Raw genomic sequence first — 144,179 nt, 5'->3', positions numbered from 1 at the left:
AACTGAACCAGCTATGCCCAGAGAAAGAACTCTGGGAGATGACTAAAAACCACTACATAGAATTCCCAATCCCTATATTTATGCCCACCTGCATTTTTGATTTCCTTCACAAGCTAATTGTACAATATTTCAGAGTCTGATTCTTTTTGTACAGTAAAATAACAGTTTGGTCATGTAAAAAAAAAAAGATAATAAGGGCAGAGTTGGTGAGAACCAGGGACAGAAAGTGGCTGCTCTTCAATATTCTTGACTCTCTTCAAGTCTTTGTATCTCCTCCTAGGGTTTTTTTCCCATTTCTTCAGTTCTCTTTAGTCTCTTCAGGTGCTTCTAACTTCCACAGAAGATGAAAAATATCAAATCCGCTTCTGGTTGCTGAAGGAAAAGACTTTGGAAAGAACTAAACATGAGAGGAACTGACAGTCTCCCTCATGTCATATTCCCAACTTGCTACACCAGAGACCATTGTCTCCTTTGAAAGTATTCTTTTCAATAGAATTGGTGAAATGGGAGGGGGGGAGGAGGAATCCAATGAACAAAACAACCCCTTTAAAAATGCAATTAACCAAATGAAAAAGAAGGTTTAAAAAAAAAGCTAACTGAAGAAAATACTTCACTAAAAATTAGAACTGGATAAATGGAAGTAAATGACTATGAGACATCAAAAATCAGTCAAACAAAACCAAAAAAAATTAAAAATAGAAGAAAAAAGTGAAAGTATTTTTCCACTGACCACTTCTTATGTGGTACCTGTGATATTTAAGATATCTGATTTGGTGAATATATATATATATATATATATATATATATATATATACATATGGACTTCAATACCACCACACTTCTCAATTTTCAATTGAAGTTTCCTTGATCAGATATACTCATCAAATACATTTTTACTGGCCTATGAGTTAAATTTTATCTTAAGGAACCAATCATCATTCTTATTTCTTACTTCAGAAATCCAAATTCTCTTTTCAAATATTCTCTTCTGAACCAGCTATTCACTTCCCAAATCCCCTTTTCTCATCTGAAGACCTTTTCTTTTATAATGATGAAAACACTAATTATGAACACCTAAAGTTTTCAGTTTCTAGCCTAAGACTTCATAATCCCAGAAATGTTTCTTAGATTTATTCTGACAACATCATTTATCTTCATCTGAATCATTAGCAGTAGACAATAGTCATCATCAGTATCACCACACCCACCAGCAGTAGACAGTAGCTTTTAACCAGATGGCAAAATCATAAGCACAATATTAGAAACCTTGCCAGTAAATACCTTGGATATTTGGACTTGCAGTAGAAGCATTACTTCTTTATATAATTAGCTAGAGAAGAAAGAAGGAAGTGAGGAAGTAGTGAGGACAGTGGAAAAAAACATTATTAAAAGAAGATTGAGAGAGAGAACAGACTAAGTTGGAAAGGTTGGGAGAGAGAGCAAAATAAGTTGAATAATCTTTCTATTTTTTTCTGATCAGAATCTTCATGGAATTGTTCAGTCTGGCATTTGTCTATGTGCATGGATTCTCATTCAGATTTGAAACATAGAAATAATACCTACATTAGCTGTTTCAGTTCATTCAATTCAACAAATATTAGTAAAGCACCTACCATGTGGAATGCATTGTGAAGGAATATAGAAATGAATAAAATCATAGGAACCTTGCTTTCAAAGAGCTTACAACTGAATTAGAGGGGAAAAAAGAAAAAAGATGTACAGAATCATGCTTAATACAAAGGAAACATGATCAATACATAGGGGAGACAGATGAAATACTGCTAGGAAAGGAAAAATCACTCGTTTAGAGGCAATATTTTTCTTTAAGTTATTTTTGTTCAATTATTTTCATAGCCAGAGCCACTACATAGTGAAATATTGAATTCTTGTCAAAAAGAGCAATAACACATTGGCCTTTAAGTAGGACTAAAGAGAAAAACTTCTTTTTCCTCTCACAAATCCTTGGTATAACAGGAAAGAGAGTTTTTGCTTTGGTCTTTTGTTTTACCTTCTGGGGTTGAATTCCTAAATCATTAGGGAGAAAGCAGTTTATTCTCTTTCAGAAAAATCAAAATCTAAAGAGGGTTCATCAACACTCATTTATTTCTCTTTCTGAATTTGCCCTTCCTGCTGATCTTAGCTTTTTTGCAACTTCCATCCCCAGTCCTTATAGATACATATCCGAAAGGCTGAGGAACTTCCTGGTGGTCCTTTACTACAAAGAGTTTCTTCACTCAGGTTTGTACTGAGACAAACCTTATGCCCAGGAAAAAGCTTTATTTTTCATTCGTACTCATGAAAACTTACCTATCCTGAGCTCCAATTCATTCAGGGACCTGCTTTCTGCTAGAATAAGAGAGATAGATAAATAGGTAGATGGGTAGATAGATGGATAGATGGATGGATGGATAGATGGATAGATAGATGATAGATAGAACTCTTATTAAGCACTCATTTTGTTCCAACCATCGTGCTCAGTGTTGGAAATATAAATAAAAACAAACAACAAAAACAGACAATTCTCTGCCTAAGGGCTTTAATAAATATCCTTCTAGTGTCATTCCCATCTTCTACAAAGAAGCTTTCTCATTCCATCTTAAGCTGCTTTCCTCAGCTATCAAATAGAGAGGTTTTCATAAGGTACTTGAAGCAACAGAGTTTTTAGGTAGGAAACTGGAAGTAATGAGGGAGGGGAAAAATGCAGGTCAGAAATAGAACAGAAATAGCATGAATGGTCAGGACATGTCCTTAAAAGGTAATCTCAGATGGTCTCAGACACAACACTTCCAAGCTGGGTGACCCTGAGCAAGTCACTTAACCCCAATTGCCTCAACAAAAAATAAAAAAATCTCAGGCATGAATTTATCAATATGAGGAGACTACAGGGGCAGAGGCATGTCCAGTGCAATATAAATTATGCTAGAATGTTAATCACTGATAAGAGCTTAATAATAATGGCTAACACTGTTACAAACCTTAAGCTTTACAAAGAGTTTTCTATAGTTGGGAGATTGAAAGAGGATCTCTAATCAGTTGAGTCATCCCTGGCCCACTTAATGAAATTATAAAACAGAAGGAAATGAATATTAAGGTTTTGCCTTTTTTGGATTTGAAAGGGCCAATTAATTATTTTACCTTTAAAATGGTGTGCCTCTTCAGATTTTGAATTTTTTTATCTTTAAAAGAGTATGAATCTTTCAGTGACTCACATTCTGTGTCCCACTGATAAATTATAAAAGAAACATAAAGAAGTGTTTACTACTTCTTTAATCTTTTAGGTGTGAAATCACCATCTATCAACCTAGCTAAAGGATCAGCCACATACTTGGTGTCTTTAAAAGCAAGCTCTACAGTTAAGAGAACCTGAAAATCAAGAAGAAAGCCAACCATGAAGGAATTAGCAAGTTTTTAAGAGAAATCATTGTCTTTTCCTTTGTGCTTTTTCCAGAGTACAGAAGTTAGGGAAGAGGATTTCTTTCTCTCTTGCACCCTTCCTTCATCATCATATAATACTTTTCCCAGTAGAAAACACTTACCCAGGACAGAACAGGCCCCCAAAAGTTCAGCTTTAGAGTCAAGTTGAAATGTGAAAGGAGCTGATCCAAGGGTTTCACCTACCCTAGAAAGATGCTTCATTCCAGAAGATCAGTAGGAGGATACCCTAAAAAAAGATAAATCACCAAGACCCTGAAATGCCAGAGATGTGAGTTGTTCTTTCCATTTATGTTCCATAAATGTGCCCCTCTCTGCCCATATAATATCTGTATGTTCCACTCTTCCCAATGATACTGTGAAGGTATTTGTGAGATAGTGAACCTCAAGTTTTATGAAAGAAATAGTTTATTATAACTGTTCTTACCATGGTAAGTAAATTTCAGTAAATGCATTTTCTTTTCTCTAATTATATTCTCTGACTGTTGAAGATAAACACAGTAGTGGAGGCTCATGAATAGTTTTAGGATCACACTCCCCCAATGTCTTAAACATGTGATAATCATTCCCAGGAGATTCAGACTACGAATACAAGTTGAGGGAGTAGTCCAGTGGATGTATAGAGGACTAGATACAATTGTCCTTTTTATCTTACTATATTATCCCTCCTAATATATGTCTACATCTTAAATGGATTTGGTCCCTCCTTGAAAGCAAAGACTTCAGGTCCTATGACAGACAGTCAAAAATTTATTTTGGGACCTTCCCATATCTCCTTAAGTCATATTGTATAATGCTTGCTTACTCTGTGCTTAGGGGGAAAAATCTTATTTTCCCTCAATATCCTTCATAACTTCAACCAAAGCACTTTTTCTTCTTTTATTTATTGAACTCCTTTGAATGGATGTTTCTGATGTTTATGTGTCGTAAGTAAGAGTTCAAAAAACTAATTAATGTTCATGAATATCTGAGCTGAACAGAAAGGATACAGAAGGGAAAAGGAAGATAGGACCATTCATTGGAGTGAGTAGATTAATAGCAGTTGATGGAGGAAAATCAGAGCTGCTCAACTCATTCTATATTCTCTGCCAAGACCAATGATTTTGAAAGTACAGAACAAAAATGCCTAATGAGACACTGATATAAAAAATAAATCAGGAGATAGGAAAAGAGTACCTAGACAGTATCATTCTAATCTATTCTGGGAATTCTCTCATGAGGTGACTCTATCAATTTGTTCATAATCCACTTCATGCCCCCTAATTGTACTAAATTTCTGTGCTTGGTCCTCTTCTCCTTTTAAAGTATGTCTTTATCTCACTCTTTTCTCCTCATCAACTTCCAACTCCTATGAGAGTTTAGGCTTAGTAAATCTAAACTCTGAGATATTTAATTCTCATCTCTATTTAAGTGACTCCCTAATCCCAATGACTCCTAAAGGTGTGTGTGTGTGTGTGTGTGTGTGTGTGTGTGTGTGTGTGTGTCTAGTCTTGCCCCCTAAATTTCATTCTATCATCTCTAACACCTATTGGACTTTTCAATTGTAAGTCATGGAAACATCTTTAAACTCAACAGATCTAAAATTGAATTCACTGTCTTTCCCTCTAAATGTTTACCTTTTCCAAATTTCCCCATGTCTTTCAAAGCACTACCATTCTTCCAATCTCTAGATAAGGAATCTATGTGTTATCCTGAACTTCATACTTTCCCTTATTCTAAATATCTGATCACTTGTCAAATCTTTTTTTCCCCATATCTTTTTATCCATTTCTTTCTCTCTACTCACTTGGCCATTACCCTAAGTTAGCCCTTGATCATTTCTCATATAGATTACTTCAGTAATTTCCTAGTTGCCCACACACACACATAAAATCTCTTCCCATTCTAATCCACCCTCCACAGAGTTGCTAAAGTAATTTTTTTAAGGTGTAGGTCTAATCAAATCATCTTCCTACTCAAAAACTCCAGAAGCTCTTTGTTGCTTCAAATACCTTATGTAAACCTCTCTTTGATATTTAATGCCCATCACAATTTGGCTCTGTTCTGCCTTTCTAGCTTTATTAGACATTACTCCTCATCCTCAATTCTATGATCTAGCCACACATAATACTCCTCTTTTTTCTCTAGGGACTTCCTGCTGACTGTCCTCCATGCCTATAATGTGTTCTCTTCTATATATAACATAGTTCTTAAAACATAGTAAGTAGAATGTTAGTTAATATTTGTCTATTGATTGTTAAGTTTAACGTACCTGGCCAAGAGGTATGCTCTAAGATATTGAAAAAAAATTGTAGAACCATTATCAATTATCTTTAAAAGATCATGGAGAATAGAAGGGTACAGGACAAATCAAAGAAAGTCAAACAATTCAATTTTCCCAAAAAAAGGACAAGGATAAAGTCTATAAACAATAGATCAACACTCAAGCCTTTGAATCCTAGCAAAATTATTTTAACCCCAACAAATTATTATTTGAGGGATTATTAGTGAATATTAAGGAAAAAGAGATAATGATTGCAAAAAGCCAGCATGATTTCAAGAGCAGGTCACACTATAGAAATTCACTCCAGGGTGTGTAACCCAGATATTTTGTGATGGATCATTTTGGTTTATATGCACATTGAGCCTGACTAGGGCAGAGTATAGTGATGGTATAATCCACCTCATTCTAGACACTATCCTTCTATTAACATAGCCTAAACTCACATTAGCAATTTAATGGATTAACAAATTCATTAACTGTGGTCACACTTCCATGGTCATGACTAATCATTTGTTTGTTTTAAATAAAGAGTTCTACCTTTATTACAATCATTACTGACCATAAGTAAATTATTATGTTTGAATTTGTCAATGTGTTGGTAATTATTATTTTGATTCACAGCAAGAATACAGGCTCAATCAATACTTACACATACACCTGCAGTCAAATCTAGTGAGAAAGTGTGCTGGAAAGAGCTCCTCGGAGAGCTAGAATATCTGAGTTCTAATCTGATTGCCTGATCTTGGGTAAGAGAGGTTTACTTGACCTTAAATGAGCCAGGCAAAAAGAAAAGCATACACAGAATCAAAGAATTCCAGATCTGAGAAATACTTCATCTATTTCATCACCTTTCTTAGAGGATCAGAGCCAGGATTAGAACACAAGTCTTCCTAACTTACCTTCTCTTAACTTTTTACTTTATATCTAATTTTATCTTCCTGAATGCTATAGCAATACAAAGGTATGATTGAATAATTTCTTTCTAATTAATAAATTTACAGATTCTTCCTCACCAATTAGACTTATTAAAAGGAAAAAACATTTATTAAACACCTATTATATGCCAGACATTCCAGGGAGAGTCAGTGTAAAGCGTCCAGAGACAAAAGAAATGAAAAATAATTTTTAAATTTTTAAATAATTTAATAATTTTAAATTAAAATTTTAATTTTTAATATAATTTTATCCTTACATCAAACAGAGATGGTAGCAATTGTCATTGTTACAGTTGAGAAAACTGCAACATATAGTAATTAAATGACTTGCTGGGTGTCATGTAACTTAAATATCTAAGGGCAAATTATGCCTGACTCCAAGTTTAGTGCTTTGTCCATGGTACCATCTAGTTGTCAGGCTAGACTCTGAGAGCAGGATGTGTTTTTTTCTTTTTCATTGTATCCCCATGATTTATATAGTACCTGGAATCTAGTAAGTCTAAGGACTTACTAAATGTTAGTTCTCAAATTCATTAAAGATTAGTAACTTAATGAGCTAGACAAACTTCTTTCCCTATAGTAATTACACTTATTTCTCTATAATTAAATGAATATTAAAATTATTATGCAATCCATTAACAGCGAAAGGAATAATAAGGAATAATAGTTTCAATATTTTGTCTATGACCAACGCCTGATTCATTTCAAATTTTCATTCTAACAGATGATTCCTCTTCACTTATTTAGAAACTTATTCTTACACCATTCAATTCATTCCAGATATTGATCAAATTCACTTAAGAATCTTGTCCATATCTCTCCTCAGTTAAAGAAAATTAAATCTTTTTTGGAAATAAGCTAGACTTAGTCTTTTTTTCTTTTCTCTCTTTTATCTTAAGAAACAATCTTTCCAAAATATACTACACTTGCAAGTTCTCCCACAGACTTTTTTATAGAATTATTTTTAAAATTTTCTTAATAATGCATCATAAAAATTCTGATAAGGAAGAAATTTCACATTACCTTCTTTCTCTGTGTAGAAGACATTAATACTTAATGTTAGGAATTGTTATAATAGAGATACTATTCATGGATTTTAGTTTATTACTAATGTCGTTGAACCTTAAGAAATAACTTCAGTTTTCTTGCTTAAGATATAATAGGCCATGTGATGTAGGTGAAAAAGAATTTGGAGCAAAAAGACTTAAGGTCAAATTACTTAACCTCTTCAGGCCTTAGTTTCTTCATCTGTAAAATAAAGAATTCAGACTAGATATTCTCTAAGGCTCATTCCAGCTCTAAATTGAACCAAAAATATTTGGGAAGAGAAAGAAAAAGGGAGGAGTAACCAATTATATATTTGACAGAGAGCCACAAAATAAACCAAGTGTTATAACAATAATAAGATCAAAAATAACATGTCTATAGAGTGCTTTACTATCTACAAAGTATTTCCACAAGAATTATTTCATCTGGTCCTCCACAGCATCCCCATAAAGGTAAATAATATTGTTATTTTTAATCTCCTTTTCATTGGTGAAGAAATGAGTCTCAGACATTAAATGGCTTGCTTGAACTAGCAAGTGACAGATCAGAGACTCAAATTAACAAAGTTTTCTGATTCTAAGTCTAGTGTTCTTTCCACACTGACTTTTAGGCATATCCCCTTGTCCCTGCCTTTTTGGAATTTGAACTGAAGCTGGGAGGTGGGTAAAGGGACAATCTATACACACACACACATACACACACACACACACACACACACACACACACACAAAATAAACACATACACACACATACATTAGAAAATAATGCAAAAAACTATATAATTAAGTACTAAATTGAATATGATCAAGTGCTCATATGTATGATGGCCAGGATAGGGAGAAAACAGCATCATCTAGAGTCAACAGGAGAATGTTTCATTGGCTATATAAAAATTGAACCAACTGGTTATAAAGAAGAGGAGAAAGCATTCATAGAATCACAGAATTTCAGAGCTGGAAGAGACTTTAGATATTATTTATTCAATGCCCTCTTTTCTTAGAAGAGAAAACCAAGACCAAGAAATGCAAAATTACAAATCAAGTATCACAGAGATGATTAATGGTAAAGCTGGGATTAGAACCCAGATCTTCCTGTCTTGTTCTCTCTAACAGAACACATTCCAAGCAGGAACAGCATATAACAAAAATAAGCATATTATATGCATGTAACAATGAGAACCATGGCCAGCTGGCTCACAAGGTACCTAGAATTGAGGGTGTTAAGTTTTTAGGTCTAAATACTGTTAGGTTTAATGGGGAAAATGTTCTTTAAATTACCATACCTGTTTCATTACATCTAATTGAATAAATCCTGGAAATTCTCAATTTAAAATGTCACTAATTTAGGGAATAAAAAACTGATACAGGCTACTTAAGAGCTGGATTTGTAGAAGAGACATTAGGTGGCAGACAAAAGATCATCATACTTATTATTTAGCCTGAAATAATGGGACTACTTATAATATACATCTCAGAGCACATTCCCAGTCACATCCAATATCCCTCATGTCCCAGCCACTGCAATGCCTGTGAATTGCTTACACAAAATCTTGAACAAGTAGCCCCAGCATTATGCCCTCAAGGCAAACAACTGAGAGAGATGACAAGAATGTATGTAGAATAATGTGAAACTACCTACAGGCAATTTTGGTTCTTCCAAACCAGATACCACAAGTCATCTCACACATAGGAGTCATAGTACGACTAACTGTGAGTTTACTCCTCTTAAAATGAATATTCAGTATGTCCCTTGGGACACATTCATCACATAAGTGGCATCCTTTGTCCTGCCTTCTCCTTCAATAAAGGGGGAAACATCAGCTGTGCAGTGTTTCTATGTCATAAAGTATCATATTATCAAGAATGAAATGTTATACTGGGCAATCTTACTCATTTAAATCTCTACTACAGTCTGGTTATCAATAAACAGATACAGATGTTATCGTGAAAGTGGAAAGTCAGTGGGGGCTAGGGGAAAGAATATGGTATATGCTTCCATGCATCAATTTGGAATGAATAGTAATAATGAATGAGACAGAGTGTAGAAAATGCCTGCAAATCTCAAAGTGCTCTATGTCAGCAATTATTTATATTATTGTTGTGGAATTGTAAAGAAATGATAAAATTATTTTAAAATTTATAATTTTAATTATAAGAATTATATGTAATTTTAGAATTATAAATAATTATGAGAGGTAATGTGAAACAGTGAATAGAGAACTGGACTACTACAACATGTGATTTGGGACTTAATACCTGTGATTCAAGCAATTCTCTAAGACTGGGTAGCAACCTGTATTGATGGGAGGAGTTTCTCATTTGGGAGTTCTCTGTATCAGTGGAATCAAAGATCCAGTTCCTGTCCCATAGACACAACTAAGTTTGATGATAGCCCAAATGATGTCTCCATTTATGTATCAAATCATTAAGACCAAAGAGAAGCAACAGAACTTGGTTCACATCAGTTCTCACCTGCCACCCTGAGCAAATTAGCTAATCCAATGGATCTTAGTTTTCTCATCTGTAAAATGAAAGGAGGAGTTTCACACAGAGTAACTGCTAAGGTCCCTTGCAGTTCTGAATCAATAGACAATAAAAATATAATTATAAAATAAAAAGAATTATAGCCTATGTTTATAAAGTGCTTTAAGATTTGCACAGTTCTTTACAAATATTATCTCATTTGATCCTCACAACAACCCTGAAATTATTATGTCCATTTTACAGTTGAGCTTACTGAGGCAAACAATGGTTAAATGACTTGCCCAGTGCCACACAGCTAATAAGTGTCTGAGTTTTTCTGAATCAAGTCCAGAAGAATTTAGTTGCATAGTTTTAGGGAGAGCAACAAAAACAAAATGAGAAACCCACAGCATGCAGGAAAAGTGGGGATTTGTAAACTATGGATTGCAGCAAATTATAAATATACAAATGGAGATTGTTTCTTTTAATTTCTGCATTTTCTTTTTTATGTGTCACAGCAGATGCACTCCAAAGAGAGGTAAACATGAGGCTAGTTTTTTGGTTTTCCCCCCTCCTCATCAACTGTAACTCCTGGATAAGGGTCTTTAAAAATGTTTTCATTGCCAGGAGAGAACAGGAAAGCTGATGTACATAATGCAATAGGCCAAGGATTGAAGCAGCACTCTCAGGCCTAATCATCCAAATGGGAAAGGACATGCAGTACAGAGGAAGAGAAGTGAGATGATCCAACAGGGGAAGCAGAGAACAGGGGAAACAATTTGATATTGACTCTGACATGACATATCAAAGGTTCCGAAGGGAGAGAAACATTTCATTTGGGAATCAAATGAATCATTATAAAGTTGAGAGAGAAAAAGGACCTCACAAATAATAGGACTGGCTTTCAGCCACCTTCCTAAAGAAGTAGCCCAGAGGAACTCTTCAAGTGCTCAATTAGAGGATGCTGTCTAGATACTTAAAATGAAAAGCTTCAGGGATTCCAGCTAGACAGCATCTTCAAATGTTTTATTTTATTGAAATGACCTTTAATCTCACAGTGACCTCTCCTACCTGCCCACCACCTTCCTACAAAAGGTTATTTCCCTTCAAGTGTTTATACCATATTCCTTTTACCCAAAAGTCTATCCCCTACTAGGTCTTATTGCTTATTTTTTTATTTGAACTAATATTACTACAAACAAATTACATTATTTTTAAATATTGCACTAAGTGCTTTAAATAATTATAATAAATAAATTTTAAAATATTATATTATTTTTTAAAGAGTCATGGGCAGTTAGGTGGTCCAGTGGATAGAGCACTGGGCCTGGAGACAGGAACACTTGAGTTTAATTCTGGAGAAGGAAATGGCAATCTACTCTAGTACAAATACTCTAGTATAATTACAAGAAAATCCCAGATAGAGATAAAGAATTAGATAAGACTGACAAGACTGATTAACAAACATATTCACAGAATCATAGATTAACTTTTTTTCCAGATTTTTTTATTAAACCTTTTTATTTTTCAAAACATATGCATGGGGGCAGCTAGGTAGTGCAGTGGATAGAGACTATCCTTGAAGTCAGGAAAACCCGAGTTCAAATTTGATCTCAGATACTTAATACTTCCTACCTGTGTGACCCTGGGCAAGTTACTTAGCTCCAACTGCTTCAGCAAAAAAAAAAAAATTTAATAAAATAAAACATATGCGTGGATGATTTTTCAACATTAACCCTTGTAAAACTTTATGTTCCAATTTTCCCCTTTCCCACACCCTCTTCCCTAGATGACAAATAATCCAATATATGTTAAACATGCTAGAAATATGTTAAATCCAATGTATACATACATACTTATACAATTATCTTGCTGCACAAGAAAAACCAAATCAAACCAGAAAATAAAATGAGAAAGAAAATAAAATACAGGCAAACAACAAAAAGAGTAAAAATGCTATGTTGTGATCCACACTCATTTCCCATAGTCCTCTCTTCGGGTGTAGATGTCTCTCTTCATCACAAGATCATTGGAACTGGTCTGAATCATCTCATTGTTGAAGAGAGCCACATCCGTCAGAATTGATCAGCGTATAATCTTGTTGTTGCCATGTTCAATGTAGAATCATAGATTTAAAGCTGTAAGGGATTTCAGAGACCATCAAGTTACAGTTGAGGAAACAGGATCCAGAGATATCCAAGGTAACATAGGTAGTAAAAGGGGAATAATTTTAACCAATGATCCCTAACTCAGTTCTAGTTAGATCTTTCCTGTGCCTTAGTTTATCCCAGCCCTGATTGCAGTTGTTTGGAAGAATCTAATTTTCCATAGAAGCCTGGCTAGTGATGATAAAAGTATTAAGCCTTTAAATAGCTTTATTGCATTTAATTTAAGGAAAGACTTTGTGGCTTAATTTGAGACTTGTTGGGGCATAAAGGAAGGTAGGGGGAGAAAAGCAAGAACAAACTTAAATTAGAACTACAATCCCTGGACCCTGGAGAGATTTTTACAACCTTATCTCTGGAAGAGTAGGATTGATCCTCCTCTGAGTCAGAAGAAAATTTCCAAATGAGAAACTCCTTCCTCCAATACAGTCCCAGAGAGTTGCTCAGATCATAGGAATTAAGTCCCAAGTTATATTAGTCAGATGATCAGGAGGGACAAAAGAAAGAAGGGGTTCAGTGATTCTATGAAAAGCTTCCTCTGGACCTAGTACCAATTATACCAGACTTTGCCCCTTCCCTGATTCAGTGGGCATACCTGGGTCACTCCATACAAGGGCTGCATGGGGATGTGGCAAAGTGCCAAGGGTACAGGGAGACTCAAATGAGATCATGGATGTAAAGCACTTTGCAAAACTTAAAGTGCTATATTAATATATTAATACCAGTTACCATCATCATCATCCCCATTATTTATTATCCTCCAGTCACTAGGCTAGCAATGGGTTCCTTTCTGAACCTTTTACTATATTCCTGCTAATGTGCTGATAAATAAACATTTAAGAACTGGGCACTCCCCTCCAAATAAGTATGCAGTTTAGTCTTCATTACCAATACTTTCTAAAGGCAAGATTATCAACAAAACAGTAAGTCAAGCCTGGTTCATAGAGCCGATCTCGGAACAAACATTTAACAGTTGAGAAATAGTTGGAACCGGCTCCAGAATGTCTCTAGAGAGGGTCAGGTGTTTTATTACAAGGCTCATTTGATAGCTTTCCTACCTCTGGTGTCATTGGCAGGTTGACACCAATTAAGTAGAAACCAGAAGTTTCCAAGGGAAAAAAGAGTAAAACAGCTAGATGGTTTAGTAAATTAAGGTCGTAGATATGGAGTCAGATCAGAATTCAAATCCTGCCTCGGGTACTTAACTAATTTAATCTCCCCAGACAAAGTATTTAACTTAATCCAACCTCAATATTCTTAAATGGAAAATAGGAAAAATAATAAAAGCACCTACCTCCCAGCCTTGTTGTGAGGATCAAAGGCATAACACATGTGAAATGCTTTACAAACCTTAATTTGTGACATAAATGCTACCTTTATTATTACTATTATTTTTATTCCAGATATAGGAGTATTTCGAGAAAAAGGAAACCCATCCACATCCAGAGAAGGAACTATGGAGTCTAAAAGTAAAGCATATTATTTTCACTTTTAAAAATTTGTTCCTTGTTTTTCCCCTCTCATGATTATTCTGATTCTTTTTTACAACATGACTAATATGGAAATATATTTAACATGATTGTACATGTATTAGACATGTGCATTGCTTACTATCTTGTTCAGGGAAGAGGGAAGGTAGAAAGAGAAAAAAATTTAGAATTCAAAAATTTTCAAAACTGAAAATAAAGATTGGGGGAAAGACTATTAAGTGGGGCAAAAAAGAAGAAAGACAGGGATACTAGGTGATGGGAAAAGGCATGTATAGAACAGAAATCACCCATCCTCCCAAAAAAATCAAGGCCTCCCCAACACAGACTATTCCAACTATAACACATGATCAAGTGACTGAAAGTCTTCTCATACTCCTTTAAATAAAACAACTCTATTATGTCTAACCAAGATTTTTTATTTTTCCACCATATTACTATGATGTAGAGTAAAATCACCATTTCAAAGAAAGAAGTTTTAACAATTGGCCTGCATGTCTGAAAAATTGGCCATCTATTTAGTAAGTGATCCAATCTAAAGCTAGGTCTGCAAGGTAAATTTTTCTTTCTGCTACTGCCTCTCTTTATCTGAGTTGGGCAAATAGCAATCCTTTTATCTTGGCTTTTTTTCTTTAAATTATGGAAAATAAGAAAAGATAAAGAAACATAAATTTGGAGCTAAAAAGGGACCTCAACAAGTCCAGCCCTCTATTTGAAATGAGGAAATTGCCACTCAGAGAGTTTAAGGGACTTGCCCAATATTACATAGATAATAAGTGTCTAAAGATGGGTTTCAAATCCAAGTCTTCCTGACTCAAGATTCAGCATTATACCCATTCCACCTGAAAGTCAAAAAGTATTCACGAATTTCTCAGAAAGACATCACATAAATGCAATGCATTAAGGATTAATTTCCTAATGAGCCAACAGTACTTGGAATTAAAGAAAAGAAATAATAAGATTTAGAAAGAATTTATGAATCCAGCAACTTCTGTTAATTAGGTGTAGCTGATGTTTAGGAGTATTGCAAGACTCAAATAAAATAATAGATTTGAAGCATTTTACAAACCTTAAGGTATTGTATAAATGACTGTTATTTGTTTATTATTATTATTATTAGGTATTTAGGTGGCAGAATAGATAGAGTACCTGGTCTAGAGTCAGGAAGACTCATCTCCCTGAATTCAAATCTGGCCTCAAACATTTATTGGCTGTGTGTTCCTGGTCAAATCATTTAACCTTCTTTGCCTCAGTTTCCTCATCTGTAAAATGAAAAGGAAGAAAATGAAAACCTACCCTGGTATCTTTTCCAAGAAAACCCCAAATGGGTTAACAAAGAGTTGGACATCATTGAAATAACTGAAAAACAGCAAAAGTCATCATGTCTCTAGTCTGATGATGATTTTTTCTCTTGAAATTTCTACTGTTTTCCTTAATCAGTGTTTATAAGGCAATACAGGGATGTGGAGGTAAATGTTTAACAACCAGGCTGAAGAGGAAGGTAGGGCTGAGTAAGAGAATTTATGCATATAGACTTTTAAATTTAATCTGCATTACTGCATTTTCTTAAATATAGAGCAGTATCAAACTCATGGTCCAATAAGTCCTATAAAACTCCTGAATGGGACCTAAACCAAATTGAAATTTAATTAGGAAATGTCTAATAAAATCAATAAAAATATAATACAACATAAATAATGTCAACTTGTGGTGTTTTTTAAGTCAATAAGTAATAGTAAAAATCCATTTCTATTTGAGTCTGCCCTTACTGGTCTAGATAATCAACCAAACAATAAATCAAGTCTGATTTCATTTCTTAGCACAATGCCACGTTAAAAATGTTTATTGAGTGGAATTGCTGAATTGATTCCTAGTGATTGCCCATTTCTGAGGTGTAAATGCTCACAAAGAAAATTTAACTATATGCTCTCACAAGCCAGTTAGAGCCACCTCCAGCAAACCCTGTGTAGAAACAGACAATCCCGGGCTCTTGAAGCCTACCTATTAGGAGAGAAAGAAAGAGAAAACTATGACAAATTCCTACCAAACTGCAAAGACTTAAGGGAATGCATAGCATTTTTGCTGCCTAATGACCAGACTAGATAAATTCAGAGTATCTTAGCACTAGGTTGACAACAGTGAGCTAAAATTTCAATTCAGTAACAGGAAAGGAAAAAATCCTTACTCTTCTTAGGAATAAGAATAAGGATAGCCAGGAATATTGGATATATTGGGTGTTCTGAAACATCCTACAAACCTACCTGTGACACATAAGCGATGCAATATGCATTAGCAGAAGGCAGAAGACTCCCCAACAAAAATCACAAATCCTTGAAATCCTGAAAGCAGTGTCCCTGCAGTAATCATTTGCAACAGGCAGATCCTGTTTTTTCATCACCAAATCAAAGGAAATGAAATTGATTTTTTCTTATACATTTCTCCTATTCATCTACCATAATTGGGATGCTGCTCATCAATATACAAGCAAAGAAAGCTGTAAATAGATGAGACTTCATGAAGAAGTGGAATTCAATCCAATTTCTGTTTATAGTATACTGAGTTTTATCCTATCATGTGCCTTAAAAAGCATAAACTTTTTGGTGGGAAAAGACAAACAATGTTAGAATGTTTCAGGGAGACACAAAAATAGAAGGTCACAGCAACTGTAGCATGTACTTGAGAATATAAGCGCCCTAGTATAGAGAATTCTAGAAAAAAGTGCAAAATGAATATTTCTCTTCAGTCACAGAGAACACAGATAGCTTCAGGGATTGAGAAGATATGTTATGCCACAGTTTCTTTTAATTGTCCCACCTCAGTTTCCCTGAATTGTTCTGCCTCAGTCCCCCTAGTTGCAACTCCCCCTTCCTGATCATTAGGACTGATATAACTTAGGGCTGACTACTCTAGGGTCATAAACTGTAAATGTTTAATCTCAAATAAGGGAGAGATCTTCTGTTTCAGACATCCGGGTTCCTAGATCCTCCTAAGTTATCAAGAATTTATAGTCCTCTTCCCCAACTTGTCAGAACCGAATTTATGATCCGCTCACCAGTGCTCTACACTCTCTTCCCTTCCTCCTCCCTTCCTCTTCCTCCTTTGTCTCTTCCTGATTGCTGAAGTCCTACAAAAATCCATAGAATTCTTCACTTGTTGCTGAATGCTTTGAAACAAGAGTCCAATTCAGCCCTGGGGGCAACGTGGATCCTATTACAATCTCTCCCTCTCAAATAAAATGTTAAAAATTCTCTAATCTTTATCTTGCCTCAGTTTCTCCAGCATTACAATAGTGGAATATGTGCACCTTGATCACTAGTTCCATCATAGTAACAGCATAAACAGAAAGTATATACTAAGATGTAAAAGAAAGAAAGTCAAGAACATATATTAAATGCTCTTCTATATCAATGCAATCACAAGTCCAGGCAAAAAAAAAAATTAACTGCCTTACGTTAGCCATTAGGCATACAAAATTAAAAACAAAACAGTTCCCACCCTCAAGGAGCTTACATTCTACTAATATATTGGGGGGGAGGGGGCTATTCTAAAACGTATAGCAAGCATGACAGATAATAAATGGACCAGTTGGTTAACATATAGACATAACTTGTTTTATTGTGCTTCAAAGAATTTTATAAATTGAAAATCTGTGGTAACCTTGCTAAGCAAGTCTGTCAACATCATTTTTCCAATAGCATGTGCTCACATCATATTTCTGTTCATATTTTGGTAATTCTCATAATGTTTCAAACTTTTTCATTAATATTTTATCTGTTGTATCGATTGTGATCAGTGATCTTTGATAATACTATTGTAATTGTTTTGGGGAGTCACAAACCATGTCCATGTAAGATGGTAAACTTAATCAATAAATGTTTTCTGTGCTCTGACTGTTCCACCCAACTGACCACTCCCTGTCTCTCTCCCTGTCTTCTGGCCTCCTTATTTCCTGAGACACAATATTAAAATCAGATCAATTAATAACTCTGCAATGGCCTCTAGTGTTCATGTGAAAAGAAGAGTTAATTTATGCAGAAAACTTCATTGATGTGTTATTTTAAGAAATTTCCCAGAGATCCAACCTTCAGCAACCATCACTCAGTCAACAGCCATCAAAATCAAGGCAAGACCTTCCACAAGCAAAAAGATTAAGATTTCCTGAAGGCTCAGGTAGTGGTTAGCATTTTTAATAATAAAGTATTTTTTAATTAAGGTACATACTTTTTTTAGTCATAATACTATTGCACACTTAATAGACTACAGTATAGTGTAAACATAACTTTTATATGTATGGGAAAAACTAAAAAATTCATGTGCCTCCCTCTATTGCAATATTTGCTTTATTGTAGTGGTCTAAAACTGAATATCTCCAAAGTATACCTGTATAGAGATTATAAATACTTAATAAGGTGGCTGAAAATTGGATAGACTAAGCCATAGTCAGGTTGTATGAAAAAAGTATGGATTGGTACATACTCTGTAGAGAGCTCTACTTGAAGTCAAGAGAACCTGTCTTCAAATAATTTATTAGTTATAAGGCCCTGGATGTGTCACTTAACCATTCTGATAATCACACCTATCTCAAGGATTGTTGTGACACTCAAATAAGATAATATACATAAAGCAAATCTCAAAGCTTTTCACAAATGCAAGTTATTTAATTGTCATTTCTATTGTTTAGTGATCTTCTGTCTCTGTTTTGATGAGTGAAGATGGATTCAGCTCTCCCTAAAGAACATTCAGTTCTATAATTAAGAAACTTGAAAAAGAGGATATGCTTAAATGTTACCAGCAGAGATGGATTATTTGACTCAAAACCCCAAAATCTCCTTGTACAACCAATCATCATTTACTGAGCTCTCATCATGTTCAGAATGCAGATTCAAGTTCCATTTCAAAAGTTAGAACAGGAAATTTCGACTGGAGAATGAATGCCATCTCAGGGTTGCTAACGTGCTCCATACTTGATGGGTACATGAAGAACATCAGTGATTTCTTTTCCCTAATCAGATGATGCATTTTCCCAGCACATCAAGGCCTCTGCAAAGCCCATAAAACAGCCTGAAGGTAAATTAAATGGACTGGCCACCAAAACCACATCACTGGAAATAACAGAAGAAGAAGAACCAGTGGATGAAAGAACTTTCATTCTAGCTAAGTGGGGTCCAGATCTTGACCAAAGCTGGCCACAATGATTGAGCCAAATTCTCTCTGGACAGATGTAGTCTCCTGGTCATGTAGCCATGTGTCTGATATTCTCCTACACTCCCCAAAGCTTGGCTCACTAAGATGGAATCATGTCACAGCAATGAAAAAGACCTACTCTTTACCCGTTCTTAGCCCACCAGTGACTGAAGGAGAGGGGAGCCTTATTCACATTTATATTCTGAACAGATCCTTCTCCTCCTCAGCTAAGAGGCATTGAGGGTAACCAGTGGTGGTTTGAGTCAGTTTTGTATTCCTTGCCCCGAGCATCGCCTCAAGTCACTTGCTCTAGCTTCAGAGGATCATTTGCTACTGATGTTTGCTTGGAGCAGCAGCAAGATGTGATAGTGCTTCCTTTGCTTCACAAAACAAGCCACCTTTCAAAGTAAGGCGACAAGTTTTCCCACAATCCCAGACAGGCCTTAACAAATACTGGAATGGGTAAATAAGAAGGTTTTCCAGAATCAGGACCTGTAGAATCTTACTGAGACTGCTCTGTGAGACTGAAATGTAATCACCGTGGGGAGGGAACCCTGATATGGAAGCCAGAGGACTTTGTTGAAATCATGACTCTGATACTGGCTAGTTATGTGATCCTGGGCAAGTAATTTTACCTGACTGAGCCTCAGTTTGTTCATTCCTAAAATGGAGATAATAATGTTTGCACTTATGGACCTCACAGGATAGATTTAGGGAAAGTTTTTTTTTTTTATTGTAAAGTGCTGTGTATGTTATTATTTACTTTTATTATTTACCATAAAAGAAAAAACACAGATTCATCCAATATTTGTTTTCTTCTATGATGTGGCTCCCCTCAAAATGAAAAACTGCCTAAACATAACAGTGTATCAGATGAAGGGAATCAAACCAGAATAATTTCAGATATATAAAAACTTTCTTTGCAAAATGGAAGCCTGAGAAGCAATGATAATAACATCACAACTTTCCCCATCACAGTTCTGATATATCACTGGTCAGCATAAGAAATCAAATGGGAATTTAAAGGAGTTTTGTTGAAAGTGCAGACAACTTGTAAGAAAGATAGTAAATGACACATAATAATTTAGAAACTGAGAAGTACATAAAATATCTGTGTAGTATTGTATAATATCAAGAAAAAAAAAAGAAGGAAATTTGTGGAGGGCTTCACTGATACAAAGGGAGGACCAAAACAATCTTATGCTATTTTTCCAGATCATGAGGGCTCACATCTCTAATTCCCATGGTGTGGAAGGGATAACTGTCCATTTAAGGGTGATACCTGGATCCTAGAGGTTAAGTAGCTTGTAGGTGGTTACAGAAACAAGGGGCTATAAATATTACTTGAGTTTAGGTCTCTTCCTGATCCTGGAGACTAGCTTCTTTCTACTACCACACACTGCCTCTATCCCTTACTTCACAAATAAAGAAATTATGACTCAGAGATGCTAAGCACTTACCAAGAGTCACACAGCTAATTAGTGTCAGAACCTTGTATCCAGCCTCTTTCTTCTGGTCCTATATATCCCTTCCCCTCAAAAATTAGTGTGCCATTAAAGTGGAATGCTAGGTGTTCTGCTCCTAGTGAGCAGGATTTCCAACTCGGTGCTCCAAAGTTAAATAAGATTGCTACTATTAAGAGAGAAACTTAGATCTTAGAAAAACATGAACATAATTGCATGAAATAATGAAGAGGGAAATGAACAAAACCAAGAGAACATTGTAAAAACAATATTGTTTTAAGAATGACTTTGAATGAAAAAGTCATTTATATATTATAATAAATTACCCAAATTATAAATTATTATAAATTCCCAAATTAACTACAATACCATGTATGTACATATATATATATATACATATATATTCATATCTAATGATAACCATCTCAGGAGGAGAGGGAAAATATACATGATAACTTTAAAAAGAATAGCAAGGAGTACATAATAGATTTGCAATTTCAATGCAATTATCTTTTTTATTACATACTATCTTATAGAAATTCTTGTTTTGTTCCATAAATGAAAAATAAAATAAAATGTTTTTAAAAGAGATAACCTACATTGTGAAACTCTCCAGGATACCAGATATACCTAGTCATGAGCAATAACAGCTTTCTTTTCACTGCTCCAGGGAAGAAGGATACACATTTCCTGGACTGATGCTCCACAGAAACCACACATATGCCTCAAATCTGTACTGAGAGTATGAAATCCTAAATAATTACTTGGTTTTCATTTGACCCTCTTATTTTCAACATCTCCCCTGAAAAGCCAGTACGTCTGGCCACCTTTATACACACCTGCCTATTATTCAGATGTCATGTCTCGCCTCTCTTTGCTCTTTTACCAAGATTCAACTCAGCTGCATTCAGGTCTGACTTCCTATAAGTAAGACTCATAAGTAGTATACCTTTAGGCATGAAATCTATGTAGACTTTAATGGACAAATCACTGAATCATCACATTTCAGAACTGGACAGCACCTTATAAGTTTTATGTGTTATTATTATTAATATCATTATACTATGTTATGAAAATGCTTGTTTTATTCCATAAATTAAAAAAGAATTTTAAAGAAATCACCTAATCATCCCTGGATTATCCATAGCTAAACAGAAAGCACTTCTGTATCATCTTTACCAAGTGATTATCCAACTTTTGCTTGAAGATCTTCAATGAGCAGGAACTCTATTTTCCAAAGCATCCCAGTTTGCTTTTGCACCGTTCTAGTTGTTAGGAAGATTCTGCCCTTCAGAAGATTCCAGACATCATTCTTAATTCTCCTCACTCTCCCAAGGAAGACAAATCCAAGGCTTCTTTCATATGAAAGAAATTTCAAATTCTTGAAGAAAATTATTATATTCCTTCTAAATCTTTTCTTAGCAAAAATTAATATTCTCAGTTATTTTAACCACTTTTCAATGGCATGATCTCCCCATATTTGCTAATTGTCCTCAAATTTGTCACTCTAAATTTGAAAAAGTGAATCTGAAAAAAAAAAGAAAAAGTGAATCTGTACCAATACTATGGGCAGCTAGGTAGTACAGTGGATAGAGCAATGGGCTTGCAATCCTGAAGACCTGAGTACAAATCCAGCTTCAGACACTTAATAGATGTGTAACCTGGACAAGTCACTTAAACATATTTGCCTCAGTTTTCTCATCTGTAAAATGAACTACAGAAGGAAATAATAAATCATTCCAGTATCTTTGCCAAGAAAACCCCAAATGAGATCACAGAAAGTTGGAAACAAACTAAAATGACTCAACAACAAAACAATCAATGTTAATGGACCAAAACCCAAAAATAAAATGGAACCTTTTTTAATTTTCTTCCTAGATATAAAAAATGTAATTATCCTGGTCCTCCTTGGTCTTGTAACACACTTCAGAGGTTCCAGTTTCAGGACCACCAAGGATAAGAATACCACATTACTTCAAGACTACAGAATGTTTCTTACCCACCTGAAACCAAAAAAGTACTGGACAAAATCCCAACTCCTACAGGATTTATGGGCCAATTTTCTAAACTAAATTGGTTTGCATAAGCTTTGGATAAGCATCAAAAAAATTATGGTTTCTTATCTAAACTGAAGCTCTCCATTTTTTTAAAGAGGTGATAGTTTTTCAGGTAGTGGTTTCCAGTTATATGAAACCAAAGGAAAACAATGATCTGGAAAATGAATGTTACGAATCAACAGTTCCTGCACCGAGAAGGTAAGAAACCACATTTCAAGGAGTCTATGAGTCTATACCTGAAGTAAATAACATGAAACAAAATTCACCAATGAAGTGGAGCTACATTTATTCAAACAGGTTATGGCTGAGTTAACACCAATCACAGAACTGCTATCTACCTGAACAACAGACTGAATGTCACAAATCTACAGAAATGCTAACCTATTACCAGGCCCTCACCAAAGAACTAATGATTCTTTCCTAGTTCTCCTATTTTTCTGACCTTCATTTCTCAGTCTCCTTTCTTTGCCTCACCCCCTGCCTACACCCCTATCTGTATGTGTCTCTGTTTTTCTATCTCTGTCTCTGTCTCTGTTTATCTCCATTTCTCTGTCTCTGTTTCTGTCTGTCTCTCTCTCTCCTTCCCTCCTTCCTTACCTCTTCCAACCCTCCCTCTCTATTTCCTCTGCTCCTATGGGCTCAATTCTCATTTCTATGAAGATACCTACCAAATCTATACACTGAAATCTCATCCGTCTCCAGAGCTTCAATGCCCACCTGATTGTGTAATAGACATCTAAAACTCCACATGTCCAAAATAGAACTCATTACCTCCTCTTTAAATCTACATTCCTCCTCAACTTCTCTTCTCCTGTTAACAGTACTATCATCTTTTCTAATGTCATTTGTTTGGTAAACACCTGATTGACTTTTCAACCTCATTCAACCTACAAATCAAGTAAGTTACCAGATCTTATTGAATCTTTCTCCATAAATTTGACCTCTTTCTCCCCTCACACAGACACCACCCTAGTTCATCACCCCTTCCTGGACTATTGTAATAGCTTCCTAATTGGCCTACCTTGTTTCCACTCTCTCTGCTTTCTACTCTTTCACACAACTGCCAAATTGATAATCCAAAAACATAGATGTGACCATGTCAGTCATTTGTCCAACAAGCTTTGGTGGCTCCCTATTATTGCTAGGATAAAATACAAAACTCCTTTTATTTAATATTTAAATCCCCTTACAACCTGGTTTTAGAGTATCTTTCCAGACTTATTCTTCTCACGCCCCTTTCACACTCTACCTTCCAAACAAACTGTTCTTCTTGCTATTCCCTTTCCATCTCCGTGTTTTTGCATAGGCTTTCCCCTATCCTGCTTGGAAAGCTCTGTCTCCTCATTTTCACTTCTTCTAATTCCTAGACTCAATTTAGGTTACACCTCTTTCCATATAAAGCCTTTTGTGATCACCCTAGCTGTTACTGTTCTCCTCACCACTCCCCAGAAAATACATTATTTTAGTGTGTATATATTATGCACTTATTTAATTCTATATGTGTCAATTAAACAGTGGGTATGTTTCATTTTTGTCTTTATATATCTATTACTAGTATAGTATCTGACATATAGTAGGCACTTAGTATATGCTTGTAGGCTTGAATTAATAAAGCCAATCCTTTCCCAAGAGTGTAAAATCTACACCTGTCAGTTTCTCTGTGATGCCACCTATGGCTTCTTTGATATATTTAGCCACTTAAGTGAATCAATCAACAATCAGCATTGAACTCCCAAAGGATGAATAGCATAGTATTAAATGCACGTTTTAAATGCATATTTAAAAAGCTAATAAGGACAAAAAACTTTAAAGTAACACAGGAGATTCAAAGTAAAAAACATTTTAAGTACAATTTTAAAACTTGTAAATACAAGAAATTTTATATTAAGAGCAAAAGATTCAGAGTAAAAACTGTTAAATCTATACCCGTTTCCTTATCATAGAGTTAACTGTATTGAACAGGGAAAATAAAATCATTTAGTATAAACAAAAAACTTATTTAATAAAGCAGATTAATAGATAATTTGCTAAACAGTGACTAGTTATGATATAAATTCCTTTTCCTTAACTCTTTTATTCCCTACTACCAATCACACAAAAATAAAAAACCTACCAAAGAAGAGTTCACAAATTACCTTTGATAAATTTTCCCTCCCTCTCTAAAAAATAATAACAATAACAGTAGCATTTATATAGTATTTTAAGATTTGCAAAACACTTTAAAAATATCTCCTCTGATTCTCACAGCAATAGGAGTTAGATGCTATTATTATTCCCATTTTACATATGAGGAAATTGAGTCTGGGGGAGGTTAAGGTACTTGCTCCAAATCATATAGCAAATAGGAGTCTGGTTTAGAATTTGAACTCAAGTCTTCTTGACTCCAGGCCCAGGATTCAAATCCATTTTACCACCTATCTCCTAATTACTTTGATAACACTAATTATTTCATCATCTTTCTTCTCTCTTTCTTCATCAAAGAATCTGTGTTTTGCCAATTATTTTACAATCTGTCTCTGACTTAGTTGCATGAGCAAACTTGGACAACTAAACTCATAATTGGTGGCTGGCTCTTCTACCTACAGGAACTGAAAATCATCTCCAATATACAATGTTACATCAGAGTAGAACTTTAGTGGGCCTTTCTTCCTAAATACTTAGCACTATATCTAGTGTCTGTAAAAAGGGATATCTTCTGAATATGTGTTTTGAGACTACAAGTCCTTAAAGATAGAAGTCATGTTCTCTCTTTTTGTTTTAACTCCCCTAACTCTTAGGAATGAACTCTCCATCCAAGGAGCTCTCAGTAAATACTGTTAGCTGGAAGTAGAGATAGGTAAGTCATCTCTTAGAGAAGAGCACCACCTGCTGAAGCAACAAATGGAAACAGCCTCCAAAGCCAAACACATAAGAGCAGAGACATAACTAAATGGAAAGCATTTTCTTAGGCAAAAGTCTATTTTTCCAAAGATAATTCTGGTAAAACACACACACACACACACAACCAAGACTTTCCCAGAATTTATATCAGCATTTTGTTACTTTGTTCCACTTTCATTTAGTTGTAAAAATCTATCCCAATATTAATCTTTGGAGGTCTTTCATCCCAATTCAACTTGAAACTAAACTGTTTCCTCACCATTGCACAAACTACTATATCTGCAAACAACCTTCTCTCAACTGCTGATCTTGCTAATAGAATAATTATGATCCCATGTTACCTGGCTTCTTCAAGGCATAATGGAAAAGATTATCTTCATTTGCAAAGCTCCATCAGGTCAGTTAATATTGCCTAGCTTCTGACCAATAAACTCTTTACTGGCATCTCTGACAAATGGCTGTAAACTGATTCAGGGAAAGAGAAAGAATGGGAGAGAAAGGTGGGTCAAAGGAGAGGAAAGGAAGAAGGGAGGGAGGGAAGGAAAAGGAAGAAAGAAGAAACTAGAGAGAAAGGGAAGAAGGAAAGAAGGAAGGAAGGGAGGGAGGGAGGAAGTGAACTGTTCTTTTCCCTTCTTTCCACAACATCCCCAGCATTTAGACCAGTATTTGCAACATAATAGGTGCTTCATAAAGGCTTATTGGCTTGTTGCTGACATCTCAAAACCTAAGTTTCCTAGGCTGCAAAGTAGGAATAATAATATTTGTCACTCCTAACCTCATAGAGCTGTTATGAGGAAAGAACTTTGCATATTTTTAAAGCTTTTTGGTATATAAATGTAAGCTCTTACTATTATTGTTTTATGAGCATCAGGCAGCTTAGTTCCTAATGAACAGAAAACTACCTAATATGAAGAAAGTAAATATGACTGCACTAATTGTCACAGCACTTTGAGATGAAGAGAAAAATTAGAATCCTTAGTTTCCCTTAAAACTCAGCTCAAATGCTACCTGAAAAATAAAGCCTTTCTTGATAATTCCAATTACCTCATATATTAGACCAGTGGAGAGGAAAAAAACAATGAAATAATAAATTTCTTCGAATAAGGAAATGGTGTTGCCATATGCAACTGAAAAGAGTAGACAACTCAAGGGAAAAGATCCTTACTACACTTTTTTTTTCTTGGAGTGAGTCTATTCCAGTAACATGTTATTGATTTCAGTTATGGTTAAAGCTAGTCATTGTCCCCCAAAGCTCTCAAATCTCCTTAGATAATGTTCACTCTGGCACATCAACAAACAAAAAAATAACTATCTGGTACAGTGAAAAAGAGTTTTGGATTTGGAGTCAAATAATCTAGGAAATATCAATTCTACCCATATGAATTAATTACTATATCTCTCTAAGCTTCAGTTTCATTATCTGTGAACTGAAGGAACTGCACTAATTGATCATCAGATGGTGATCAGATCCTATGGCTATGCCATACACACTGTTTAAGGAAAGGAAAGATTCCATATGAAGCTAGACAAACTCAATGAAACAGTTTCAATATGCCCACGTATGCTATGTGAGTCCATTTAACCGGACTGTCTAGATGTAGTTCACAGGGAGCTTTGAATAGATACCTACCTCTAGAGCCTTCTCTACTCTTCTTCTTGAAAAGATTCTGAATCCTGCCTAGGAAGCGGTAGGTTGGGGCCAGAGGCTTTCCACTCTGTTCTCCTCAAAAAGAAAAAGCACTGAGCTATAACTATATCTATCCCCACCCAAATATCATTATTCTAAGAGAAATAATTTTGGGCTTCTATTTGAGCTCCTTTTATTATATTATATGCAAGGTTTTACTCTTTGTCAGTTCCACAATGAACACATGTAGCAAATAAGCCTATTTATTAAAAGTTATAGGAAAGAAGAATCAGAGAAAGTGTGTGTGTGTGTATGTATGTATGTGTGTATATATATATATATGTATATATATACATATATATATATATATAATGAATGTACTCTCCCATTGGAAGAAAGAGATCTCAGCTCAACCAAGAGAGAAGGTCCTAGATCTTACACCAGCATGGAACATTGAATAATTTACCTCCTCCCTCACAAATGCTCTTTGAGTAATGATTTACAAATAGCATCAGAGCTTCCATATCTACTGTATGCATCATAAAACTCAAGGAGATGAAAAATATGAGGAATTAAACAACATATCAGCAGTTTTCCTTGTGTCAGAAATTCAACTGCAAACACTGAAGTCAATAGTGAGCATGTGACAACTTGGTTATATCAAGTAGACACAAGAATTCTAAGTACTGAAAAATACCACTTTTAGAATATACTTAAGGGAAACTAACCTGAAGATAAAGGAATTATTTATTTCAAAGGAAAAAGTGTATAATTCAAATCTATCAGTTTTCAGAAAGCAGAAAAGGAAAAAGTATGCAAAACTTTTCATCAGATCTCTCTATAGAAAAAGGAATGGACTAGTTCTGTTTGGCCCTAGACCTTAGACCCAGCAATAATGGGTAGGAGTTACAACAGAGAAAGTTTAGACCCAATAACAAGGAAAACTTTCTAATATTAAAATCAGTCTCCTCATCTCAATGAAAATCTTCAAGCAAAGGCTGGGCTTATATATATGCTGGATATGTTACAATAGAGATTCTTTTCCAGATATGTATTGAACCATACACTCTGAAGTCATTTCCAACTCTCAGATTCTTTGATCCTGTAAAAACTGAATCCAATATATACCCAGTATCTGGGATGAGCTGCCAAAGATATCCAAGACTATGCAGACCAGTATACAAAGCTTTGTAGTATACAAAAAAAAAGTTTAAAAAGAAACCTGTGAACCATAAAATTTTTTTAGTTGTAAATTTTAAAATAATTCTACCATGACATAGCTGAGAAAATAAGGACATAATTAATTCAATTTTTAGTCAGTTACTTGAGAGGACATATTTAACCATTTCTAAACATTTCCCAGGAACCCACCTCCAGTTCAAAAAATAAACATAAGATGATTAATATGATGTTTTAAGGTTTTCAAAGCACTTTAAATACATTTAAATACATCTATCAAGAGGTAGATCCTAATTTTTAGTCATGTCTGACTCTTTGTGATCCCATTTAGAGTTTTCTTGACAAAGACAATGAAATAGTTTGTCATTTCCTTCTCCATATTATTTTATAGGTGATGAAACTTAAGCAAATAGAATTTAGTGACTTGCCCAGAGTCATATAGCTAGTAAATGTCTGAGTAAGATTTGAACTCAAGGAGTTTTCTGACCAGTGCCCTATCCAATGCACCACCTACCTGCCCTAGGACCTGCTATTACCAATGTTTTGTGAAGCCAAATGAAAGAAATTAAACTTACCATGTTGAAATAACATATGCTTTATACCCATTTAGGAAGAATTAAATACTTTAGTGAGAGCAAAGAAGAATCAAACTCCAGGAAAGGGAAAGATTACACTGATGTTGAATGATTTTTTTTTTCCTTCAAAATGGAGCACAGCAATACATCAATTAAGATGCTAAGAAAAGGGAATGTTTCTGTTTCAACTGAATTTTCTGGCTAGTGATTTAAAAAAAAAAAACAAAACTCTCATTGAAAATTTCTAAAATACCCATTTTCTTTTCTTAGTAAATAGAGTATACTTTTAAAATGCAGAATTTTGTTGAATAAGAATTTTCTAATGCTTCAGGGTCACCTTTCTACATACTAGTGATCCCTGAATAGTCTTGTAGATGAAGATAGTGTAGGAGACAAAACTGAATCTGTGCTGTTTCTGGATAACTTGCTAGAATTAGCTTTATTCATTTATGGGGTTTTTTGCTTGTATTTGCATACCAAAGGCTAAGTACAGTGCCTCTCATATAGCATGCACTTAATAAATATTTGTCTGATAACTTTACTTACTTCCTTCATATTGAAAGCTTATCCCTAAAAGAAACAGGTACACCCAAGATAAAAGTTGCCTCGAATACAACTTGGATTACCTACTGCTGATCCCAATCCTCAAATTTACAGGGGATTAGATTATTCATATAATACCCTGAAACAGTAAAATCATATTCTTCTTTATATGTTGAAATATTTTTGTGGATAATTAAGTTCATAATTTTAAAAGTACTTTGTTTTTTAAAGTAATAGGATCAAACTACTGCTTCTGTGCTCTTTCACTAGCTATTCTTGCACACTTTGGTATCTAATCAGTCACCAAATATTTATTAGCTATTTACATGTAACAGGTACTATGTTAGACAATGAGAATAAAAATACAATGAATGAAACAATCCTTACTGAAAAGAACGTGCATTTTAAATACCACATCCATCCCTTTAAGATTCAGTTTCTCCATTTATAAAAGGACAAGTTAGATCAGGTGATCCCAAAACTCAAACATTCTTGTAAGCTACCTTTTTCTTCACAACGCCTAAATCCATATATGCTCTATGATCTATGTTCACAAATTATTGACTGGTCAATATTTATGGCACATTTGGTGAGTGACATAAGCAAAGAGAGGAGAGGAGGGGCAGGGGGAGAAAAATACTATAATTAAAAATTCAAGACTATGTTGTTGTTTTTCTTCCTTGGGAATAAAGCCCTGACCTTGAGAAAGGTACAGACAAAGGCTCAGCTCCCCACAAGCCTCCCCAAGCATGAGTGACATAGCAGAGAGGTGATAGCCCTCTTCTTCACTTGCCACACTCCAGTGATAAGTTGTACTAACAAGGATCTGAAGGAAATGTGCGAAACCTGCACAGGGAAATGAAACCCGAATCCCATTCCTCACATCAGCATCAAATTTTTATTTCTTGACAAGAGAGAAGTTCCAGGGAAGGCAAATGAAATGATTAAAATACAGCCAGCAGAATGAGAATGCACAAATAACTAGATCATCTGCTGCCCTCTTGTGGGCACTTGAAATCCTGTTCTGGTCCTTTCCCACCAGAGAGATACAGATATAATACAGCTTTAGACAGGCAGGTGAGAACAGAGGTGACCTTGATGTCCCATAAGGCTTTGTAAAACCTCAGGCAAATGATCTAAAAGCCAATGGCCCCCATAATCCTCCCATCTTTTCATCCTTAGAGATTTCATTTTCTATTCCCAGTACCTAACAGTAACTTGTACAGAATTGCTGCTTTAATAAATGTTTGTTGAATTGAAATCAGCCTAATTCTGACCTAGACCATACTGATAATGAAAACAAAGGATATATCTCTAACATCTGAAGTAAGTTACATGGAAGGAAATAAGAATCTAACATGAATGTCACCGATAAAAACAAATAAGTAACAACAACAACAACAACAACAAATAGTAGGCTGAATGAACCATTGATGAGTACCTGTATAGAATTTCCAATTTTTTTATACAGGTCTCCAACAAGACTTTTGGTCTCAGCCTAGATGATTCCCATGAAAGTAGTCCAAAGAATGTGGGAAACTTTCATAGACAATCTAGTGATTCAAATCTAAGCTACAGGAAAGTAACATTGAATCTGAGATCAAAATTCATCACTAAATCTTAACCAAATCCTCTATCAGTCTTGAAATCAAGTCATTTGCAGGAGACAGTAAATTGAGACTAGTAAAATAGGCCAGGATTGTGCCGCTGCTCTCCCTAGGGTCATCCTTGTTCCTATCCAACATACTCCCTCTTAGATCAAAAAATTGACCTTCAGCAGTTGGAGACTAAAGGAATTTTTTGTACTGTGAGATTTCCAAAAATTACTCTGCCTTGGAATATATCCAGACAGTGTATTGAAGTAGCAGTCTCCCTCAGGACCAGTCTGTGCTAATGAAAGATTTAAGATTTTTCCGTTAGCTACCAGATCATTTGCAACTTAAACAGTAAGATATAAATGAATCAGAATGGATAAGAACACTATTGTGTTCGCAGAATATACTCTACATTTTTTTTTTCCAGAAACCTTATCCAGAAATATGACAGCACAGCAAGGCAAGAGAGGCATCTTAATCAAAAAAGAGTATGTTTATTATTATCTTGTTCTTGATATACAACAGAACAAAGGCTACTTAAATGGGTGTTGGAAGCTTGGCTTATATTGCTACCATTCGTTTTAAGTAAATAAGTTTTCATTTTAGTATTTATACTAGGAAAGAACTCTGACTTCTCCCCACCCCATGCCCCTATAGATTACCACTATCTCAACCCCCAAGGTTCTATCTACCCACTGATTTAAAAAGAAAAAATATCAACAACTTAGTTTTAATCTTTACAGTTCCCAACTGAGTGATTTTTTCCCTCAATCACTGAACAGGCTAGTTAATTTGGCATCATATCGACATGGTTTAAGACTTATAAAATATTCAGTTGGTAAGACTTAATCAAAGCAAAAAGTATGAAATTCAGAGAAAAAATTGAAAGTCTTTTGGATAGCATAAAGTATCAATTGTTGGACATGGAGTAAAGAAGAATTGAATTCAAATCATATCTCATATATTTATTAGTTGTATGACCCTTAACAAATCATTTAACTTTTGTCAGCCTGTTTTCCCATCTGTAAAGTGAGGATAATAACATCTACTCCCACCAGATTATTACATGAAATGGGAAAAATAAAATACTTTGCAAATCTTAAAGAATTATGTAAATATCATCCATCGTTATTCATCTTAATCCAAGCTGACTCATTTTTGTTAAACAATTTTTATACAATTAATTTAAGCATTATAACTATATAGACATCAAGTGAGCTCCTTCATCTGTCCTCCTGACACTTCAAAATAGTTTTTTCTTTCTGTAGCCATTCTATCTTATTTTTTCTTTTAAAGAAGATGAAATGTACCTCCTCCTTTTCAAAAATAATAGCACCACTGAGTCTTCATCCTATCCACTCCTACCTCTTCTTCTGAGATCCTATTTCATGTTTCCCCTCCTTCTCTCTCTTTCTCTCTCCTTCTCTCTCTCCTTCTCTCTCTCTCTCTTTTTCTCTCTCTCTGTCTCTTTCTTTCTCTCTCTCTCTGTCTCTTTCTTTCTCTCTCTTTCTCTTACTCTCTCTCTCTGTCTCTCTCTCTCTCTTTTTTTTCTCTGTCTCTGTCTCTTTCTCTCTCTGTCTCTCTGTGTGTCTCTCTCTGTCTCTGTCTGTCTCTTTCTTGGTCTCTGCCTCTCTCTTTCTCTCTCTCTGTCTCTCTCTCCTCCCAGTAATTCCTTTTCCTCTCCCTTTAAATGAGTTGTTGTTATAGTTCTTTTTAATTTTTTTTGTTTATATGGAAACAATTCTAGAAAATAGCAAAGCTATAATTTTTTTTGTTATTCAATCATTTCATCTGTGTCAAAATCTTCATGACACCAGCTGGGGTTTTCTTGGCAAAAACATTGGAGTGGTTTGCCATTTCCTTCTCTAGCCCATTTTACAGATGAGAAAACTGAGGCCAAAAAAAGGTTAAGTGACTTTCCCAGAGTTATACAACTTGTAAAAGTCTGAAGTCAAATTTAAACTCGAGTTTTCTTGACTCCAGGCCCAGAAATCTATCCACTAAACCACCTTCACTGTCATTCTTTTATATTTAATGTTTGTTAAATTTGCCCATATGGATAAAATAAGGAGACAGAAAGTACTTCATGTTTTTCTTGCATGATTTTGCAACCATCTCTATGTATAAAGAGCTTTTCATTTCATATAGATAAGAGTTAATGAGATGAGCTGATATGGGACATCTCCATTAAAAATGCTGTTATGAAATTTTAGGGATCACTATCCTGCTCAGATCCTTTGACCATTTATCAATTAAGGAATGACTTATATTCTTATAAATTTGACAAAGTTCTCTATATTTGAGATACCTTTATCCAAAAACCTGTCTATAAAAATGTCTTCTCAATTTTCTGCTTTCCTTCTAATTTTTGATACCAAGTTTTGAAACTTTTTAATTTGGTACAATCAAAATTATCAGGTTTACATCTCTCTGTCTCTTGCTTATCTATAAATTTTTCTCCTATGCAAAAGTCTTATAGGTAATATGTTCTATGTTCTTCTAATTTACTTATGATATTGCCCTTTGAATCAAGGCTAAATATCCATTTTGACCTTATATTGGTAAATGGTGTCAGATATTGGTCTATATCTACTTTCTGCCAGACTGCTTTCCAATTTTTCCAACAATTTTTTTTTTACCAAATAGTGGATTCTTGGTCCAAAAGCTTAAATCTTCACGTTAAATCTTTACACTTGTGGAGCACATGGTTATTTACTAGCTATGTGACTTAAGCAAGTCACCCTGATTGCCTCACCAAAAATAAAATCAAATAAAAGAGAGGAAAAAACTAAATCAACAAATGGAATGTTCAACTAAAAAAAAGAATAGAAAAAGCCAACAACTTTTTTAAACTATTAAATACCAATAGAGAAATTTTTAAAATCAGAGGAGAGATTAACAAAGTTGAAAGTTTAAAAATAAACTATTAAATAAAACCAGGAGTTTTTTTTTTAAATAAAGCAATAAAAACATTCAAACAATTAACTAACAATAAAAAGAAAGAAAGACAAATGTGAAAGCACAACCAATGAAGAAGAAATAAGACTAATTTTATGTGAATTTAAGTGAAATACCCTAGTTATATGCCCAAAAAACCAAAAGTCTAAATGAAATGAAAAATCATTTACAAAAAATATAGTTTTACAGAAAAGGAAATAGAATGCGTAAATAATCTTATCTTCCAAAGAACTGACCCAAAGAAAACTTCCCCAAGACCTTAAGGATTATATGTGAATTCTATCAAACATTTAAAGAACAGTTCATTCTAATGCTTCAGAAGCTATTTGAGAAAAAAAATCGGTAAAGAAAGGACTCTATCAAATCCCTGTTAGGACACAGATGTCTTTGATACCTAAATCAGGGGAAATCAAAACAAAGAAGAAGATGAATCTTGACATAAATTTAAAAATATATATTGACAAGGAAACAGTAGTAATATATTATAAATGTCATATACCATGACCAGACTGGATTTAGGCTAGATGTGTATAGGACTGGTTCAGTTTTAGGAAAAATGCAAATTAATTGATCATATCTATAACAAAAACAACAGAAATCATATGATTATATTAATAGATACAAAAAAGCTGTTCAAATACAATCGCCATTTATACTTTAAAAAATAATACAAAGCAAAGGAATAAATGAAGCATTCTTTTATGTGATAAGTAATATCTATCTAAAATCAAGAGGCAGTGTTTTTCTATTATGCAGATAAACTAGAGGCCTTTCTAATATCACAAGTAAATCAAGGACTCCATTAACATCATCTCAATTCAATATAATGTTAGAAGTACTAACTATAGTAAAAAAAAAAAAAAAGACAAGAAAAAAATTGAAAAAATTTCAATATAATGTGAGAAATACTAACTATGATAATAAAACAAAAAAAAGAAATTAAAAGAATAAACATGGGCAAAAAGGAAGCAACATTATCCTTTTTTGAGGATGATATGATGGCTTATTTAGAAAACCCTAGAGAGCCAACTAAAAAAAACTAATTAAACAGTTAATATCAGCAAAGTTTCAGTATATAAAATATAAAAAATAAAATAAAATCAGCATTTTTTATACTGCCAACAAAATGCAGCAGGATAAGATAGAGAAATTCTGTTTAAAATAACTACAGAGAATACAAAATACTTAGGAGTCTACCTGCCAACACACACATAAGAATATAGGAAGCTAAGTAGTAACCTAATAAAGAAAAAAATGATGTCTAAAAAACCAAAACAACAACAATATAGATATAACCCTCTTAGATTTTTTTAAAAAGAAATGCTCTTCAGGAAAAGTAAAGACAACCAATGGATTTTGTTGAAGGTGAGGAATAGCGTGTAGTTAGCTATATTTGGAAGAAAATAACAAAGGAGAGACAAGATGTTTATATGGGAGGGATGGGACAATGATAGCTGACAACAGAAAGAAATCAAAGTGCTTAATTTCTTTGCTTCTGCCTTTTTTACACTAGAAAGTATAGAACACAAATACAGAAAACAAATAACTAACAAGGAGTTAATACCTACCCTAGAAACATCTTCCTATGGAGGCAGATTGATTATTTTTTTGAAAAGAAAGGAAAAAAAGGAAAAATGCTCTCTTGATCTCTTTATTTTCTATTTGGACTTAAAAAGGCTTACCTATTCAACTTTTTTGATAGATTCTGCTGAATAGATATAAATGTAAATCATGCAATTAGAAATTACTCATTTGATCAATCTGTAATCTCAGTTGTGTGGGCATTCTGTCCATTGATATAAATCTCAAACTATCCATGTCTTATCTTGAGTAAACCTCAGTCCATTACCTTCCATAAATGTTCTACTGATAGAATACACAATTTATTGAGGACATTCTTCTAAAGCTGATATGGCAAGAACACCAATGGATCAACAGGACTGTCCCTTGATTCGGTTTTGCTCTTATTACATGGCTGGAAATCTTCTCTTCTCATTACAGACCTCTCTGTTTATGTCTTTTATTCCACTTCTCCATACAATGCTCCATTTGAAATATTAATTTGAAACACTACTCATGTCTGACATTCATCTAATGATTACTTTTTGAGTGACTAGTAATTTTAACTTTTAAAACAAATTAATCACAAGAGGGGAAATGCTTATTGTATATATTATATGCAAATTGGTGGAAACTGAGACATTGATGTGTATATTTGTGTGTGTGTGTGTGTGTGTGTGTGTATGTGTGTATGTAGGAATTTACTAGCCATGTCCCTTCACTCCCTGTACTTCAGTTTCATTAGCTATAAAATAAGGGGTTGGACACAATGATCCCTTAGGTGTTTTCCAGCTCTAACTCTATGATCCATGACAATCCTTACCACTTTTACTTACCCCTTTGGAGTATCTCCATTATCTGCAAGAGAAAAATTCACCAGCATTAACCAGTCCCTCCTATAAAATTTCACCCCTCCTTACCAATGGAGAGAGAACCCACGCAGGAAAAACCACAGTTCTTTGACATATGCAAGAAAAGGATGGTGATTACTTGGGCTAGAGTAGTGGCTGTAGGAATTGAGAATATTGTTGACTTTTCTAAGCCCTTCCCGACTCCAGTTATATTTCAGAAGGTAGCCTAGTAGATAGAGCACTAGATTTAAGAGTCATTCCATTCTTGTCTTTGCCACTTATTAGCTGTGTGACTCTGAATATACCTCCTGACTTCCTTCAAACTCACTTTCTTCATCCATAAAAGGGGAATAATAATAATAGTGCCTACTTCACAGGGTTGTTGTGAAGATCAAATGAGATATTATATGTGAAGTGTTTTGCAAACCTTAAAGCTTAATAGAAATCTTAGCTACCATTATTATTATTATTTTGTTATTATTTTTCAGATTCTTAAAGTCATGAATTTCCCATATAAACTAATTGCTATGTGAACAACTTTTTCTTTGGGCTTTATGATGATGATTTTTAAAACACCATGTCTACATGCCTTTTAAAGGTTAAGTTACTGTTTAGCCAGACACTCAAATATTTATATATCAAGACTTATACTAGATTATCTGGATTAATAGCTATCTTGCAAAGGTCTGAATAATGCCACATGACCTATGTTATTTCACGAATGATTCACCCATTTAGTTTAACTTGTAGGTAGTAACAATTGCAAATCAGAAGCAGTTTACTGAATATTGTTACAATGCTGTCCCAGCTCATTTGTAGTAATAGTGATGATATTTCCCCAGAAAACATTGAAAAGATAGCATGATCAAGGACTTAGGGAAAAGCCAACCAGGCTTCACTGAAACTCAAAAAAAAGATTCTTTCATTAAAGAAAACTGCTTTTTATAGATACAAACCATGAATCCCCACTCTACCTTCTACTAGTTGGGTGACCCACATAAGTCATATAATCTCTATATCGTGTGTTTATCACTTATGAAATGGAAGAAATAATATTTGCATTACCCATTACATAGAGTCATTATAAGGATCACATGAAAAAATAAATGTAAATGTATGTTATAACCATAAAGAACTCTAATAATATAAAGAGATGTTACTATTTTTAACTGACAATTTTAATTTCTTGGAAATGATGGAATTCCTATGTTATTTAAAGTCATATCATATCATCAGACAAATATAGATTTTTTTAATGGCTTTTATTTCAGGAAAAAGTCTGGAATTAATAGAAGCCTAATCATTTTCTCAAAAGTGATTTACAAACTAGGATACTAAAACTGAGAGACGTTAGTTGAGTAACTTGCGCACAATCACAAAGCTAGTATCTGTATATGCATAAGTGTGTGACTATTTATACACTAATGTGTATTTGTGTGTATGTATACATATATCCCAATTATCCATTTGATTTCATGCCATAGTCTATAACACAAGCAATGTTTTTCTGCTTGGTTTTTCCTATGGAGATAGTAAGAAGAGCTCAAATTGTATCCAAAAGCAAATGAAGAATTGTGTAGGAGAAGATGAAAAGGGAGATTAGACATAATAATACAAAACATATTCCTAAAAGTCTGTTAATGAAGAATTAGTGCTTGGTCATCAGGAGAGAAGAACGTTGTCAAAGACAAATAGTTCCCACAAAACATCTTTTGATATCATCATGAGGGGAGAAATCCTGAATCAGATGGAGGATGAACCTGACATTGATAGCATTTTTCCTCTTAGGTGCAGTCAGATTGAGGGGACCATAGCACAGAGCAAAAAGAAATAGATGCAAAAGTTCTGAAAATGACTTTTCAAAATCATGGTCAACAAGCACTCATTAAGTGCCTATTATGTGCCAGGCACTGTTCTAAATTCTGGGTTTACAAAGAAAAGCAAAATCATGGCTCCTATCCCCCTGATGATCTCCTTGTCAAATGGCAAAGACAACATGGAGCATAGTACCTAAAATCAGGAAGGCTTGGGTTCAAAACTGGCCTCAACCACTTACTAGTTGTGTGGCCTTGGATAAATCTCTTAAACTCTGTGTCAGTTTCCTTAACTGTCAAATAGAGACACTTATAGCATCTACCTCCTAGAGTTGTTGTGAGAACAAAAAAGATATTTATAAAGTACTTAGCACTGTGCCTAACATATGTTAAGTGTACTAAATAAATGCTATTATTATAGTATCATTTTAACTATGTATAGAAGAAGCTTGATAGAGACTATAATGCTTCAAAGCTTTCACTTTGTTGACTTATAGCAAGCCACCCAATTCCCTTCTTTTCACTAAGTACCACTGAAAGTAGAAAATCATTTGGGAGAAATGTGCTATTCTTAAGGTAATATAATCGTGTGAAAAATATGACTGGCCACAATATTTTTGCCACTTACTAATTGTGCAATTTGGGGTAGGTCATTTAGTCCTTATGGAACTATTCATCCTCCTTCCATCCCTCCCTTGCTCTTCTCCCTCCACTCTCTTCTCTTCCTTTGTCTACATAGGGAATCAGACCCTTATCTGTCATTGCTCTGGCCAAAGGAATATAAATTTTGATTGCTGAAATCTCAAAAGTTGTCTTGATGTTTACTGGCTAGTTTTTTTTTTAATGGATCATACCTTAAACCCAAATCGCTATGGCTCTCATTGATTGGCCAACAACAGGTCTCAGCCCAAGCTTCATTAAGTCTTTGGGGGGTGGGGGGAGTCTGATTGGCTCAAAGTAAAGGCAAATAACAATTGTTTCTGTTTTGGCCAGAAATCCTAAGTGTCTTCCCTTCCCAAATTGATTTTTCCCCCTTTGGTTAAGTAAAAAAAGTCATTCTCTGCCTCATTTCTTAACTAGGCTTAATGTTACCTCAGTCAAATAAAGACCTCTTAAAGACCTTACTTTAAAAAAGCCAAGACCTCCCACTGCATCCAGGAACACTTTAGTTGTCCTGATTTATATGTTGCCCCTAGACTTAGATGGTTCTGGAGAAGAAAGTGAGACTAGTGACTTTGCACAATCCCCCTCACCCCCACTTAAATCCAATTCACTTGCAAGTCATGACATCTCCTTCCTGATGCCAAGGTCCTTCTATCAAGAGGATAAACAACAACATGGACCTCATCATTAAAAAAAAAATTTCCCCTAGACCTGTGATTTCATTAGTATAGAAACTCCTTTTATTCATATAAATGAACATTTCATCTGAAACTTATAACCAGTCAATCAGAGAACAAACTTTAGTACTTTAGTACTATGTACCACACATTATGCTCCAAGTACTGGGGACACAAAGAAAGACAAAAATAGTCTCAGTCTTCAATGAGGTTATACATTTTTTAAAACACTGAAAAATTTTTCTTTACTTAATGAAAATGTTTTTTCTTTCACCTCTCTCCACCCCTTCAATGAAAAATAAAGAAAAAATGCTATAATAAATATGAATATAGTCAAACAAAACAAATTCCTTCATTGGCCATATCAAAAAAAAAAAAAAACAACCCAATATAGAATTAATCTGTATAGTGAGTCCATCCTTTCTGTCAGGAGGTGACTTCATGCTTCATCATGAGCCCTCTGGATCAGAATCTGGGCATTGCATTGATGAGAATTTTTAAGTCTTTTGAAATTCTTTGTCTTTATGATATTATTATCTTCAAATTCTTCAAGGATCTTGCATTTTAATAACATTAGAGAATTACCTGAGGAGCTAAGTAATCTGATCAGTCATGCAACTAAGTATATATGAGGGACAAGTCTTTATAATTCAAGGATCCATTTTGAATCCTGTCTCTATCAATTATGTGAAACTATCTCTCCTAATCTTAAAATAAGGTTACTAATATGTTCTGTCCAATATACTAATGCAAGTGAATACAATCAAAAAGGATACACTACTTTTAAAAAGTTAAACTATTATTAACAAATCCAAATTCTTACTGTAAAGGAATGTGTCACAGGAGTTGGACAAGGTAAAAGATGGCGGTCAACCACCCAGAAATGCTCCCTTAATTGTAGGTTTGTGTATAAGTGCTTGTAATTCTACCTTTTTAAAAATAGATCTCCAGTATTTGATTACAAAGAATGTACTTTTGCTGTGAAAAATCACTTGACTAATTAAAGAAGTAAAGGGTGTAGTGAGAGTGGGGATGGGGAGAGAGAATGAGGAAGTCATGATGCTTTCTGAGAATAAAGGTTTCAGGTCTATGCAATATATTTGCCAAGCAAACAGAAACACTTTGAATTACAGGGCAATAATTCCATCAAGGGACACTGGCAACTATATAAACCACTTGAGCTTCACTCACAGAACAAGAAATTACTACCCCATAATTCAACATCACCTGCAGCTTGTTCTGTGTAATTCATCAGTTTCCTTTGAGGTGCATGGTGTTGAAGACCTCAAACTTGCCATGTTTCTGGATAATTTGATTCTTATTTGTTTTTTCCCCAGGAATTCAGTCAGTCAATCAAAAAACATTTAATGGGCTCTTTCTATGTGACTAACACTGAGAGACAATAAGGAGGAAAAAAAATACATGATGGCCTCAACAAACATTTATTAAGTACCTATCAGTTATCAAGGAAGTTCTAGAAAGTAGAAGTATAAAAAATTTTAACACATTTCTTGTCACAAGAAGCTTGCATTTTGCTGGGGGCAACAATGTACAAATAGGTGAGTAAATCCAATATTATAAAGATACAATGTAAGGGGATAAGAGGAAATATTTGGAGAGATCAGGAAAATTGTCATGTAAAAGGTGGCCCTTGGGCTTAATCTTGAATGGAACTATAATTTATTTGACTATTCTGTGTTTGATAGTTGTCCCTTTAGTTTCTTTTTCTTTGTTTCCATTTAACTACCACAAAAACATCTGCTGTAAATATTTTTGTACATACAGAACCTTTTTTTCTTTCTTTGATCTCTTCTACATATAGACCTATAATTCCAAATTGTTTTACAGAATGACTATGGCACTAAAAATGCATTAATGTGTCTTTTTTCGCATAATTCCTCAAACATGTCGTTAATTTTTTTTGCCTTCATTGCCAACCTAAGTAATGTGAGATAGGATCTCAGAATTGCTTTAATTTGCATTTCTCAAATTAGGAGTGATTTAAGCATTTTTTCATAAAACTATAGATAGATTATGTTTCTTCTCTTGAGAACTTCCTATTCATATCTTTGGATCACTTATCATTTATGGAATGGCTCTTACTCTTCTATATTTGAATCAGTTCTAATGAGACCTTTTTCAAAGAAACTTGCTGAAAAGATGCTTTCTTTAGTGAATTGTTTCTCTTTTCATCTTAGCTTTAATGGATTTGTTTGGGCAAAAAACTTTCATATTTATAGCTATTTTTAAGTAATAACAAACTATTTTGAAAATTATTATTCTACAGAATAGTTTGTTATCTGGCACTGTTAGGCACCCTTCATTTCCATTCTTTTCATTATTTCCTTTGAGATTCTTGACATTTTTGCCTCCATGTAAATTTCATTGTCATATTTCTAATTCTATGAAATAATCCTTTGGTACTTTGATTAGGATAGCATTGAATAAATAAATTAAATTAGCTAATATATGTGACAATAGTTTACAAGGATAACAGGATAAAGGGGCAAGTGCTTTGAGAAGAACCAAAAATATATTGAAGCAAATAAATTCTATCTAAAAAAGAGAGACTTTAATTCTTATTGGTGTGGCATAACTTTACAATCCCTCTTGCATTTTCTCTCCAGGTGTCTTTAATGTTACAGAATTTAGAACCAATACTATACTATACTATATATATATATATATATATATATTTAGAACCAATACAGTGACTCAGGAAAACAATCCCTTAAAGATAAGGAGACACCTCATTACATATCACGTAGATGAAAGTATATCCAAAACCATAAAGACAGATATAAGGTTTCACATGTACACATACACAAATGGAATATGTATGTGTATATGTGTGTGCATGTGTGCACATGTGTGTGTATTGAATACTTCTCTACTATGAAATAATAATTGCTGTGTATATAGTCCTTAAAAGTTTGAAAAGTTTTCTACATATGTCATCTCTCTTGAGCCATACTTTCTTTACTTTTACTCTCTCTATCTCTTCAAGCTAACCTGATTTCACCTGCCTAAAAATATGGGAGAGACCATCCACAATGTGATTTTTCCTGCATCCAAAATCCCCAAGAACTACTCCTACAGTTGCTAACATTTATACTTCATACTTAATACCTAAGAAGAGAGAGCTTTGAGGCAGTCTTGGAATATAGACTTTTGCAACAATGTAAAAAAGGAACTGCGCATTTGTCAATCTTCAGATCATTCAGTCCATAGAAAAGTCCAATGAATCAAATCCTATATGCCCTCATTTCTAACATTTCTGGACTTGCCAATAGTTTTTTCACATAGAAAAACAACACACATATCATCAATAAAGCACTGAAGGAGCCAAAAGGGTCTGTGTGTTTTGGGACCTTGGAAAGAGTTATTAAAACTTTCTCTCAAGGAAGTAAATTATTTTGTCATTAAAAGAATACTTGTACAAAAGATTTCTAGTAAGAAGATCTGGGTTTATCTAGATTCAAATCTCAGTTCTATTACTTACTATCTGAGTAATCTTGGCCAAATCAATTCACTGGATCTTTTTCTTCCTCTGATGAATGAAGGAGGAAGTTGGTTAATATTTCTAAAGCTTCTTCCCAGATCTAAATCCTATGACTCATTGGGTATAGGCACAGAATAAAACTGTTTAAAAAGAAAGACCCTTCTCACTTCCCCTTCCTTGGAGAAAGTTCTTTTAGAAGATAAAATTCTTCAGGAATGAAATATAGGAATCTACCAAGCTACATCAATTTTCCCCCTGGAACTCAGAGGAAATTGTAGGCAAATAACTCTTAATAATCCATGTCAATGGAAGAGACATTAAGGGGACAGAAAAAGAAAAGAAGGAAAACAAAAAACAAAAAAAAATGGGGTTATAAGAGTCAGAAGCTTTCCTTGGATTAGTTCAAAAACAATGACAGGGCTATACTAAGATATTTTAATTGCTAACATAGAAAATATTGATAGATATAATTCACTAAGCAAAGGAGATCAATAATTTTCAAGAGTATGAGGGAGTCCTGTAACCAAAAAGTATTGTGAATCTATAAAATAACAACATGTACACATTTTTTTTTAAATGGAAGCGGATTTGAGAAAGAGAAGGTAAGGTCCAGTGGTTTTGAGACAACCATAACAATCTCCTCTTAGGAGAGGCTGTAATTCATAGTATCTATATATGTCAACCATTGCAATAAGATTAAGTTATGGAAAACTACTGACAATTATATTTTAAGGTTAATATAGCTATTTGTCCAAAGAGAGCATCTTTACAAGTACCAGTATATATTCTCTCAGCCCTATGCCTGTTTACCTCAGAAATCTTCTATACACCCTGAACATGTGAATCAGCCAGTTCTAGGCAGCCACCAAGATCAGGATTTAAATATATCTTTCTCAGAAGGACACTGAAGGAGTGTATTTCTCCTCTCTGGAAGCATGTCACTCCTGTAGGACCAAAACTTCCCGCCTGAACATTTAAATGGATCCATAGCCATGTGATCTCTAGTATAGTGCCACCCTTATGTGACTCTTATACATTATTTATAAATATATGTATGTGCAACATGACTAGTGTGAAAATATATACAAAATGATTGTACATGTATAACCTAAATCAGATTGTTTGCTGTCTTAGAGAGGGAAGAGGAAAAAGAGGGAAGGAGAAAAAAAATTTAGAACTCAAAATCTTACAAATATGAATGCTGGGGAGCAGTGGCTCAATGGTTAGAGCACCAGCCTGAACTCAGGAGGACCTGAATTCAAATCTAGGCTCAGACACGTAACACTTCCTATCTGTGTGACCCTGGGCAAGTCACTTAACTCTAATTGCCTCAGCAAAACTTAAAAAAAAAAAAAAAAGAAAGAATGCTGAAAATTATCTTTACATGTAATTGAAAAAATAAAATACTATTGAAATTTAAATATATAAATATGCATGGACGTGTGTCTCCCCCCCCCTTCTCCCTCTCTTATCTATTATTTATCAATGAAATTTAAATGTTGAACTGGCACCTATTGTTATGATTTTATTCACAGCAATAACTCATTAAGCTGCATGTTTTCCCTATGGGCATTTCTTAGACATAAACCTGGTTCCCAGAAACTTTCTTTTTTCAACAGTCACACCTAAAGTGGGTGTTGAAATGAAAAGGGAAATCTCTCCTTCCCAAAAGGAACTCCCATATGCCTAAAGACTATCACAAACCATCTCTATTGTAAGGGAAAAGACCAAAAGGAACAGTTTATACAACATGTACACATTTTTTTAAAAATGGAAGCTGATTTGAGAAAGAGAAGAACATAAACAAGTGGAAGATCAGGAAAAGCTTCCTTAGGAATAATCTCCTCTTAGTTTCTTAAGAGGAGCAGAATTAGAGAGAGAGGACATTCTAAGTAAGAGTGACTATTTGAAAGACATGAGGAGACAAAATGTCAAATTTAAAGAATATAAGTAGGCCAGTTTGGCTGCATGAAGGGGCATCATAAATGGAAAACAACATGACAACTTGAGTGTGGAAAGATTTGGCACCTTTCCACTATGGCACCACCACCAAATTATACTTTATCATAGAACAGAGGTTCTTCCCACTTGTGTACTGCTGACACTTAAGTGTGTCATGGCTGCCTTAGCAATTTAGTGAAACTATGGACTTCTCAGAATAAAATCAAATCTCAGGTTAAGTGCCATATTCTTCAAGAAGCCTTTCCCATTCTCCTTCATCCTAATATTCCTCTGAGACTACCCCCAACTTAATTCTGTACATGTCTTACTTGTACAATTGTTTGCACATTGAATTTCCTATTAGACAGTGAACCCCTTGAGAGCAGGAAATGGTTCTGTTGGCATTTTGGTTTCCTTTTTTCTTTCTTTCTTTTTTTTTGCCTTTCTTTAAATCCCTAGTATTCTGCAAAATGTCTGTCCCATTTGTTTTGTTGTTCAGCCATTTTCAGTTGTGTCCAACTCTTCGTGATCCCATTTGGGGTTTTCTTGGCAAACATATTGAAACAGTTAATTTAAATGAGTCTTTAAAATGAGTCTTCAGTTCATTTTATATATGAAGAAACTGAGGCAAACTGAGTTAATAGCTTGTCCAAGGTCACACAACTACTAAGTATCTGAGGTCAAATTTGATTTCAGATCTTCCTGACTTCCACCCCTGTGCTCTTTAGGTGTTTGATAAATGGTAGCTGTATGCATAAAATAAATACATAAGATTACAAAGGAAATATGGTTACCAAAAAATGTTTAAATAAGTTCAACAGTAACCAACTTAAGAACCCCTATCCTACAGACATTAAGGAGTTGTGATGACAGGAAAAGATGTGGGATGTGGGAAAATCATTGTTGGTGGAGTTGTGAAATGATCCAACCATTCTGGAGAGCAATTTGGAACTATGCTCAAGGGGCTATCAAACTGTGCATATCCTTTGATCCGGCAGTGTCTCTACTGGGTCTGTATCTCAAAGAGATCAAAAAAAGGGGAAAGGATCCACATGTGCAAAAATGTTGGTAGCAACTCTTTTTGTGGTAGGAAAGAATTAAAATGAATAGATGGCTCATCAATTGTGGAATGGCTGAATAATTTATAGTATATGAAAGTATTGGAATATTATTGTTTTATAAAAAATGCTAAACACGCTGATTTTAGAAAGGACTGGAAAGATTTACATGAACCATTGCTGAGCGAAATAAGCAGAACTGGAAATACATTGTATACAGTAACAGCAAGATTGTGTGATGATCAATTATGAAAGACTTGGTTCTTCTCAGGAATTCAGTGACCCAAAGTAATCCGAATACACTTTGGATAGCAACTGCCATCTGCATCCAGAAAGAGAACTATGGAGACTGAATGTAAATCAACACAAGCTATGTTCATTTTTTTCTATTTTTTTCTTTCATGATTTTTCCATGATTTCTTTCATTTTGATTTTTCTCTCCCAATATGATTCATAAAGATATGTGTATTTAAAAAGTTAATATGCAAGCATAATCAGAAAAAATAAAAACAATGAATTTTTTAAAAAGAAAAATAAAGGAGTCATTGAAGCTTTTTTTTAAAATAGGGAAATGACAAAGTCTACTTGTCTTATGTGGTAGTTATATGAAGAATGACTGGAGACTATAGAGGCAAGAAATAAGAAATCCAATGTGGGGACTATTTTAAACAATTTTAGGAGAGGTTTTAAGAGTTTGTTATACTCTGGCATCTCTGAAGAACAGAAGAAATGCTGTAGAAGTAGAATCAACAAAATATGGCAATTGATTGGAAGTGGGGAGTAAGATTCTTGTTTGAAAAGCAGTACCTGGAAGCTCTGTGATGCTAAGCAAAAAGCCCAGAGGCACAAGACTCTAAATTGGCTTCCAAAAGTTTGTTTTTATCAAGATCTAAATATAATATCAGATTTAGGTTAAGTTATTCAGGGGATACCGGCACTTAGAGAGGATTGTGGAGTGGGGGAGGGGGGGAGAGAGAGGTTGAGTAAAGGTTAAAAAAAAAAAAAGGAAAAATGCACAGCAAAGAAGAAAAGAAAACCTAGAAGGAAACAAAGAAAAGCTAAAAAGTTTGAAAACTATGTAATATTTATTATATAGGTTTCTTAAAATGAAAATTTATTGTTTTATATTGACTCTTCTCTTATGTTCTACTGTATACTTAGAAATGTTTTCCTTATTGTTTTTAAGTTTAAAATGAATTTTTAAAATTACCAAAAAAAATCGTTATGAGCATTTACACTTTAGAAATTGACAAAAGCTACAAGTCACAGCTTGATTTATTGCATAGTTCATTGTGATTGAAAAAATGTCACTAATGCAAATTAAACTTAAAAGCATGTCTTTACTTTTGGAAAGTCAATGATCAAACATTTACCAGTACAATCTTAGAATTTATACTAGTGAAATGATAGTGGGGAAAATTACCTCATATACCATAAGAGCTTTTACGGTTTTGACCAAAACTTACTTTCATTGCTAGAGGGAATCCCCAGGGAAGAAGCTCCATCTGTCAATACAGATCAACCCCTAAACTTCAAATTATAGTCTGAGGGTATTGCCTGTGGCAATACTGAAAAGTTAAGTGACATGCCTAGGGTCACATAGCCAATATATGTCAAATTCGCCTTAAGCCCAAGTGTTGCTGACCCTGAGGCTAGTTTTTTCTCCACTGTACGCCACAACTACCTTTCTGAGTTGTTTTAAAAGTTTCCACAAAATTAAAAAGAAAAAAAAAGCTTTAAATTTAGTTTAAGTTTAATGTTGCTTAAATTTAACTGTTAATGAAAAACTTTCTTTTTTATTAATATTCAAATGTACCATTCTTATTGTGGTGGCAAGGCATCAGAAATCAGGGGATACTCATCAGTTGGGGAATAGCTGAATAAGTTAAGGTATATGAATATAATGGAATATTATTGTTCTATAAGAAATGATAAACAGGCTGATTTCAGAAAAACCTGGAAAGACTTACATGAACTCATGCTAAGTGAAGTGAGCAAAACCAGGAGAACCCTATATACAGTAATAGCAACATTATGTAATGATCATCTATGATAGACTTAGCTCTTAGCAATATAGTAATCCAAGACAATTTCAATAGACTTTACATGGAAAATGCCATCTGCATCCAAAGAAAGACCTAAGGAGACTGGATCGAAGGTTACAATTTTCACCTTTTTGTTGCTGTTGTTGCTGTTGTTTTTCACATGGTTTTTCCCTTTGTTCTGATTCTTCTTTCCCAAGACTCATATGGAAATATGTTTTTAAAAAATTGATTGTACATGTATAATCTATGTAAGTTTGCATGTTGTCTTTAGAACTCAAAAATTTACAAAAATGAATGTTGAAAATCATCTTTACTGGTAATTGGAAAAATAATATACCATTAAAGTAAAAAAAAAAAAAATACTCAAATACACCAATGAACCTATGAGTTCATCAATGTGGGCATTCTTTCTAACAATGCAGATTGCAAAATCATCTTTTTCTTGTAGCTTGTGAAATCCTTGTCCATGTCCTCCATTGATATCTTTCATAGCAAAGAACTACCATTTTGGACTCAGGAAAAACCTTACCAAGGAGACTCTGGAACTGTAATAAATAATTGCTGCTTACTAAGAGTGTACTCAAAATGCAAGGACAGTAACAAGCTAAAAAAAAAAAAAAAAACAGCTTCTTGATTTAAAAGTTTGAAGTTATGACATTTATTAGACCACACCTAAGCAGGAATAAAAATTTGAACAGAGTGAAAATTGAAATTGTTCTTTTTAATCCTTTATAACTGGATTTTCCAGGCAACTAAGTAGCACAGTAGATAGGATACTGGACATGGAATCAAGAAGAATCATTCATGAGTTCAAATCTGGCCTCAGATACTTACTAGTTTTGTGACCCTAAGCATATCACTTTACCTTCAGTTTTCCTCAGTTCCTTATCTTTAAAATGAGCTGGAGAAGGAAATGGCAAACCATTCCAACACTTCTGCTTAGTAAAACCCAAATGGGACCATAAAGAGTCAGATACAATTGAAAAATGACTAAGCAACAACAATAGAGTTTCCATACCTGAAAGATGAAAGTAGACATTTAAATTATAGTAGGTCCTCTCCTCTTCTCCTTCTATCCTATTTCCCTTGATGATCTCATCAGCTCTATCTCTATGCAAGTAATTCTCAAATCTCCTTTCCCAATTTCTATGCTGAACTCTAATTTCTCATCTCCAACTGCCTGTCAGACATCTGGAACTGGATAAACATTTGACATCTTAAACTTAATATGTCCAAAACAAAATTCATTATCTTTCCCCCTAAAAATTTTCCATTTCCTACCTTCTTTATTATTGTAAAGGGCAGCCCTATCCTCCCAGTCCTTCGCTCAGAACCTAGAAGTCATCCTGTATCATTCCTCCATATCCAAGCTGTTGCCAGACTGCCAATTTCACCTTTGCAACATCTCCTGAACATGTTCCCTTGTCTCTTTTGATATTTCTTCCATTCTAATGCAGGTCTTCTACAATCATCTGCCTGTCTCAAGTCTCTTCCTCAATCCATTCTCCGTTTAAGCACTAAAATGATTTTCTTATAAAGCAAGTTTGATCACATCACTCTCCAGCCTCCAACTCAATAAATTCCAATTGCTCCCTATCGTCTCCAAGACCAAATACAAAATGCTCTATTTGGTATTCAAAACCCTTTATAACCTAACTTTCTAGTCCTCTAACACCCTACTGTACAACCTGTACTCTTCAAGCCAGTGTCACAGCTCTCCTGGCTGTTCCATGAGCAAGACACTCCATTCCTTGGTTCTAAACACTTAAGTAGATATTTATCAGTGTCTGAAATGCTCTTTCTCTTCCACTCTGATTACTAATATCCCTAACTTCCTTTAAGTCCCAACTAAAATTACACCTTCTACAGGAAGCTCAATACCAGTGTTTTTCCTTTCTTATATGTCCTTTTTAATCCTGTATACAGCTTGCTTTGGGTTTTTTGGTTTGTTTGTATGTATCTCAATAGCCTCGAAGAAAGGGACTGTGTTTTGCCTCTTTTTTGCATCCCCAGTGCTTAGAACAGTGGCTGGCCCAGAATAGGTGTTCCATAAATGATTACTGAATTAAACTGACCTGAATTGATTAGTAGTGAATAAATCCCACTGGCAGATGTAGATGAAAGCTCTCATATAGATTATATTTTAATTTTACAATTGAAGAAAAAGTATAAGTAAAAGGGAAAAGAAGAGGAGGGGAACAAGGGCTATTGATGGCAACGAGTGACAAATCATATCCCAAAATATTCTTTAAGGAATGTCAGGCAAGCCACTAAGGAACATAGGGAAGGGAAAAGGGAAACAGTACTTTTCTAAGGCAAACTTTGCTTTTACAATTTATCAAAATTAATGTCCATTAACCTAACACCTGCTTTAATTACAAATAAATATATATATTCTCCCAACTCCAGATACATTTATCTATGGGATTAAGAGAAGGATGAATGTGGAAACTCATCATATTTTTATATATATAAAAAAAAGTAAAGCATTTTCAAAAGAGAAGCACATTTCTCCAGCAGATAGTCAAAAGATAAGTACAAATAGGTTTCTAGTGAAGACTTGAGAATTATAGATGACCATATGATCATTACTAATAACAAGAGAAATACAAAAATTTTAAAGTGAGATTTCATCACTCACTGTGTAAATTGGCAAAAATGAAAAACCACAAGAACACTTCATACTGGCAGGTCTATAGAAAGAAAGACACACTATTACACTGCTGTTGGAGCTGTAAGTTGATTCCACAATTGAGGATATTAACTTGGAATTAAACAAGAGAATAATTAACATTTATGCTTTTTGTGTCAATGATGCCACTACTGGGTATGTACCCCAAGGAGGTGAAAGAAAGAAACAAAATTCAAATAACATATTCAAAAATATTAGTAGCAGTAATTCTGTGGTAGCAAAGAACTGGAGACAACATAGATGCCGGTCAATTTTGGACTTGCTGAAGAAAAAAAAGTGTGATACGTGAATGTAATAGAATATTATTATGTGTATTTAAGAAAAAAAGATTTTTAAAATATTAAGATATATATCAACTAACACAAAGTAAAATAAGCGGAATTGGAAAGTTTTCTCAGAGAAAGGGCAGTCTTGTTTTCATGGTTTATATATTTAGCATTTAACATCATGCCTGGAACACAGTAAGCACTTAATAAATATTTCATCTATCTAAGAAAAAGTATATACACAATGAAGACAACAGAAATGTTGGAAGAGAAAGATAAATGGAGTTTGTTAAAAACCTGAATGGTTCTAGAAAGCAGATAATGAAACATTCCTCTCTCTTTGAGAGAGGCAGAGGACTTATAGGGTACAATGTTACATACATTATAAAATGTGGTCACTGTTTTTGCCTAATCTTTGTTTGCTGGGTTATGTTGCAGTTGATTTGGCAGGATTACATGGTAGGCTTTAGTGAGGGGGGAGTTTTTTCCAGAAAATGCCTTAGTAGAAAAACAAAAGGCATCAATAAAATTTTGTTGCTGTTGTTAAAGGCTGAGCGCATTTGGAATAATGACACAGAACTCAAACAATTTCATTTCCATTAATGATCATTTACACATCAGATACATGGAGCATTGAGACCAAATATACAGATTTTTCACAGATTTATATACATAGTGATCAACTTAATACACAATTCAAATCTATTTTACAGTCAAGTGTACAAGTTTAGATATGGCTTTATAAACTAGTAGTAATAATAGTGCTAAAATTAACTCATCTTGTGTAGGTCAAGAAACAATAGGACATGGGTTCCTCTAATTAAAAGTCCATGATTAGCAATGTGTTCTTTCATGAAACTTGTAAAAGGAGATTGTACAGATGTCTGCCCAAGTTACTCCTTAGGTATCACAGGAAGAGGGATTCCAATTAATTAAGAAATTGTTGGGGTTTTGCCTTCTCAAATTTTCTGAAAATTAAAACCTGTCCAATTTAAGGATATATAAACACATTGAATCATAAAACACAAAATACACATACCAGTCAATATCATTATGAGATATATCATAGAATTGTTGACTTAAAGCTGGAAGAGACCTTAGAATCCATCAATCATTATCTATGGAGTCAAAAATAAGTTTTCTTAAAGAGAGGTGCTAGAAGATGAAGGTTGAGATTTTTTACAAGATCCAGTCTCCATATAATCTATTTGGATTTAGTATCAGTTTTGTTCAGATCAGAGGATTACAAATATCTTCAATAACATTAAAGACATACTCAACCTGGGGTCCATGATTTTTTAAAAATAGATATTTGCATAACTTTTGAATATAATTTGTTTTCTTTGAAATCCTATGTATTTTATTTTATACATTTAAAAACATTTTCATTAGAGAAACTCCACAGGTTTCACCATATTGCCAAAGGGGTCCCCGACACACACAAAAATGGTTAAGAACCCCTACTCTAAATCATCTGGAACTAAAAATGGAGAATAGGAAGAACTCACAGAAGACTTATTCTAAATCATCCCCCTCTCAGACTGAGAAATACATTTTTTATTATAAACTACAATAAAGAAACCCCAAGTTTCCTTCTAACCAAATATCCAAGCCTTCTCTCTTTTGCCATTCCCACAGTCCACTGAACAGTTGATGACTATTTAACTGCCTCACACTCCAGAAAAATATCATCTTTGTTTCTTTAGCTTTAAACAAGTCACTGTAAGATCTTAGATTTATAAGTAGAAAGGACTTTATGATCAATGGGCCAACCAAAATCACTTCCCCATCTTATAGATGAAGAAACTGAGTCGTAGGAGGGAATGTGGTATAATTGAAGAAAGGATTCAACCTAGAGTCAGAGCCCTGCTGCTTACTATCTATTTATCCCTGACCATGCTACCTTACTACTCTGGGTCTCAATTTTATCATCTATAGAATGAGAAAATTGTTCCAAGTCCCCTTTGATCTTCAATTTATGATGCTATGACTGGCCAACGATTGTCCAGGTAGTAAATAGCAAAGCTGATACATAAACCCAAGGCCTCAGACTCCAAATCTAGCACTCTTTCCACTGTATCCCTTGATCTCACCTACTTGAAATGTCTCCAATTTTCTCTCAAAGACCATTGCAAATTCTTAAAATAAAATTGTTTAATTGGATTTGTTCAAACATATGCAATGCAGGATTTTTGAAGGGGTAAAGGAGGATAGCTCAAAATCCAATGATGAAGAACTACAATTGTCCAAAGATTGGTTGTCAATATTCTAGAGGTCTACAATAGAGTAGATCCAAAACCCAGGCAGAGGAGGCCATATACACACGTATATGTGTGTATATATATATATGTGTGTGTACATATATATGTGACTATATTTATACAATTATGTGTATATATACATGAACATATTACTTCCCAGAATATCCCTGGTTTCTTGACCAGTTAAAAAATGAGGAATAATTACTTAATGGTCTCCGGCATTCGTCATTTATATGTACATGTAAGCAATAGCTCTACATATTAAGTACATTCATTTTCAATTTCTCAACCTGCAATTTGCTTGAAGGATGCCAAATCCCAAGAAAACATGAGTGGAAGTTACCTGATATTAAACACAGACCTCAGTTTCTTCACCCCTGAAGTTCATATTAATTTAACATAATTATTCCCACTCCTTCCACTTAATGTTTCAATGCTAACAAATAAAGGACTCAGACCATCATTTTTTCAGATTACTACCATCTAGAAACCCCAACTATCAGAGAAATTTCAGTTGTTAGACATCCTACATAGGGCAGTTCATTGGGAAGAATCTATATGTGCACTAGGCCTGATTCCATAAGGCTTACTTATTTGAGGTAAACTCATCTTGACAGAAATAAGACGAACATGTCACCACTACTGGAACTTATATCCCTTGCAAAGTTGAAAATTGTATTTAGCCTATTGCTGCAAAACATTTCAGAGGCAATTTGTCAAAGATAGAAATGAAACCATGGGCACACGGTTTCTGTTTTAATGAGTCAAAAGCAACTTCTCATGGAGAGTTCCAATCCAACAGGAAGGGATACATTTCAGTCTAACAAAATAATAATAATAATAAGTCTAAAACATGAAAAATAGCCTTTTTGAAGGCCCTATAAAAACATAATCGTATTATATTCCCTCTATAATTCTGCTCAATAGAAATTAATTAGCATAACATTTCAAGGCATTGTAAACTACAACAGGAAAAAAGAAGCCAATTGTTCACAATGAGGTTGTAAAGCAAGCAAAAGGTGTTACTTCTCTCCTTTCAAATGAAGAGTTATTTTGTCCATGCACCATGCCAAACAAAAATCAATGTCTGCCAAGAGGAAAAAGCTATAGACTACATAAATGGCTCATGAATTATCATAAAGAATAAATATTTTCTATTTTATATAACAAGTAGTTTATTATATTCAAAATTGTTAAGAGTGGCTATTCTCCAAAAGTTCATAAAGAAAGAAAAGAAGGCAGCTACTAAAAGCTAGGAGGAAAGGATTGTCCATGCAACATTAACCAAAAAAAATTTTTTTTGAGCCTAAGATGTCAAATTCAGTCAGTAACTGCTTTGTCTACCCAACAAATTTCTTTCAATGGATTGAACAATTGTTTGTGATTTCATGTAGACATTATTTTGGAATTGTTCAGTAAAATTGTTCATTTTCGCATTGAAAATGTTAGCTTATATGATGAAGACAGAGAAACATGGCCTAACTTTTATGACTTAAAACAAAATGAAGCAGTATCAGGAAAACAATGTACATAATGACTACAACAAAGATGGAAAGAATAATAACAATAAAACAATTGAATATGAAGACTTATAAGAACTCTGATCAATACAAAGACTCTTCTTGATTCCCAAAAACTGATGATACAGCATGCTATTTATTAGAGAGGTGAGAGATTTAAGGTAAAGAATCTCACACAAACACACACATATGTATATATGTTTATCTATACATACTATGTATAGATAAACATATATACACGTGTGTATGTTTTAACACAACCATTTGGAGAATTTGTTTTGCTTGACAGTGCATATTTTAGAAGAAATTGTATTCTTTTTCTTTTTTTGCAATGGGGTAAGGTGTAGGAGGGAAAGAACATAGATTTGTTTAAAAAAATTTATAATAGGTAATATTACATGCACTTTCCTATGAGGTCAGTCTATTATTAATTTTACTTAACTGTTTTCCTTTGTTAAAAGAGAACTCACAAAGTGGAAGTAATCTGCAAATGTATGTAATATAAAAGCAAAACACATACACTAAATTTAAAACTGTTCCCCCCAAAATAAAATAAGTTTGTAAAATTATAAAGGACAAACTCGGTCCCAAATAAAAATAATGAAAAAAAGATATTCCACCCACCAAGTCTTTTGCAGAGATGGGAATTGGCAAGTGAAAATCGGAATTTTTACATATATTTTATTGGTTCTGTTGAATATTTTTGTCTTGAAAAAAAATCTTTGTTACAAGAGGTGACTTCAGGAGAAGGAGGGAGTAGGTTATATGGGAAAATATAAGTCATGTAAAAACAAAAGATGTCAATAAAAATCTAATTTTATTTTAAAAAAAGAAAGAAAGAAATTGTTGACTTTGGTTTATCTAGAATTTTGAGAGAAGGAAGAGAACAAGGACAATTCTTGGGTTGCTTTTTAGAGCAATTCCTTTTGTTTGATAGAACTCCTGAGAAGGTTTTGCTCTAGTTCCTAGATCTAGTCCTATTCCAGTAGCTCAGAAACACTGGGAGCCAGGAGGAGGATACATCCCTATCTCCAGGCTTGGAATATGCTGGAATTTCTCTCAAAACAATTTTGTTTACTGACACCTCTCTGGATTCCTGAGCCAAGAAACTTCCCAACAGAGACCTGAAGCAAGTACTGGGAAAATTAGAGTCAAAAATGGGCAAACTCCTCAGAAGGAATTTAAAAGAAACACACACACATACTCATGCAAAAACCCTGAAACTTTTATATATAAACCTATGCCATAGGCTACAAGAGAGTTTAATTAGGATGCATTACTGCTACTCCTATTACCTGATGCTTTCAACCTTTGTAAGTTTTGCCAATGTTAGGGGAATAAATCAGACCTTCAAGATTTGGAATAAGTTACTTGCCACATATATGGCTTTGATCATATATTTTCGACTTGAAAGCCAACTCTTTGTCCCTCTTAAATAGCTAACCATCATTCACATGACAGAAAACAAGGGTCTAGCATTAGTCATGATGAGAAAAACACAACTAGCCAGACCCTGTAAAAATAACCTGAGTTATTTCATATCAATCAAAGGCATTTACCTCCTATTGTTGACCATACAAATGGTCAAAACAAAAAACTGAATGAGGACCAGCTCTTGAAGACCTTTAAAGGACAGGAATGCCTTTCCAGATAAATTTGCTGTTCCCCGCCTCACATACCAAGCACTCCCATAGCAGTTTGAGCTGTCTACTAGTTAGACAAGTTACATTCAGAAAGGCGCTCATCTGATATTTAGGCCAATTTGAAAAAACATGAGCTCTTTAAATCTATTTATTCTTCATAACTGTTTTTCTACATTACTTCCCATCATACACTCATGGTTCAGATAATTTTGCTCTTCATTCCTGAAATACATTCTTTCCTTATCTCCACCTTTTAGATTCTTATTTCTTTCAAGAATCAGTTCAATTGACCACTTCTTTATGAAAGCCTTATTAATATTCCCAGGTGCTAGTGCTCCCCCTTGCAAAATTATTCAATTTCCGTATATTTTGTATGTACTTATAGACAGATTTGTTATCTCCACATTTGAAACATAAGTTCATGAAGAGAAGGGACAATTTCATTTTTTTCTATCTGTAACCCTTGAAATTATGCAATTTTCTTGGCAAAGGTATTCAAGTGATTTGCCATTTCCTTCTCTAGCTTATTTTATAGATGAGAAAACAGAGTTGTGACTTGCCTAGAGTCATACATCTAGCCAAGTATTTGAGACTATATTTGAACTCAGATCTTCCTGACTTCAGGCCTGGAGCTCTATCTATGGTGCTATCTAGGTGCCCTTCCCCACACATAGTAGATTCTGAATAAATATTTATTAATCACCTATTTGATTATAAGAGGGAATCACAGGATCAAAAACTGGAAGGATTGGATCCAATCTCCTCATTTTTCAAAAAAAGAAACTTAGGAGCAGCATAAAGTAACTTGTCTTAAGTCATACAGTAACAGAGCCAGAATTTGAACTTAGCTCTAACTCTAGAGCTAATCTATTTCCACTGCACCACAAACCTTCCACTATACTGTTTATATTTTCTTAAACCACAAATTTTAAAATTTTTCAAATTTAAAAGAACTTTCTTTACTGGAATACTAAGCCTATCCATTTAAATGTGAAATTCATAACTATTTTCCTATATGTTATTCTTTTAGGACAGTCCTCTCCGCCATCCCCCAACAAACATACCACCTTCTACACCTGTTGGGATTTTTTTTTAATTTTTTTTCTCCTTCCTGCATTAAGGGGAAAAAATAATACATGATGAATTTAAATAGCACAATTTAGTGCTAAAATTTGAATTCCATTTCTAGCCTTAAATGCATTTCCACTGTGCCATGATAATACATGCTATAAATCCATGGGCTAAAGAGATCTCTATAAACTGAAGTGATCAGAAGTGGCTTCATGATAGGGAAGAATCTGGTACTGAGTTTTTAAAGGATAGCTGTGATTTAGATAAGGAGAAGGGAGGGAGGAGGATAATCTAACAGTAGAAGTGGTGTGATTAAAGATACAGAGGTTGGAAAATGCAAAATGAGTTCACACAATAAAATCTAGAACAATGTGGCTGGGGCAGGAGGAAAGGTGGAATAGCAAATATCTGAAAAAGTTTGGGATCAGATTGCTGTTTCCTTTGCCAGTTCATTTTATAGATGAGGAAATTGAAGCAAATAATATTAAGTGACTTTCCCAGGATCACATATCTAATAAACATCTGAAGGCATATTTGAACTCAGGTCTTCCTAAATCCAGACCTGCCATTTAGCTGCCCTTTGGTAAGAATTATGAGAATATAATTGAGGGGCACTAAAGGAAGAATAACAGGACTTTATAACTGATCCAATATGGGAACTGAAGTAGAAGGAGAAATCTAAGAGGTTTCTCAGGCTTCAAGACTAGAAGACCAAAAAAATTGTGATATCATTAAAATAAGCAGGAAAATTAGGAGAATGAGTCATTTGGGGTGGAGGGGGGAAGATAAATGTAGTCAATTGGAAAGAGCTTTGGACTATACGCAAAACACTTCAGTTATAGTCCATAATCTGCTACTTCCTAGCTGCATGACCTTGGAGAAATTCCTCCTGTCTCTGGGCCTTTGGGTTGATCATTTATAAAATTATGAAATGGGTATGAGCATGGTGAATTTTAGTAAATATACAATACAATTTGCAAATTGTGTTCCTTTGACCTTTGAGATAATTTGTATATGACTTCCATGTTGCTCTTTGCAATTTTATTTCTTGCTAAAACTTATTATAATGACTAGAAAGGGGGAGGAGAGGTCCAGGGATCCAGGACAAGATACAACTCTAACACAGTCTCTAAATTAAAGGGCCTGAATTAATTGGTCTGATCCTTTACCATTCTAAAAGATTAGTTTTATGCTTTCTTTCAATTTGTCAAGCTAAAAATCTTTACACATTTTCGTCTTCAAATTCCACCTACTCTGCATTTATGCAGATATCCTAAAATACAGCATATGAGAGGTATAACAAATGAATTCCCAGCTGTTTCAGACTGACCTACAAGTGTTCCCAGTGGTATACAAAGTTAGTTCAGTCAGTGTTTACAAAGTAATAATGTTATATTTCTTTGTTATAATATATGACAATTATTATGTCTAGGATTGCACAGAAACTCAAAAACCTTTCACAACTTGGCTTCAAACTACCTTTCCAAATTCTTTATAAATTACTCCCATTTCCATACTCCATGAAAAGCCAAAATGGCTTCTTGTTGCTGCTTCCATGCAGACAGTACCTCATCACCCATCTCCATGCCAGGATACTAGCTATCTGGAATGCTCTTCCTCCTCCCTTCTACCTCAAAATTCCCTTAGCTCCTTCAACTCTCATCTCAAACACTCTCCATAGTCCTCTCCTGATCCTTCAAACTGCTAGTGCCCTTATTCTTTTAATTTTCAATTCATTTTGTATTATTCTGCTTGTACTTAAATATGTGCATGTTATCTCTTCTGAGAAAACATTAATTCCTTGAGAGTAGGTACTGCTTCATTTTTGACTTTATATGTTCAGCACCTAGCACATGCATGGCACACAGTAGGTTCTTAATAAGTGCTTATTGAGTGGTTTAATTTCTGCATAAAGAAATGATGCCCCTTCATTGGTATTTCATTAAAATTAATACTGTACTAATCATTAATTTTAATGAAATGGTCACAAGATTAGAAATTTAAACCTGGACAGTACCTCAGAAACCATCTAGTCCAACCCCCCTTCACTTTAAGAAGAGGAAGCTGAAATCTAAAAAATAAGTGATTTTCCTAAGATACACATGTAGTAAGTAGCAGAACTGGCATTTGAACTCATGTCCTCTGACTCCAAATTCATCATATTCTACCCTCTACCATGCTTCCTGGGATTCAGTTTTGGTTGTCATTGTTTTTTGCCAGGGTAAATAAGTAAGATGGTTGGTTCAAGGGTCTTTTGACCTCCCAAAAGAGATCTGTGGGAAAAATCCTCCATATATATATATATATACATATATATATATATACATATATATATATATATGTATATATATATATATATGATCCAAGTACTTTAAAATTGTCTCTTGTATCTGTTTCCCAAGTTCTAGGTCTTGCTTAAAAGTAGCACTTTTTCAGCAAAGACAAGGTAATTCCAAAGCCAGATATCTTTTTCAAAAAAAAAAAATAAGTTCTGAAAAACTTGGGGGGAGGGCTTGTATACAAGACTGCTTCAAGTTACACTTTATGAATATTTGTTTTATTTTAGACTTCACCTTGCAGAAGTATTACATAGTTATCTTAGCCAGTAGTCAGTCAGATGTCTATCTACATGAACAATTATATACAGAGACATGAACTCTCACTGAGTTCCCCAAAGAGAAATTCTGATTCAAGTTCCTGTAAGATAGCCTGAGCAAATCATCTGAATTAAATTTGTTTTCTACCCACTCTTTGAAAGCTGAATCTCCATTTTAATATACTCCAAATTAGACAGAGGTTCACAGTATCCAACTGCCCATGTATGTGCATGAGTAGCACTTCATATGTGTCACACACGTATTCATACACTTGGAACACTATTCACAGATTCATTGATTTAGACCTCAAGGCATCTAAAGTCATTGAGTCCAAAACTAAATTTTATTTCAGAGGAAATTGAATTGGTCTAATGACTTGCCCACAGGCAATAACTTATGGGACTAACCAAATTCTCTGACTTCAAATTTGTTTCCCTTTCCACTGTACCAAATGGCCTTCCTCAGATTGTAAAGAAACTTTTATACAACTTTATGACCAGCCCAAAAACTAAAAGTTACCCACCACTGACTAGAATCTCAGGGACAATTCTTTCTTTGCCATAGACACAGCAAGTCCCAAAACCATTGATGGCAAGACATTGTTTTAAAATATATTTGTATCACTTCTATATTACCTGTGTTCATATTTCTTTGTCAATAGTTTATCCATATTTCAGTCAAGTTTCTCCATGGCCAGTCTGTCCCAATAACATTCCATGGCTTCTCTGAAAGGCGATGAGTAGAATAGTACCCTCAAATCAACTTCCAAAAAAAAGATTCAAAACACTTGGTAAAATCAATGGTACTCCAGATTCCAACTACCCTTCCTACATTTGCTCCATAAAGACCAAATAAGTTTTGTCAGATATGAATGATTTTGATCAGATAATAGCCCTGGAATCCTTTCCAGTAATTCCTGAAGGCAATTACTTGTAGAATAAAACCCCCTCACCTAGCACATTCCTCTTTCTGTTTACAGGACTTCAGCTGTCCTTAGAAAAGCACTAAAATCCTTGCTTATGGAAACACAAATACTCTTCCTACTTCCCTTTTATGATTAAACTGTAATTCCCTAAAGATTTTCTTTCAAAAACTATCTTTGAGATAAAACTTTAAGAAAGAAGTTGGTCTGCAATCACCATTTGGGTCTCATGAAACAAGACGCTGTCCCCCAATACCAGTCCCCAAATCCCAAAGGAATCATTGCTTTGTAAAACCCTTATCCCTTTCATAAACCCAAAGAAGAGGGACAGTTAATTAATTTGCAAATTCATCCAAACTTCTAATCTCTACCCAAACTGTCTGAACCAATAACTAGAGGTGATTAAATGACCTTTAAGGTCTTTCCTGATTGTTATTCAAAGATTCTCAAATTCATGTTCCCATGAATCAACAAAAATATCAATAGCAGAAAAGAAGATATCTTTTTTTAAAATCTCAATGAAGTTCACCATTTTAGACAGAGTCTATGGGGAGAACATATCATTAAGAACACCACATTAGCCTCAACAGTTGCCCTCTCTTTTTGGGCTATAGACTAAAATATCAGAAAAATCACTTTAGTAGAACTATGTAGCACCTACCCTATCATTGGAGTGTCTAGGTGCTCTGATATGAATAAGCTGACTCCCTCTCTACTCCAGCTTTTCAGTATCTTCCACAAAGTCTTGGATGTGTTTTTTGTATTTTTTTAAAGAAATGCTTTTTTTTTTTGTAGGTATACTCCTGATTACCCAAATCCATAAAATGTTGCCTGCTTCATTTCCATTAGACACATGGTCTTTCTGTGCTTTACTGCCTCTAAATAAAAAATGGCAACCTAACTTCCTGCGGATGGGAGAAACAAGGATATTCAGCCTATATGAGGACAAACAAGAAAAAGAACATTATTCTTCAGAAATATAGAAAAATATCAGAATGTTTCCAGCTGTCCTGTGACTTGCAGCATTCTTTCAAACAAAGATTTCAAGCAAAATCGAGAAAAGGAATGATGGTTGATAGAGCCACAAGTGCCCTCACCTGTATATATACTTTATCTGCTAGAATGGTGACCCTAACTGGCCAGTTGATAAACTTATTTTCCTTTCCTTCCCTCAGTGGCTCTCTCACACATATAAATCACAAAGATAAATGATATTTTATGTCTATGTAGCGCCTTTCTGCCCAAAGGTTCAAAGCGCCTTATTGTATATTATCTCATGAATCCTCACAACATCCCTGTGAGGTAGGTAGGTGGAAATTATTTTAATCCCCTTCTTACAGGCAGGGGAGACTGAGGCACACAGAAGTTAAGTGACTTGTCCGAGCGAGTCACTGGCAGAGCTTAGAAGAAGCATATTCCTGATCAGCACCTAGCATAGTGCTTTGCACACAGTAGGAACTCAATAAATATCTGTTGATTTGATTTATGCTGCCTCTAGAAACATATAATTCACATACACACAGGATAAGCAGCCACCAGGAAAAAAAAACAAACAAACAACAATTCTACATTCTCCCATTTTAATATCTTACACCCATTTCCAATATAAGTAGTTACAGGAATTTCAGGGACTCCCCTTTCAACTAAGCCCTTGACCTCTTTTTAAAAGAGGTTTAGTGTGTGTACTTCCCTGTAGGCCCATCTGTTCTCTCTGTCCCCAGGGCTCCACCCAAACTGACTGACTGAGATATTAGTTTTCTCATGAAAACAAAAATGGATTTCAGGAACCATGCTGACTTGGTTGGCCTTTTGTGTTTTTAAACGAAGCCATCTGAACAGCTTTGTTTTCCACCATTTGTGGGTTTTGTCTTTGTTGTCTTGGTCTTTTGTTACGAAAAGAAATAAGACTGACCTAGTCCAGTTAACCTGGGAGAACTGTATGTACCACATACCAGGCGCTCTCCCTCCCTGGAGGGGGTGGTGCTCTACCTGGGAACACTGGACTGACCCCAAGAGGTGACAGCTCTGAGAAAGGAGGGCCAGCAGGTCTGAACATCATTTGCATTGTTCATGGTCTGTATAGTCGTCCATGTCCACATCAGAATCAAAGAGGGAGTGTCCAGTGAAGTCTGTGTCAGGCGTCCGGGATATACTGTTCTCTGCCCCTTCATCATCAAAGGTTTCTGTCCTTGAATAAAAGCTGAAATCCGGCAGTGGGGTGTGCGTCTTGCTACCCTCACTGCTTTCCTCAGACTCATAGATGGTGTTATCATCATCATGGTGCCACTCGGGCCAGAATTTCCTCCTTATTCTTTCACAATACATGGCAAGGTTAATCAGTTCTCCTGAAAAAGAATAAGAATGAAGGTTAGTTCTCAAGGCCATCAGCCTTCCCATCCCTATTGCTCCAGAGGACATTGGAGTTAATAGGTAGACATTCTCAAATGCTTGTTACAATCCATATAAAGAAGAGGATGGATGGAATGAAAGATAAATAGGCAGAGACACAGTGATAGATAGATAGATGGATAGATGGATGGATAGATAGATAAATGGATGGATGGATAGATGGATAGATAGTAGATAGACCAATAGATAGATGGATGGATGGATGGATAGTAGATAGACCAATAGATAGATAGATAGATAGATAGATATAAGGGACATAGTATACTAAATAGAAGTCCAATCTTAGAATTATGAAGAACTACATTCACATCTTGTTTCTGATACATATTAGCTGTGTGGCCACAAGCAAGCCCAACAGAGAAACATGATATAACAGAGTGCTGAATTTAGAATTAAGATCTAAATTCAAACTCCCCTCCTGTTTTTACTAATAGTGGGAGATCATTTAAGCAAATCATTTAAAGCTCTCTGGGCCTCAGTTTCCTCATCTATAAAATGAAGGGATTGGAGTCTATAACTAATAAAATATCTGTTAGTTCAAAATTTATGATACAGGAAGCCATCTCTCATCCACTCCCCAAGACTATCGGTTATAGACAATGAAGGGAGTGTCCACACAGGATTCTCTACAATGATAAAACCACAGATCCAGGCAAAACAAAATATTATTGCCACATAGTGAAATCTATAGATCTTAATCATTCATGTTGACAGAGATGATCAGGGGCAGGAAGGTATACTGGGGAAAACCTTGGATCTGGAGTCCAAAAATCTGTTTCAAATCCTGCTTCTAATGTTAATTACCTGTGTGAACTTAGGCAAGTCATAACCTCTCTGGACCTCAATTTTCTCATGTATAAAAAGATAAGGTTGGACCACATGATCTCTGAGGCCCTATGACCCCATCTATGATCCTAAGATATAGAGCAGATGAAAATGAATGACTACTTATGTTTCTTTCTAACACATTTTATATCTGCAGCAGAGAGCAAAGAAAATATAGATTGTTGTGGTTCCTATTTGGACATATTTCTGTGAGAATTTATGGGATACTTTGGACAAGTATCACAAAGTATAACACATGGATGGTTCATCATCATCTCCACCACCAGAGGGAGTATTGCCACTGATGAGACCATATATTCATGAAAAATATTAAAATAAAGTTCTCAGGGAATATAAACAGAAGAGTGTCTCAAAAAATTACTTTATAGGAAAAATACCTTTCCAAATTAAAACCTTGGCCAGAAATCATCCACAAAGTAGACAACTGGATAGTGACTATATAAAACCAATAATTTTTTTAAACACCTAATTACAGATGTTATTGAATTACTAGAATTAGTATTTTCATTACCTAAATTTAGTCTATTAAAATATGAATCAAAGGAAACTACTTCTAACTTTGTGCCATGAAAAAACAGATATTCAAAAGATAAACAATCAAAAGCTTTAAATACAAATAGTTTTAAGAAGAAATGCAGGTGATCAATAATTATATTTTCTAAAGCATTCCAATTCATGAATAATGAAAGACAACTCTGAGGTTTATCTTCACACACTGGATATTAAGGGAATACACTACACTATAAGAAATGACAAAAATAAAGAATTTGGGGAAACATGGGAAGACATATAAACTAATATAGATGAAAAAGCGGGAAAAAAAGAATTATATATTTCCCCTCATACAATGAGCACAATAATGTATATAAAAGTAACTTCTGATATTTATTGCTTGAATTACCTATATCTGACAGGCTTGAATTACCTGGCAAATCAGTTTCCTCATCTATAAAGTGTAAGGGTTGAATTACAGGCCCCTTCTTCCTCTCTCCTATGAACACTACAAGCCAACTGAATTCACTTACAATCAACATCCTGGGTAACAGATACAGAGGACAAAACCTGTTTGACTCCTCCTAATAAAGAGAGAGGATGGAGGATTTCAAGTGTGAAATGATATGAACCTGTGAGTTCTAGTTACTTTATCAGTTTTATGTAACTTTTTTAAATAAGAGAGTTCAATGTGGAGGGTGGAATGTGCATTAAACATACCAAAAAGAAAAAGGAAAGAAAAAAGAAAAAGTAGGCAAGTGATTAAAAGATAACATCTAGTAATATCTGATTTTATATGTGGAGAAGAGAAATGAACAGAGTACTTTTATTCCACCAGATGGCAACATTGTTTATAACAATAGATACAAGGTGTCCCAAAAAGTCTAAAATCAATACAGTTTTAAGCTACTACAAAGCAGTTTAAGCAAAAGCCTAAAACTTCAATAATAGCAATAACCTCCAAGCAGCAATAAGAATTTTGGAACCACACAAAGAAATGCATCTATATTTTTACATATTTATATACTATTGTATGTACTATTGTACATACTTATATGTGCATATGCATATATCATTTTATTGTATAGAACTTCACACCTAATAATTTTCTTTCATCTTTATAAGAAAGTACATACATGTGGCATGAAAACTGGAAGTTTTGAGAGAAGAATATTTTAAAATATATTATTCCTATCTATAGGTTAAAAAACATTTTTAATGTCTTGGCGATCTACACTTTAACAACTAGGAATCTTGAATGAATAGACTTGTTTACTGCATTCAACTTTTAGGAGGAAAAGAAGGCAAATTATTTACAAATAAAAACAACAAAAAAAAAAAACTTTCAAGACTATATCCTGAAGTCAATAAATATCCAACCCAGCTGTCTTCATCTTCTACACTAATGACCCTGAGGCACTATAAAATCCTGACTCAACCAAAGACAATCTATATATACTCAATATCCTCTACTTAGAAAAGCAGGAAAGTGAACTAATGCATTTTTACAGTAATGCATTATTCATTTAAACATCAACAAAATTAACAATATATTTTTAGCTATTTATATATTGAGATAAATTTCTAAGGACAATATGATCATAACAATTTATATTTTAGTTTCTCCCTCTGTAGGCTCTTGGTTCTCTATTTTTATATTCATTATTGGTATGCAACCAACTTTTTTATAACTTTATAAAATAGAATTTTTTAATTAAATATTATAAAAAAATAAATGTTTTTCAAAATGTCTCAATGGGTTGAAACAAAAACAGTTTTTTAGTTAATCTTCAATCAATTGAATTTTCATAGGATTTACAGCTAAACATTACCCTAGAGATAATCAAGTCCTATCCCCTTATTTTACAGAAAAAGAAACTGAGGCTTTAAGAGATTGTATCACTTGGCCAAGGTCATACAACAAGTGAGCATCTAAACCAAGAATCAAATATGGGTCCTTTTCTCCAAATGCAAGGCTTTTTCCACTACATCATACCAACTCTCAGCAGCTATAGGATCATGGACAAGGCATTCAACCTTTCTCAACCATTTAGGTACCAATTAAAAAAGGGATTAGTAATAGCTCTTATCTCCCGAGGTTATTATGAGGATCAAATGATATGAAATGTATAATGCTCTGTATACCTTAAAGTAATACAGTAATGCTAGGTATCATTATTATTGACACTATTATTATTATTGTTATTTGCAATTCTCTTCAACCATGCCAATTAACCAAAATTATATAGACTTTGGACATGAGGAAATCATTTAATGGTGTACTTAAATTAGTAAAGTCAAATCATTGTAACCAAATTGTAACCGAAAATAATTACAATATAATAGTAACACATACCAAAAGAAAATTGTTTCATTTAACTCTTAGAGAAATTTGTGTGCATCCTGTTATATTAAGAATATTTTTTTGTGATGGGACAAGGACAAGGAAAAAAATTATTTGTACACTTACATACATATAAAAATTCTGTATTGGCAAATTCAACCATGGAGAAAATTTTAAATATAGGACATCTTTCTTTAAATGTATCTTCCTTAGAAGAAAACTTTCAGAATTTCAGACAAATATTCGTGTCTAAGAATCAATAAGTTACTGATTCAGAGAGCAAGTACTTGTCAATTACCTCATATGTGGCAGGTATTGAGCTAAATGCTGGGGATATAGAAAAAGACAAACACATGATTTCTTTCAAAAAGCACATATTCTAAGAGAGGAGACAATACATAAATATATATATATATATATATATATAGTTGGGGGTTGGGGACTAGGCACATGGCACCCCCACAATCTGAAAAATCCACATACCAAAGAAGATGCCAGAATTATTATGGTATTAAAAGAGAAAAGATGTTATTATATACAATACAAAACATATATTTTATGGATTTCTGAGTTTCTAAACTTTCTGTGTCATCTGTTGACCTTCACATGTTGTCTATAGTTTCCACAAAAATATTTTTAAAATTCCAATTTAATTTCTTATGCTAACCCACAATATATTGAAATTTCAATGGAAGAAGTCTAAATGTGGAAGGGATAACTTTATATAATGCAAGTGAAAAGTTACCTCAGAGAGAAGAAGTTGAGGGAAAGGTGGGAAGAGAATCCAGAAAGTCCTTCTCTAAAAGGTAGGATTTTACCACAGTCTTAGTCCTTCTCTAAAAGGTAGGATTTTACCACAGTCTTAGAGCAAGAGGGAAGCTAAGAGTTGGAGGTAAGGAAGAACAGCACTCCAGGTAAAGGAGTTGTTTGTCCTTCCTTCTCAAAAAGGACCATGATATCAGGAAGTTGATACTATGACATGCAAGTGAATTGGATTTGATTGTGGGAGGGCTGTGCAAAGTCATCAGCTTCAGTTTCTCCTCCAGAGCTATCTGGGTTCAGTGGCAAGCTACAGATCAGGATGATTGGAGATGGCCCTGGATGCAATAGGGGACCCCATTGGCTAAGTCTTTAACAGGACTAAGTTTGACTGAGGGAAGGTCCAATCACAGATCAAGGGTAGGTAAATAATGAAATTATCTTGTCAAAAAAACAAAAACAAAAACAAAAAAAAACTCTGCCCATATAAATGCAAATGGTCATGAGATAGAGTGTTGTTGGTGAACACTGAAGAAGCTACTTATCATGGCAGCAAATCTTCATCCTCAACAGCAATTTTCTAGGATCCTCCCAGCTCCCCGGCTACCATGTTGAAATGAAGCACAACTGACACTGATGTTGGTACCACTTATTCCTATGTCACAGTTTTCAACACGAGAAAATGGAGATTGTTGCTAATGACCAAGAAAACAGGACCATCCCAAGCTATATCACTTTCATCAACACAGAACATTTACTAATGCTGCAAAGAATCAAGCTGCAATAAACCCCATCAACACAATTTTTTTATGCCAAACATCTGATTGATTGCAGATTTGATGATGCAGTTGCACAAACATGAAAGATTGGCCTTTTTTGTTGGTGAATGACTCAGGCAGGTCTAAGGCCCAACTACAGTAGAACAAAAGCTTCTGTTCAGAAGAATTATCTCCTATGATCTTGACAAAGATGAAAGAAATTGCTGAAGCTTACCTTAGGAAGATGGTTACAAATGCCATGGTCACAATACCAGCCTATATCAACAATTTCCAATATTCACTACAAAAGATGATGGGATCATTACTGGTCTCAGTGTGCTCTGAATTATCAATAAATCAACTGCTGCTGCTTTTGCTTATGGTTTGAACCAAAAGATTGGTGTCAAGAGAAATGTATTGATCTTTGACCTTGTAGATAATGCTTTCGATGTCTCCATCCTTACCAGTAAAGGTGGCAGTTTCAAGGTCAGATCCAGAGCTGTAGACACTCACTCAAGTGGGAGGACTTTGACAACCACATAGTTAACTATTTCATTGCCAAGTTCAAACAAAAGCACAAGGAATACATCAACAAGAACAACAGGACTGTTCGCTATCTATACACTACTTGTGAATGTTCAAAGAATACCCTCTCTTCCACTGCCTGAGCCAGTATTGAGATTGAATCCCTCAATGAAAGTATTGACTTCTATACATCAATCATCCAAGCCATTTTGAAGAATTGAGTGCTGATTTCTTCCATGGCACACTACACCCTGTGGAAAAAATCTTAAGAAATATCAAGCAAGGTAATTCACAGATTCATGACATTGTGCTTGTAGATGTTCTCACTCAAATCCCCCTTCCCCCAAATTCAGAAGCTTCTGTAAGACTTCTTCAATAGCAAGGAGCTCAACAAGATATCAATCCTAATAATGCTGTTGCTCATGGTAAGACCTAAGTTCATGGTACCAGTCTGCCATTTTGTCTGGAAATAAATCTGAAAATGTGCAGGACTTATCACTAAAGGACATCACTCCTCTTTCCTTGGGATTAAAATTGCTGGTGGAGTTATAACAGTTCTGATCAAATGTAATACCACCATCCCCATAAAGCATATACAGAGCCTGATGTGCTTATTCAGGTTTATGAACGTGAGAAAGTAATACAAAGGATAACAACCTGTATGGCATGTTTGAGCTCACAAGAATCACCCCAGCACCCAGGAGTGTTCCTCAGACTAAGGTAGCAATTGACTTTGAAGCAAATAGCAACCTCAATATTTCTGTTGTGGATAAAAGCACAGGCAAGGAGAACAACCAAGGGCAAAGGTCATCTGAGCAAAGAGAATGAATGCATAGTCCAGGAGGCTGAGAAATACAAAGCCAAGGACAAGAAGCAAAGAGATAAGGTTTCTTGAATTTTCTTGAATTTTATACTTTCAATATGAAGGATGAGAAGCTGCAAGGTAATATTGATGAAGACAAACAGAAGATCCTTGACAAATGTAATGAAATAATCTACTGGCTGGATAAAAACCAGACTTCGGAGAAAGAGTATTTGAGCATTAGCAGAAAGAATTAGAGAAGGTTTGCAACCCCATCATTACTAAGCTGTACCAGAGAACAGGGGGTATGCCAAGAGACTTGCTTGTTGGGTTCCCATGGGGAGGGGCAGCCTTATTTGGAGGTGCTTCTTCTGGACCTATAATACACAAGAAGAAAGGAGCATTCCACACAGTTTTCCAAAAACTGAGGGACTTAATTTTGTAACCAAGGAAGTAGCTATTTAAAAGTAACATTTAAGCTACTGTATAAATCTGAACATTCTCAATACATGAATGTGAGCAGAGGGAAAGAAGTGAACGACATTGCACTTTATGTACTATAAACAAGTAGAAATGCAAATCTTGTCCTGGAGAATAAAAATCTATTTTAAATTAGCATCATATAATAAAAAATAAATTTTGAGAAGGATGATACAGTCAGATGATAGAGTGGGGGGAGAGGGGAATAAAATGAAAGATGACTAGAAAGTCAGAAAGAGGCTAGGTATTTAAAAGCCAAACAAAGCATTTTATGTTTGATATTGGAGGTAATAGGAAACCAGTAGAATTTTTCAAGTACAGGATGACACAGTCAAACCTATGATTTAAGAAAATGATTTTTTTAATGAAAATTATTTTAGCAGTTGAGTGTAGCACAGATCAGAAGTAAAAAGACTTGAGGCAGGGAGACCAATCAGCAGGTTCTTACAATAGTCCAGGTGTAAAGTGACAGGTAAATGTGAAGTAGGAGTCAAGGATGACAGCCAAGCTTAACCACAGTCCTCTCAATAGCAAGATCAAAGTTGGGAAGAAAAGAGAATCTGGGGAGAGGAGAAAATCATTAATTCTGTTTTTGAAGTGTTATGTCTTAGATGAATATAGGACATCTAATTCGAGTTATCTGAAAGACAGCTGGTGACATGGGATTAGAGGTCAAGAGAAATATTAGGGATGGACAAAGAGTTTGGGAATCACTAAACAGAAATAATGGTAAACCAAGAGAAGCAGATGAGATCACCAAGAAATACATTAAAAAAGGAAAAAAGAAGAGTTAGGATAGCTCTTTGGGGGATATCTACAATTAGAGGGCCATAACCAGAATGAAGATTCAGCAGAGGAGAATGAACTCTGCAGACTGGTAAGAATAGAACCAGAAGATGATAGTATACAAAAAAAAAAAAAAACAAACAAAAACCTGGCAAGAAGTATCTGGGAAGAAAAAGTGATTGACTACCCTAAAGCTGTGAGGGGTCAAAAAAAGCATAAAAATTGAGAAAATATCAATAGAATTGGCAATTAAAAGATCATTAGTAGCTTTGGGAAAAGAAATATCAGTTAAATAAGGAGAGAGAAAAACAGATTGAATAGCCTTTTATAATTATTCAAAAGAGTTCAGCCTAACCATCCATAGAAGAAAAACTAAGTAGATAAAGAATGCTTATTGCCAAGGCTATGATATACAACTGAATGAACAGTCTATAAAAGTTATTCAACAGAATTGATATCTTTTGAAAAGAATTTACAAATGAACAATAAGTTAGACTCAGAATTTAATAAGAGAAAAACAGGCTGGACTATCTTTGAGAATTTAGAAGGTCATTTTAATGATTCCAAAAGTATTCCAGGAAAAAAAAATGAGCCCAGTTTTTTTAAGAAAAGTATTCTTTGGGTGATGCTGTATGATTGTGAGTCATATAATATTACTCTCTAAATGATTTGAGATCACCTCTAGGAAAATGGGAAGGATAGTGGAGGGCCTGAGAAGGCTGCAATCCATTACAAATAAGAAATTATAAAGAAAAAAACAGTATCAAGGATGCCATTAAAAAGATGTCCTTGACTTTTTAAAAAGAGACTGCTCACTATATAAAAACAAGGAATAACTGAAAGAAAGTCCACATTCTTCACTGGTATCCATGAATGTGAAGAAAACAATAGGAAGATTCTCAAAGTTCTGCACAGACCTACTATGGCAAAATAAGAGATTTGTTGTTCAGTCATTCATCATGTATAGTTCTATATGTGACACCAAGGGTTTACTATCCATGGGATTTTCTTGGCAAAGATACTGGAGGAATTTGCCATTTTCTTCTCCTGTGTGCCTTCATTTTACAAAGAACTGAAGCAAATAGGGGGTAAGTGACTTACTGAGGGTCATACAACTAGTAGATACATAAGACCACATTTGATCACCTTTGTTCTAAGTCCAGTGTTCTACCTACTGCACTATCCAACTGCCCAAAATTTAAGAAAACATATGACAAAAGTTGCGCAGGATAAGTAAACATAGATTGCATTTTGTGTCATTGGTGCAGTTTACATTGATGAGATTATAACTCCAATTAAATATATTGAAATATATTTTTCAGAAATAGAATTTTTATTTTTTATAATAAGCCTATTTGGAATTAAAATAGTTAAAAAGTATTATTTGAAAATTTAAATGTTATTCTCTGAGATACCACATCTGTTGATAGTATCCTTAAAAAAAAACAACATAAGATTTCTAAAAGCTCTCAGTATTTATGCTGAAATAACAGGGTTTTAGATCAATGAGTGGCAGCACAGAATAAGAATCTGTAGGCTCTCTTCCCAGAACTTATGTTCATTAGTTATGTGAGCTTAAGCTAAATGTGTAATGTCTCAGGAACTCAATTTCACCATCAGCAAAATATATCAGAGAACCTTTTCTAAAGAGTAATACCATTCTAATGGTACACAGCAATGTCCTCAAGCTATAAATATTCAGATTTTACCAGTTTCTCAAATGTTCCCTGCTGGATCTAAGAAATGCAATTTTAAAGGTCTCTCTATCCCAGGAGAGGTGAGAGGAATAGTTGTAGAGAGAAGCAAGAGCTGTGTCACAATTTCAGTCACCATCAATGTACCATAGTATCCTTTCTTCTATCTTGAGAAAATCACTGGACTATAAAAGGATAGTTAAGAAGCCATCTCACCTAATTCCTGCATTCATCAAGTTTTTATGTTCTGATGTGCATGTATCTATGTATCATAGATGTCTAGTGAAAGATTCCTTAGTTTCCCTAAATAAGAGATTTTAATTTTTAGAAACCCTCTGCTTTCAAAAAAAAAATTTATATCTAATTTTACCTTGTAAAAGTCCATTTCTTAAACTGGATGAGTGATTTCATTGGTTTAGGGAATACTCCTAAGGAGGAAAAGCATGGTCAATACTTTCTCTAAAACTTAGTCTTAGAGAATATTTCAGGTCATGCATAATATAAAGTTTTTTATTTATATGTATCTTCAACAATTAGCATTGTTTGTGCTTGGCACACAATAATTGCTTGATATATGTTGTCTGAGTGAATTGCTAACTAGAGTTTAAATCCTTATCTTTTCTCTCTGAGGCCAGCTCTTTATTCACTACACTATCCCATGTAGTGGGATTTCATTTTCTTTCAATACTGTTTATAAAATGCCCTCCAAGATTAAACAATGGCCCAAATCTTAATAACTATTATTTTAATTATTTCTAATAAATTGAATTTCTGTGATTTTTCATTATTGATTTTGAACATGTCTTTAAAGAGTATTATATTATATGTCAGCAAATTTGTTCATACTATATTATTTCATTTCCAATAGATTATAATTGCAAAAATACAACAAAGAAAATCTTTGCTCTGTAACCTCAGAAAGTCATTTTTCTCTAGAAATAATTTCTAAGGACTTCTCAAGTATTAAAATCTAATAGTTCTATAAAACTTTCCTGAATTATATATCTCCTATTAACTTTTGCTGTTCTTCAGGTCCAAACATAATTTTCTGACTGATGAAATCAAATCATTGGTGACAAAGTAAAACTTAGACTAGTTAGTAATCTATTTAGGTAACAAGCCCTATTAGAAGAAGGTGAAGGAAGGGCATAATCATTTACATAGCAGCTACAATGTGCCAGGCACTATGTTAAATGCTTTCAAAAAAAGAGATACCCAGTGAGTAATGCTTGACATAGAGTCAAGGAAACTTAAACTCAGCAACTACTTCTGATTCTTACTAGCTGAAGGACTACAGACTACAGACAAGTAGACTACAGACCTTAAATGACCTTAAAGTCCCTGAGCCTCTGTTTCTTCATTTGTAAAAATAAGGATAATATTATAATTTTTAATATTTCACATTATAATTATATAAATTGTAATTTAAAAATAGAAATAGACAGTATAAATATATTATTACTAGTATTATTTTAGTTCAAATAGTTATATATACTCTCATTGCCTTTTTCCCTCGTAGGAATATTTTTAGGGTCTAAAAAATAAAAGATAAGTGCTTCTGTATCAATTTTGGTTTTGTTTATATTTTATTCCCCAACCAATCATTTTATGTTATTTAAAATGTACTTCCTAAATTATAGGCCTTTAGCAAATGAAAACTCTTGATATTTTATTAGAAAATCTGAATTTTGCAATCAATACTCAGACCAGAATTATTAATCAAATATTTTCATAAGATAATGGATGACTAAATGCTTTTGTTAGGTCATTAGAATAGAAGCATACAAAAATACATGATGAATTTGGCAATTTCTTCTCATTGTCCTGATTACTGGGTGAATGGTTTTATCACAGAAAGAGATCACTATGGAGTAGAAAGAGAAATGATATTGAGTCAAAGAAATTTGATTCAAATTCTTCCTTTGATTTTTATAACATGTGTGACTTTAAATAAGTCACTTTCCCTCACTTGGTCACTTATTCTATCTGAACTTCTGTTTTCCTTGTCTGTAAATTGAAGGCATTGGACTAGATTGTTTCTAGAGTACCTTCTTTTTATTTAGGTTCTTATGAGGGAAAGTGACTTATTTAAAGTCACACATGTTACCCAGTAATCAGGACAATGAGAAGAAATTGCCAAATTAAACCAGCAAAATAGACAAACCCTTAGTAAATCTGATTTAAAAAAGGAAAGAGGAAAATCAAATTGTTAGTCTTAAAAATGAAAAGGGAGAATTCGCCACTAATAAAGAGGAAATTAGAGCAATAATTAGGAATTACTTTGCCCAACTTTATGCCAATAAATTCGACAACTTAAATGAAATGGAAGAATACCTTCAAAAATATAGCTTGCCCAGATCAACAGAGGAAGAAGTAAATATCCTAAACAGTCCCATCTTAGAAAAAGAAATAGAACAAGCTATTAATCAGCTCCCTAAGAAAAAAATCCCCAGGACCAGATGGATTTACATGTGAATTCCACCAAACATTTAAAGAACAATTAACCCCAATGTTATATAAACTATTTGAAAAAATAGGGATTGAAGGAGTCCTACCAAACTCCTTCTACAACACAGACATGGTACTGATATCTAAACCAGGTAGGATGAAAACAGAGAAAGAAAATTATAGACCAATCTTCCTAATGAATATTGATGCTAAAATCTTAAATAAAATATTAGCAAAAAGATTACAGAAAATCATCCCCAGGATAATACACTATGACCAAGTAGGATTTATACCAGGAATGCAGGGCTGGTTCAATATTAGGAAAACTATTAGCATAATTGACTATATCAATAACCAAACTAACAAAAACCATATGATCATTTCAATAGATGCAGAAAAAGCATTTGATAAAATCCAACATCCATTCCTAATTTCTTTAATCTCCATTGATCCTTTTCCTCCAGGGAAACACAGGTATTGCTGATGGACATATAAAATGTGAGCTTTTCATGTCTTTCCTTTACCCCTATTTTCTCATGGTAGAGCTGTCTAGCAACACAGAGGAAAAATGAAGAAAGGAGAACTATTTAGCATCTAAGAAAAATCAATCAAAATTTTTTAATCCTTTTGGGCCCAGTAGAAGGGTGGGACCTGGCCTATGCCAGGATTATAGGGATATAGACAAAGAGCTTGAAATGACCTTAGAGGTCATGTAGTCCAGTTTCCTTATTTGACAGATAAAAAACTGAGGCCCAAAAAGTTAAGTGGATTGCCCAGAGTTCCAAAGAAGGAGAAAGTGACCAAACCAGAATTCTATATTCCTCTCCCTCTCTACTATGTGACATTAGTGCAATTTTTGTTCTAGAAGTGCCACAGGCTCAAATGTGATGGAAGGTCTGAGATATAAAGAGACAAGAATATCAAAGAATAGTGGCTTAGAGTCCTCTCTTCCTGGAGGCTGATACATTTAAAGATTTAGGGATTTCACACCAGTGTCCAAAAGCTTTCTCTTTTGAGGCTGCAGCAGCCTCATGTCTGGCTGGCTTTGGGAATGTAGGCTCCAAGGTCATGAAAAAATCAAAATTATGTTGGTAGAAAGCCTTTATCTCCTTTCTGTATTTAGTGTCTCTTTGCTTTCATGTATATTAGAATTTTTGTATTAGTAGCAGCTAATTGCTAATGTTTATAGAGCACCGCCTATGTTCCTGGCACTGAGCTTTACTGATGTCCCATTTGATCCTTACAACATTCATGAGAAGTAGTATGCCAATTAAAACAAATATCACATGTAAAAAACTTTTCTGATGAATTGGCATGCTTATTTTTAGATAAATTTCATACAGTAACACCAGGCAAGTCACTTAAATTCTGTCTCCTTTAATTTCCTCCATGTAAAATGAGGATAACAGCACTAACCTCCAAGGGTTGTTTTAAGGATCAAATGAGATAAGTGAAAAAGTACTTAGTACAGTGCGTGCCACACAGTCAGGGCTATATGAATGTTAATTATTATCAAGTGAGATAATATTTGTAAAGCACTTTGGTACCTGGCACATAGTAGGTGCTTTATAAATAGTTATTTCCCTCTTTCAATGAGATGATCTCCTTCCAAGTCTAATAATAATAATAATGGCTAGCACTGATGTAGCTCTTTAAGGTTTACAAAGCCCTCTACAAATATTATTTCATTTGATCCTCACAATACCCTGGTATAGGTGCTATTATTATCATTCCCATTTTACAGATGAGAAAAATGAGTCAGGTAGCAGTTAAGTTACTTGCTCAGGGTCACATGCATATCAGTCTATATTTGAGCTTGGATCTTCCTTCCAGTGCTTTACCCACTGCACAACATAATTGCCTCTAGCTGCTTCTACTTCTATGATCATGTGATCTGTGATTTCTAAGATCCTATGATCCTATTTTAACCATATGTATTCATTATAGTTTTCAAAGAGACATCCATCCATGTGAGATGTATCAGCTGCAATCTGCTGAGATGTTCTACTCAAGAGTCAAAAGTCAAAAAGAAAAAATCTGAGTTTGGAAAATGAATTATTCTACTAGGGAATTCTGGGAAGTCACTTTTGTAACAAACACAGGCAAGTGTTAACAAGATTGTAAAAAGCAGGTTGTTAGAGAGCTAGAAGACAACTTATAAATAAGCTAGTTCAAAGTACTTATTTTTCAGATATGGAAACAGAAAGGGAAGGAATGGAACCAGACTTAGAATCAGAAGATCTGAAGCTGTCATTTACCAGAAAACTTACTGAAATGGCACTGATAAAATTTAAACTTTGTTTCTGTCTTTACAAATTGAATCTAAAGACAACTATTAATACAATATGGTGGGCAGCAGTATGAGATGCTCTCAACTCCATATTTTTTGGTATTTTGTCACACTTGGCAACTGATCCTTAGAGAGGGCAAAAAGAATTTCCCTTTCCCACCTTGATCAGGTCAGTATAGAAATGCTCCCCAAGGAATTATGAACTGAAGGTATGAGTTCTACGGTGAATAAAGATCAGGATCTTCTTGATCTGATGAAATTAACAAAGAGATCCATGGACTAGATAGTGGTTTTCTGATTCTTAACAGATTCAAACTTGTCCCCATTCATAAATGGTCTAGAGTGGCTGATCAGTTCCAGTTGGGCAATACAGATCCTCCCTCCCTCCCTTTCATCTTTTCTTCCTTTCTTTTTCCTTTCCTTCCTTCTTTTCCTCCCTCCTTCACTGCTTCTCTCCATCCCTTCTCTCCTTCTGTCCACACAGAGAATCATATACCCTTACCTACAAGTGCTTTGTTCAAAGACATATAAATTTTGATCACTGAACCCTAGCAAGATACCTGAGAATTTTAAGCCTAAATATCTTTTTTAAGGAATCATGCCTTAAACCCAAATCACTCTGGCTCTCATTGATTGCCCAACAATAGGATCCAGCCCAAACCTTATTTGGTCACTGTTTGGGCTCTCATGGCTCAAAGGGAATGTAAATAGCAATTGTTTCTGCTTTGTCCAGAAACCTTAAAGATCTTCCCCTCCCAGATTGATATATTTTTTTCTTTGATGAAATAAAAGAGGCCAGTTTTTGTCTCATTTCTTCTTATCTAGCCTTAATCATTTAATGAGCAAGACCTGGCTTTAGCTTAAACAAGCCAAGTCTCCCACTGTATCCAGGGCCATTTACAATCATCCTTGATTCGTATCTTGCTGCTGGACCCAGATGGCTCTGAAGGAGAGAGTCAGACTGGTGCCTTTGCACAGAACTATGTTCACTTGCAAGTCATGAAGGGCATAGCCTTCCTGATGTCACAATTCTCTTTGAGAAAGAAGAACAAATAAGATCAAGAAGAATGAAGCTTTGAACAAAAAATTCTGCCACACTTGGGAGTAGAACTGGGTTATAGCTTTACTTCCTCATTTTAGGTCACACATCCAAAAGAACTTCATCTAGTTTGACTATAAACAGTAAAGCTGATTTCATTCAATCTCTTTGGGATGTTTGCTCTTGATTTTTGCTTCTTCTTCCATTCAGGTAAGCTTAGAGTTAGAAATTGTCTGATTTGATTTATGAAACAGTAGCAGAAACTAGTAAGAATCCCAACTTCTTAGTAGACAGAGGTAGAAAGAAGATTAATCTTTTTGAAATAATAATAGCTTTTATTTTCAAAATGCATGCAAAGATAATTTTCAATATTCACCCTTGCAAAACCTTGTGTTCTAAATTTTTCTCCCTTCCTCTCACCCAGATAGCAGGTAATCCAATATAGGTTAAACATATACAATTTTTCTAAATATATCCATATTTATTAGCTACATAAGAAAAATCAGATCAAAGGTGGGGGGGAATGAAAAAAAAAAACAAGCAAACAACAACTTCAAAAAAGATAAAAATACTATGTTGTGATCCACATTCAGTCCCAAAAGACCTCACTCAGCATGTAGATGGCTCTCTCCATCACAAGTCTATTAAGATTTGACCTAAATCACTTCATTCTTGAAAAGAGTCACATCCATCACAGTTGATCATTATATAAGAAGATTAATTTTCTGATGAGTAGAGAAATGATCATGTCTGTCCCTATCAAAACAGCTTAAAGCCCAGTGGGAATCATGTTCAGAACCTATACATTGGGCCAAGGTAATCAATCTACTAACAATAATTCATTTTATGGATTTAAGATTATTGTTAAGGTTTTTTTCATTTTATGACACATTTTCAATTGACTGTTATGTGTTACTAAATTAATATTTTATCTGATAAAAGTGTCCTAGCATGTTCATAGACATGTCAGTGATCCCTTAGCTGTGAAGTGGTGCTTCCCAAAAAGCTATATCAAACCCACAGACATTTATATTGAATTTGATAAGCATATTTTCAATCAGATGAAAAAAATAATTTCCCACACAAGAAGTTTTCAATGCTTACCTTTGATTAGTCTTTCAGGTCTTGTCCCTGGTAAGGTCCACATTGCCTGTGCCAAGTGTCCAAAAACAGTGGCATCAAGAGTGGAAAATTTTGGTCCCATGATGTATTTTTTATCACCTGCAATAATGAAAGAGTAAAGTGAGCAGAGCCAGTCTGTTTTTCTCAGATAATCTTTAATGACAATATCTTAAGCCATTTAAAAGGGGGGGGGGGCTTCTATTGTATTTCTATTATTTTATTAATTTATGGTCAAAAATCATTCATCTTTTCTTTTGAAAAATAACATATAAAATTATGAGGAAGAAAAACCAAGTAAACAAAACAATACTATAGTGCTCAAATATAATTAAATATGATAATGACTAAAAACTAAATTGGATCCACACCTATAGGTAAGAACTTTAGCTAAATAGAATGAGAAATGCTGAAAAATTCTTTTCTCCAAATTCTGATAATTAATCTTATAGTTAGTTATGTAACTAGAATTAGAGTGGGGCAAGCATGGCTTTGCATAGTTAGCAAGAAAATTTAATCAAAATCAGAGGTTACTAAATGGATACCATTTCCTCTCCCTCTTTATCCCCATACCTCTGAAATGATTATGTTGTATGGATCCATCTGTTAGCAATTCTCCCTCCCTCTTCCTCAAACCAAAGTGAAATAAATGTAAGAATGCACAGAACATTTTGTAAAGCTCACCCTGGGCAAAAAAATTCCAGTTATGACTCTGACTCATGTTGCCAGAAGAAACATAAAGAAAAATTCTCTCTAAAGTAACAAAAGCCCAAAAGACTCTGGTAGAAATGAAAATGTTGCATATATTACAGCAGTATACTACAAAAAATTTAAATCTAACCCAAGGCCAAAAATATCCACAAAATATCACCCCCATTTTAGACAAGCTACAGTCATCTTGAATCACCTTCTAACACTTGTTTTTTGGGGCACCTTGAGAAAAAACTCCAAATGGAGGACTTTTTATGACACACACACACACACACACACACACAACATACAGACCATTTCTATGATCAATCTCTTTTAAATAGGAAAGACATGGCATAATGAATATATGGAGGTGGTCTCAGAGCCAAGAAGACAGATTCTATTCCTGCCTCTGATTATTATTAGTTGAATGACCAAATGAATCACTTAACCTTATAGAACCCTAGGAACCTCTCAAACTATAAATTTGCAGAGATAGTTTCCTACATCGAGTTCCCTATATCAATGAAAACTAGTCCTTGTCCTTATTATTAAAAGAATAAGCCTTTCTAATTTAAGGAAATTCTGCAATGTATGGTTAATATTCTTCCTTTCCATTGCCATCATTACTCTGCTGATTCTGTCTCTCCTTCATGCCTAGGCTACTAATAAATTCTTATTGTTTAAAAAAAACCAACTTCTTTCTTCTTATCCCGAACTTCTTCATACTCTAAGCCCTTCTGTACATGTCCTACAATATTTCAAATACTCAAGAATGATCAGCAAGAACACTCTCAACTAATACAAACTGAAAAGTGTCCATGCCTCCATAGGTCATTATGGATTGATGTAACCAGAAAAAATAAACATTATTACCTGGTAAATGTGAGAAATGATTATTGATAACCAATAATTTGGGAAATATTCAGAATTCTCCCTTTCTTCTTCCCTTTAAAATTTCAGTCTGAAGGACATTACTATTAAATGAGAATGTGTTGACTCTCCAGATCTTGGTCAAACCCCATCCAACTTTATAAAGAATTTCATTCAGGATGGAGAAGCCTATTGAGTTTTACTCAAGTTTGGGTAGAGACAAATCTTTTTGTCAAGATGCACCAATATTAGGATTCTTACAAGGTACTAAATCAGTGGAATTGAGGAGACAGTGGTTAAATCTAGTTTAGGATTAATTTAATCCTACAACAAATAATAGGATCAAATTAATCCTAAACTATATAAACAACAAATAATGGTTTCCTAATGATATAATGATTGCTGTGTACTCCATGTACAGCACATAAGCAAGAAACTTTCAGAACCAGGAGAACAAGCCCATTAAAGGACAAGCCCACTAAAGAACACAAACCCACTAGAAGCTCATTTGGAGGAAGCTAGAAGCAGAAGCTGGCAGAGGCAAAGGACTAGCAGCAGGAATTCTTGGAACCAAGACTACAGAAGGCCTCCAGAAAACTAGCCGAGCCCCAAGTGAAGGAGACAAGACTTTAAAAGAGAAAGTAAAGGATTTGGACCTTAACTTCTGCCTGCATTTTGGGTGATTACACTTAACTGAAAGGAAGGCTGCCTCCAGAAGCTCCCCAAGAAATCTGCTCCCAGAGAACATTACATTTTAGAGAAGAACATTACAGACTAAGACTAGGAGTAATCTGATACAGCTAAGGGTGGTCTGGTATAGTTGGGAATAGTCTGGCATAGAGATATTACTCTAAGGGTGACATGATGATGGAGTGATATCAGCTGCTCATCAGAAGGGTATATAAACTCTGAGTCACACTATCATAATTGTCTTTGATCTAAGAGAGATGGCCAAATAACCATCCTTTTATTAATAAATTGCTAGCCTTATTAACAAAATGATTAAATTACCTAGTTAGCTAACCACCTAAGAATGAAGTTCCTATCCTTCTCAGGTTATCTTGACATAATCTTTGATGGGTTCAAAGCCTGCCTGGCTCAGGATAAGAGGCTCAAAGGAGACTGAGCTTCTGTCCTGGTAGAATAACTCTCATGAGCCCAACGTTTGAGAAAGAATCAAGAAAAGAACCATAGAAGAGACCTCTGTACAATACTATCCTAAATACTCTTTTCATCATTTCATTCCTCTTTTCAAAAATCAACAGTTCTCCCATTTCCTACAAAAAAATTTTTAAAAACAGACTTTTTATCTTGGAAGTAAAAGCCCCAAATTATTGAGTCTGAACTGTTTCTCCCAGTAGGAATGTTCTCCTTATTTCTTTCCACCTATCTAGAGAGTTAAGTGTCATGCAGTGAAAAAACTAAAAGGCCTTCCTTGGAGACATGACCTGAATACAAGTCTAACATCTCCTAATTACTACCTAACAAGTCATTTAACATTCTTCATCCCCAAAATTTCTGATCCCATGATAAGCATAAAATGTTCTCAAACCCATAAAGAACTATATAAATTATTATGAAAATCTTGTACATTATCTATTAAATATCAGAAGTGATATTTGAACTCAGATCTTCCTGACTATCCAGCACTCTATCCACTCTACCATGCTGCTTTCTTGTATCACATTGGTCATCATATTTCTAAATAGAAGTGTCTTTTCATTCCTCAATATAATTAAGCACTTTAAGGAATCATGTCTTATTACCTGAATAAAATTAACATTAATTTCATAGGCAGGTGAAGGATGGATTGGAACTGCAAAATGTAAGGAACTGAAAGTATCTTGACTACAGAGAGATAATTGATGGAGACAAGGTTCTGACTGCTGAGCTAAAAAAGGGGGATACTTTTCCCTTAATTTATTGTGGGCTAACAACTGTAGGTTGACCGCTGAAGGGAATTTTCATTCTTTGGGTGCTTATAATAATAAGCAAATAATAAAGCAAATAAAAATAAACAAATAATAATAACAAACATCTATACAGTGCTTTAAGCTTTATAAGTATTATCTCATTTGATCCACACAATAAAGATAGGTGAGATTATCAGTCCCATTTTACAATAAAGAAAGTGAGGCAAAAGTTAAGTGTTTATACAGGAATCATACAGCAAGTAAATATTCAAGGTGGCATTTGAACTTAGGTCTTCTTAATTCCAGATCCAACACTCCAGACCACTAGTTGCAACAAATAAGGCAGAAGTGCTTTAGAGAATTCTATCACAAGAGGTCTTATATAAAAGCTACACACAAATTGATCTGCCCATTGTCCTTCACACATGTCATTGCATTCCACCTCTTCACATTTCCTTATAGTGGTGAATTCCTACCTTTAAAAAAAGGCATTTGATAAATTAAGGTAATGATTAACAACAGTCAGATGACAGCTTAGGCAGATGACATTTTGTGTGTTTCATCTTAATCCTAGATGAGTTTGGAGGTAGGAAGCCTGGGGACACACTCCTCAATATAGAAATTCCAAAAGTAAGCCAAAACAAAAAAATAAAGACATAGTATACATATATATGAATATAGATATGTATTATATATTGATGTAATATCTATATTATAAATAGATATTGTCAACAATATAAAAATATGTAATATATATCATAAAAGAAAAAAGAAAAGAAAAAACTTCTTTTGAAAATATATATAGATGTATTTATATTAAAAGCAACCATAAAAAGACTGGCTGTGTGACTGTAGGCAATTCTCTAATGCTTTCAGGAAGCTCTCTGACACATGTAGTTGCAGAGCAGATGACAATCATTATTAGTAGGAGTTTTCTCACTAGCATTTCTCATACCAATAAAATCGCAGGTGTGGATCAAAATATCAATACAAATAAATGAGAATTAGATGTTATGACAGATACCCATATCTTGTACAATATATGTCTGTGTGTGTGTGTGCAATACAACTTTTTTATTCTTTTAAAGCCACTAATGACATACTTTTATAATCCAGAATCTGCCTCTGATAAATACAAATTTTCCACAGTCATACCAAAATCAGATAATAGTTCTTAGCATATGCTTGCCAAAGTAGGAGGAAACTTTCCAGAGAACTGAAGGTACTTATAAAAATAAATTCTCAGATCTCTCTGCTGCCTGGTCATTTCCAGCTACATAAGCTCCATTTCTGTCCTCTGACTACAGTCCCAAGTGTTCCAATTGGCAGACAGAGCAATTCAGTCAACCAAACATGAGATGCTAGTATTTGGGGGGAGGAAGTCAGAAAATTCTTTCCATTATTGGGAACTGAAGAGACACATTAATGAGAAATGGAATCTGATTTTTCAAGGACCTAAATTCTTTTCCATTTACCTATTAAATAAAAATCAATAATAATGTTGTTGGTTTTTTTGTTTTGTTTTGTTTTTACTGACAGACTGAATCTTGTTTCTGGATATCAACATGATCTATAAACAATTCCAGTAATGCTAGCATAGACACTACTCTCTCCTTTTCTAATAATGTAAATAAAGAGCAAAAAGTACTTCTCCAAGACCATTTGGGGAGTCTGAGATAAAGAGAACTTAAAAGTAATGATAATTTTGTGAGTTAATCATTAAATCATATACACAATTTCAACTCTTTCCTAAATCTGAATCACTTGCATCCTCTCTTATCATGTGAAAGATTGTGGGCCACTCCAAGTTGTCAATTGACATTACTATGTGGATATATTATCAGGGGAAAAAAATGTCCATTTTCCATGACCCTCAACTTCACAGATAGATCTCTCTTTATTGGAAACAAGGGAACATTCCATCCCATTAGTGCTTAATTATGTTCCTACTGATCTTTGCAGCCATTTCGGTTCTCTCTGCTACAATATGAGACTCACTAAGGAGCAAACCACAAATAAATAGAATGATATTTTAGGACCCCTAGCTCCTCCTCATTTAAATTTACTGCCTTTTCAGAACAGCCTGGATAACCTATCCAGTGAATTTAAGCTCATATAAAAGCCAACACAAAAATCTTTAGATGGAGAACAATTTCACATGTCTCCAAACAGAACATTGCGTTCTTTCACTCTGTGATCTTCTATACTTAACACATAGAGAAGGAAGATAAAGAAGAGGTACTACAATCTGCTTTGTTGCTGTACATATTAGGGACCATGGGATGTTCTCATCTTACTTGCAGCTGAAACCTTCCACATGTTATCTCCCCATTGGAATGTATACTCCTTGAAAGCAGGGACAATATTCTTTTTTTTGTACTAAGTACCAAGCACAGTGTTTTCTTAGTACATATTAAATGCTTAATAAATGCTTTAATCATTTATAAGCCATTGCTTAATACTTTTCTGGACTCAATTTCATTATCTTCAAAATGAGGAGGTTATATATCAGATTGCTTGCCATCTTGGGGAAAAGGAAAGTGAGGAAGGTGAGGAGAAGAATTTGAAATTCAAAAATCTTATAAAAAAATGTTGGAAACTATCTTTATATGTATTTGGAAAAAACAAAATGCCATTTACAAAAAGAAAAGAAAAAGAAATGAGGAGGTTGGACTACATGGTCTCTAAGGTCTCTTTTGGCCCTAAAATTTATGATCCTAATTAATAAATTAAGAAGTTAATTCACCAGATAAGGTTACCAATTTCTGAATTTTTATTTCAATGTACATATTTATATGTGTGTAGGGAACTGGAACCCTGAAGCTCAAAAAAAGAAAACAAATAAAAATTCTCTGCAAATGAGCCACACAGTGAAACCCTGTTTCATTCCCCACCAAACTGAAAGCTAAAAAACTGTGTAAGCAGAATAAAAATTATAGTATAGCTGTCAAGATTCTTCCTCACTCTGTGGTTAAATAGGGCTCCCTGGCTCTCCAGCATCTCAGAAGAGTACCTTTGTTGAGTTTTTGTTAAACTGAATGAAATAAATGTCATGTTCTAGCTAATATTGATGGCAGCAATGAACATAGAAAGCAATCTTCTCTGCCAACGGGCTTTGCAGAGAGTATCCCTGAAATGTAACATGAATCCAGTGGGTTCAGTCTCAGCAGGGTCCTAAAAGACTAGGCTCAATGCCAATATCCTCCAGTGCTACCAGGATCCAAATAATTTAACTATTATCTAGGATTATCCTTTTCCCAAAGGATTATATGCATTAAGGATTAAATTAAGCATCTTTACTATGTGACTACTCAGCTGGGTCCTAGTATCTTTCCTCCTGGAAAGAGGATGGATTTTCCTGGGAGTCACCTTCTTTTGACTTTGTAACCTATTTCCATTTATTATTTATAGGAATATACTTATTTGCTGCCCCCTGCATTACAACATAAAATCCTTGAGAAGAAAGATTTTTATTCATGGTATTTATATTTTCAGCACATTGTATAATGGCTAATCCAAAGTAGTGATTTAATAAGTGTTTGTAGATTTATTCACAGAATACAAGGTATATTCGAATCCACATCTTACTAATTCCAAAGCCAACTCTCTAGCCACTACATCAAGTCATGTCTCCTACCATTCTGGACAAGCCAACCTAGCTAAAGCATCAAGGTACCATAAAGAACAAAAAGGAAATATATGTTCCTTTTATACTCCAGGGCCCTCAGCCTATCCAGATATAATACTTTAGAATATAGGCTATAAATCCAGCAGTCTCTTTGCTCAATCTGAGCGAGGCTGGAGATCCTCAGACTTGACCGTGAGGAAGGAGAGTTACCTGGTGGGTGGAAAGAGTCATACAAAGGTGCAGTGATAGGAGATGCAGTGATGGGTGAGAGGAACAATGAGTAGCCCAGGATGACGGACATGGGGAGGGTGTTAAGGACCATGCCTAAATGAAGGGGCCCTAGCAGCCATCCCCAAGGGAAAGAATCCTTGTAAAGAAGGTACCCAACATCCCTACACCACCAACACTAATCAGTGACCAAATACCATCAATTACCAAATAAGTTCAAGAGTTTTGAGAACTGTCTCAGCACCTCCTCCTCAGACTACTGTCCCTGCCTCTAGCTTGGCCCTCACAACCATCATCTAGGCCATACTGAGAACCCAGAAGAGAAAGTTCTTGTCACCAAAGTCCTTCCTTAGCACACTATCCCATATTCTCACACACTCCTTGGGTATGTAAGGAGCTTTCAATATGACCCACAGCACAATATTCCTGTAAATATTTTTCCCCTACTGGAAACTGAGTGGATGCCCATCAATTGGAGAATGGCTGAATAAGTTGTGGTATATGAATATTATGGAATATTATTGTTCTGTAAGAAATGACCAACAGGATGATTTCAGAAAGGCCTGGAGAGACTTACACGAACTGATGCTGAGTGAAATGAGATCATTATATACTTCAACAACAATACTATATGATGACCAGTTCTGATGGACCTGGCCATCCTCAGCAATAAGATCAACCAAATCATTTCCAATGGAGCAGTAATGAACTGAACCAGCTACGCCAGAGAAAGAACTCTGGGTGATGACTAAAAACCATTACATTGAATTCCCAATTCCTATATTTATGCCCACCTGCATTTTTGATTTCCTTCACAAGCTAATTGTACAATATTTCAGAGTCTGATTCTTTTTGTACAGCAAAATAACAGTTTGGTCATGTATACTTATTGTGTATCTAATTTATATTTTAATATAGTTAACATCTACTGGTCATCCTGCCATCTGGGGGAGGGGGTGGAGGGTAAGAGGTGAAAAATTGGAACAAGAGGTTTGGCAATTGTTAATGCTGTAAAGTTACTCATACATATAACCTGTAAATAAACGGCTATTAAATAAAATAAATAAATAAATAAATGAAATAATAAAAAATAAATAAATAAATATTTTTCCCCTACTGAAATGTGAATTACTTATTGCTTTTCTATCCTTATTCCCAGTACTCAGTTCTTATAATTTCCAAATAATAAGTGCTTAATAAATGACTTCTCATTAATTCATTAATCTCCCATCAGTAGTGTGAGGCAGATAATATATATCCATGTTATGGAGATATTCATGGGCATACCCATATTGTCCTGATCTACATATTGACACTGGACCCAGATGACTCCTGAGAAAAGAATGAGGCTGGTGACTTTACACTGCCCTTCCTCACTTCAATCCAATTCACTTGCATGTCATCACATGACAATGCTTCCCTAAAGTCACAGTCCTCTTCAAGAACAAAAAACAACAACCCTCCTTTAAAAGGTAGATAGTAAGATTCATGCTATGTTTTTAAATAATAACATTCAGGCTTTTAAAAGGCAATTATTTCAACTTCCACTAGCAATTAAAGGAAATCAAAATATTCTTAAAGAGATACTTAAAGCCTAGGTTCTGATATAATCTTCTCAAACTAAAGAAAAGGTGAATTTAATAATATGTGAAGTTGATTCCTAGGACCAACAAACACAAACACAGAAAAAAATAAATACTAGAAAAAGAGATAGGCACTAGATTTGTGATTTCACTGATATAGGGAATTTCCAGGTAACCAAACTCTTAACAATGAAGTTAGGCACTTTCCCTGTAATTTACAGAGCATTAAAAAGTCAAGCAACTGATCAAGAGTCACATAGCCAGTATATTTCAGAGATAAGGTTTAAATCCCCTGGTCTTTCTACTGCCCCATCTCTATTCATAATATCAAGCTGCCTATTTATAAAGTAATTTTAAAATATTAAAAGCAGGAAAGGGTATGGAACAACAAACAAGGTGGGGAACACTATAAAAGATCAAGAAAAGCCCTTGAACTATTAAGAAGAGAGGTAGAAATTCTAAATGCTTCAACAAGAAGAAAGAACATACCAGATTTAGGGGATAGCCTACAAAAAGGCACACAGGTGAAAGATGGAATGTCATGTGCCAGAAACAGCCAGAAGGCCCAAGCTTGACTTGGAGAACTTAGAGTATATGAGAGGTAGTAATGTGTCATTAGCCTGGAAGGCTAGGAAAGGCAGATTAAATGCCAAATTGAGAAATGTGTTCCTGCAAACAAAAGGAAATCATTAAAGCAATCTTCTCAGAGCCTCAATTTCCTCATTTATAAAATAATCCCTGCCCTGAATATCTCATAAATGTGTTCTGAAAATCAATTTATAGACTGAATAATTATCGTAGTAGTAGTAGTAGTAGTAGCAGCAGTAGTAGTAGTAGTAGTAGTAGTAGTAGTAGTAGTGACATTTATATAGGTTTTAAAAGTTTGTAAATTGTGTGACTCTGGGCAAGTCACTTAACCTCAACTGCCTCATCCAAAAAAAAATTTGTAAGGGTTTTACATATGGCATCTCATTTTAACCTCACAAGTCTGTGAGGTAAGTGTTAAAGGTATTAAAAATTGAGGCAAATAGATTTTAAGTGACATACTCAGAATCACACAACTGATCAATGTCTGAGGCCAAATTCACACTCAGGTTTTATAGATGCCAAGCCAATGCTCTATCCACTGTGACACCTAATTGCTTCTACTCTTTTAAAATATAGAAAGAGCAGCAACAGGATTATGCAATGATAGATTCTGATGGATGTGGCTCTTTTCAATAATGAAATGATTTAAATCAGTTCCAATAGACTTGTGATGGAGAGAGCTATCAGCATCCAGAGAGAGGACTATGGTAACTGAATGTGGATCACAGCATGGTATTTTCACTTTTTTGTCATTTGCTTGACTTTTGTTTTCTTTTGCATTTTTTCTCTTTTGATCTGATTTTTCTTTTATTTTTTTGTTGAAGCTTTTTATTTTCAAAACATATTCATGGATAATTTTTCAACACCCTTGCAAAAAATCTTGTGTTCTAAATTTCCCTATTCCCTCCCCCAGATGGCAAGTAATCCAATATATGTTAAACATGTTAAAAATATATGTTAAATCCAATATATGTATGCATATTTATACAACTATCTTGCTGAACAAAAAAAATCATTGATCTGATTTTTTTTATACACCATTATAATTGTGGAAATATGTATATAGAAGAATTGCACATGTTTAGCATGTATTTTTGATCACTGCTATCTAGGGGAGAAGTGGAAAGAAGGGAGGGAGATTTGGAACACAAGGTTTTGCAAGGGTGAATGTTAAAAACTATCTTTGCAAATATTTTAAAAATAAAAGACTATTATTTTTAAAAATACAATATAATAAGAAATGCAAAAAAAAAAAAAGTAGTATAGACTACTGTTATAGTCTAAAAGAACAAGCTGTTCAAATTGCTGATAATCCCAGGATGGGTTTTTCCAAATCTCAGATCTTATCTAGCTGAATATATCTCTTTTCTTGGGTCTCTATTAGCCAAGATTAAAATATTTCATGATCCAATCTATATTACATATAACTTTTTCAAATGAAGAGGAAAAAAGAATTCTTGAAATTAGTTTGTAAAAACTTAGTAGTAGAATGTGCAAAACATAAGGAATGTACAAAGCAGCTTGAAGACAGGATTAAAACTCTAAATGAAAGAAATCTATTTCTAAAGTTACAGGTTCAAATCCTGCCTCTGATGCTGTGACTTTGGTGTCAGTTTCCTCATTTGTAAGAGGGGAATCATAGTAGGTGGTTTCTGGCACTAGCTTTAGTGCTATAATCAGTGGCACACTGGTAAATATTTAACAAGTCAACTTTCTGAGGAAAAAAAATGTATTTAGGATACATTCTTCAGTTTTATCTGCATTGTTCTCACTTCCTCCGTCACTTTGTTAAGTCTAGATAATCAACAAAATAGTAATACCAAGCTCTGATTTGCAGATTACTAATTTCCAAGGTGATAATGTTCACCCTGAAAATTTAACTATCCATTCAAGCTGATTGGAGCTGGCTCCAGCACACTCCTATCTGTAATGCTATAATTATAATTGTTTTGCAGAAACTTAACAAGATAAGTAATTCTTTAAAATTCTACAGCATTTTAGTCTTCAAGTCACAAGATATATGTGTACTTGGAGAAAAATTCTTAATGCTGTTGTTCTAATCAAACATTATCTCATGGCCAAAAAAAAAAAATCTATTCTCTTAAAATTACACATATAGGGTATCCCAAAAGTCTTAGGGTCATTGTAACATTACCCAAAACACAGTGAAATTTTAAGTTTTAGTAACTCTTAGAGCTTAAGATTGTTCTAAGACTGTTTTTTGGAAGTAATTGGGGTTAAGAGGCTTGCCCAGGATCACACAAATAACTAGTATTTAAGCCCACAATCAAATTCAGATCCTGGAACACACTGAAATTTGCAAGCCTCAAGGGAAGATCATAAACTAGACATTTTTATTTTCTATATACCACCATTGCAGTATAAAATGACACAAGTATATTTAATTTATACTTTAACATATTTAACATGTATTGGTCAACCTGCCATCTGGGGGAGAGGATGGGGAGAAGGAGGGGAAAAATTGGAACAAAAGGCTTGGCAATTGTCAATGCTGTAAAATTACCCATGCTTATAACTTGTAAATAAAAAGCTATAATTTTTAAAAAATGACACAAGTATGTCTTTTTCAGTATCAAAGAGCTACAAATGTAGTAATGTGGATAGACCATTATACTGGGAATCACAAATTCCTTATTTCAAATCTTTCCTTAAGTAATAATTCATTGTATTAATTTCCTCATCCATAAAATGAGAGTTGGTTTCTAAGCAGGTACTCTTAATCTGAAGTCTACAGATTTGTTTCTTATTTATATTTTACTAACTGCATCTAAATGCAATTGGTGTGGCATTCAAAAAGTTCGAGAGACATAGTTTCTGAGTAATTTAATCATTTGATTAATAAGGCTAGTATATTTATTGCCAAAAAGAGGTCAGTGACACTCTAGAATACTAAAAAACCCCTCATGGTATCAAGTTCATAGTTTAAATTCTCTAGGAAGAGTAGGTGTTCCTGAGAGTAGCAATCAACTCTGACTGGTTAATAATTAATGAGAGAATGAATATTATAATGAGATGTGGGGCTCATTCTAACAAGGGTTTGGGAAGTATATGATTTGGGATCACGCAAGTCTATGTTAAATAGACTTGTCAATTTTCACATGACCTAACTGATAAAAGGGAGAATCCACATTTTTGCAGACCTGTGTGAGTAAAAACAATGAGCAGAAATCCTTCCATTAGTCCAAACTTAGATTTTCTTTTACTGTCTGATTAGATCTTAGCCTGAGTAAATCTTTGAGCAAAATTTACCATGTTGATTGATTTATAGATGAGGAAGTAAAAAAAAAGGGGAAACCTTGGTCCTGATTCAATGAGTTAGTTATTAATACAAGAGAGAAATAATAATTTCTTTCATTGGTTTCTTCTGTAATCATGTATTTTATACACTTAAAAATATTTCAAAAAGGAGTCCATAGAATTCACCAAAACAAAGGTAGCTATGGACCTCCCTCAAAAGTAAGAACCCCTACTCTTAAGGTCTCCTACAATTCTGAATCGATTAACTTACTTTCTTGATAAACTATATATTCTCCTCTCTTTTTCAACTCCAACTTTCTTTTAGTCTGGTTCATTCCCATCCTTTCTCAAATACTCTCTCCCTATCTCTACTGTCCCCTTTGACCCCCAAAACCCTCTGCTATATGCAGATCACGAAACCCAACATTTATGGCCCGCTTTTATGTAGTGCAATGGAAGTAAGAAGAATTAGGTTCAAGGCCAACTTGGCCACTGTAAGACCTTGGACAAGTAAGTTAATCTCGCTTGGCTTCAATTTCCTCCTCTGTTAGATGATAAGGTTGGACACAGTGATTTCCAATGCTCCTCTCAGCTTGAATAAGATCAAGGGACTTTTTGACATTTTGCTCCAAATGTTTTCTATCATTACTGAATTCACCACTGGAACCAAGGTTTGAAAGATGTCTTCCCACAGAGGAACTCCCCACCTGACACTTGCCTTTTGATTTCTACTCAAGTCATTTCTTTAATATTTCAATGTGGGTACTCTTTCCACTAACATATATCACCACCCATTTCTATTCATGCCTTCTCATCCCTATGATTCTTGTCTAAGCCTCCCATAACAATACACTAGAGGCCATCTTCTACATCTTCAACATTTTTGTGGGTACCAGTTCAACATTTAGACTGCTTTTATCACACCTCATTATCAATGAAGGACCAGCCTACCTTCTTTTACAATAATACACTTCTTTAATGATACTTCCAAAATCACTTCAAATCAGAATAGTGGATTGCTAGTCCAATTCTATTTTACAGATGAACAAAGTGAGATTCAGAGAAATTCAATAACTTGCTCAAGACAACTAAGGCATTAAATAGCACAACTAGAACCTAATCCTAAATCTCTAACTCCTAATCCAAGACTCTTTCAACCCTATTATATTCTAGTAATCAAGTCATCATTGCAAGTATGCTGTAGTCACTCATACACAACAGGCATATCTTCATGGCCCTTTGTGTCACTTATTGAAAATATATTTTAATTATTTTCCCAAATATATGTAAAAATAGTTTTCAACATTTTTTTTTTGCTGAGGCAATTGGAATTAAGTGACTTGCCCAGGGTCACACAGCTAGGGAGTGTGAAGAATCTGAGGTCACATTTGAACTCAGGTCCTCCTGACTTCAGGGCTGATGCTCTATCCCCTGCACCATTGAGCTGCTCCTCAACATTCATTTTTGTAAAATTTTGAGTTCCAAATTTTTCTTCCTCCCTCCCTTACTCCTGCTTCCCCAAGACAGTAAACAGTCTGATATAGGTTAAATATATGTAATCCTTTTAAACATATTTTCATATTTGTCATATTATGCAACTTACTGAAAGACTTAAGTCACTAACAAGGTTTACAAAATCTAACTCTTCCTTCAGTGAGAGTAGGAATTCTTTTAGATGAGCTTCCCTTAATTTCCCTTGAAAAATGAAAAGAATTCCTTTTTTGAGTCTTTATAAATATATTTACATGGACAGAATTAAGAAGAAGAAAAAAATAAATTGATTTCTCCCCTCACTTCACTTCCCCCATCTTGTCTCCCCATCCCATGAGTTAAAACTTACCTCTCCTTTATACATTCTAGTCCCCTGGAATACTTGTATATGATTTGTTTGAGATTGTGATACAGTATTTAATTGCACATACCGATATTTGCTGGGTATATTCACTATAAACTTTATTTAATCTGTAGGTTTTTTGTTTGTTTTGGAAAGAGATATCTGGGGGGTTATTCTATTTTTGTTTTATTTTTAAATATAAAAAGGATCATCTGTCACTAAAAAAAAAAAGAAACCACTAAAAATCATCTTTCACGCATAGGTGTGTCAACTATGAAAAGTGGTACATTAGAAAGTGCTTGATCTGAAGTTAGAAGATCTGAATTCAAATCCCATGTCTAGCACTTATTACTTCTGTAATCTTTGGTAAATCACTTTACCTTCCAAGACCATGATTGGACTAAATGATCTTTGAGTTCCCTTCTGTACTAGATTTTTGGTTCAAAGTTTTTTTTTTCATTTTCAATTCCTCATCTAATCTCAGAAGGTTAGAAAGATCTGAGTTCAAATCTAGCCTCAGATATTTAGTAGTTGTATGACCCTAGGCAAGTTATTTTACCTGTCTAATTCGTTTCCTTCAACTGTAAAACAAGGGCAATTATTATTACATAGCATACTATCAACCAGAATTATTATAAGGATAAAATTAAAACTTTGCAAACCTTAAAATACTATTTAAAAGTTAACCTATTATTATTAGAAGACTAAGAGAAGTTAAGTGTTAGTTGTGATTTAAGCCATCAATTAAAGAGTAACCAATATTGAGATTATACTTCTTTCCCATATGGGCTCACTCTGGTTCTTCTCAGGCTTAATTAAAATTAAATCTTTTTAAAAAAGAGTCCATTGAAAAACCTCAGTGCTCATCACGTGTATACTCCTCTATTCATTAATGTTCCAATAGTTTCTTATCATTAGAAAAATTTTAAAAAGAAAGACAGTCAAGGAAAGGGGGTTTATCAATAAAATTCTTTTATTAACGGTTGAAATAATGCTCTGGGAGCTATGCCCTAGCTCAAGAGGAGTTTTTGTTATCCCAGATAACCCAGGAAACCAATTATATTGAAATATAGTTAACATTTTTAATATAAATGCATAGACCTATGTCATTCAGCATCTATTAAATTATTATGTGTGATTCACTATATGAGGCATCATGAACATAAATGCAAGAGCATAATCCCTATTCTCAAGGAGTTCACAGTCTAATAAAAAGACAGCATACAAGAAGTTACACTGATATATATAGATACATACAGAACAAATGAGATAATCAACAGAGAGAAGGCATTAGCATTAAGGAGGATCAAGAAAGGCTGGTTACAGAGGGGGGAGTTTTAGTTAAGACTTAAAGGAAGCCAGGAAGCAGAGGCAAGGAAGAAGAGCATTCCTGTATGGAGATTAGCCACTGAATCAGATGTAACATGAAGTATCCAATATAAGGAACAGCAAAGAGCCCAGGAACACTGGATGATAAAGTATGTGAAAGGAAGTAAAGAGCAAGACTGGTAAGGTAGGAAAGGACCAGGATGTAAAGGGCTTTAAAAGTCAAAAAGAAGATTCCACATTTGATCCTAGAGATAATAAGGACCAGTGAAATTTATTAAGTAGGGAAGAAATATGGTCAGATCTGTTCTTTAGGAAGATCACTTCAGTAGCTGAGTGATAAATGGACTAGAAAAATGTGAGATGAGGCAGGGAGACCAAGCAGAAGATGATTGTGAAGTGAGGACTTGGACGAAGGCAGCTGCTATAGAGGGAAGGAGAAAGGCAAAATGGATAGGAGATACTTCAAAGGTTGAAATTATAAGATTTGGAAGCAAATTGGATATGTGAAATAAGTGAGAATGACAAGTCAAAGATAATATCTAAGCATTTTCTAGCCTTCATGACTGGGAGAATGGTGGTATCTTGGATAATAATAGACAAGTTCAGAAGGTAGAGTTTTTGGAATGGGAGAAAAATAATGAATTCTTTTTCGGACATGCTAAGTTTAAGATAGCTTTAGGACATTAAGTTCAACATGTGTAAAAAGGCAATTAGAGATGTGAATCTTTAATAGAATAGAGAATCTTCAAGCTGATCAAAAGATCATAGAGGGGTGATATCACTGAAAGTCAAACACAGAAGAAAAGAGTAGAAAAATATTAAAATAAATGAAAAACCTTAAATAAAAATGAAATTTATTTTCTAAAAGAATCAAAGGAGAGATAAAACTGAAAACAAGAAATAGGTGGAATTAGTGAACAAAAATAGAATCTGTTTTTAAAATTTAACAAAACAAACTCCTACCTAATGTGATTTTTTAAAAAGTTACTATGCTCAAAAATGAAAAAAAGGAACATTCACAACAGATGAAAAAAGAAAATTTTCTGAATTATTTTGCCCAGTTCAACAAAGCTTATACTTTAAGTGATATGGAAAAATGTTTACAGAAAAAAAATTAGATACCCAGATTAACAGAACAAGAAATAAAGAATTTAAATAGCTAAACCTCAGAAAAAGAAATTGAACACCTTATAAATGAGCTTCCAAAGTACAAAACTCAGGACCAGGAATAAATTGCTCTTTGCTGTAAGTTTTTATTGTTGTTCCATCATTTCAAGTATGTCTGACTCTTCCTGGTCCAATTTGGATCCACATATCTTCCTCTAAGTTTTTATTACCTATGAAATATATAGTATTCAAAGAATTTTTGCTTTGTCAAAATGAAGAGAATTCATCTTTAACAAATGAGTTAAGTTTTTCCTCAAGTATTGTCACTTATTTTTTCCTCAGAATCTCTTACCAATCCCACAATATCATTCAGAAATTAATGAAGATTATCCACTGAATCAAGATAGAAAATGAAGTGTCTAAGCACTTTATATGTATATATGAAGTATATATATGAAACAGCATAAGTCCAAGTATAAGAAGTTTCTTATAAGAAGTATAAGAAACAGCAAAGAGTCCAATATCACTGGATGACCTGATATAATTCTTCAAGCAAAATCAGTTTAACAGTCACAAATATATCTATTAACAAAGGTCAGACTGGCCCCCTCATTAAGGCCACTTTTCCTAATTGGAAAGGGCCTTTTTATTGATATAAAGGAAAGAGGATCTCTAGGTAGTTAGAGAAATTGCAATTGTCTACAACTGAGGAAAGTGGGTTGGCATTCAAGTGTGGTTGATCACATCCCTCTCTAACAATAAGGGAATATTAATTGCTTTATGAAACTCAACTGCTGCTTATTATCTTGGCTAGAATATCAGAACCACCCAGTTCATCACCCTCTTGGATGATCAAACCACCCCTAATTGCACACGGACAGGCAAGAAGCCTTCTTTGGGCTGTTTAAAGAGAACAAAACAATTGTTATTAAACTGACTGAGGAATACAGCCAACAAATAGATGTCCCAGGGGGCTAGCCTTATGAGCTATAGCCACACTTTTAAGCCAATTAGGACTAGGACAGAACTAATTTTTGTGCAAGATGAGTTCAGGCTAATACTAACAGTTATAAGAATCAGTACAGCATAACATCAATTAAGTTGCAAAATCAGTACAGTAGAAATTAAACATTAATGATGGCATGAATGGATTCCAACAAAAGACAATGTCCCTGGCAGCAACCCAGTATCTGAGTGGATCCCCATGAGGAACTGGGGTCTACAGGGTCAAACTGATCCTGTGGAATTTTCTTCTCCTAGCAGAGTCATCCATACTGGTGCCCTTATACCTTATACAATTGAAGCTATGTTGTATAAACAGGACTGCCCCCCTCACCAGTTCATGTACACAATTAGCACAGTTAGCACATATTGTTCTGGGTCTTTTCCCACATAGGTCCCATCTCCCCTTGTAAATTCCAAGTTGTGCTAGGAGACTTAACCTGCTTGTTAAAGCATTATAGTAAAGATTTGTCTCTTGACTTGAAGATGGCCTGAGCCTGTGAATTCTTTTTGGATGACTTGGACTTCATCAGCAAAATAATAATTTTCCAGACTAAATAACAAACAACAACGATCCTGGCTAAGTGGGTGCTGAGTTCAATAATTCCTACCTCCTAAAATAGTAAAAAATAGTATCACATCTCTAAATTTCAGAACCTCAGGAAAAGGCCCAGCATTTTTTCCTACTTAACGGTGATACCACACTGTGATTCATAAAGAAAAAAAATCCCCAAAATGATGCCAAATAAAAAATTCTTCATAAAATAAAATGCATTGTACATTACCCAAAAGCCCTGCTAAAGATCGCATGTCTTTCTCCATCAGCATGTAGATTTCTTCCTCAGAGAAGCGACCAATTCCATGGCCATACATTTCACGCTTCACAATGCCTTTCGTTAGGTGGCAGAGAATCCACTTGAGCAGGTCACTAAAGGGACCACTAAGAGAAAGCATCTTCTGGGTCTCATGGAGATTGTCCACCCACTGACAATAGGCTAATGTCCTAAAAGGATGCAGAAACAAGTTAATGAGAGTATCAGATATAAATGATTCTCCAGAGACATTTGCAAATAACTCTTTAAGAATTTATTGAATTCTAGCAAAAACAATTTTTTCTGGCCTCAAAAAAAAAAAAAAAGATATTCGAATGCAATGGGATTAAATTTAAGAGACTATGGGATAAAATTTAAAATTCAACCATGACTGACAATGACCAAATACTGAACCATTTTGTATTCATAGACAATAACAACAACAAATCACATTTACATATTGCTTTAAAAGGTTCTGTACATAAGTCATGGCACTATTCTACAAAACCTGTGCAATCAGTTCTTCTTGCTCCTTTATTCAATATGTTTTTTGCTTCCTCTTCTGCTTTGGGGATTTTTTCTTTTACTATAGAAAACTCTTCCCCCCAAAAAATTCATAGGACTTATAAATTCCATTCTTTTAATGAAACATCTGTCCACATCTGGTATATAGATGGAATTTTTTTAATTTAATAGACTTAGCCAACCTCTGACATTTACTAGTTGTGTAACTCTGGGCAAGTGATTTAATCTCTGCCTGTTTCCTCATCTGAAAATGGAGATAATAATAGCCCAAGATTGTTGTGAGGATCAAAGGAGATAATAATTTTAAAGTGTTTAACACAGTGCCTAGTATTGCTATATAAATGCTAACTATCATTATTAGCAGCAACAGTAGTAATATTTATTACTCTTCAGAAGATCAATAGCTAATTAAGGTTTTCTCTCTGATATGCTATAGCCAATATGAACATAAGAGGTGTTTTGAGTGAATTATTTGGGTTGTTCCTTTAGGACTTCATAGAAAATGGTCTTCTTCTGGGGCCTCCTGTTTAATTTATGTTCTGTTTAAAGATACTATGGGATAAAATTTAAAAAATTAAATATGACTGACAATGACTAAAAGATGTTAGTTTTTTTATAATAATTCAATAAACTGTTATCTGTTATCTATCACCAAAGAATATGATTTTATTAGAGTTGATCTAATGATAGGCAATAGAATTATAATGAAATTAAAGGTCATCATAGCAACAACAAGATTATGTGATGATCAACTATGGCAGAGTTGGCTCTTTTCAACAATGAGGTGATTCAAGTCAATTCCAATAGACTTGTGATGGAGAGAACCATCTGCATCCAGAGAGAGGACTGTGGGGAGTGAATATGGATCACAACATGGTATTTTTATCTTTGTTGTTGTTTGCATACTTATTTTATTTTCTGATTTGATTTTTCTTATGCATCATGATCAATGTAGAAATATGTTTAGAAGAATTGCATGTTTAACCTATATTGTATTACTTGCTGTCAAGAGGAGGGAGAAAAATATGGAACACAACGTTTTGCAAAGAAGAATGCTGAAAACTATCTTTGCCTGTATTTTCAAAATAAAAAGCTATTATTTAAAAAAAAATTAAAGGTCGTTCATGTGAGATAAATTGATTCTTTCAGAGAAGAACTATCACCTATGGCAATTACAATAGTTGATGAGTTTTTTGAAAAAGGTAAAAAATGAATTAAACTTAAAAAACTAATGGAATCCTGGTGTCCTAGAACAAAATAATTTACATTCACAAAATCTGGGAGGGGTGGCCTTGGAAGCAACCAGTTCAATTCTCTCATCTTACAGAAAAGTTAAGTGATTTGCTTAAAATCACACATATACTAAGTTACCAAGTTCATATCTGAGACCTTTATCCTAATCTTCACTCTTCCTTTGTACCATATGGCTTCCCTCACTTATATTTAGTTCCTATCACACACAAAGAGACTCAGTTGAATAAATTCCATTTTTGGAATTTCTACTTTGGGCCAAAATATTTTTAACAGATACAGCGTGAAGAAGGGAAATAATCTGGGGCTAGGAATGGGAGGAAAGTTTGCTTCCCCCGTGTCTCTTCTGGAAATTGATGTCCTTGACAGTTCTTGCTGGGCAAAGAGCCCAAGGAACTCTTGAATTGTTGACTGGGGATAACAGTGAGGTCCAATTTGTAAACTAATGTTGGCAAAACAATTAACATCATGTATCATCTTATGAGTCTATTTCAGGAAGCTGAAACACTCATTTCCCTGAACTTCGCGATGTTTCTGATTAGTCCAAAGAAAGGGGACCAGAGCTAGATAATTTAATTAATTCCTATTAATTGCCTTCAGAATTCAGAAGAGAAAAGTAAGAGGATGCCACAGAATGAAGGAAGAAGTTTAAATTTTTTAAAGGAAATAAAGATAAACATCAAACCTGACAGTTTTTCTATTACCTCTTAATAAAATTTGTGGGATTTTGTTGAATTTGTTTGGTCTAGATTTCTGACAGTGATTTTAGCAATGTAGGGAACTGACAAGATAGAAGCTGCTTGTCAACAACTGATTTGTAACTTAGAATATTGCCTAGGATATTGAGAAGTTAAGTCACTCACTAGGGATCACAAAACTATTTCCTCATTAGCAGTAAGCCTTGAATCCATGACTTCTGTACTCTAAGGACAATTCTCTATCTACTATACCACACTACTTCTCACAAAAGAATAGAATAAAAACCAAACCAAGGAATGGTTTGTTTAGTGGGTTCATTTGAATATTGTTGTTTCTTAGAGAGTAAGATATCATTTGGGGCAGCTAAGTGAACCAATAGATGGAGTGCTGGATTGTACTCAGGAGGAACTGAGTTCAAATGTGGCCTGCAGACACTTTCTAGTTATGTGACCCTAGGCAAGTCACTTAATTTCCTCATCTGTTAAATGAGCTGCAGAAGGAATTAGCAAGCCACTCCAGTATCTTTGCCAAGAAAACCCCAAATGGGGTCATGAAGATTGAACATGACTAAAAACAACTAAACAACAACAAAAAATTTTAACTCTTTTGTCATTTCAGATAATTTACAGCACAGTGAGCCCTAAGTGTATCAACTGATGAGAAAAGAGGAAAATGAGAAAGAAAAAGAGAAGTAATCAATAGAGATATAATCAGGGCTTGTTCATGTGATTTTAAAAGAGCCTTTTTCCACATTTGAGGAGTTCCTGAGGAATTTATTTTACCACCACCTTCATCAACAGCACATAATCTACATAATCTGAATTCACTGTTCAAAAGTTAACTTTTCTTTAAGACATGAGAAATAGTATGAATGTAGTCTGACAGTAGTCTGACAGTAATTCGCACTTGATCAAGAATTTGATACTCTTTGAGAATTTTAAGAGTGTGCTATATAAATACTAGTCATTATTATCAATTTGATTCAAGTAAGTTGACCTTGAATTCTAATTTATCTTTGCTCATATTATTCTGCATTTAGTCTTAGAGGCATCAAGTGAAAGCAAGGAAGTAAAGAGATTTTGCCTTCCTAGACTCCAATAATAGTTTTTATAATGCAAGTGGAATATAATTGCACAAATTTTATATGCAAGAAAATTCACTCTGCAATACAGAGTGCATATCTGAACACTTTTAAAATAGAGTATTAGAATTAAAAAGCATTGAGATCACAAACAGTCTGACATGATTGAAATGACCAAACAACAGTGAACAACAACAAATAACGACAAATGTGGTTCTGTGGAAGAAATGTTATATTTAGAATCAAATGAACTTTGTTTGAATCCAGACTCTGAGAATTATTAGTTGTATAAACATAGACAAATCATTCAGCTTCTCTAGAACTGTTTCATCTGTGAAATGAAAGGTCTGGATTATACCAGGCATTTTTAAGCCCTTCTATGTCAGAGACATCCATGGAAGTTTGACAAAACCACCTATGAACCTTTTTCAGAATAATATTTTAAAATAAGTGAAGAAAATGCTGCATTTAAATTAGAGGTTAGCAAAAATAAAGATGTCATTTGTCCCATCCAAATGTGTGGACCCCCCCTGAAATCTATCCACAGACTCTAGGTTAATACTCTATACACTAAACATTCCATGAAGTCATTTTCCACTCTAAATCCAAGATCCTAGCCTTAAATTGGGACAGCTAGGTGGTACAATGGATAGTGTGCCATGCCTGGAGTCAGGAAGACTCATTTCCCGGAGTTCAAATCTGATTTCAGACACTTTATGTACGGCCCTGGACAAATCACTTAATCCTGTTTGCTTTGGTTTCCTCATCTGTAAGATAGAGTGAAGAAGGAAAAAGCAAAACATTCCAATATTTTTGCCAAAAAACTGGCTAATGAGAGACCAATCTATATCCCAGCATGGCTTTGAATTGTGCCCAAGTATTTTGTTTCCAGTTTTCTAATCACATAATAAAGAGATGGTCTTATACTGAACAGGGAGGCATATAAAAGATGTTCTAAGGGGGAACATAGGCCCTTTTCCTTCCCTGATGATGAGCAATTAGGATGAAATGCTGTGGATTTCTAAGTGAGAGATCTTTCCCACCATAAAGCCGTATTTCTGAGAGAAGCAGAAACAATAAATTCCACCTGCCATTTGTCTAACTACCCATCTTTAACCCATATAAACATGGACTGATGTCTTTTGCTTGTCTGTTTTGTTGACATTGGTTTTGCCTCTTAGCATTTTTTCTTTCCCACAGCTACAACTTTATATGCTTCAAAAAGTAGGAATGGCTAGCTACCAGGGGTCCAGGAACCAAAGTACATTCAGAATTTTGTTAGAAATGAAATGTGCCAGCATTGCCGTGAGGGAGTGACCTAAGGGACACCCTGAACCCCCATGACAACAGGTTGCTGGGGACAGGACTTTATCAGCAGCTAATTAATAAACTTGATTGAGCAAAAGTGTTTTTTCAACTGCCTTAATCTTAAGGCTACTACTCTTCCCAGCACCTTATGTGATAAAAAGGCAAGTTCAGAGAATCATTTGTATGTATGTTCATGCTATAAATTTTCAGCAAATATTCCTTTGTAAAGACTACTTGATGTTAACTGGCTAAATGATATTGGAAGACCAATCACTGACAGTTAATAATGGGGAGAAAAGGAATGTGAGCAAAATATTAGAAAGGTATCCTAACCCTTTAGGGGTACCCCTAAAATCCTGAGGGGAGATATCACTAACTTTATTGGGGTCCCAATTTACTTGTGGGAGGTGGGATAAGAATGATTATTCCCATATAGACTATATAAGTAATTGGTTCTTCAGAAACTCAAGACTAGAAATATATAAATAGGGATTAGGTCTGTGATTTCATTGATATAAGGATCTCCCAAGTAAGGGAGCTTCTCCACAAACACAAGTTAACATATTTTTACTCTTATAAAACTGCTTAGAGCCCTGCTAGAGTCATGGAACCAATATGTATTAGATGGACTTGAACCCATGTTTTCCTGACTTTAAGACTAACTTGAGGGACAGCTAGGTAGCACAGGATAGAGCACTAGCCTTGAAGTCAAGAGGACCGGAGTTCAAATTTGACCTCAGACACTTAATACTTCCTGGCTGTGTGACCCTGAGTAATTCACTTAACCCCAATTGCCTCAGGGGAAAAAAGATTTCTGAATCATTTTTAAGGAAAAATAAAAAAACATGGGTGTAACTACTGCCATTCAAGCAAAAGAGTAGATTTTGGTGGCCCTGAGAGGAAGACTTTATTTTACTCCTATCCCACTGCAAGGTGCCTCATTAGGGTATCCTCTATACATTTTTTCCATGGAGATTCAAAAGTTAAACTTAAATCAAATTAAATAATATGGATGCTAAAACCAGTTGTAGCTTTCATGTGAGATCCTCCAAGTTTCCACTATCTTTAAGATAAAGGTGATCTGTACTTCAAAAGAGAGTCCAGTGGTACTCTCTGATCAAGCACAGATCAAAGAAAATTATTACTTTTATCATAGTGTTCCAAGTTATCATTGAGATATATCAAAGTAAGAAAGATACGGGACATATTTTGCAGAATAGACCTCCAATCCAACCTCAAGATGTGGTTCCAGTTTCACTTCTTATACATACAAGCTGTCTGACTTCAGGCAATCAATGTAACTTCTCTTGTTCACAGGCAATTTCTCAAGACTACAAGTTGAAGACCTGGGAGTTTCCTATGTCAACAAAATCACAAGTCACATCCAAAAACTACATTATTTAGCTAGAGGTTATCCAGTGATTATCTGCTTGAACCTTGAAGAGTGGTGAACTCTATAAGTGAATGTTCCAAGAGACATCTACTCTGAGATGAGCTAAGGAGAAATATAAGGCCTGCTAAGAGTTAGTGAAAAGAAGCCCCAGAAATGAATTGCTGCTGCAAAGGGGCACAAAGGGAGAAGAATCATAATTTCAGTGATATGTGGAGTCAGAAGAATGGCTGCCAGGCCCTGCCATAGCCTTCCAGTAACTTAACATGGAATGACCATTGGCTAAACATACAAGAAAAAATGGGAGAATGGCATGCTGACTTCATATGGTCTAAGCACTGCTGGTGCTGCCCTAAACAGGGATGAAACCAAAAGACAAAAGACTAATGCTGAATAATAAGGGACTACCAAGAGCCAATGTACACTAGTGGTGGAACTGTCCCTATTTGCAGAGAATGGAATGGTGAGACTGCTCTCTTTATTTCAAACCTTATCTCTGTTTCTTTCAAGTCTATTTTGAATTTCTCTCTACCCAGGTGGGGCAAGGGATAGAATGTAGAGCCTGGAATCATAAAGATTCATCTCTATGAGTTCAAATCTGGCCCTAGACATTTTAAGAACTGTTTGAACCTGGGCAAGTTTTGCCTCAGTTTCCTCATCTGTAAAATGAGCTGGAGAAGGAAATGACAAACCAGTCCAGTATCTTTGCCAAGAAAACCCCAAATGAGTTCACCAAGAGTTAGACATAATTGAAAACAACTACAACAACAATCTCTAAATTCCAGAAGAAAAATAAAATTGTAATTAATCCAATGCACTACTATATCTTTACATGTCTGTATGTAAGTTATTTGTTCAAAAGCATTTGAGAGAGAGAGAGAGAGAGAGAGAGAGAGAGAGAGAGAGAGAGAGAGAGAGAGAGACTATGATTGGCTACACAGAGAGAGAAGATTCTCTTTCTAGTTGCTAAGATTTTGATGGGATGACATAACTGAGACAAACCAAAGAGTTTTTATTGATAGCATATTTTTGGAAATAAGGAATTAATCTATGATTTCATCAGTACAGGGAATTTCCTGAGGAGGAAGCTCCCTCTACTAATATTCATATCAATGACTTTCCTGAAAATTAACAGGTTTATAACTGCTTAGTCACATTAAAAGTGACTTGCCAGGGTCACACAGCCTGCATATGTCTGGGTTTTCCTGGCTTTGCAATGAGACCTCTATCCACTTAGACCCTATAGCCTCTCTTACAGCATATTATTAAACTACTTTTAAGCAGAAATCAAAATAAATTCTGACCATCCAGGATTCTTCTGGGTATAAATGAGTTAACTATGTGGTGGGAAAAGAAATCTTGGTAAATAGGAAGAGGAGAATGTCCCTTTCTGAGGCAAGGGTCTTGGATAACTCACCTCTCCAAAGTTCATTCACACTTCAGGTTGAAAAGATTGTATGCCCTAAAAAGGGAGTACAAAGCAGTGATTGGAGAGAAAGCCATGGCTGAAGAAAGGTGTTAGGAATACAGTGGCTCCATCTCCACAAAGATGGGCATAGAAAAAGAGAGTAACTAGTTTTCCTTTTCAGCCAAATACCATTATTGTTAGATATGCATCAGAAGAGGGATGTAAAATATCTAGTATTCACTAGGGATAATTTTTCAGGCAAATGAGAAGAAAAATTTCTCCATCAATGGGCTTATCAGTCACTTTTCCAGGCTACATAAAGATTTCTCTTCCTTAAGGAAAATTGGAGGTGGGAGAGGAATACTCTGAAAGAAGCCTAGACTTGTGTCTGGAAGGTCAGTACAGCAGATATGATGCATGGGACTCTTCTCAGAAGTCACATAAATATTAATGAGAAAGCCCAGTCACAAGGGAAACTGCTTTTTTACTGAATTCTGTCCCAGTTGTTTCCATGACCAGAACATTTGTTCAGTGAGAAACCCCTTTGTCTATCTGTACATCCTCCTCCCCCAACTCGGTCTTGTCCTCCTGGCCTCTTTACCCCTTTCATTGGAAGAATAACATTTGGGGTATTTAAATGACTCCTGAAAATCTTTCCTAATTTTCCCAATTCCAATTCAATCAGCCTTCCCCCTTCATTTTCTAAACCACAACAACCCCATATCTGTGCCTCTCAGGGGAAATAGCCTGAGTCAACCCAAGAGGAAAGGGGGCCAGCAGTAAAAACAGAAAAATTAAGAAGAATGTATATTGCAAAAAGGAAAAAGGCAGCAATAACAACGTTTCAATCCCAAGAGGCAGATGAATAGATCATAGCACAAAGACTGCAGGAAAATAGAATGGAAGAGCAGTTTACAATCCCAAGCCTAAAATAACAAAGAATAAATTCCTATCCTAAATTATTCCCTTGGACTATCAAATAGTTTCTACTTCACTGAAGCCCAGTGTATAAAGTGCTGGGCCTTGAATCAAGAAGACCTGAGTTAAAATTCTGCCTCAGAAACTAGCTGTGGGACCACAAGCAAATCATTTAACCTTTGTCTCTGTTTTCTCATCTTTAAAATGGAGATAATAATAATACCCACCTCCCAGGCTTCTTGTAGCAAATGAGATAATAATTATGAATCCTTAACTTTATGACTAGCACTATATGAATTTATTATCATGATTATTACAGGAATTACATTTAATGTCAAATAAGTCAAAGGACTTTTATAGTTATGATCCTAGAAACCATGAAAGTTAATTTTAAAAAACAAAACTTCTAATTCTATGTAGGGAGTCAAAAAAAGGACATCATATTCTCAAAAAAAAAAAAATCCAGAAGATTTTAGGGTGAAAAACAACAAATAAAAGGCTAACTCAAATCAACTTAATTTATAATGTGGAGAATTTAATTTAGCACAACTTTCAGGCTAGCACAAGGATAACTGATAAGCATTATCTTTTGAATGAAAAACAAGAAATGTGAAATTCTAAGGTACTCAAGAAGAAAATGTTAATTCTGCAGCAAAGAAAAGTAAAGTCATCCAGGCAAAATCATAATTAAGATTTAAAATGTTGTATGCATGCAACCATAGAACTAATAAGGTAACAGATTTTGAAAAGGGAGGAATCTCAGAGGCTGTCTTGTCCAAACTCCTCATTTTACCGGTAAAAAAAACTGGGAGTCCAAGAGTACATTAGTAGTAAGAGTCAAAGACACATTGACACATCATCTGCTTCCAGGGTTCTTTCATTTGGGGCCTTCAAACTGCTTCATGTAATTGTGGCAATATGTATAGAAGAATTTTATATGTTTAACATATATTGAATTTCTTGATTCTAGGGCAAAGGGTCAGGGGAAGGGAGAGTGGAACACAAGATTTTGCAAAGGTGAATGTTGAAAACTATGCATGTATTTTGAAAATGAAAAGCTAATACCCAGAAAAAGAACTCTGGGAGATGACTAAAAACCATTACATTGAATTCCCAATCCCTATATTTATGCACACCTGCATTTTTGATTTCCTTCACAAGCTAATTGTACAATAATTCAGAGTCTGATTCTTCTTGTACAGCAAAATAATGTTTTGGTCATGTATACTTATTGTGTATCTAAGTTATATTTTAATATATTTAACATCTATATTTTAATATATTTAACATCTACTGGTCATCCTGCCATTTAGGGGAGGGGGTGGGGGGGAGGTAAGAGGTGAAAAATTCGAACAAGAGGTTTGGCAATTGTTAATGCTGTAAAGTTACCCATGTATATATCCTGTAAATAAAAGGCTATTAAATAAAAAAAAAAATTAAAAAAAAAAAAAAGATCAACAGCAATTCTGAGGCTATAAGTCTGGTGTCTGGCTTCCCAGGCTTGTGTCCTGAATACCATTAAATGCCATCTTGGTCTAAAAATGTTTCATATATACAAACATATATACATATCTAAGCACATATATATGCATATATATATAGAAAAATATATATGCATATCAGTGTATAGATACACACAAATAAAGAAAGAAGGGATCTATTATTTGAAAAAAAAAAAGAAAATGAAAAGCTAAATAAATAAATAAATGAAAATAAATTTTTAAAATTATTATTTTTTAATTGCTTCATCAATTTCCTGATGGTCTGATGCATCATAATTCTTTCAACCTGGCATATTGTATTCCTGAGCTGTTATTAAACCAACTTCATGATCCCTTTCTATTACCTCAACCTATTCTAGTTTTTTGAGTAAGAAGTTCAAGACCTAATCATATCACAGATTTCCCCTACCAAATTCATACAGAGGGAAACTTTTCAAGAGGTGGGAGAATATCTGGAAATGAAAAAAGGCAAACATTAAGTATATTCCTTTGGAGGACACTAGGAAGATTCCCTTCTTGACTCACACTAAATGCTACTCACTAGGTATATCTCATTTTCCTAAAACAGACTTACCAATAGAAATGCTCTTCCACCATCTTGGTCACAGCTCGAGACACTGCTCTTTCATGGGGGCCAAGGTTTTTATTTAAGTTCACTCCAAGTTTCTCTTCCAAAAAGTCAATGATGAATTCTGTGCCGGACACTTTTTCCTGATTGTATTCAATCCAAGGCATTTTCCCTTGAGGGGAAAGTTTTCCATCAAAATAGTTCTAAGCAAGTGAATGGAAAAAGAAAATGAAAACATTAATAAAAACACCTCCAGTTTCTTTCTGATTTTGTGACCCAGGAGGAGTGATTCATTTGGAGCTGCATAGCTTGGGTTTAATCTCTGTCTTACTACTTACTATCTTTGTAAATTCAGAAAGTCACAACTTCTCTGGATCTAATCTCTAAAGCTGTTGGACTAGATGTCCTCAAAGTCTCTTCCAGGTCTAAAGCAATGTATCTTAAGTCTATGACCTGTGAGACAGTAGCTAAGAGAGCCATTGTGCTGATAAGATAAATGAATTTAATGTGCAAGTCTTTCAAGAAAAGCCCAGATATTACTCATATCTAAGTAATGAGGCATCTAATCTCACAAAGGCAAAGAGTAGATTTAACCTAAACATAAATTGTTGCTAAGCAAACTTGGTTGTTCATAAATGATGTTTAATATTCTGTTTACAATAAAAATGTTTAATATGAAATAACACATTAATAATTAATGATAGAGAGCAATACAAAGTTCACCAAGTTCTTTAGACATATCTCCTTGCAGCCTCACAACAACCTGGGGCAATATGGACCACAAATATTTGTGACAGCCTTCATTCAGGGAAGCAGGTCGCTACAATGAATCACAGCAAGAGCAAACCCTAGGGGAACACTTTTCCCTAAAAATGAAATAAGGACCAATTTTTTTTCTTTTTATTTGAGGGGGAAAAAAGAATTAATGTATCCCAATTCCATCCAACTCAACATACATTTAATAAATATCTACTGTGTGCAGAACACTGTGATAAGCACTGAAGAAAATAGGTTTCACTAAAAAAAAAAATATCTTTGCCCTCTTGGAGCTACATCTTCTAGTGAAAGATGCAAAAATAACCATAATACAAAGTAGTACATATATGTATGAGAGGTACAGCTAAATATATAGAGGGAGCATTGAATAAAGACCTACACTTAAGACAGACAGACAGAGAGATAGATAGATAGACAAACAGATAGAAAGGCAGATAGATAGATAGACAGATAGATAAATAAATAGATAGATATGACATAGAGGGTGATGTAAAAGTTACTTTTATGAAAAGGCTTTCAAAAAAATTATAAGGTACTTGGGAGAAAAAAATAAAATCGTAGGCTGGTATGTTTGGTATTCTGAGCAGCCCTCATATAGAAGTACGCTCATAGTGATCATGGTCAAAAAGAGGAAAACTAACACATTGATCCAAGGTTGGTCACTTACTGGCTGTGTGACACTGGGCAGATCATTTCACCTTCCTCACCTCAGTTTGCTCATATAATATCTGTAAAGGGAAAGGATCCTTTCCCACTCTAAAGCTATGATCCTTTGATGAATCTGGAAGTATATAGTGACTTTTATCTTGCTTTAATGTTCCCAATTATATTAAGGGATAAGAAAGCTAAAGCTGTAATTCAATTATTTAATTTCCATAACTAACTTAAATAATTATGGTAGGCCTCAAGGTAGTCTTTCTTGTCTGAATTAACTGGTCAGTCATTTCAGTTATGTCTAATTCTTTATCAGACTCATTTGGGGTTTTCTTAGAAAAGATACTGGAGTTGTTTGCCTTTTATTTCTCCAGCTCATCTTACAGATGAGGAACTAAGGCAAACAAGAGTAAGTGACTTGCCCAGGATCGCACAGCTATTAAGTGTCTATGGCTGAATGTAAACTCAGGTCTTCCTGACTTCAGGTTTGGCACTCTATCCACTTGCAAACCAGCTGTCCTGGCTTGACTATATATATATATATAAATTAAATGCAATCTTCATTTGTTGGATCTATCTTTAGGTTGAAGAAATTCTGACTAAATACTCAAAACTTATATTAATGTGTCTAGAATCGGTCCATCTTAGCACTAAGCAAGCAAAAAAAAAATTGTTTATCTCACAACAGGGAAGCTCAGTGATAATTTTTTGTTAAGTGAGTAGAGGAGAAAGGAATAGTGTTGATAAGAAGATAGAAACTTATTTGTAAGAAATTATTCAGAGCTTTAGAAAAAAAAGATTGTAATACATTTTCACTGTCAGTGGCTTTCTTCAAATTGAAGTTTCAGATACCCTACATATATATATATATATCAGATAGAGCTCTCAGAACTTCTATTTCAGATTTCTTTTGAAAACAAATGAGTAGGTCCAAATATGGATATCCTTTGAGTGATCCATCAATACAGATGCTAGGTCTATACCCCAAAGAGATCAAAGGAAAAGGGCTCCTATGTACAAAAATATTCTTAGCAGCCCTTTTTGTGAGCACAAAGAATTGGAAATTGAAAGAATACCCATAATTTGGGGAATAGCATAAGAATATAACAGAATACTATTTTGCTACAAGAAATGATGAAAAGGATGGTTCCATAGAAATCTGTGAAGATTTGTATGAACTGATGCAAAGTGATCAGAACCACAAGAACAATTTATATAATGACAAAAATATTGTAAAACAAATAATTTGTAATGACTTAGGAACTCAGATCAACATAATGACTGACCACAATTCTGGAGGATTTATAATAATATTTTTTATAATAAAATATATTCTGTACCTTCTGGGAGAGAAGAAGTAATGAACTCGGAGTACAGACTGAAGCTTATGTTTTTATTTTTTTCTTTTAGTGCCAATGTGGTGGGTTTTGTTTTTCTTACTCTCACAATGGGAGGCAAAGGGGAAGGAGGAAGAGATAAGACAAAGGAATGAAGACCTGAAAATAAATTTGAATTTAAATAAAAATGAAAACAAATAGCTATGGAATAATTTAGCATAAGAGCTGTGAAAAATAGCCACAATATTTGGTTTGCCTAACTATGATTATTTGTTATAAGAATTGTTTTTTTTTTTTTATGAAGTGAGGGAAAAGATTTTGGGGGGAAGAAAGGAACTAGTGCTGGTGTTTCCAGAAAAAAAAAAAAAGAAAAGAAAGGACAGTCATTGAAGTATATTTTTAAATGCATAGAGGACAGAAAAAAGTTCATAAGAAAACAGACAAGTAATTTGTAACTTGAAAATAACTTGCTGAATTTATCATATACTTTTTTATGAAAGTAAGAAATTCATGGTTTCATAGAAGGTGTTCCAAAAGTCTTAAATAAACTTTAATAGCTTAAAAGTACACTAAGGCTTTTGGAACATCCTTTATAATCCTACACACACACACACACACACACACACACACACACACACATTCATATATAGTAATATGGAAATGTTCTCTTATTTTAATGTTCATTAAATTCAGAATTTTTAAAAAATAGAAAAAAACACAATGAACATGCTTATGTGTTTGTGCTCATGTGCTCATCAGTCATACACACACACACAAACTGGCTAATTTTAAATAATTTTCTTAGATTTAGCCACAGAGGACAATTTCAGGTCTAAAGATCACTCTAGGAGAAGAGATAGAGACCTCTATTAGAGGGAAATCCTTCCTGGTCAAAATCTGATCAAGTTCATGTTTTCCTCAATCTATCAATGAAAGAATAATATCTTCATATTTCAATGCATCATTTTTACTAAACAATAAAAATATTCAAGAAAACATAGAAAAAAGAATTAGTATTGAAGAAGAAAGCAGTAAAATATCTTGGGCAAATCATTTTTCATTTCTGGACCTCAGATTTCTCATTTGTCAAATAAAAAGATTGGCCCAACTGATCTCTAAGATCTCTTCCAGTATAAATTCTATTTTGACCATCTTGTATCTGAAAAAACTGTTAGAGGACCCAGATCTTAAAACTCCCTGCTTGGTAGATCAGCTGCTCAATAGGCCATACTGATCAAAATATCTTTATTTAAATTTTCATCACATTAAATTCAGCACCTAATATTTTGAAGTTAAAAAGGAACTAACATCACTTAATTTGACTAATGACATTAAATATTTATATAAATCTTAGGGGAGAAAAAGATTTGAAAAGTAAAAGATATGACCTTAGGAACGTGACATTTTTGACTGCCCTCCTCCCACTTAAAAAAAAAAAAGCCTATAATCTTGCTAAGAGTCCCTTTAGTTCTATAAGTCTGTATTTGAAAGCTTCCCAACCTAGGAAACTAGTGAAGAGGTTAGGGAACTAAAAGAGTAGATAGAAAGATTCAAGTGTTTATCTCCAGATGATGGGAGGAGAGGTGGATGGATGAGAAGGAACATGACCTGTACTCTAAAGCAGAGAAGAAAAACTCTTTGATTCTGTATAAGGCCTGGGAGCATTAATTGAGAAGGTTGACCCAAGAGACTTTTAACAGCTATCTGAGTGACCTGTGTGTGTGTGTGTGTGTGTGTGTATACCAACTAGGCCAGGCTGTAAATCTGACTTATAAAAGAAGTAGAAATCAGCAGACTATCCCCATGCCATATTGATGATCTCAATTTGAATAAACTTTGTTCCTTACACTGAGAGGAAGGGGATTATTGAAATGGAAGTTTGATTATGTTGTTACATGGGGTGCCCGTATCAGCTGATTTTAACTGTTTTGTTTGTTTCAAGAGAATTTACTGGGAGAGAGTGACATTTTAAAAATCTTTTTAAGTCAAAGACTATAACACTTTGCCAAGAAAGTGCCAGTGGCAGCAGCAATGGAAAGCAGATAGACAATTTGGAGGCAGTGATGAAGTACAATAGTAACCAAGCAACATAACCCCTAAGCATTAATGGCAGACTGGGCAATATTGAGTTATATATTTTCCAAAGACAGCGATTAATGCAGCATAGATCTGAAAGAACTATAGACAGTGGGAAATTAAGTAATAAAAGAAATGCAGCAATGGAATATGAAAAGAGGAGGAACTGGTGGGATATAGAAGTACAGTCACAAGAAATCAAAGGACCATGATTCATAGAATTATTATTAAGAAGCCTTCAAGATTACCTCCAGTCAATGTTAAGTCCTGACTTAAGGTCTGAGTGATGAGTTATAATAGCACGATAATGTGGAAAGAATGAAGATCTACTTTAGGTTATTGAATTTTATACAAGAGATAAACAATGGTCCCTCCTTAAATCTCTATGGCTATTTTGTTTGACTTCTTTCATTTTCTAATTTGGATTATAGTTAGGTATATAACTGTCCTACACATGCGGGGTTACAAGCAGAGACGGAGTTCTTTTTAATTTTGGTATCCCTAGTGCCTATCATGTGCTTAACAAATATTTGTTGAGTTATAAACGAACTCTCAGAAAGAGACTATAACAACAATTTTGCAGATTTTCAAGAGCTGAAAGGGAATTAAAAACTCATCAAATCCAACCCAAACAGGTAGGTAAGTTTTCTACACCATCCCTGACAAGTGGGCTTCTAGGCTTAGTTTGATTGATGGGAGTTCTACTATTTCCTGGTAAATATTTGATATACCCCACTTTCAGAAAGCACTAAGTATAAGGAAGTTTTTCATTATATTAAACCAAAATTTATCTCACTATCCTCAGTAAACATGCAAGATGCACAAAGCTAGACAACCCCAAATGTTCACAGAGACTATTTGTATTCGAATTGTGACAGAACTTTCTTAGTTTATATTGATCTGATCAACCATAGTCAGACACACTAACTGACTCTAACAGTGATGTGATTTTGGTTCTCTTCAAGAATGAAGGACAACAACGAACCAATCCCTCTATTCACTTTTATTTTCTATCCTTTGCTCCTAGTTCTAACTTCTGAGGTCAAGCAAAACAAGTATAATATTATTCTCATCCACATAACAGCCTTTTAAATACTTGACAAGAACCATCATATATGCCCTAAAATATCCCTAAACCAGTTTACCAAGTGTTCCCACCAATTCCTTCAGTTAATCCTCATGTGACATAGTCTTCAGTCCTCTCATCACCCTGGTTGTGATGAACATGTTCCAGCTTATCAATCTCCCCCATTCTGGATACTATGCTTCTGTTAATTTTATTAAAGTTTCTATTATTGTAGCCTAATGTCACTGCTGTTATCCTTTTGGTGGCCATATCAACTTGTTGAATTATGTAGTATACTTGTAAAAAACAAAACCTACAGATTTTCTTCCTAGCTCCTCAATCTTGTATTTTTGCAGTTGATGTTTTGAAACAAAGTAACTAATTCAGCCTGAGCAACTACACCATTAAATATTTACAGAGTATCTATATAAAAGATACACTTTTTCTTTTACTTCTTTGTGCCCCTGTACTTTATACAGGAAGAGGTTTCCATTACAATTTCACTTAAGTCAGAACACTGGGTATTTTAAAGCATTAATCAGAAATGGTCTTTTCTAAGAGAAAGGGGGTAGGGAGAGTGGAAAGGGAAGAAGGAATCTTTCTACTTTGCCAGTAGTTTCTATAAAAATAAACCAGTGCCTAAACCATATAATTCCAAGCAATTCAGCCTGATGTCAACTTTCACACTAGGAAAGTTTGTCCCACCAAATAGGGGCAGGTCAGCATCTAGAATTAATTCCTTCAAAGCAGCTTCTGTGAAGATGGAAACCAAGTAGTCAACCCAAATAACAACTCAGTCTTCCAACATGGTTAAGAGCAAAGAATGGTTCAGGCTGAATGACAGCTGCAATCATTAAAGGCTTCCCTTCTATAAAAAAGGTGAATAGTAAAATCACTTGAGGGTGGAAGAAAAAAATCTACAGAAAAAAGTTCTGGAAGTAAAGAGTGACTACAAATTGCAAACATTCTAGAGCTTCACTCAATTGTTGACAACACTGCAATTAAATGTGGTGGTGTTTAGTAGAGCAATTATAGTATTAAAACAGATGGATGCATATGTGGCCCATTCTTTCCTTAGTTTAACATTACTACATCTCCCACAGAGGGCTAAATGTCAATACCTCAGCCAAACAATGACCCACAAAATCTGATCAAGGTAAACAGTCATGGTGCACAATTTAGGCAAATATAAATAGTGATATCTCACATTTATATCTAACACTTCAGAATAGTTCACTCATTTCATTTCATCCTCATAGACACCCACTGAGGAAAGTAGTATAAGTTTTTTTTATGAGCCCCACTTTTCAGAAGAAGCAAAGACTCTCAGAGAAAAGTGACTTGCCCAAAATCACATAACAGGCCAATTCTGCTCCCTGAGTTCTACCCACTATACCATGCTGATGAAATAGAAAAACCCTAATTTTTTTTCCTAAACAAGACAGAAAAACTAGTCATCCCAGTTACCTTGCCCATCCATTACATAATTTTCTCTGTGCAGAAACAGATGGCTTGCATGAAAGAACAACACAGCAAGACTTAACTGCCTGCTGTTTGCCAGCTTCTGAGAGCCCATAAAGAACCTGAAAGGCCTTGTGGGGTGAGGAGGGTAAGAGATTATGCTAATGTAAACTCTGGTTATTATTATGTTCCCTTGAAAACAAAACTTAAACTGTTTCAGGTAATAAAAATAAAGCTTAGTATTTCAAATGGCTCTCTTGAAATTCTCCAAGAGTTTTAAAGTACAGGAATTCAATAACCCAGGTAACATTCAGAGCTCACCAAATACAGCTGATCAATGGCCCAAATTCAAGGCATCGTTATTCACAGGAGGCTAGCCAAATCTGGAACTGGAAAGGATGGGCAGCTAGCTGGATTATTTCTCTCTCTTGGTTCTCTTCTCATGTGCCTACACTCCAATGAAAAGTGAGCATCCTTCCTCACTTCCACTCTCCTTCCCCTACACTGAAGAAATACTTTATCTTAATGATGGCAAAATTGTCACTTCTTACTTTTTACTGTTCCAATCCTACCCTTCAAATAGAAAAGTAAGGATCTTTAAACACTTGAGGGAATGAGTTTACAAGCATTGTCATTTTGTAAAAAGAATTGCTAAAAAGACGTTTTTTAATTTTCCTTTGAGTAAACTAGATGGTATAGTAGATAGCATTGGAGTTGGAATTAGAACTGTATCCAATCCTGTCTCATGACATTTATGTAATTTATGTAATATTTAGCTAGCTAGCTAATGGAATTACTTAACCTTTCTGAGCCTCAGTTGTCTCATTTGTAAAATGTCAATAATAAATAGCACCAACAATCACAGGATTGTTTTGAGAAACAATGGAGTTCCATAACATAGGCATTGTTCAGTCATTTTTTTCAGTCTTGTCTGACTCTTCCTGATCCCATTTGGGGTTTTGCTGACAAAGATACTGTGGTTTACCATTTCCTTCTCTACCTCTTTGCGAAAGAGCAAACTAAGAAAAAAGGGTTAAGTGACTTCTCTAGGATTATACATTTAGAAAGTATCTCAGGTCAGATTGAATTCAGGAAGATAGTTCCTGACTACAGGCCCATAGTTATATCCACTTTGCCATCTAGTTGCCCTAATACAGGTAAAAGGCTTTGCAAAAACACTTTCAGCCCTATGTAAATGCTAGCTATGATTATTGTTATTTAGACTTATGGTTTTAACACCAGATATTTCTTTGATTATCAAACCCAAGTGTTAACTGATACATTTAATATTAAACTCCCCATTTCTTCCACAGCAAACCCAATTTCCCACTAACAGTACCCAGAATAGAACCTGAAAACTTCAGAAACTCAATTCCCATTTTCCTTGGAATGACTGGAATGTTCTGTTCTAACCTGAAATTGCAATGCTATTAGACAATTACATAGCATGATAACTTCTGGGAACCACATCTATAAAGGGATTATGGCCAACAACCAGGGGTATGCTGATAAATTTATAACAACTAGCTAGCTGGTTCTCTGTGAAAATAAATCTACCCATAATAAGTTTTTAAGTTTAATCTGCGTTATTAACATTTTCTCCCTCACTTTCTTAAGTCCAGACAATCAACAAAATAATAATCAATCCCTATTTTAACAATCAGGTGGTGAGATCCTCTTTGAGCTAGGTCCAGCACACTCTCTGCCAAATATTCTTTACAGAACCAATGTCCTAAATGTATTTAGGCTTCATAGAAAAGGAAACTTCCTAATTATAAAGCAGCATCTACAAGTAGGATAGGCTTCCTTGGGAGCAAGTGGATTCTCTACCCAATAATCAAATCTTGAAGCAAAGAGTGGTTGACCACATGTCCCATGACTTAGAGTCTCTTTTCCAGTAGAGGCCGGATAGGATAACCATTGAGATCCCTTCCAACTTTGTGTTTATATAACTGAAGATGAAGGCAAAGATTATTTTCAAGATACTGCACAACTCTTCAAGATCAAGTATATAGGCAAATATATATGCAATATATATACTGAAGCCCAGGACCCAAGAACCTCTCTCTAATGCCTTTGGGCCTATGAAAAGGCAATACTAATGGAACACAGATTCTAACAGGTTCTGCCAAGTTAGAAAGATTCTGGAGATGGACTGGCAAGATCATGTCTGTCATCAGAAAAGATCAGTCTATCTAATCAAAGTAGCTCATGACCAGAAGGTAGACCAACAGGTGATGACATTTTTTTTGTCCATAGCAACTCCATAAAGACCATCTAGTAAATAATTGATTAGTACTGGCAAAGAGAGCATCAACATCAATGAAATTCCAGAACTATAAAGTATCAAAGAAAGAATCACCCAAAAACAAAGGGCTAGTAAAGCCAAATAGAATGGTTTAGTAAGAGATGTGGCCAGTGTGATTCTCTCATGGTTGAATGCTTTATAGTGATAATTATTATCCCCATTTTATATGTGAGGAAACTAGGCTTTAGAGAAGTTAAATTATTTACCCAAGATCAAGCTAATATGTTTCTGAGACAGAATGTGAACCCAGGTCGTACTCCAGAACTTTACAATCCAAGTCATTCAATTGCTATGTTGTCTTTAGGCTTATATCACTAGCTCAGGCAGGGCAACCAAAGAGCCCTAGTTCTGATTATCTAATTTCAAACAAGCCAAGTGATAGCTGCCAATGATTAAGCTGGGAACTTAGAGTCAGAAAGGTTTGAATTCAAAGTTGGACCCAAATCCTTATTTAGGTGTGTGACTGTAAGCATTTGCCTCAGTTTCTTAAACTGTAAAGTGAGAATAAAACTACCTCACAGGGTTGTGATGAGAATCAAATGAGATATTTATAAAGCACTTAGTGTAGGGCTATCAGGTTATAGACACTTAATAAATGTATGTTTCCCTTTCCCTTCCTCCTAAAATCTTTCTATCCAGAAAGACCCAAGGAAATAGAGAACCACACCCTTGCCTTCAATCACAGCAAAACAAACCTAAAATCCACCCAAAGCTCATGCACAATCATGATGTAATATTATTATTCAATTTTGGCCACATGAGAAGAATTATAACGTCATTGACATAATAAGGAAATTTTTCTTCTGCTTCCTTCTCCCCTTCTATTTCCCCTCTACCCATCCCACATTTATTGGCATTTATTGACCTTTCCTTAAATGAATAAAATAAGAATGGTACAACTGCGTAGTACAATAGAAAGAGCAATAGATTTTGAATCAAGTCCTAGATTTGAATTCTAGCCCTACCATTTACTATCTATGTGACTTCAGACAAGTTGTTTAATTTGCCTAAATTTTAGAGTTCCTCATCTATAAAATTAGGGGGGATTGGACTAGATGGCCACAAGCTCTAAACATATGCTTTTGTGATCTGAATGGAAGGAAAGAAGGAAAAAGGGATATGTTAAGCATGTACTGTGTACCAGGCACTGTCCTAAGCACTTACAAACATTATCTCATTTGATTCTTATAACAATCCTGAAAGGTAGGTGCTATTGTGATCCCCATTTGACAGTTGAGGAAACTGAGGCTGACAAGTTTAGATCACATAGGTAGGAAGTTTGTGGGGCTAGATTTAAACTTCCTGACTCCAGGCTCAGTTCTCAGCCCTTTATAACACTTCGTTGTCTCCTTCACTTGTAAAGTGAAAGACTAAATGACCAGGACATAAGAAACAACTAAACTTACAACACCAAATTCTACAGTACTTTCAAATATATACAAAATGCTTCCTTCAAACAAATTAACTTCCTGGTTTTACAGTTGAGGTCTCTTCCCTTAAAAAAGTGAAGTGACAGGACTTTCATTTATCCCTTTTGTCTAGTCACATATTTAGCTAAGTGTTCAAGATGAATTTCATAAAAGGTTGGGAAGTCATTTTTCTTGGTCTTTAGATGAGTGATTAGTACTTTTAACAAGTGGCTAAGAACTGTTCTCAAAATCCACAATGGAAATGGGAAAGAGAAGAAAGGAAACCACCACACTAATAAGATCACAAAATCATACATCAATAGAGCTGGAAAGGACCCAGAATCCCATTCCAACTTCTTCATTTCACAAATGGCCTCAGTTAGGCCCTGAGAGGTTTATTGATTTCCATGAGTCACATAGATTGTAAATAGTAGAAATGGGATTCAAATTCAAGTCCTCTCACTCTAAACCTATCACTCATGCTACTCTAACTCTACAACATATTATTTTTATCAATCTGCCAGTATTCTGAACAACAATCTCTGTTAATCTCCAGACTTGCAATAATGGACAGAGCCATGGTCTAAGGAAAACCCAAGTTCAAATCTAGCCTTTAACACAAAAAGAGTGACCATAGATAAATTATTACATTTTTTACCTTGTTTCCTTATTTACAATATGATTACAATAATCTCTGACAATCTACCCCTTAGTACTGTTTTGAGCCTTAAAGGAAATTATGCATATCAGGAATATGACAATTTTGAAAATAATATAAAAAGGTTAGTTATTTTTAGAAGGGAACTAAATAGAGTGGAGAGTCTCCTTGTCTTCCAAATATCGATATGCCTAATTAAGCTGCTTCCAAGAGAAAAGTACCCCACCCTTCTGACATACCTACTAACTAAACTCATTTGCCTGCCCTGGATGTCAACAGTAATTCCAATGCAAGATCAGTTACAGCCTTTTAAGATGAAGACTAAGAGCTAGGAGCAGCAGCACAAGAAATCATCATAGGCTACTTGACATTTGGTCATTCCAAACACTCTGGAAAGCTTTCAGATATAATGGTATTCCCAGAACAGACAAAGCTGCCACAATCAAGGACTTTCATAAATCATTCATAAATCTACCTCCATTCTACCCACATGAATCAGCTAAATGGAGCAATTATAGATTAATCAATCAATCAACAAGCATTTTTTGAACAACTACTATATACCAGATAATTATGTTAGACTCTAGGGATACAAAGATGAAAATAAAATATTCCCTGTCTTCAAAGAGCTTACAATCAATTGGAAATGTCTTTTAAATAGTGATTATCAAAGATTACAGAAAATGACAAGTACTAAACACTTTCTAACACCTTTTTCTCAGTTTTCCTTAGCAACTAAATAAAGATTTCTTGTCTGTTACTATCTCTGAGTTATATCATGGATATTTGTGATATAAAAAACAATTCTATTATTTGCCTTTATATTTTTTTACCTCACAGAGGAGGTTTTAAAAAGGAATTCCTTTCTCTGAAGATTTTTAAGAAAGGGTTGACCAAGGAAGTTTAAATACAAGATTGCTTGTAGACAGGCTCTTTGGGTTCCTGCCATCATGATCCAATCAAGCATTTAGTTATCTCCCAAACAAACAAAAAATCTAATACTGAGTGGAGTAGTGTATGAGTTTTAAGAAATCGCTTAGTTTTTACTATCTCTCAGAAACTTTATCAGAAATGAAGTCTTTTTATTGTAGCATCATCATGACAAGAAACAACCCCTTGCAGTCACAGAAAATGCTGCTAGGAATTTGCTACTCACATAATAAGAAACAAATAATTTTCATATATCTCCACAAAAGCATAAGAATGAAAAAGAGAGGAAATGTTAGTGAGGATAAAGCAACCTACAGAGATATCATTTCTTGAATAACAAGTTAAGAAAAAACACTGTGTTCACTAAGTACCCAAATCTAGAATCAACATTCAGTGCCTTAGCCCAAGTACAACAATGAAATGCAAAACATTACACTAAATTCATTTCAGAGAAAGCAAGAAGCAATACACATGGCCTCAGAATATACCTAAAAATATTCTTCTATCCTGCAGCTCCTGGGATCCAGGAAGAAAAAGGAAAAAAAATCATTTCCAAAGAATAAGAATTTTTTAAAAAGTGATATTGGGATAGATAGATGGCACAGTGGATAGAGCACCAGCTGTGAAATCAGGAGGACCTGAATTCAAATGTGACCTCACACACTTAAAACTTCCTAGCTGTGTCACCCTGGGAAAGTTACTTAATCCCAATTGCCTCAGGGGAAAAATAGTCATATGAATTCAAGAGAAAATAATTTATATGGTTAGCACAATGAGCCTGGTCAGGCCAAAAGAGTAGTATTTTAACTCAAAAAAAATTCCAGAATACAATGGGTCACTTTATCAAAGAATCACAAAATCACAGAATTGGAAAGGACTTCAGGTCATCTACTCTCATCCCAAATTGAAGCTCAAATTCCTTCCATAATAACCCTGAAAAATCATCATATAGCCTCAGCTTAAAGTGATGGGTAGCTTCCAGTGAAGGATAACTCATTATCTTCCAGGATAAACCATTCCATGCTGGAATAGCTTTAATTGTTAGGAAGTTCCTCCTACATACTGGGCTGAAATATGGTTTCCTATAACTTTTGCCTGTAGTTCCTAGTTCTGCCCTGTGGAGCCAAGCAGAATAAATGTAGTCTCTCTTCTTCACAAAGAAAGATTAGTTAATACATTCTCTTGTGCCATACTTAAGCCAGGTATATAAAAACATCAACAAACCTTGAGAACTGTGATGTCCATATAGCTAAGGGCACACCATAGTCCGATGAAGTCTAACTAAGGTGCCAAGCGTTTCTGCTGAATCAAATTAAATTCTCTGCTACTGGTAGGTCCTGTTAGGGTGAAGGTTGAGGTATAATGGGGAGGGAGGGGAAACCTCATATGCACAGAACATGCACAGATGTACCTGGTAAGGTAAGTCGGCCATCCTTAAATAAGTTTCCATTTTCAAACAGAAAGGAGACAAACTGGGGACACCATTGTTTGGCCTTGAGAATTGATGCAAAATAATAGCATCTTTGGAGTCAACCTCTTGCTCTTTCCTGTCAAAACCAGAACAGAAATAAAAAAAAAAAAAAACAACAACAACAATAGAACACAGTGTTATACATTCAGCAAACTGAGTTCAAAAACTACTAAGGCACAAACAGCTCTTTAAGCAAATAGTAGACCTATTTTATTCATCAAGTCTTAAGGACTCTAAATCACTTAGCTTACAAAAAGGAAGCTTAGCTAATTCATAGGAAAAGATTAGGAAACTTTAGAAGTTCTCACTAATAGTGTCTTAAGAGCTTAGGAAAAAAAATATTTCAACTTTTTATGGTTGAGCATATAATGATAACAATGATGTTGATGACAACCAAGGAATACTACAATGATGATCTTTCTATCTAATTTTTGTATTTGCAAAATGCTTTACTGATATCATCTCTTGTAAGCTTCACAACAACCCTGTGAGGTAAAAACTACCAAAAATGTATACAATTCCTAAATTCAGAGAAGTGGTTGACTGACTTATCCACAACCATCAACCACATACTGTCAAGACTTTGACACCCACATCTTTCTGACTCCAAATCAGGCACTCTATCGACTATACCTGGCAATTTCTCCTCAGAATACGGAATACATGAAATGGATTTTTTCAGAAAAATGCTTTTCTTGCTCACAAGGCCATTTCATTCACTATGGAATGTATTAGGGCCAAGTTGGATGAGACTGAAATAATTCAATCTACTACAACTATAAAACCACATCATATATAAAGACCCAGAAACAACAGTCTGTCTATACATATACCACCAGAATTGCCTACAGGAAACTAGCTCAGCTAAATGGTTTAGACCCAAAGATCCAGGGATCATGAAGATTGGGCTTCTCATTATATTCTCTTTGCTCCCAATATCAGCTGCTTTAGCAATGTCCTTTTCTGTCCCTTTCAGTGGCATGTCTCCTGTCCTCATGACATAGCCTAAACAATTGCTTTAGCATTTTCATCTAAAAGAAAGCATTTATATCTGAAGAAAGAAAAACTTATTTTCATTCTCCTCTTTTGTTTGCCTCACTCTCACACTTCTTTCTCATTTTATTTTTAAGTTTTGGTTACTTTCCTCTTGGAAAGTAGTAAACTACTCATTGGTATCCATAAAGCATAGATTATTGATAATATCAGATAAGGTGTTCTTATCCCTTATTATTCTTTCTCATAAAGTCCTCCTATATCCCTCCCACTCCATTTATTTCAGGAGCTGATTTGAATTGCCATCTATTTTTTACTCCATATTTTTTTCCAAATCAAATGACAAAATTTTTGGAGACACCTAACTCTTGGTTTACTTATTTGTTAGCTTTATTTGAAGTAGCATTAGTCAATATACTCCCTTATACTTTCTTCAGTCTCAGTATTTGAAAATCAACAGACTCTGAGATCAACTATGACCATTTGATTAAGAGCAGGCCATAGTGCTTTGAGGTCTCACTATGCCACTAAGCATGTGCTTACCATTTTTGATAAATGAGATTAAATTCTCTGCCATTATTCTCATGATGGGTGGTACCACAGAAAAACACTACACTTGTAATCAGAAGAACTGGACTCAAGTCCTAACTATACTAATTACCAGTTATGTGTATTTGCCTCAGGAAAATAACAACCTCTTCCAACCTCAGTTTCCTCATCTGTAATCAGACCAACTCATAAACATATACTTGCCAGGACTTTTATAAGACTCATGAGAATGTTAAAGTTGGAAAGGACCTTAGTGATCATCTATTTTACCCTCAGCATTTAACACATAGGGATCCAGAAAGGAAAAACATTACTCAGTGTCACACTTTTAATTACTGGCACAACCAAGAATGGGGTGGCTAGGTGGTAAAGTAGATAGCCTGGAGTTAGGAAGACTCATTTTCCTGAGTTCAAATCTGGTCTCAAACACTTATTAGCTGTGTGATCCTGGACAAGTCACTTAATCCTGTTTGCCTCAGTTTCCTCATTTATAAAATGAGCTGGAGAAGGAAATGGCAAAACATGACAGCATTTTACCAAGAAAACCCAAATGGGGTCAGGAAGAATTAACAAGACAGAAAAAGAACTGAACAAGAACAAATGAGCCAAGAATACTACCTAGGTCCTCTGCCTCCCAGGCCTCTGCTCTTTCCATTATACTCTATTCTTCAAGATAATCCAATCAAAAGTTTATTATGTAACCAAAGTGCTATATAAAATCAACAAATTCAATAAACGTTTATTAAGTGCCCTGCACAAAGTAGGTACTTTATAAATAATTGAAAATTTATTTCTTATTAATTTATTTCTTATTATTATTATTTAATTTTATTATTTTTATTATATAATATATTATATATAATGAATATAATATATTAAATACTTATTATAATAATTAATATTATTATTATGCCTACTAAAAAGCATTTTCTTTTTTATTACTCTAAGGTTTCATCTACATTTGAAATCATTCCATTTAAGTAAATGAAAGATTGTTTTCTAAACTTTGCACAGATATTTACTAAGAGTACCAATATTTAGAGAAGGGAAGCATAGCTTCAAAATATTTGTATTTTCAAAATTTTTGCCATATTAATGACCATCAAACTGAAATTAATGAGTAAAAGATTTTGAATACTCCTCTTTACTAGTCAAAAGAATGGAAATAAGTTTTTCTTTCTGCAGATAAAAATGCTTTCTTTTAGATGAGAATGCTAAAGCAATTGTTTACACTATACTTAAAAAGCACTAACTAAAGTGTAAGCCAATTATCTAGGTATCTAGTTCAAAAAAGGTTGGACATCAAATAAGACATTCTTAATTAAGGATAAACTATAAGTGACAGCCATAACAACATGAACCCCTTATATAAAAATAGCATCTAGTGTTACATGCCCAACACACATTAAATACTTGATAATTCTTGTGATTGATTGGTTGATTGCTTGAATTCACTTAAAATTTTTCTACAACTTACTGCTAGATGACACAGTGGATAAAGTGCTCAACTTAGAATCAGAAAGAGCAGAGTTCAAATCCCACCTCAGACACTTACCAGCAATGTGACCTTGAGTAAGTAATTTAATTTCAATTTGTTCAAATCAAATGGAGATAATAATAATAGCACCTATCTCAGAGGGAAGTAGTGAGGATTAAATGAGATATTTATAAAGTTTTTGCTTTATAAATGCTAGCTTTTACTACTTTTATTAGTACTGAGTAATTCACATTTTTTGCCTATTTTCCTGATAGTTGAAACTGGGCATACCAGAGTTTAGCCTAAATCCAGCCTAAACAAACTCAGAGTTTGACTTTGGTATAACTCTTTCCTTTTAGTTATCTCTATCCAAGAACTCACTGAAGACAGCACAGGATAAGAGAAAAGGTACTGGTTCTATAATTTTTTTTAAAAATTATCTGTGTGACCTGCAAATCAATTAATGTTCTGGTTTGTAAATGGTATATGTCAGAGGAGTAGATAGGCTCAGAAGTTACATCCAGCTCTACATCTAAGCTAAGTAGGAAACATTAGGTATTACATTTGGGTCCGCTTTCCTGGGCATTACCTTCTGGTCCTTTTCCTTCCTCTTTCCCTGTCAAAACTTTTTGAGAACCTATCATTTAGGGAATATTTGTCACAGTGAGGAGTATTAAAAATACAAAGAAATTTCTTGATGACCAGCTCTAACCACCAAGATATATTTCAAGATTATTTCTGGAATATAATAAGCTAATTTTTGAGGCTACATCTACACGTACAAATAACATAGAGAACTGAGATAAATATGCCATGGGGTAGGGGGATGGAGAGGGTAAAAACAAAAAACAAAAAACAAAAACACCTTATGGCCTGAAATCTAATTAAGATAAAATTGGATTCCTATTTCAATTCCTCAACCATCCCTCCATTAAAGTCCTACACTAATGACTAATGATGTACTGAATTTTCAAAGTCCATGCTGGAAGGGTACAAATTCTATTAGACTCCCTACTAAATTGAGTAGTCCTAGCAGTAATCTATTCATGAGCCAGCCACACTAATGTGTAGATAAGAGTGGCCAATAGGTAATAAAATCCTTTCCCCAAAACAAGTAATGAAAACCATCTCTAAAATCAGGGAGAAGTTGTAATCTGCATCAATGGAGGGAGTCCTCAAATAGAATTATAAATTATTGAAGTAGTTAAGTATGAATTGCCAAGAGCATTTGAATAAATTGCTTCAAAACTGTTTTTTACTTTGCATAAATAAACACATCTTGAGACATAACCTTGTATGAGCAAAAAAAAAAATTAGACACAAATATAGCCTATACTGCTAAGAAAATCAAAATAGCAATAAAGTTTAAAGCAGAAAACTGCAGATGTGAACATGATGATTTAAAATGCAAACTCTTTTCCCATAGCTATGCTGTGTAAAATTCCTATCCTGCAAACTGAAGGATCCATAAATACAAGAAAATGTCATAAGACATTCTCTTCTTCAAATGTGTTTCCGGTTTTTGTTTTCTATAAATATTATTTAATAGTTTTCTGAAATGGGAGTGGAGAATTGGGCTGTTTAAATACTATAAAAACAAAAACTCAATAGAAAAATTTAAAGGTCATTATAAAGTTTCTGTTTACACTATTTTATAGAAGATTCCCCACACATAACACTAGGTAAGAAACAAAAGCCTGTCTATGATTCTTTTTATAGGAATTTCCCAAAAGAGATTTTAGTTCTTTGAAGATGCATTATATAAAATTGGCCAACGTGTATCTTGGTTCTAGAGACCTTTCAGCAATATAGGGAAGGCTTAAACTATTATAATTTTCATCACGACTCCAGACACCTAGTCCATGAACCATCCCTCAGGACACCAGCTCATCCTTCAAGATAAACACCTTCCTTTCCAGTTACCAGAAGCCACCATTTTCGGAGATTTCCCACATCTTTCCCTGTAAACAAACTGCAGCAACCTCTACTATCATTTCTAGCACTTTCAGATTTCCTGGTAAAGGTAAGCAAATACACACACGTGGAGCCCTGACTCTCAGATATTCTCCGTGGGCACAAGGTTATTCATATGGAAGTTGAAGCTGGCAGTTCCAGCAGCCAGATCCACAAGGTGGTATGAAATAACAAGAAAGCTACCTTATTCTGTCTGCAGGCAGTTCTAAACAGGTTAATACTGCATCATTTTCCAAGGCTGCCCACACACTTCCTCTCAAGATTGAAAGCAGCCCTTCAAAGACACTACTACAATAGAAGCTGCTGAATTTGTAACTAAAATCTCTGACAAATCGAAGGAAGGGACTGGTGGGTTAAATTGAGGGTGGTGAAAACTCATTCCAACAGACTTCCAAACAAGTGCTGCAGCCAGTTTTATTTTGTTCATGAAATAAACAAATCCTCGGCCTAATTCAATTCCCAAAACCTAGGCTAATCAATAGTAGTATAGGCAAAACTAAAAAAAAAAAAAAAAAAGTGCTCGGTTATTTCCTTTCGTGATGACCACTGCCCTGGTAATTTCTACATAACACTTCTCTGGGTTTGGGTACTTTCTCAGTTCATTCAGCAGCTCAACCTCCAGGAAACTCAAAAATTGCACACAACAGCAGGTGACTTGAGACACCCTTGGGGGGAACAACTACCTAGAGTGAGGGCATTTCTGTAACCTGTCCCGACATAGGGGAAAAAAGGAGGGGCTGAGGCGAACTCAGCGCTCACCTGCCTAGGGTAGGGCGCCTGGCTCGCCCCCACCCCCACCCCTGTCAACAACGCCCCAGACTGCAACAGCAACAATAACAACAGCAGCTGCTGCAACAGCCTCTGCAGCCTGCTCAGGGGCCCTCTGCTAGTCTCCCAGGGCTCGAAGTCTCTCGGTCTCACCTAATGGCCAGGAGCTCGTGGAGCAGGTACGCCGCTGCAGCCAGCAGGGCTCCCCCAGTCAAGTACAGGGTTTTCTTCCACCAGGAATCCGAACCCAACCCTGCCATGATCCCTCCGTAATCCTGCAAAGGGAAAGCGATGATGTCCCCATAAAAGGTATAGGGCTCCTCAGATCCGGCCCACAAGCCGAAGGAGATGCTCTGGTTCCGGCTCAAATCCACCACACACGACCTGGACGAGGCAAAGCCAATCCCCCAGTGCATGCTGCGCGGCTGGCGCCCAGCGGCCTCCGGCTGGCCAGGGCGATGCGCATGGGACAAGGAGGAGGAGGAGGAAGAGATGATGGAGGAGGGTTCCGAGCCTAGGCTTCAGGAGCGCGAGCGAGCTCAGAGAGCAGCTGGCGCGAGAGAAGTGAAGGAGATGGAGGAGGAAGAGAAGGAGGAGGAGGAAGAGCAGAAGGAGGAGGAGGAGGAGAAACAAGAGCTGGAACAGCAACAGCAGCAACAAGAGGAACAGCGGCAGCACCTGGCCGGGGTTGTTCTAGCTCTCTCTGTAGCAATCGAAGCCGCAGCCACAACCGGCGCATCGTCCAGCTGCTTCTCTTTGCTTTTCTTTGTGCCCACAGGAGCCTGGATGATGTCATTGCTCCTCAGGACAGGAAAATAGATGGGGGAGAAAATCACCTTCGTACCTGCCCCGCCCCCACCCTTCACCCCTCATTTCTCAAGTCCCTCCTCCTTCTCTTCCTCCTCCTGCACCAAGCTTCTCGGACCCAGACTGGGGAACTACTGGCGAGGCCCTGTCTAAATCTGGGGCTGAGCCCTCACGGCCCCGACAGTCCTGTTTATGGTTTCTGCGCCTCTAAGCGGCGCTCGCTGCGCAGCACACCCGAGAAAAGATCTCCCTGGACCAGAAGGGCTGTGGCAGGCTGGGAAGTCTGCCTGACAATAAGGGAGCTTCCTCTCCGCATTCTCCTAGGGGGAGCGGAGAGTAAGCAAGGATTTTACAAGGTCCCTTCATCCTCTCCACCCTCCGTGCCTCATCCTCTTCCTGTATCCTGTCTTCGGTATTAGGTGTTTGGGAAAGGTCACAGGCATAGGGCACAACTCACCTCAAGCTAAGAGGGATATTCGGACTAGCAGACCAGAGCTGCTGGAGCTGGGGAAGGGGAAAGGGAAAAGGGAAGGGGGCAGGGCCGGGAGGGGAGGACCCGGATTGATGTTTGGAATTAGACTACATACTAATCATCCAGTTTCTGTTTGAAGAAAAAGTCAGTCAGCTAATATTTTTTAAGGGCCAACTATGTGCACAGAGGGTTGTACTAAGTGTCTTGGATGGAGAGAGGGAGGAAGAGAAAGGAAGACAGAAAGAAAGGAAGAAAGAAAGAAAGAAAGAAAGAAAGAAAGAAAGAAAGAAAGAAAGAAAGAAAGAAAGAAAGAAAGAAAGAGAAAAAGGAAGGAGAGAGGGAAGGAAAGAGGGAGGGAAGGAAGGAAAGAAAGAAAGGAAGAGGAAAGAAGAGAAAGAAAGGAAGAAAGAAAAAAGGAGGAAAGAAAGAAAAGAAATTTATGTTTTTTTATGTGTTCTTTGGGATATGAAAGGTATGAGTCTGTTTTGTTCACTCAAAAAAACTAAGGGTAAGAAAGTTAATCCCTGGCAAACCCCCTCAAATATTGCTTCCTTTGATCTTGGGAAGGGACTATTGGATCCACATCCAATATTTTTTGGTTTAACAAAATCTTCCAGTTGATGAAGAACATCAACATACTTCTTAAGTGTCCAATACCCTGTGCTGGGATTTCTGAAGGGCAAAGAGAGGAAGTGTTCAATGAGCCAGGACTGGCAATAAGGGAATCTTTGGCATCACATAAAAACCTGGGTTCAAGTCCTACCTGTTTTACATTTTAGATGTGTAACCCAGAGCAAGTCACTTACTATTTTCAATGACCAAGTCAATTCTGAAAGTTTATAATTGCAGAGGTGTTGAATCTCCTTGATACTAGGAATTTCCCCAGTGGGAGCTCCCTATGCCAATGAAATCAGACGTCAGGTTTCCCCTTAAAAAATCAATTGATATACATTTGGCAAGTGCTTGCTGTCTGCTTCTAAGCATGGGAAATGCCAAAAGAAGCAAAAGACATTCCTGTCCTCAAGGAACTCACAATCTAATGAAAAAAATGCATGGTAAAACATTAGAATCATGCAAAACAAAATGCTTTGTGAAGTTTCTGGAAAAAATAAAGATCTGGTGGGCTGGTACCATATTAGAGAGGGGAATTTGAAGTTTATAAGACCTCAGATTTGGAGCCAGAAGGGAACCTCAGAGGTCATTTAATCCAACCTGAATTATGAGAAAAATGATGTCTAGGAAGTTGAAATGATGCACCCAACATCACACACACAATAAGTAGGTAATAAGAGACAGGCATGAAGCCACCCAGCTCTTTAGATACTAGATCCAATGCTCATTCTAAACTAACATTCTGGAGATGAATTAGAACACTCCAAGTAAATGAGAATGGGGGTCTCTATTGTGATAATGGCAGTAGAAATAGAGAGAAAGGGATAATAATAATGGTTTCTATACTGTTATAGGTTTTGTAAAGCATTTTCTTCATGTCAGCAGAACCAGAACTGGCTTCTTAGCTAAATTGAACTGGCCAGAGCTGAACACAGCAGGCTAGAGACAGGAAGATCAGGGATCAAATGAAATTTAATAAATTTCAGAATGAAGAAAACCCTTGCAAGCCATTCCTCTCTCTCATTCCCCTCTCCACTGCTCCTAAAGGAGGGTTTGGGAACAGTCATGAACCTTATGATCATTTAGCAGGATACAGAACCAAAGTAAGTGTGGTAGGAACAGCAGTGAAATATCTGGTTCAGTTTATCTGGCAGTTACAAGAAAGAGATTGTGAGTGTATCAAGAGATGTGATAGATGGCTTTCAGGTCCTGGGAAACAGGGGAAAGTCTAACAAATATAAACAGTTATAGACTAATATGAAAATCATATGTCCTTCAATGAATATCTGGTTCTGGTTAAAGCAATACACTTTGCTAGAGTGTAAGATCATCCAGAGCACAAAGGATTATTATGTCATGCTCATAGCACTACCTGCTTGCTGGACCTTAGCTCTTGAAATACAGTGTGTCCAGATAGTTTAACACTCACAATCTCATTTTACAAGAGAAAACATGAAGGCTTTTGAAAAATTAACTTACTTGCTCATCATTCCACAGAAACTAAATCATTGAGATAGGACGGGTTTTGAATTCAGTACTCCTGATTCTAAGCACTCTGTTGCCTTTATCAAGCTGCTTTGAGGTGGGTGATGCATTTGAGATGTGAATCACATATAATCCATAGGACATGATAGCTAATTGAACATGAGAAATTAAAAAAAAAAGCGTCAAAGTTAACCCTCAGGTTATTCACTCTTGATGAATAGAGATGCCCAAAAACAGAAATAGTGAAGTTGAAAGCAAGATTAGGCTAGAGACAAAAGGGGATGAATTTGATTTCAAACATGTTGAAGGTTAGGTGCCATCAGAATATCTTGTTGTAGATGTTAAGTAGATAATTAGAGCATTTATTAAATGCCTACTATGTGCCAGTCACTGTGCTAAGCACTAAGGATACAAAGAAAAGCAAAGAATTTTTTTTAAAAATCTACAATCTCTGCACTCAAGGAATATACAGCCTAATGCACAGAAGTCTGAAGAAAGGTCAGGAATGTAGATATAGATCTGGGAGTCATTTTTCATGGAGACAGTGGTGGCAGACATAGGAGTGAATAAAATTACCAAGTGGGAAAAAAGAAGAAAGAGAGAGAAGAGGGCCAAGGAGAATGCTAAATAGAAGATCCATATTAATGATCAAGAAAGGATAATAGGCAATGAGGGCAGCAGAAGAGCAGGAGAAATTGGGGTTAGGATTAGAGTAAGCATAGTAAATTCTTTAAGGCCAAAAGACAAGAGCGTGACTGGTGGAACTGATCAAACTCCATTCTTTCTACATTCTATTCTAAACCGCAGAGGAGTTTGTCAAAATTAGGCTGAAACAAAGATCACTGATTTTCAAAATCAGGAAAAAATGATGACTTTAGAGAGAATAGTTTCATTTCAGTAGTGGGAAAAGAAAAATGATTACAAGGATTTGAAAAAATCCAACTCTTTCTGACCCTTTTTGGGGTTTTCTTGGCAAAAATACTGGAGTGGATTGGCATTTCCTTCTCTAGTTCATTTTATGGATAAGAAAACTGAGGCATATAGAGGTTTGACTTGACTAAAGCCACATAGATAGTAAGTGTCTGAGGCCAGATTTGAAGTAAGGTCTTTTGACTCCAAGTCTAGCACTCTATCCACTGCACTACTTAGCTGCCTCCAGATAAGTAGTGCCTGCCCCTTCCCCCCCAAAAAAGTGCTGTACTTTCTTTTGAGAAATAAGCTTGCCAAAAATATTACCAAAATTCAAGCATTTTTCTACCTATGTAGCAAAGTGTCCAAATTAACAAGAGTTTCCTGAGACCTTCCAACATCTCTCCTGATTAAATCATTTTGAAATCCCAATTTATAGGATTCTTTAACAAGAATATCTCACAGCCAAGGCTGAGCAAGGTAACAATTTCATTAAAAATTTGTTTCATCTATTGAAGTTTATAAGTTTTATTTCACAAAACCTCAGTCTTCTTAATGAAATAGAAGTATTGCTTTTAAGTGTGGAGGTCAGAGTGAAGATAAAGATGAAAGGAGAGAAAAGTCTCTTCCCCCATAAAATGAAGATGAAGGCTATGGAATAAGGAATTGGTTAGGGAAGAGTGCATGAATTGCCTAACAACATCAAGGACCCAGATGAGATGATTCAACTTTAATTTGGAAGAGTGAAACTTATTCAATTATATGACTTTCTCCAGTAATTTTCTACAACCTTTGAGAAAGAGAACAGAAGCCAAAAGATGAAAATAGCCTCAGGAAAGAATTTCTCTAGTCAAGTTTCAGATCTTGGAGGTCGATCTTCCTGTCTTCAGGAAATGGAGTGACCACCATGTTAGTTCCTAGATAAAGTACACTGGAGAAGACCACCTGAGCTGAAAAATTCTGTGGTCAGTTGACTGGAGCAGTCATCAAAATGAATATTGAAATGGAGAATAGGGTGAAGAGGGAAGATTATAAACAAGTACTGACAGTCTCGAAGAAAGGAGAAAATCAGAAGAATAACTTGATAAATAAGAATGAGAACAAATTAGTTAATAAAAAATTTTAAGCATCCGTTATATATCAGGCACAGTACTAAGCTTAAATAGAAGAATTATCCAAAGTCCATCTTCTATCCTGTCCAATTAGAAGAAGGGAGTTGCATCAGAGCCAGGGGATACTGAAGAGATATGAGTTTCCAGAACTGATGCAATGTTATAGGAAGATGAACTAAGGGAGGCAATAATAAAGTCCATGACATTAACTAAGTGGGAAATTTATTCTCAGCTTTGTTTTTTTTTCTTCTCAAATACTTTTAACATGATTGTCCACCCCCATATTCTTTACACCAGTCTTGGATGAAGTGAAAGTTTTTCTCTGTATCAAGGCCAGGCCCTCAATATGTGCCCTTGATACCATCCCCTCCCATATTCTCCTGAAGATTGCCCCCACAATCATTCCCATTCTCGTTCTAATCTTCAAGTTTTGCTGATGTACTAGTTTGTTCTCTGCAATTTACAAACACTCCCAAGTCTCTTCCACCATTAAAGAAGCCCATTAGATTCCATCATCTATCATACAATACCTCTCCTCCCTTCCTAAACTCCTTGGGGAAAAAAAAAAACTGTACAAAGTTGGTGCCTCCCCTTTTTTCAAAACTCTTTTCTAAACCCTCTGCAATCCGGTTTCCAACCTCATTAACTAAACTACTCTCACCAAAATTAGCAGTGATGTCTTAAATCCCTAATTCCCTAATCTTGACTTTTCTGTAGCATTTGACACTATTTACCACCTTCTCCTTCTAAATGTTCTCTTCTTTTTTTTTTTTTTTTTTTTTTTTTTTTTTTTTTTTTTTTTTTTTTTTTTTTTTTTTTTTTTTTAGAATCTCTTGACTTTTTTCCTATTTAATACATGTTTGTTGACTGATTGACTACCTATCTGATTTCTCTTTCTCATGCTGGATTTTCATCCATGTCATACACCCCACCCAGGTCTCTATCCTAGTCCTTTTTCGCTTGCTATACTTTCTTATTTGATGTTCTTACCACTTCCCATAGATTTAATTGTCATCATTAAGCATATGATTTCCAGATCTATTTATCCATATCTAGTTTCTCTCCTGAATACCAACCTCATTTCATTAACAGCCTATTGGATGTGTCAAACTGGTTACCTTCTAAACATCTCAAACTCAATATGTTCAAAACATTAACTTCCCTCCAAAACCCATTCCTCTATGCATCTTCCTTATTACTGTCAAGATCACTGCCTTCCTCCTAGGCTCCCAAGTTTGCAAATTTGCAGCATAAAGAAAGGCAAATGCCCAGATAACACAAAAGCCAGTATCTGAGATTTAAATTCCCCTCTTTTCCTATAGAAAAGAAACCAAAGATTATGCCTATGAAATTAAGGAAAGATTTTTGTTACACAGGGAGGTAAAACATGCATATGGTATATGGTAACAGCTCGCCAAGGAATGGATGTTGAGAGTTGTATATCTTTTGAACAAAGGAAAGTGAGAAATTTGCTGGGAGAAGGTGGACTTAGAAAGGAATGAGTCTATGAATCCTATCCCCAAGGGGAAGGGGAGTGAGGAATTCCAGATATCAATCTGTGATTTGATTACATTTGATACACAAATCAGATAGCAGTCCATAATTCAAGGCTTGATAGGGAGATGTCAGCAAATGCAGGATAATTCAGAGACCCTCCCTCACTAAAATTAGGGATGTCTCTGGAGATGATTGTCTCCAAAACACACAAAGTCTTTGAAGATAGGGATGTCTCTTGAAGATCCATAAATCACCAAATGGTTTAGTGTCTCCTTCAAAGATGGTATGAGCTTAATTGACCTGAGTTCCTGAATTTCTGCAAGTTCAGCTAGGTTTACTCTGTCACCACAAAAGATTGTTGGTATGTCAGACCAATATAGCAAGTCCTCATACAGTTCTTCTAATTACTTGGATAACTGGGGGAGGAAAGGAGGGAATCTCAAGCAAATCAAGGTATCCAGTTTCAATCTTGGACCCTTCCCTCTCCATCACACCACATATCCAATCAGTTGCCCAGTTTTGTTATTTCTATATCAGTTAATATCCTCCTCCTAAGGTTACCTTTTACACTCTCTCTCTCTCTCTCTCTCTCTCTCTCTCTCTCTTTCTCTCATACACACACACACACACACACACACACACACACACACATACACACACACACAAAATAGATATGGCTATATACCTATTGTGCATTCTAACTCAGGTACGTTATTGAAAGTTAAGCTTGACTCAGTGATTCATTATTTCTAGACCCGCTTATCAATGTTGGAAGAAGGTGTCACCCTGTCTATAGTTTTGTATATTTATAATCTGATATTTATCATCTAGCAAATCATCAGCTAAGTGTTTGTCCCTAGCAAACTATCACCTACTAGCTACTTTGAGGAAGAACTAAAATGCAGTGGCCCATCCCCTCTCACTGACTGGGATCTATCTCATTTGCTTTTGTCTCATTACAAAGTTATCAGTAAAAGCTGGCCTCATCTCAAAACCCTTGCTGATCTTCAGTGATAAGTTTTGTCTTTTTAATCAAGGTCAAAGCCCCAACAAAGAATTTTTCTTTTAACATTAGAATATAATCTTCTCAAAGGCAAAAACAATGCTTTCTTTTTCTTTTTATCTTCATGCTTAGCACACTACCTTAGTAAGGGCTTAATAAATATTTGGTGATTGATTGATTGAAGAATAATCTTAATCCCAAAATGACTAGTCATGAGTTCAGATAACTGATAAAGTGTGATTCTGGTCTCTTGGAAGAAAGGTAATGGAATAATGGTGCAGAATAAGGCATACATTTATATATGTTCATTAAAAGGAGAGCTTGTATTTGGGGAATGGATGTATTAGTGGGTAATGATGAAGAAAAAAGAAAAGAATATTAATAAAACATTTTTTAAAAATAGAAAACAAAAAAGTTCAAAGGAGAACATAAGCAATTAGAAAGTAGAAATGGCTGCAAAATTGGAATGGGAAATTTTGAGAAATGGTCAGTAAACAATGATAGCACAGTGAATAGTGTGCTGAGTCTGCTGGCAGGCAGACTCATTTTCCTAAGTTCAAATCTGATCTTAGATATTTGCTAGCTGAGTGATCCTGGGCAAGTCCCTTAACCCTCTTTGCCTCAGTTTCCTCATCTGTACATGGATTAGAGAAGGAAAAGAAAATCACTACAGTAATTTTCTCAAGAAAGGCTCACATGGGTTCACAGAAGAGTCAGATGTGATTGAAATAACTAAACTGAATAGTTAACTCTTTTAGTTTTATTTTTGTATCCCTTGCCTCTGGCATAGTGCCTGGCATGTAGCAGGTGCTTATGTAATGCCAAAGAAACTGAGCAAGACAGAGATTAGAGACCAATTCAATAGTTTATTAAATGGAGAGAAATACTGGGACCAATGGATCCATGTTGATCCCAGGGCTAGACAAGACTATCATCTCAAAGAGTCTAGCCCTGAGTATCAGGGCAGCAAGCTTTTTATGGAATAACAAGAACAATGACATTACTGATATTCTAATGACATCTGAAATGGATAAACCTTTATCTTGTCAAACATTAAGGAATGTCTATAAAACTTTTATCTCAAACATTAAGAGGGGACAGTTATAACCTAAGGCAGAATACGAAATAGGACAAATGGAGGAACTGGTCACCCCATTAAAAGGGAACTTTGTCATAACATTCCTCCCTTTTTCTCTTGGACTATTCAAATCTTTGAATTACCTTCCTCTAGAAGGCCTTAGCACCATAATTTGAACAACCCTATGTGAAGCAAGCAGAGGAGGAGGAGAGGAAGAAAAGGAGAGGAAGGGGAGGAAAAGGAGAAGAAAAATAAGGAAGAGGAAAGGAGGAGAAAGGGAGGAAGGAGAAATAGCAAGCAGAGGAGAGAGAGAGAGAGAGAGAGAGAGAGAGAGAGAGAGAGAGAGAGAGAGAGAGAGAGAGAGAGAGAGAGAAAGAGAGAGAGAGAGAGAAGGGGGGAGGAATTACAGCCCGGAGAGAGAAAGGGGGAGACCCAAAAATTTCATCTCTAATCCTACTCATTTTCTAATTATCTCGATGGGGGGCCTCCAAATGTAATGCCGAAGAAACTGAGCAAGACAGAGATTAGAGACCAATTCAATAGTTTATTAAATGGAGAGAAATACTAGGACCAATGGATCCATGTTGATCCCAGGGCTAGACAAGACTATCATCTCAAAGAGTCTAGCCCCTGAGTATCAGGGCAGTAAGCTTTTTATGGAATAACAAGAAAAACGACATTACTGATATTCTAATGACATCTGAAATGGATAAACCTTTATCTTGTCAAACACTAAGGAATGTCTATAAAACCTTTATCTCAAACATTAAGAGGGGATGGTTATAACCTAAGGCAGAATAACTAAATAGGACAATTGGAGGAACTGGTCACCCCATTAAAAGGGAACTTTGGCATAACACTTACTAAATGCATATTGGTTAATTGATTGCTTTGCCCCTTTGATTTACTGTGTTTTATGTCAAAAGTTCAAGGATCTATCAATTATTCAGGGTGTTCTATTAGCACATATTGAAGCATTCCTATAAATTAGCTCATTTTTGAAAGTTGCTATGAACAAAAAATTAGCCCCCATGTTCTGAATCTGGTAATGACCCTCTTTAAACTGTTTTACTGCTCAAAAAAAAAATCGATTTTTAAAAATGGGAAGTTTGGGGAAGGAGTAACTTTTGGGGGAAAAGAATAAAATAATAAGTAATACAATACATATTGCAACACATCCAGGACTGCTCATCCTCAAGGATTTCTAAATTTCAAGAATGTGAAATTAAGTAAATATGAAGGTTGCAAATTGTTTTCCAAAGATACAGTTTAATAAATCCTACCATATTTGCTAGGCTCACATTTAATAGGTATAAGACTCTTCCAAAGTAAACAAATAACTTGTATTCTTATAAATGTGAGTCCATTCTCTATATATTTCAGAAATGAGGACTTTTTCAAAACCATAGGCTGTAAAATTGCTTCCCAGCTTTGTGCTTCTTTTCTAATCTCAGCTACATTGGTTTTGTATGTGCAAAATCTTTTAAATTTAATATAATCAAAATTATTCATTTTGCATTTCATAAAATTCTTAGTTCTTCTTTGGTCACATTCTTGAAATTTAGAAATTCCTGAGGATGAGCAGGCCTGGGCACATGAATTAATTAAAAAAAAATTTTTTTTTAATTGCACATATTTAACTTCTATCAAATTATTTGCTGTCTTGGGGAAGGAGGAGATAAAGGAGGGAGGGGAAAAAATTTGGGACACAAAGTTTTACAAAAATGAATGTTGAAAACTATCTTTATATGTATTTGGAAAAATAAAGTACTGAAAATTAAAAAAAAAAAAAAAAAAAAAGACTATCATTTTGTTTGCCTGAGCTGGCTTTGCTGGTCTCTACCTCCTCCCCCTCCCCCTGCCATTCCTATTATTCATTGGCATCTGGTTGGCATTTTACAGTTTTAAGGTGGACACTTTAGTTTCTCAAATTTCAAGTTTTTGAAAGAATATGTACATGGTATCAAGATGGTCTACCTCTGTTCAGGAAGCTATCTTGGCCAGAAGTTCCTGAGAATGCTTTATCTGCATACCAGAAATTATGGTAATATTCCTTTTTATAATCATTATTTAATTTGTTCTTTGACCTATTCATTACTCAAGATGTTAACATTAAGCTTCCACTAAGTCTTTGTCTTTTGTGTGTAGTGTTATGATCTATAATGTTTGGTATGTCTGCTTTTTTATAATTATGTATAATTTATCTGTGCCCTAGAACCTGATCTATTTTTGAAAAGCTATTATATGGTGCTGAGAAATAAGCTTATTTTTTTTTGCTCTCATTGTCATATCTTTCAGCTTTAAATATTCCATTTGTTCAGCTCTTCTTTCTTCTTTCTCCTAAATTTACCTAGGTCTCAGAAACAAATATTAAAATATCTTATAATTTATGATGTTACTATCGGTACAAAAGGAGTGCCACAGCTAGGAAGTGTGACCTAGAGTCTCAATTAATGTAAACTAACTTGAATAAATGTAAATAGCAAAACAAGTTCCAACTATCTCAGGGGAATATTTGCATATGACCATGGGCCATCTCTGGCATGATGTCTTTTTTATTTTTTCTTTTTATCTGATCTGGTCTGGAGTTGGTGAGGAGTGGGGGGGATCCATTATATCATTCTGTTCTCTTGACACTAAGGGTTGGGTTTCATGAATAAACTCACCTAAACAACCTAATATAAAATCTATTTATTACCAAAATGACATAGACTCCTTTTATAATGCCAAAGGTCACTTTTAATGGGGTGACCAGTTCCTCCATTTGTCCTATTTTGTATGCTGCCTTAAGGTTATGACCGTCCCCTCTTAATGATTGAGATAAAGGGGTTATAGACATTCCTTATTGTCATTAGAATATCAGTAACCTCCATCTATGAGGCTATCCCCACCTAGGTCTCTGCATTATGTCATTGTTCTTATTATTCCATAAAAGGCTTGCTGTCCCTATACTCTGGGCTAGACTCTTTGAGATGATAGTCTAGTCTAGCCCTGGGATCCATTGGTCCCAGTATTTCTCTCCATTTAATAAATTATTGAATTGGTCTCTAATCTCTGCCTTGCTCAGTTTCTTTTGGCATTACATTTTTTCCTTGGTGTGGTGTTCTTTTTCCAAAATCGCAGCCAGCTGATAAAAGTTCAGATCTTTTATTGTGCACTTCAATATAGCCTGGTTAGCTCAGAGACCTATCTCTCCCAAGAGCTCTTGCAGCTTTGTCCTTTGCTTCTGCCTCTGCTTTCTTCAGCCTCCAGCCAGCACCAAGTTGGAAAATGCAATGAATCTCTTGCCTCGAAGATAGGGCTTGTGGGCTTCCTCCCAGAGTGCTCCTCTCCAACCCCAGTCAATGTTCCCAAGAAAAACTCAATCTCCAAGAGCTTCCTGTATATATATGATCTCCCAAAGGTTAACTCCTCCTTCTGGAGAGAGAGGGATTCTGGGTTATCTCCCAGAGTGCTCTCTGGCCCTAAGGGAGGTGTGAATTCAGATATCTCATACTAAGCCATACTAAGTCCTGAAATCTCCCAAATGTATAAACTCCATTCAGTACTTAGATACTTATGAGCTCTCTAAAGGTGTGAACACAAGCATCGTTTCTATCAGTTGTACTTAGTACCTTGTTTCAAGTTCTGGCCCAAAATATCTCCTTCTAAGATCAAATCAATCATACTGAACCATGCCAAATTAGATAATTATTGTCTCTATCAACTCCAATGTCTTAACACTTTGTAAAGATTCCAACACCTTGGTATCTCAGTGTCCTCTCAGAAAGTCTGTATCCCTACAATTTAATTGGCTTATCAGGGCAAAAGAGATTACCCCCTTACATGTATCCCTACAACTGATATAGCTGGCAAGGTAATCTGCCCCCAACAAATGTTTTCCTAACATCACTTTCCAACTCAATTAACTTTTTCTTTGTGAAAGATATCATGTGTGTATGCTTCTGTTGATATTGGCCCCCGTCTATGGTTCCATTAAATTATAATTTCTAAATCATTGCCTTTAAAAATATCACTTATTTTTTTTATTATCAATAAGCTATTGCTTTTTCTAAAAAGGTTCCTGAGGTTTAGCCAACTATTTAGAAATATTCATTTTAAAGGAAAAAATTATGATGACCATTGTGCCCATTACACTTTCATTCAAATTTGATTAAAATTTTCTCCAGAATCAATTCTAATTATGTGGAGAGTAACTTTTTAATAAACTCTTTCAAAGTAAATGACAAGCAACAGATGCAACTTAATCTTTAAGAATTTCTAAATTTTAAGAATGTGAATTCTAGCGCAAATGAGGGTTGAGAATGGTTTACCAAAGAATAACTACTACCACATTGGCTAGATTCACATCAAATAGGTATAGGACTTTTCCAAAATGAACAAATGAGTGGCAGAAAAAAATCTGGAAGCCAAATAGGTGCCTGTTGATTGGGGAATGGCTGAATAAAATGCTGTATATGAATGCAATGGAATATTATTGAACAATTCAAAGAAACATGATTTGTATGAATTTATACAGAGTTAAGAAAGCAGAAATAGAATATACTTAACTAAAATAATGTAAATAAATACTAAAACACAACCAAACTTTTATTGCTATTAACTAATATTGGTCTCAGAGAAAAGGTGATGAAATACATTTCTCTTAGTAGGAAGACAGGATTCTACATGGAGAATTTTGTGAAAGCTGAAATTTTGCTTCCTGCTCTTCCTTAACCTTTTTTCCTCTGCTACAAGGGAAAATTCCTAGTAGTAAGGGTGTTTATTGGGAAAAGAATATGACATAAAACAAAAAAGCATTTATAAAACTTTAAAATAAAACAAAGTTGGTAATTGATTATTGTTATTGACGTCACTTTTGCAATTATTCCATTTAGAAACCAGTTTCAAATAAGAGTTGGTAAGGAAGAATGCACTTCTAGTTGGTTTTTTATCCCCTTATTTAGTAGTGCATAGCTAAAGAAAAAAATTTATGTTGATGTGATTTTATCTCATTTAACATTATACTGAAAGGCTGCAGATGGAAGCAGTTACAGTAAGGCTAAATATGACTCACAAGATTCCCGACTTGTGTTCAGACATTTCAGTTATGTCCAGCTCTTCATGATCCCATTTGGGGTTTTCTTGGCAAGATACTGGAGTGCTTTGCCATTTCCTTCTCTAGCTCATATAAAAGATGGGGGATAGAGGCAAATAGGGTTAAGTGACTTGCCCAGGCTCATGGCTAATGTCTGAGGCCAAATTTGAACTTGGGAAGATGAATTTTCCTGACTCTAGGCTTAGCACTCTAACCATTTGACACGTAGCTGCTCTATTCCTGGTTGTAGACAGTTCAAATTCTACTGGCACCCCCAAAATGACTAAAGTGTATGAATATTATACTGTTGATATAAAAACCATCCGTGTTGAAAAGCTACAAATTGACCTCCTAGACATGAATTCTTCATTGTGAACTTAATGGCATTAAGCAGACATTCTACTATTTCTTAGTGTCCATCTGACAAATATATTTAGTTTACAGTATTTGAAAGATAGCATGATATACTTGGATTCAACTCCTTCCTCTGACACATACTGGTTGCGGACCTTTGCCAAAGTCCTTAATCTCTTAATACTCTAGAGATACCTCAGACTCTAAATTGCAGAGAAGTCAGACAGCACTACTGAGGGAGACTCTTCCATTCCTCATACCAATGAAATCACATATCCAGCCCTAATCTTATATAATCTTTCTCACTCAGTGGTTATATCTGACAAAGAATAATTATTAAGAGAGTTTGGAGTAAAATTTATCTGCTTTTAAAAAATGCAATTTGTACAACTCTTATTATTTTAAAACCTATTTCAAGATATTGATCACTTGTCACAATGAACATTTTGGGGATTTACATTAAAAAGCTGCATTTAGTGGTACCTAAACTTATCAATTCTAAAGTTTAACCCTAATTTTAATAGAGAAGCAAAAGTTACCTAAAAAAGGAAAAAAATTCCTTGGTAGTCCAACAAGAAGATTTTTTGGTTGGAGGGGAGGGGAGCAATGACCCTGGGATAACATATCAAACTGAAAGGAGGGGT

At 34.9% G+C, this 144,179-nt stretch overlaps 1 protein-coding gene and 1 pseudogene across 3 annotated transcripts; one reads left to right on the top strand and one right to left on the bottom strand.

The window, feature by feature from the left end:
* Nucleotides 1-61,689: 61,689 nt before the first annotated feature.
* FAXC (failed axon connections homolog, metaxin like GST domain containing) lies at nt 61,690-130,470 on the bottom strand. 3 transcript variants are annotated; one of them, XM_031964497.1, is made up of 7 exons: nt 130,394-130,470; nt 129,283-129,404; nt 123,309-123,444; nt 109,228-109,424; nt 98,545-98,762; nt 79,712-79,828; nt 61,690-63,280 (listed from the first exon to the last, which is right to left on the bottom strand). In XM_031964497.1, exons 2-7 carry the CDS (start codon nt 129,387-129,389, stop codon nt 62,991-62,993), a joined length of 1,065 nt encoding a protein of 354 aa, XP_031820357.1. In that variant the 5' UTR covers nt 129,390-129,404; nt 130,394-130,470; the 3' UTR covers nt 61,690-62,990. The 3 variants fall into 3 exon arrangements, with proteins under 3 accessions (XP_031820357.1, XP_031820356.1, XP_003769357.1); XM_031964496.1 differs by lacking the exon at nt 130,394-130,470 and adding an exon at nt 129,808-129,891; XM_003769309.2 differs by lacking the exon at nt 130,394-130,470 and having other exon boundaries at nt 129,283-129,564.
* On the top strand, nt 68,433-70,348 carry LOC105750464 (annotated as a pseudogene).
* Nucleotides 130,471-144,179: the final 13,709 nt, after the last annotated feature.

The sequence above is a fragment of the Sarcophilus harrisii genome, chromosome 4, assembly GCF_902635505.1.
Source record: "Sarcophilus harrisii chromosome 4, mSarHar1.11, whole genome shotgun sequence".
Taxonomy (NCBI): domain Eukaryota; kingdom Metazoa; phylum Chordata; class Mammalia; order Dasyuromorphia; family Dasyuridae; genus Sarcophilus; species Sarcophilus harrisii.
Note: the sequence above shows the minus strand (reverse complement) of the source record. Positions and strands in the feature narration are given on the sequence as shown.

Bases quoted from the DNA above. Each gene is read 5' to 3' on its own strand.
- FAXC (XM_003769309.2), bottom strand. From the start codon at position 129,545: ATGCACTGGGGGATTGGCTTTGCCTCGTCCAGGTCGTGTGTGGTGGAT. The intron at 123,445-129,282 runs GTGAGACCGAGA...TGGTTTTGACAG, and splicing joins CACGAGCTCCTGGCCATTAG to GAAAGAGCAAGAGGTTGACT. The intron at 63,281-79,711 runs GTAAGCATTGAA...ATTCTTTTTCAG, and splicing joins ACCTGAAAGACTAATCAAAG to GAGAACTGATTAACCTTGCC.